The sequence below is a fragment of the Hirundo rustica genome, chromosome 3 (genome assembly GCF_015227805.2).
Source record: "Hirundo rustica isolate bHirRus1 chromosome 3, bHirRus1.pri.v3, whole genome shotgun sequence".
In the NCBI taxonomy this organism is placed as follows: Eukaryota; Metazoa; Chordata; class Aves; order Passeriformes; family Hirundinidae; genus Hirundo; species Hirundo rustica.
The window spans coordinates 83,425,437-83,569,615 of NC_053452.1; the positions used below are offsets into that span (position 1 = coordinate 83,425,437).

Consider the following 144,179-nt stretch of genomic DNA (forward strand, 5'->3'; position numbering starts at 1 on the left):
AAGGGAAGGTTTTGTACTCAAATATATAACGGTGAAACCAAAAGAATGTCATGGCTGGTGCAATTCATATTTATTTCGGTAACAGCATATTAAAGACGTTTTTAGGTTCATTGGATGAGCTCCAACAAGACTCATTTACAGCTCAAAATATAAATGACATATAGATCTACTTTCAAAAGCTCGATAGTAGATCTGCAGCTAATTATTTGTTTTTACACAAAAGTTAATGTTATCTTCATAAATGTCTTGATTTTGCTTTACTCTTCCAGCTGCACAGGAGGAGAATAGATAAAAAAATGTTTGGCAGAGGTTAATCTACTTGTGTGTTTTATAAAGATGTCAATTTGTCTGTGCTGATGGTGGTTTGGGTAATCAGGTGCCTGATTCTATGCTCCTCTTCACCATTGGTCAGAAGCAAGCAGGAGTAAGAGGAAATATTTTCAAAAATAGTGGAGCGGGGAGACATGCACGTTCTCTGGTAAAGGGCATACTGAAATGGGAAATAAAATAAAAAATAGAAGCATACTGTTCACTATTTAATATCAGATAAGGGCAGAACACAAAACAGCTAAGCACTCTATTAGAAACTTCATAGTAGAAAGTTCAGGTAGGCTACTGATTCAAGGTGCAGAAAAGATGCAGATGTATGCTTGGTATGAAGCATGAACAAGTGAGAATTCAAATGAATATTGATGTGAAGCTACTTAGTTAAGCTCCAAGTTATTGTTTGGAACTACAGAGGGAATTTGCTCATAGTCCTATTGTATTTTAGCAGGTGTGGTTCCTTCTGCACAAAGTCAACACAGATGATAATAAAAAAAGTTGCTGCCCCACAAGCACTCATCACACACTTTTTGCCCTTGTAAGGTTTATGGTTGGTTTCAAAAGTAAGAATCAACGAGCAACTAATGGTGATAATTTTCATCTGAGGTGGAAAAACCCACCAAAAAGCCCTGCTCAAGTAACCAACCACGCAAACCCGAGGAAAGCCTAGTCACTGCTTTATGTTGATCTCAGCCACCCCCTGCCAATATCATGCTTCAAATATTTAGCTACATTGTTCAGCTTGACTACTTACAAACCCTAAATACTTTTCTTTGTCTCCAGAGAAAAGGAGAAGAGCAAATTTCAAAAGAAACAGAAAGGCTTTTCATGTCAAGTACTGCTACTACTAGGGTCCAAATAATGTACTTTCTGGGCACAAGGTATAAAATCATACTGACACAAGAAGAACACTGACTAAAATATATCAGTAAGAAAACAAACAAAAACCTCCAAATCCAAAACCCCCAACCAACCAATCCCAAAAGTGCAGAAAGAAACCAGAAAATTCAAGAAGAAACCAAAGATACTATATTCTTATCTGTCAAAGGTAACCAGTATTTCAAGAGAATTTTAAAATATCTGTATTTGGACACTTATAGAGCTTATAGCACTATTTAGGGGGGAAGAAGAGGATGGAAGGAAAAAAAAAAGAAAAAAAAAAAAAAAAAGAAAAAAAAAAAAAAAAAAAAGAAAAAAAAAAAGCCAAGTCAGGGTAAAAAGAGGCATCCCAAACCAGCAACTCTTGGGATCAGTTCATTGCTTAGTATAGCTGATGTGTAAAATCCACAGCAACAGGAAAATATATGAAATTTAATTTTCTTTTTTGTAAAATTAATTTAGCAATTGTGTGTGAATATTAACATTTGAAAGTCACAAAATAAAATAATTCCATTATTATTTTCTTCTTCTTCTTTTTTTTTTTTTAACAAAGACCGTTCAGAGTAATTTCTCCCAAAAACATTAATTCTTGCTGACAAAGCAGGGCTGATGTATTTTATTTTAGAATAATATAAGGTGACAAGATCACATGAAAGAAAAGGGATTATTAGAAAGCAAAGCAATAAAGACAGTAAAAATTCAGAGATTATATTTTTTTCCACCTGTGTACATTACAAAAAAAACCCCCTCACTTTTAACTGAAAGAGTAAAAAAACCTTTTAAAATATCTCTGAAATATGAATTGAATATTTGTTACTGCTATAGGAATTTTTAGGACTCATCCTAACATGTATCACCAAACAATAATAATTAGGCATTTTCTCTTGTCTGTGACTTTCACGTTGTGCTATACATAAACAAAAAAATCCCATCAGATTTCATCTGTAAAAAGAAAGTGTAAGTATGTTTGTAAAAGCTGATTATGAAATATTACTTGTAGTACTGCAGTGCTCAAGCTCAAGTCTGAGACTATGATTTCATTTTGCTTGGTGATCTAAAAAAAATTAAATAAAAGACACGATCCTTATTTTATTGTCAAAACACCAAGAACCTTTTGATTCTGTGGGCTGTATTGTGAACTGCAACAGGAAAAGTTATGAGTTACCAAAAGAACAAGGAGTGTCAATATATCTAGGAGAGTTTTTCCCCTACTTTCAGACTCCTTAACTGTTAAAATTTCTCTATTGCTTGGTTTAGAGTTTCAGTGATGTCATAGGTAAGTATACTTTCTTTTATGTAAACATCAAGGGAAATTAAAATGTTAATCACATAATTCATGTAGCCCTTTGTTGTGAGAATCACCTATGAAAGATATTACAATACATCTTTTACATTGCTAAGAAAAGATTCGTCTCTTTATTTTAAAAATCTTTATTAGACATTAAATATTTCATTTCAGTTTCAATTATTTGAAGTGTGGACTTAAAATGAAGCCGAAACAGAGTGGTTATTGTTACAAATCTGGGGAAAGGGAGATACATGTACATTTTTAGATATATAGTGTTCATAGATACAGATACAGTGATCAAATCTAGTACATACAGTCTTGCCTTTTTTTTAAATTTTATTTTTAAGAATCTATCCTACAGAATTAATTTACCCTAATGATAACAAAATCTACATTAGGATTTTATTGATTTTTTTTTTAGGATGTGAGATAGTTGCATGTAAAAAATGCACTGCATCTAGACATCCACTATATAAATATAATTTTTATAATACAACAATGGAAATAAGTGATATTTTATCTTCTTTCTTTAACCTTTCAGGGTAACATTTCTTCAATTAATCAGAAGGGTGATTGCAGCAAAGCTTTTTCACCATGCCAAGCACAAAGCTCGAGCTCGTACACTGAGCTTGCAGGCCTTGGAAACACGGATAAAAATGCTCAACTCATGTTTCTTAGCTGCACAGAAATGCTGTTCAAATTTAATTTTGTTGAAAGTTAGATAGTTGAGAATTTCAGGTGGTTTTATGTACAGGAAAAAAAATAGCTCTTTGTCTAGTTTCCATATAATTTTAAATATACTTTCGTCTTTGCTTCAGAAGTTGCATCAGTTATTAACTGATGCAAAAGGAATATTAAAAAATGACACCCTCCCCTATTTACATTGATCCCTGTTAAATTAATTTTTATTGTCCACAGACACATTCATTCTTGCAAGGCCCCAACTCGACCTGAAAAAGCAGACACATTGCAAAACATAAAGACAACCAATTATGCTCCTTTAAAGCCCCCATCAGATATGGATTTTTTAAAAAAAGCTAATTATCAGCAGACATCTGCTTGGTTTTATTTATTTATTTTCTTCTGACCGTAAGCAGCAAAGAAACAGTTACAGCACAAACCAGAACGTTTTATTCCGTATCCTCAAGCTAGCAAACATTAAATAAAGAAACTACTTAATCGCTAAGCGAGCTCCATACAATGTTGCAGCCTTTCAGGAACCTTCGGCAGGTTATCGATCCGCTAGTGAATTACCTCCAGTTCAGCTATAGGTTGCAGGCATCACCATCCACCGCTCGTCCTCGCGTTGACAACGCTCCTCTTTGCCATCGCTCCTGGAGGGCAGAAGATTTGTCAGTCCCGCACGTCTGATCTGGCTGGCGGCAAGAACAATGAATAAAATCGTTATCACCTGTCGGGGTTTGTTTGCTTGCATCGGTGTTTTGTTGTTTTTCTTTATTTATTTATTTTTAAGGGAAGTTCCCAAAGCGAGCGCCCTGCGAGCCCTTCATCCCCCAGGGGGATCCGCCTGGGTAGCCCCGCGAACAACGGAGAAAGGCGTCTTTCTGGCTGCTTGGGGCTTGCTGGGATCTCCCCCCCGCTCCAGACCCACGGCAGGAACCCGGGCACGCTGTTGCAAGAATAAGAACCAGCAACGCGTGACACTGTGGCACTTACGCGCAGATGCCAAAGCCCCTGGCAGCGCCCTGAGGTTCCTGGCTGGCTCCGAGGGAAAGGGCTGGGCTACTGGGGAGCCGAGCCGAGCCGAGCAAGGCGAGTGGAAGCGCCGGGCCTTTCCAGCGGGGCCGCGCTCCCCGGGGGCATTTTGGCTTCGCTCGCTTCCTATTCTTGCGACGCTGGAACTCGGGAACTTCCAGCGCCGCCGCCGCCGCGAGTCGCCGCTGCCCCGCCGCCGCCGCGGCCGCAGCCCCTCCTCCTCCCCGTGCGTCGTATCCCTCCGCGCGCCGGCACCGCGCAGAGAAAGCGCCTTTCAGCCGCCCGCCCGCCGCCTTCCCGCCCACCCCGCCGACATCTTCTGCCACAGCCCGCCCGCCTTCCCGCTAATAAACGCGTAGCGCTCGCCCCTCTCTCCCCTCCAGCGCCGGGGGCCGCCGCGGCAGCGGGGCGGCAGGACAGCCCGGCTCCCCCCTTCTTTCCCGCTTGGCCGCCCCCGCCAGGCAGCGCCGGGGACTGAGGGGGGGCGCGGGGGGAAGGGGCGGCGCGCGGGGCCGTGGGGGCTGAGGAGGGGGCGCGGAGGAGGAGGGGACTCTTTCTCCGGGCGGAGGGATCGCGCTCGCTCGCGGTGGCTGGCGGCGGCGGCGGCGTTGGCGGCGGGCGGCTGCGAGTTGTTGTTTCCTCCTCCTCCTGCTGCTGCTGCTGCCCGTGGGTTGAATGGTGGAGCCGAGACTCTCCCCGGTGAACGAGCAGTGACAGCGACCGGGCGGGCGCATTTCGCTGGGACCCGACGCTGCCGCGGGAGCGCGGCCCGGGCAACCCCCCTTCTCCCCCTTTCCCCCCCCTCCCCTCCCCGGTTTTCGCCTCGCCATGTCCGGGGACGGCGGCAGCCGGCACACGGCGGAGCTGCGAGCGGGTGAGTGGTGGTCGGGGGAGCCGGAGAAGGGCGGCGGGCAGGGGGAAGAAAGGGAAGCCCGCGGGAAAGGGGCGAGCTCCAGCCCTGACGGCCTCTCCTCTCCCCGCAGAGCTCTACTTCCTCATCGCTCGCTTTTTGGAGGACGGACCATGCCAACAAGCGGCTCAGGTAGGGGATGGAGGGATGGATGGATGGAGGGATGGATGGATGGCGCCGCCGGGCCTGGCGGGGAGGGGGCGGCCGGGCAGGGAGGCTGATCGAGCGGCCCGCTGGCCGCCTCGTCCTCCCTTTTTCTCTCTTTTTGAAACCTTTTCTCACGCCCCGCTTTTGTTGTTGCTGCAGGTCCTGATCCGAGAAGTGGCGGAGAAAGAGGTAAGAGCGGCGCCGTGCACCCGGCACTCGCCCCGCCTGCGGCCTCCCTCCCCCTTCCCTCGCTCTCCCGCTTCCCCCGCCCCATCCCGGGCGCTGCCGGGGGGCTCCTCGGGGGAGGGGGGAGCCGCTCACGGGGCGCCCTCTCTTCCCTCCCTCAGCTGCTGCCCAAGCGCACGGACTGGACGGGCAAGGAGCATCCCCGGAGCTACGAGAACCTGGTAAGAGGAGCCGGGCTGGTAGCAGGAGGGAGCGCTGCGGCGGGCAAAGTTGTTTTTCCCCCTCCCTCACTCTCCCTGAGCAGCCCGGTAAAAAAATTGAATTTCCCGCAAAAAAAAAAAAAAAAAAAAAAAAAAAAAAAAAAAAAAGGCCAAGTTAGGAAAAAAAAGCAGCAAAACTTTGGAAATTTTTATTATTATTATTACATTTTTCTAACAGCCCCTGTCCCTCCCTGCGCCCCCTCTCAGTGTCCCGGGGCGGGCTCGGGCCGGGGTCCGGCCGGTGCCCGCCCGCCCGAGCGGGGTCAATAACAACGCGCGCGCCGGGCCCGGCCGCGCTCGCCGCGGACGTCACGGACGCGGTGCGGGCGGGCGCCACAGCCGCGCGCGCGGCGCGGCGCCGGGCGGGGCGGGGCCAGCGGCGCCGGGGCGCGCGTGGCCGCGCGGGGGCGCTGTGCGCCGGCAGCCCGCGCGCGCACACAATGGCCGCGGCCCGGCCGCCCCGCCGCGCTCCCGGGCGGGATCCGCAGAGGCACCGCGCCGGGCTGAGGGGCCCTCCGGCCGGCCCCGGGCCTGCCCAGCGGGCAGCTGCCTTCTGTGCCTTGGAGGTTTTTGTATACGGTGTCTCTGGTGCGTGGGAGTAACCGGGCTCGCCAGGGTCACATCGCAGAATTTGACTAAAGTGGATTTTTTGGTTTGTTCTTTGTTGAAGTTTCCTAGTGCGTGCTTTTATTTTCGGGTTAGATCAGTCATACAAAGGTGGTACTCGCCGCGATGTAGCTCTGGCTAGCAGAGAGGGGCCTGGATTTTTTTTTTTTTTTTTCTTTTTTTTTTTTTTTTTTTTTTTTTTTTTTTTTCCCTAGCATACTGTGAACTGCAGCAATTGGGAAAACAGGAGTTAAGCTGTCTGAATTGTGTCTGTTAGCAACTTGTTGCTACTACTGTTTTCACTGCAGGTACACTATTGTATAATTTAGTCTCTGAATTTCTGAAAACCATCTAGGAGAAAGAACGAACCCTGTTTGTGATACTTATCAAAGTGAGATTTCCCTTGCTCATTGCTTATTGTAGTTCTGAACTCCAGTACTTCTGAAACATAGATATGTTGAGAACTTTTGAACTTACACAAAAGGAGACAGTTTCCATCTGTAATGCCTGCGATAAAGACTGTTGCCATACACCTTTTTTTAATTCTATCACAAATGTTACAGAACGAAGCATAGGTATTTATTGTAGCTAGAACAGGTTTACTTACAGCATTGCTTTTTTTTTTTTTTTTTTCCTGTAGCAAGGGTTGCATTGGCACAGGCATTTTCATGCATATGGTGTGGAAGAACTGATAGCAATTAGCTTGTGGAAAACATAAGAATACATACCAGTACTTTTGAACTTTCTTGAAATCAAATATGAAGAAACTCAGCTGGGAATTTCAAAGTGCATGATATATTATGCTAGTCTTATTTACTTATTTATTTGTGAGACCGTTATACCCATTTCAAACAATGCTAGAAGTTGCTTGGTAAAACTTATCAATGACCTTTCTCTTTTATTATATAAATTATAAGGACTTGAAGGTACAAGTCTTAGTGTAGCATGGATTTGAGTTTCTTCTATATAGTCAGAATATAACAGATGTGTAGAAGGAGAAGACATTTTAAAGGTTGAAGTAGGAAGAGCTGGTGAGAAATAAGTTCATTCAGACTCTTTCCAAGAAACTTACTTTGTTTGTGAAATGCGGATAAATGCCAATTTAGTCAGCATAGGTATGTAATTATATAAGATACACTTCCTCAAAACTTGCACTTGACGCTGGAAGCTTATGTTTGGCGAGGTGATGCTGACTAGGTCCTTTTTCTTTTCCTAGTCTTCTGTTCATAACAAAGTTTCTTTAGACTTCCCAATAAACATTTCTAAGTGCTTTCCCACCTTGTCCCAACCTAGATATGGGGGGGTGGATGTGTGTGTAATTGGTTACGTTGTTCTTGATGCTTCTGTCCATCCTGTATTTGTTCTTGCTTCAGTTGTCAAAGCTGTGTGAACTTTGTATTACTTGACATTTTAGGCATGTGAAAGCTGGCACGGAAGTGTATTTGCAGCATGACAGTTACATTTTGTATAAGAGTTTTTTTCATTGTATCCTGTGTCACAAAACAAAAACTGATTTGTCTCAAACCAAAGGATCCTTTGCTTTTGAGATGGAGAATAATTGAGCTAATGTTGTTACTTTTGTTTTTATTTTATTTTATATTTTTCCAGCTTTAAGATGCCAACTCTTCCTACTCAAGATGGCATGTTTTGCTGTGTTTTGATACCGTTTCTCAGACATGACTGCCCTGAGCTTTCATTAAACTTTGTAGAAAGGTCTGAAGGGATAAAAGGCTAAAAAATAAAATTACCAGTAAATATAGTGTCAGATGTCTGACTTTTACTCTGAGATGGAATTTAATCCCAAGCTTCTCTTTTGTTGTGTGCAAAATCATGCCTTTTATTATACTTCTATTTTTAATAAATAATTCCTTTTATATATTTTTTTTTCAAGAGATAATGATGTTTCTGATTTTATCCTCATTCGAAAGCATTTATTTAAGAATTTTTATTAGCGTTAACTTTTTCTTATTAAGCTGGAATTCACAGCCCTAGATGTATTATTTCTGTTACTAAATTTGTGCAAATAATGTTAAATCTGGTGCAATTTTCATCTTGCCAGTTACTTTCATTTTTCTGTTTGGCCAGTGAAAGTAAATGTTTCATTTTCTTAAATAAGCTAATACCAGGGTGTGTATGCTTGTAATGCTACAGGTACATGATTTTAGAAGTGCTATTATATTTATATTACATTCTTAAGTGATTTTTCTTGAATTTCAGTATTCCTATCATTATCTTTTTCTAGAGTCGGCATGTATGGTATAAATCACTTGATGTGGCTTTGATAGCATAGGCTCTTATTTCAGAGTGCTAATCTCATTCTAATATTGCCAGTATTAAGATTTCTATTTGTGCTATGACCCAAGACCCGGTGAGAATTGAGTCCCTGGTAGGCTACTTTCAACGTAGGTCTGCTAAGGATATTGGGACTCTTCAGTAACAGATCAGGATGTTTTGTGTTCTATTGCTTTTATTGTGAAAACTTGTGAATTGTAAGATAGCTACTTTCCTCTCTTTTTGAATGATTGAGGATTTCTCACGATGGGGAACAGAAACTGGAGAATTTTAAGAGTTAGCAGCTCATTTAACAGCACAGCAAAGCAACCCTGTGAATTGTTAGTACATTGTGGATAAGATGTTTAAGTGTTGTGTTGCATTTTTAAGCTTTTCAACACCTTTGTTAGGGCCTTTGTTACACACACAAGCTTTGGTGCATCATTTGACTCCAGGGTAATTGTTTTTTTCATGTTGCTGTTTCCCTACGGGTGTAGCTGCTCTAATTGTATGCTGTGCATGAAAGCTGTGCATTTCTGCTGCATCCTTTGTGTGGGCACAGTGCTCATCCAAATGTGTGGTTAGTTGGATGAGGCAGCTGAACTGTCTGAATAATGAACAGTTATTTTAAGATGGCTCAGCTCTTTTTGTGGGCTACACCATGGGTCTTAGCACCGCTGTGAGGGAGATGATAGGAGTGAGTGTGGAGGGGCTGGAGAGTGTGTTGCAGTTGCTACTTTTTACTTTTGCAAAGTAGACTTCAGTTGAATGAAACCAACTGTTGAGATTCACTTCGACAATTTAGAGATACTGTAGGCAATGTTGTGGGGTGGTGTTTTGTTTGTTTGTTTGGTTTTTTTTACAAAGCATCACAGTATAGATGATCACAACTGTTGAGCAAATTTTCTTATCCAGAATATTAATGTAGTTGTCATTTTCTCTGTTGAATTAGAATTTTATACGTAGTGGTGGTTGAGGAGGGAGAAGGCTGGGACTTTACACCAAATAGGATGGCCCAATATGTTTCATAGGCAATATGTCTTGGTCTCAGGAAGTGTTGATTTTTTTTTTTTTTCCTTTCTCTTTTCCAGTCCCTGATTATTAAATGTGATTTCAAATGAAAATTACAAAACACTTTTTTCAGGCCGTTCAACTGTTCTTTTCTTTGTGGCGCAAACCTACATGAAGTTACAGAATATCTGTAGGACTGGGACACTAAGTGCATTGATACTGTGTTTCTTTGTTCATGTAGTAGTTAGATCTTCTAGGCAGAAATGTGGTTACTATTTAGAAATTCTGTTTCTTAATAAGTAACCAGATAAATGAGTGGTTTGTTTCTTTAGGATAGATTTTTCTGTGAAGATATTCAAATAAATAGGGAGCAAAATTAAAACTCAAGTTGAATCAGAGAGCTGCATTATCACCTAGTTTTTATTAACAGTATTTTTGGGGACAGTCTATACAATGTTTTGGGAGGTGTTCTGAAAGACTTGGCACTGTGGCTAAGAAAACCTAAGTATTCTGGTTGTCATCCTTAGCCAGATTTTTGGCCTCAGTGGTGCTCCTGTTGGACATATATCGACTAAAATTATCTCCTCTTAGTTCTAAAAGACAAGGGCTTCTGCTCTGCAGACTATTCTCATAGTTGAGAACTTCGGTGATGTTAAAACCTCTGTGTTCAAACTCTTATATTTTGATATGGGAATACACTTTTTTGTTGTGGGTAGCACCACACATTTCTTTGTTCCACAGATAATCAAGATAATTGGCCAAGCCAACCGTTTCATGGTAGTACTTTCAAACTGGGACTAAGAAACACTGTTGAGGGACAGGATGAGGAGAAATATCAAGTTTCTAAAGTGTAACTTCTGTTTAAAAACCCCGAGCCCAACAAAACCCATAAAACATTATGAGCAAGTTTAAGAAAGGCAAACAGCTACAGACAGTAACAGGCACAGCTGAACATCTTAGTTCGTAAGGCAAAAAGTGGTGCCTCTGCTCACACCTTCTCATGTGATAAGCTTGTGGCACACTGTTTATACTAAAGCTTGTGTTTATCTGCTCTGGCCTTGCACCTATTAAAAATATTAAATGGTTGAAAAAAATAATGTGTTCTTGGGATGGCTGTTTTCATATAGATGTATTTAATTAGAGAAAGAGTAATCTCACAGTAAAGTAATAGACATCCTGATTGGAAATAGTGGTTAAATATTCATATAGTTTTAGCTCAAGCATAATTAGAAAGTATGCAAGAAATAAATATGTTTTGGGAAAAATGCTTCTCCCTCCCCGTTGTTGGTTGTTCCTGGCCTGTCTCCCCAGACCACCTCTCACCTCCCCCCTAAAAAAAAAAAAAAAAAAAGGAATGAGAATTCTTCAGAGAAAACTATGCATATCATTGCAATTCCTAATTATGGAACGGTACCTAATTATGGTGGTACACAATACTCTATTAGATTGATGATGTAATATTAGTACAACAATTACTGTAATTCAATTTAGGGCTTGTTTTGGGTAATATGTTACATAGCAGGATAGTTAAAGTGGGGTAGCTGCTGGTGTTAGTAAGACTGAGCTCTCACACTCTTGGAATATAGGGAGCTGACTGGTGTAGGTTTTGTTGTAAATGTCCTTGTGTGGAAATGTGTTTTTCTGAAACATATTTACAGCTGACCTGGCAGTTAAACAAGTTGACTGTTAGCAGTGTGAGGGGGGGGAACTAACAATTTTTGAGAGAATGTTTCAGTGTGCAGAGTATTTGGAATGGTAGAATAAGGTAATATTTTACTTGATGTCTAAAACACTGGTGGTGAATAACTGCATTATGTATTGCAAATATAACTAAAGAGTCTAGGTCAAATCACGATTCTTTTGTTTCATTCATTGTCAGTCTAATGCTGAATTATGCTGCAGAGTCATGCAGAATGAAAATATAAGCACTTAGGTTTGTTTCAAAGGTAATAAAGATTTGTATGTTAGTCTGGATAGCCATGTAGCTGCATTTTGTGTATTCCCATGCTGCTTGTTTGGAATAGGTGAAGTTGGGGGTAGTTGGTAAAGGAGGAGGTGTGAGGGTAATACTGCTGCTGATTTTTTCTGGAAAATAGTATTTATGCTTAAGATCTGAAAATTTTGTACTTGCTAACAGGGATTTAATTTATGTTACAGTAATAGTTAAGAAGTGTTAACTTATGTGAAAAGACTGTGAGAACAAAAAGAGTGTTTATTATTTTACCTTAAAAGCATGACTTTATGCATTTCTTTTGGAAGAACAGCAGAATTAGACATGGAAGAAAGTCTAATAGGGCAAGGAAGAAAAACAGCTAGAATTTCAGCTAGGGGAAAAATCCTGTGCTTTTTTTGCTGTTTGACATCACAGTTTTGGCACATAATTTTAAAATTCCTGTCTGTAGAGTCCAGTTTTCATTTTCATTTAGAGCTGTATGAATTTTAAATACTTGTGCATCTGTTATTTTTTTCCTTTTGCTTTCCTTTCTCTTCTTGGAATCAGAGATTGATATCAAAACAAATTTCATTCTATTCTTTCATTCTGTTAATTTCAGATTTCATTCTGAGTTGTTTTGAGCTCTTCTCTTTCTGACAAAGCTTCTAAAGTTACCATTAAAAAAAGAATTATTTTGTTTTGTCTCAGAAATCTGACTTTAAAAGTACTCTGAATGTGGATTTTTTGGAGGGGGCTGTAGATATATTTTCATTGATTCTAGGTTCTTTTTGCAGTTTGTCAGTGCAAGAGTTGTTTCCTGGTAGGCCGCACCATGGAACAATCTAAATAATTTTAGTTTAATGTATTAAATAAACTTACCTTGTCCTGTCTTGATTTGTTGCTACCAAGTTGTCGTTATCTTTTCTGCAACTCTTGTTTTTCCTTTTTCAAAAGGGAAAAATTGGGTGAATTTCTGTAACAGGGTTTTATAATTTGTGACTTCCACTATAATAGTCACACATACAAATTATCACAGGAGCAGACTTCCTAGAGAGACAGTCAAAGCCCCAAGCTTCTTGCTGTCTGAGATGTTTGGACAATGTCACTAACACTGTATTTTAACTTTTGGTCAGCCCTGAAGTGCTCAGACAGTTGCAGTAGATAAAGAATTTTTTTTTTTAATGGTGACAAAATTATGTCACCTGGAGAAAACTTAATTGCCTGTTATTCAAGTTATTCAAGTCCCACATTTTATTTGTTTGTAGGAGAAAAAAAGAAAAAAAAAAAAAATCAGTCCAAATAAAAACTTTAATAAAATTTTCCCTTCTGATGTTACAGAGAAATGAAACCTACCTTTTTATTTAAGTTTCTTGTGCGTGCTGTGGCTTTATGGAGGAAAATGAGAACCAAATGTTGATCGTGCATGGTTCATGAAATAGCTCTATAAACTTCCTGGAAGTGACAAGTGTTTAAATGGGCAATGCCACTTTTGTTTTGGCAAAACATACAGCTCACTGAGTATTGTTGAAACAGTTTGTTAATGAGCTGCTGTGAATGTTGCTTAGTAGGGGAACTATGATTACTTAGACAAATTCTGTGAGGAAGAATCACACAACTGCTGCATAATGTGGCATAAATAGCTCTTTTCACACAAATGGACTTAAATGAGAAGAGACAGTAGTGTGGGTGTAAGGTATATATTGAGATCTTTAATACAGATGATCAAGAATAAAATAGACAGATACCTCTTATCAAAACATTTGCTTTAAAAACTGCAAGAGGAATTGAGCCTACCTAGTTTTTGCTAAAATAAAAAGTGAGCACATGGCTGATGACAAATCATGAGAAATATGACTCAAGATGCCAGCTTGCTGTAGTTTTGGAGTGTGTCAAAGATGATTTGCTTCATTTTGTTCATTCCTTAGGATGTGTAAAACAGAAGGGTCTTGAGCAAGATAAAATGACGATTGTATCGTGTATTTAGTTGTGCTATTCATGGATAAACCAAAAAACCTCCCAGTAGTTATTAATCTTTGAGAGATGAATTCAGATTCTGCAGATGCAAATTCTGGTTTCAGATGGAATTAAGTGAAGAACAGTGTTTCTTAAGTTTTCATGCTCTTTTTGATAGGAGCAGAGGAGAACAAAAGCTAAGAAAATGGATAAGGGCTGTTGATGGCAAAAAGCGTATACAGCTTCATAACTTCTTATGGCTATTTAGATATTTTAGAGCTCTCATGCATGTATTTTGACTGTGATTTCTCCTTTAAGCAGAAAAAAGTATGTTGATTTACTATTCTGATTATTTTTTCTTAAAAGAATTCTCGATTATTTTTGGCACTCTTCTGTGTGTCTGACATTAAATTTAGCAATTTTAAATTAACTGATCTTTATGATGAGCTGCAGTTTTATTTAAGTGAAAGATAATTTATTTTTTTTTTGAGAGAAAACTTTTTTTTTTTAAACTTGTGTGAATTTTGCAAGCTATTTGACTTTTAGGCAGCCAAATTCAGACAGCGTGCAAGGCTTTTTACAAATATAGTATAATCCACAGAAGGAAAGCTCCTCTTTGCAGGAAGCAGCTAAACATTTGCCTGCTGACGGAAAGTAGTAAATGAATTCTTATTTTGCCTTGCTTGCTATGCAGATTCTGCTTTACTTACTGAACTGTTTTTATCTCAGCCCACAAGTTTTTTCTCTTTTACCCATCTGATTTCCTCCACCATTCCACTGCAGTGAGAATGAGCAAGTGGCTGCAGAAGGCTGAGCTGCTGGCCAGTGTTAGACCAAGACAGGAGAGAGAAAACTTTCCCTCCTTTACTAGGAGATTGTGGTGGGGGTGGGAATTACTGCTGTAAGCAAGGTTTTCCCAGAACCTCAGTTTCAGACATCAGAACTCTTCATGTTAACTGCTGGAGTACATGAAATGATTATGGTCTGTCAGTAAGATAAGAGCACATTTGATGAAGAATGAGGTATATTCTGTTAATTGGATGTAATACAGAAGCATCGTTTTGCCTAAGTGTCAGTCAAGACCTCCTCTAGTTACAGAATAACAGAACAACACTAGCTTCTCTTCAGTATTTTGTTGGGTTTTTTCCTCTTTTGTGAAGTAAAACTGTGAAAAAGTATTTCAGGCTGTATGAAGGACAAAATGACTCCATGCCAAATTCTCTATGAGGATTGGAGAAAACTGAGTCTATTCTCCCGCTTAATTTATTATTTTTTTGTTGTTGTTGTTGTAGTGTGAGTTGACAGTAGCTTATGCATTTTAAAAATGCTATTTCTTAACCAAAAGCCTTATGTTAGTAGGAATTTTACTGTTGTCACATACATTTCAAAAGCTTCCGCCCCCCGTTTGTTATTTAAGACAGTTTTCTGATCTAGAATTATAGTACCTTAAAAGAATAAACTGGTTTTATCTGGCTGTCATTATAGGTGGTTTATTATCAAGTGGTGAGAAATTATGTTGCTGATAATAGGAGCTTGTTTTGGTACTGTGTAATTATGACCTTACAAAAACTTGTCATGTTTATAGAGGCAATAGGGAAGACATATACCAATTTAAAAGCTGAATTACTTAAGGCAAGATTTTTGTTCAAAAACTTTAGATGTAAAACAAATCAAGCCAGTTGTGAAGTTTTGAGATGTTTTAATTTAGGTAAATTGAGGCAGAATGTTTTTGCATTTTCTTTTACAAAGCTATGTTATTTATTTGGTATTTGTATTTCTTGAAAGAAGTAAATGTTGCTGTCCTTACAATCTTTGCCTCATCTTTATCTTACAGTTATTTAAATTGACCAGACAACTACTTAAATGTAATGTTGAATATATACTTTACATTTTTTTATTGTGATTATAAGGGAGCTTATTAGTGTGTGACCAACTGTGCCTTGAAGTCAGAAAGTAGTAAATACCAACAGTTCTCTGTACAAAGTGGCATGTGCTGAATAGAAGAATTAATTAGGACCAGCTGGAATGAATTATTGTACATAAAGGTCATTGTTTTTATTCTTTAATATCCTACAATTTTCTTATGAAATTGTGTAACCATCTGGGAAGAAAAGATTAAACCAGCAATGCATCGAAAATATTGTATTCTTTCTCAAATGTTTTGTTTGCTCTTTGATATAATAGGTGAAATACTACAGACACTTGGCACCTGATCACTTGCTTCAAATATGCCATCGACTTGGACCACTTCTAGAGCAAGAAATTCCACAAAGTGTCCCTGGAGTGCAGACGTTATTAGGGGCTGGCAGACAGTCTTTGCTTCGTACAAACAAAAGTATGAAAAACTCATGAGAATTTTGAGAATTCTTGATATTTCATGCCTTTCCTGTGTTTTTGCATGAAAATGCGCATTTGCCTTCATTTTTTGGTGTGATCTTTAACAAACAGGTTGCAAACATGTTGTATGGAAGGGTTCTGCTCTTGCTGCACTACATTGTGGAAGGCCTCCAGAGTCCCCTGTAAATTATGGCAGTCCACCTAGTATAGGTAAGTCAATTTTATTCTGGCTCTGCCATTGTAATACCTAGCTCTCAGGGTGATTGGTTTTTATGATGGTCTGAGATTAATAGTAGTTCTGTTTTTATTTATCCTTGTTAGTGTCACATACCTTACCTTTAGTGTTTTTATTAAGATGCTGTGTTTCTCTATTTATTGTAAAATTTTCTCTGAAATTAATTTTGTCTGGGTAGGATAAAATTGAATAAAATGTATTTAAACAATGAATACGTACAAACAAAACTATTTTTAAAAGATGTAATAAAGGTGCCTGTAGATAAATAATTAGTATTATAGGGCAACAAGGCCTACAAGAACATTGTTAGGAAGAATAAATCATGTAGCCTGGTAAGGGTTTCCTTTGGAGAAATTTGAGTCTTGTAGAAGTTATTCTTTTTTGCTCTCTGGTCCATTCACTAATTTTGTAGCTGTCCTTTAGCTTGCTCTACTGTATCATGAAGGTTGCATGTGCTCTCTGTACTGTTGAAAAACTGAAAGCTGGAGGTCAGAGGTATTCTAGTTTTTATTTTTAAGTTCTCACAGGGTCGTGGAAATGTTTGTTAGCTTTCATGTTTTAAGAACAAAGATATACATTTGTTTAGTTGCTGGAAGCATCAAGATGTGATATATTAGAAAATTCTTTAAGGAGCACCCTTTTTCTTTTTTTCATGTATAGAAAAATGAGCAGAAATACTGGCATCTTTTCATCTTTCTCTATTGATGTCCACTGAAGGGGGAATGGTTAAGACCAAATTTTCCATGTGTATTCCATACCAGAAAAGGAGTGAGTTTTTTTACCAAAATGTTAGTTGCAGATAGATGTGTAGTGTTGGATGAGAGTGGGCAGAGAATATCCAGTTGATTGGCTCTGGCTCAGGTGCAGCTGCTGCTGCAAAGACACAGGTTTGTGTCTTGGCAAAAAAAAAAAAAAAAAAAAGACTGCAGATATATTGGGAAACGAATATATAACAATGTATGTGGAAAAAATATAAATACTTACACTGTATAGTATTATGATATAAACATATCGGCAGATGTTATTAGGAAGAGAGACTTTTTTAATGTGGTAACTTGCCATGGCAATTCTTCAGTCTCTAAACTTCTTTTGGAGGCTTTTGGTAGCCTCTGAGTTTTATTAAATTTAAATAAATACACATAGCACATATAAAATATAAAATTGAGAGAGGTTAATTTGGGCTATTTGTATTTTTTCTTAAGTTGAAGGAACTTAAAATCAAATCTCAAAATGCACGCCATTACACTTAATCCAGAGAATTATAGTTCTCTCTCAACAGCTGAAGCAGAACCATGCTACAGCTAAACTCCCAGGTTCAGCATAGCTGATTTTGACTTGGTAGGTGGCAGAGTATATAGTGTCCTAGTAGCATTTCCATTTCAAAGCACATTACATGCTTTCCATGGTATTTCTGTAGGTGCTTGAACTGTAGGATGAGAGCATGCTTTTCCTTACTGTTTAGAGCTGAACTTTAGGATCTCCTATGCTGGTAACGTGTATTGTTCGGAAGTGGTTCATTTAAACCATAATGCAGCACCTGCATCATTCATTGTGGTTTTGTTTAGAGCCATTCATTTTGTATTCACTTTGAGGGTGCTTTCTGTGTTGTGCTCTAGGTGTGTAGGCGAAAATGCTTGTTGCTGGTTAGAAAATTCCCTTCTTGAGTGGTTGTGCAATGGCCTGATGGTAATAATCTTGCAAAATCTTGGGCTATTTTTGCAAGGTGACTGTAGGACTGAGCTTTTTTAATAGCTAAGATTTCTTTAGTGGTTGCTTTGCTTTTCTTGTGAGCAAATTTTAAAACATGTTGGAGGAATCAGAATGGTTGAGGACTGTTTTATGTCGTACTGTAGCTTACAGTGTATGGTAGCTAGTGCATGCTTTCTAAAGGGAAAAAGATCAGTGTATGAGATCCATGGTAGCTGAAGTTTAAAGAAAGCTGTAGAGCTGCTGTGGTAGTGAAACGAAATAAGTTAAGAAAAATATATCTTTCAGACTTTTTAGAGAAAAACAAGTCAGACTTTCTAAATAAATGTTATTTTTATTGAACCTTTTGCAGAGCACTGAATGTTTGCAAAATTATAGTTATTTCAAATAACACTTTTTTCATGACCAGTAATTTCCTTTTCCAAACATTCATAAAAGTGCTGGTAACTGAATGTTTTCAACTGTGAAGTGTATTTGGATTTTTGGGATATCTGCTTTTGATTTATCTTACTCTGTCTACTCTGATCTCTCAATGAAATAAGGAACTTGAATAACACTTCTTTTATAAATTGAATTAAATTTTTTTTCCTGTTTCCTTAAATAATTTCCAGTTTTCCTCAAAAAAAAACCAACAAAAAACCCAAACCAAAACAAACAAAAAAAACCCCAAAAACAAACAAACAAACACCCCAAAAAACCAAAACAACCCATCCACCCTATTATTCTTCAAGAAGTATGTATTTCAGGTAAATAACCTAGTAATGTTTGAGGAACAGAAGCAAAGACACTGAAATTCTTCTGTGTTGTGCAGGAAAACTTAACTTACATTTCAGTGAATGTACAAGTTGTTAATTTATTTCCTAGCCTGATGAATTAATGCAGGTATGATGCTGATGAGGTATTATTTAGATTTATTTTGGTGTATGTTGTGCCAACTGCCTTGTAGGTAGCTGGTTTATACCAATTAAAATAGATCTGTACAAACGTATTTCCTCTGAATCCTACAGAATATCTGTAGAACATGATGAAAAGAAGTAAAACTTGAATATGGAGTAGTCTTTGTCCAGTTGCTCTCCCTTGTGCAATATATCTTATAAAAAAAGTCGCTGAAGGGCTTAATTAAGAACAAAAGCAGCTAGGTCATATGCTAATTTGTTTTGTTAAAGGTCTCATTTTTGTGGATGCAGAAAGAGAAGAAGAGCTCTTTTTCAGTAATTTTTTGGGAAATGCTGAAAAAGGAATGAACCTAAGCATAAACCTTTGAGATATTTGAGATCAGAAGTCTTGGGAAAGCTGACTGCTTGGGTGTGGGGACCGAATGAGACTGGCTGTTTGCCCCAGACAAAGAAGATTTTTTTTCCTGACCAGCAAAAATACCTGCTTTTCAAAAACCAGCATTTCATGGTTTTACAGAGAAATCAACCTCAAGAAAAGTTCTGAGGCATTCTGCACTTTTTTTCAGTATGTTTATTAAGTGGCACTGGTGTTTTGGCAGTAAAGAGAATGCAGTATAATTACAATGAAAGTAGTATAAATGTCTATTTTTAGAAATAGAGTAAATACTTTAGGTCTAAAAACTAGCTTATGAGTACTTAGTGCAACTCTATTATTCTGTTAACTACAGGAAGAAAATAAAGGAAAGGACTGCATTTATATTAAAAGATCTGTGTAAAAGTAACATCTTGTTATATGTGTTTGGTGAAGTCTAGAGTGAATTATACTGAAGTAAATTACTTAGTAGTGTGCAAGAATAAATGAACTGTAGAAGTCATGGAACTTTGAGTAAAATACCAGTGGAACTATAGAGTGAAACAAGTGAGGTATTACTGAAGTCAAGGGAGTTTGGAAATGTTTGAAATGGTGTAGCTTTCATTTGTTTTTGCTTTCTGCCTCTTGAAATATCTCACCTCTTACCACTCTGAATTAGGAAGGGTTGGTAGTTGCTTTCATCAAGCAAATGAATATTGGGTGTGAAGTTTGAGGTGTATATAGAATGTTTGTGTTTTCAGAAATATTCCAGTTAGGAGCTAATATTCTTTTACCTTCATGATATAACCAGAGACAGGTTCTGGCTTGATAACGCAGCGAGCTTAATCATTTTGCTTGGTTGACATCATCTCTAAGTCAAGAGACTTGGAATACTGTATAGAGTTCAGAAGCTGAACAAGGAAATGGTAGGAAGCTAGAAGTCAGTTCAAGCCACTGTGGGTTGTGGGGTTTTTGTTTGGTTGGTTTGTTTGTTTGTTTGTTCTTTGTTGTTTTGTTTTGGGGTTTTGGTTTTTTTTTTGGTCCTGGAAATCTTTGAAGGAGGAGGGGGAAAAAAGCCCCAAATTGAATGACTGATACATTCAGTCTCTACTAGCTTGGAGAGTGAAAGGAGTTGTCTAGCAGTCTCTACTATTATTTTTAACAGCTCTAAATTCTACGGTATTCATTAGAGGCCTGTCTAGCCTCTTAAGTTAATGAAACTTGATTCAATAAGGGTAAGAGTTGTAAATGAATTATATCCTTTGGGTATCCTTCCAGGATTCTTCTGAATCTGGTTCTATTTTTGTGTGACTAGAAGGGGAATGAAATTGGATTCTGGTTTTCAGAACAGGACTTACATTAGTTAAATAGAACTCCAGAAAGGAAGAAAATTAAAGATTGTGTATCCATTTTAAAAATGTAACTTATACATGGTAAAAAATTAAATTTGATTTATCACTGGCTAGTGGATAAGGCAGATTACTATCCCCCATCTTTAAGGCATATTCCATATTCAAGGATAAGACCATGTAAATAAGGAGATAGAATTGATCGCTTTGGTAAAAGTAGAAAGAAAGTCGAATTAAAAAAAAAGGGCTAACACTGCCATATCTTTCAGACCCCCAAATTTATCTTCCTTTTAACAGATTTTTTTTCTTTGAACTACTTGTTCTATTTTGGGAATGAGTTCAAGAAGTTTTGAAAATTTGCTGCCTGATGCATGTCTTTTGAGTGGGAGAAAATCTATTCTCTTTTCTAAGTTCCACTGAAAACTCTTACCACTTCACTTCCATTGGCTTTGTTTGATTTTTTTTGACATTGTTCCACAGGAAACCAAACAAATAAGGTATTTTTGACTTTGAGATGTGTGGTTTTGAGATTAAGGTTGTTGGCAGCAGTGAATTGTGACAACAGAAGCAATATTTTAAAAAACAAAATTGTGTTTTAGATTCTTGAGTGGCCCTTATGAAAAAGAGAAATCTAAACTCTTACATTTAGAGCCTTTAGGTTAAGAATGGCATGTTTCTTCTCTACTCCACTTGCTCTTTCAAACTCTAGAGATTAAAGATCCTGAGCAATATTTGGCCCTTCTTTTAAAGGAGGGTTAGACCAGATGACTTTTAGAGATCTTTCCTGATTTCAGCTATTCTGTGATTCTGCAGTAACAGAAGTTGGAGTTCTTCTGGCAATAAATCTGATGCGGGATGTGAAGCAACCTATGAAGATTTTTTTCAGGTCTGTCAGCTGTAGGAGGAACACTAGTCCTGCTGCTGAATGGGGCAGGGGTCCTGAAGTAGAATGAGGAGACTTTATAGAACTTAAGGTGGGTCCTCCTCATCTCAGTCCCTGGGCAAGTTATGAAGCAAATATTTCTGGAGTGTAGCAGTGTGGCTGGATTGTGAAAATGCTGCTGCCCTCTGGAAGCGTCTCCTTCAGAAGCCGCTCAGAGCAGGCCACAGGAGCAGCCATTTCAAGTCCAAGCACACATACCTGCCTCAGTGGAGGAAAGACATCCTGTGTGATGTTTTCCAGCAAGGTTTATTTCAGCATGCTGAAAGGATCATGGACAGAAGGCAAAGACCATGTGCTGCTCAGGGGTTAAGTACGGGGTCAGTGGCCAATGATCTGAGGGCACAGGGGTGGTACAAAGGGCAAGGCAACCTATGGAGAGGTATGAGAGATGAACAATTGGGGAGAGCAGGGTTAAGTGACCAATGAAGGAAGCAATCCAAGGTAGATTGGCAGTAGTTTTGCACGACACCGTGAAGGAAGTCTTCTCTTTCAGCCTAGGTAGGGAACCTCTATGGTAAATCTTCCCAGAGCAAAGCCTGGAAGTTTCCCAGGGGGAGTTTTTAGGGTTACCACACTGGAGGTCAGTGTAGGAAAAGACAAGTGCATGGTCAAGAGTTGTTGGTATTGATCTGTGAAGGAGAAATCATGACTGACTAGCCCAATATCTTTTTAAAGGAGATGAGGGTCTTGGAGATTAGAGGGCAATAGTGAATGTTATTTATCCTGAGTTCAGCAAGGCTTTCTGAACAGACTCCCATAGCATTCTCAATTACAAACTGAAAAGATATGACAGAACTGCTGGGGTCAAAGGACTGTTATCAGCAGAGTGAATTCCAGTGACTGGCCCAAGAGCCAGTGTAGTCCAGAGGTTGGTGCAAGAGCCAGTATTGTTCAATATCTTCATTAATAAGTTGGATGATGAAACAAAAAGTTGGCAGACAACTGAAATCCAGGAGTATTGAATGATTGAGGTGGACCTTGACAGGGTGGAGAAATGCGTCAACAGGAATATAATGAAGTTTCACAAAGAGAAGAGCAAAGTGGAGGAATAACCTCCCGTACCAGTGGATACTGAGGGTTGTCCTGCTGGAATGCAGTTTTGGAGAAAACTACTTGGCTGTCCTGGTGCTGGATGTGTCAGACACAATGTACCCTTGCAAACAAACCCCAAGCAGCATCCTGGGTTGCTGGAAGCAGTGCATTGCCATTAGGTTAAGGGTGTTCTTTCCCCTTTACTCAGTGTAAATAAGATCACACCTGGAGTGCTGGGTCCAGCTCCTCAGGAAAAGACATGCATGGACAACCTGTAGCTGTAAATTGATCTCTCAAAGGACCAGAAAGGTGATGAAGAAATCTGTTATACAAGGAAGAGCCAAGAGACCTGGGCTTGTTAAGCCTTGAGAAGAGAAAGCGTGGCATGGGCAGGATGGTGGTAGTATCGATGGCTATAAGTACTTGAGTTGGAACATGTGATGAAGATGGAGCCAGATTCTTCTTATTGGTGCATCCTGGTGTGTCTTGGTTTTGAAAGACGGTTGTCTGCCAGGGAAAGCTAGAGCCTCCCTTGAAATGGAGAATGTAAACCCTCTTCCCTCCAAATTATTATAATTTTGCAATTAGGGGCTTTCAGGCAAAGATATGGGAATAGGACTAACAGTTCTTTACTAGGAATATATTAAAAGAAAAATTACAACTGTAGTAGTAAAAAAAAAAAAAAACGGCAAGCAAGCAAACAAAAATCCTGGAAAAAACCCTGACAGAGTCAGGGATACAACTTGACACCCTGGTGGTCAGGGTATTGCAAGCAGTCCAAATAAATCCTCCTGGAGTAACAGATGTGGTTCTGTGGAGTAGAGATGGTCCTGTAGAAAGTCTAGTGGTGGCAAGATGGGTCCAGTCTTCCTCTGGGAATCTAGTGGAAAAACTGGATACCTTGTGTCCTTCAGTCCGAGTTTTTATCTATCTAGGAACAGCTGGCTCCTCCCCCACTGGGTGGAGCATCTCCCAATGGGATGATGGAATGTGTCATGTCATTGGTGGGCACTAATGCCCATTATCAGAAGATGTCCCCCTGGAGGATGGAGGGGTGGTGAAAGAGATAAGATACACTGTCCCACCTGGTTTTAATGGCTGGGCCATTATCAGAAGGCATCCACCCCCCTCCCCCCTGGCGTCACAAGAGATAAGGAAAAAACATCTCCCAAAAACCATCTTTCAACAGATGAAATAGAATACTTTTTTTTTTTTTTTTGGCTACATAATCCAAGACACAGATCTCTACAAATTATACTTTTAGCTAAGCTTTTTTTACTTTTTGTGGGCTATTGTTTCATTTGAAGGCATTGAGATGTCCATCAACCATTTCCATCTTACATTAAAAGTAGACAAAAGGTAATTTCTGTGTAGGTTGAGATTATTGTGTATACTCACTCTGTTGGGACAAAGACCTTTAGTGTATCCTTGTTTGGTTTCTTTTTTTTTGTGTGTGTGACTTTTTGTTGAGGTTTTATTTTTAAATGTAGAATGATTTGTCAGATACCAAAACTAGATTTATCTTGTGCCTAAACTTATCTTGGTTTCCTGCTGTTCTGCATTAGACTGCTGGCAATGGAAAACGTTGTCATAAATAAATGCAAAGGCATCTTTTTCTAGTATGAGGGAAGGGTGAAGATACAGTAGAACCTTAAGACAGCAATTGCTCCTTGACTAAAAGTGTTTTCCTCTACAGCTAATAATTCTACTTCTTCACAGAGCTTCTTGAGCTAGGAAAACTTCCTTGAATTAGGGCCTGAGGCTAATGGACTTGGCACTTGGCTATGACACAAGAAGCTTGTGGTTCTTATAGAGTTGCTACAATCCTACTATAAAAATTGATGTAGTTTGATGTATCTGATGTAGTTTGACCTGTGCTGGCATATGAACCACTATTATGTTGGTCTGGGCCAAACTTGAGCGGTGCAAGGGGTTTGTAGCTCTTTTGCAGCTGATATTAGAGTGCCAGTTGTACGTGAGCCAGCAGTGCCCTTGTGGCCAAGAAGGCCAGTGGTATCCAAAGTTGCCTTAGGAAAACCATTTCCAGCAGGTCAAGGGAAATGACCCACTCAGTCCTGATGAGGTCAGTCTTGAGTGCTGTGTCCAGTTCTGGGCTTCTCAGCACAAGCGAGACATAGAGGTCTTGGGTGGGTCCAGTGGAGGGCTATGAGGATGATTAAGGGACTGGAGTGTCTCTCTCTGAGAAAAATAGGACAGGCTGAGGGAGCTGGGCCTGCTCATCCTTGAGAAGCAACAACTGAGAGGTGACCATATCAATGTCTGTTGTTATCATAAAGGAGGATGCCAAGAGAAAGAAGCCAGACTCCTCTCAGTAGTGCCGAGCAATAGGACAAGAGGGAACAGGCAGAAACTGGTACACAAAGTTCCACCCGAGTATGAGGAAAAACTTCTTCCCTGTATGGGTGACTATGCATTGGAACAGGTTGCCTCCCTCACTGGAGACATTCAAGAACTGTCTAGATACAGTCCTGTGCCACGTGCTTTAGGATGACACTGCTTTAGCAGGGGGGTTAGATTGGATGACTGACTGTGGTCCCTCCCAAATTTGCTTTAAATCTTCCAACATCATTCTGTGTGTGGATGCCTGCCTTGTCACAGTTCTGTAGATTATAAAATATATCACCATTGCCATTCTTTGGTCTGATGAGGATATGGAGTGTGACTAATGTTTATGAATCCATGCAGAGAAGTATTATACTTTGTTGCTTTACTATTATGTGAATAGATTTCCATTTTGTTAAAGTGAATTCTTGCTCTTGGAAGTTGTTAGCTTTTAAGCTTGAAAAATATCACCAAGTTCTTTGAAACAACATTACAGAAATTTCTGTAAGTTTTGGTAAATTCATTTGTAAATTTTTGTTTGGTGGTTTTGCGTGTGTGTGTTTGTTTAGCTGTAGTGGGTAGCAGGATTCTTAAAAAGTGAATGGCCTGACAAGTGGTAGGTAAATGTTTGAACAGACCTCAAGAAGCAGGTTGCTTTGGAGAAGATTTGAATGTGTGCTGACCTTCAGTTAATAGCTATGTGGAAGCTTTTACAGTTTTTATATTTGAGTTAGGTTATCCCTTCATGGAAACTGCCTCAGTACTCCTGAATTTGGACACTTAAAGTTGGGAGTTGTATTGCATCTTTGTACTATGCCTTGCAGTTCAGTACTTCTTCCATATGTATATCATAGGCTACTTTTGCATATATTTTTTTCTAAAGAGAGGAAGATGAGATAATTACTATAGTAAGCTGTTCATATGCACAAGTGATCCAGTGTTGAGAGAAATTTTCCATCCTTGTCAAGTACTTTAGTTTCTGAACGCAGTATAAATCTGTCTCTTCTTTTTTCTTTACCCGTTTGGTAGTGGATACCCTGTTTTCAAGAAAATTAAATGGAAAATACAGACTTGAACGCCTTGTTCCAACTGCAGTCTATCAACATATGAAGATGCACAAACGAATTTTAGGACACTTATCTTCTGTATACTGTGTAACTTTCGATCGGACTGGCAGGAGAATATTTACTGTGAGTACAAAATCTTTATTTTTGTAAATTTTTTTCATTTTTAAGTATACATAATATATTACCTAATAGTTTCCATAACCTGAATATAGGATAGATATACTGATTATGAATGAAAAGCAGAATAAGTCCTTTACTACTGTTTTTCTCATGTTTGCTTTTTAATAGCCATGCTGGTTTACACACTAAAATAGTTTTGGCATATGTATCTGAACACTAGATGTGATGGTGGTTGCTGATCTGTGTAGTTCATTGAGAAAACTATTAATTTTCAGTGGAAAGGATTTACCCTGTGTAGGTTCTTTCTTCTGGCTTTGTTTTCTCTAGCAAAAACATAAGCAAAACGAGGAACTGCCGGCACAGATTTTGATTCGGAAGTCAGAGAGAGAACAATAACATGGTGTGTTGTAACAATTGTTCCTTCACAACAAATTGTCTTTATGAGATCCTAGGAACTTTTTTTCAATATTAGTGTTTTTAATAATTTTAACTGTTTGCCTTTTTTTATTATTGTTAAGTCATAAATACTAGACAGATATCTAAAATCAGTTCTGAAATGGTGGGTTTCCCAAGGGATGGGATTTATAAAACCACATACATATCAGTGTAATATTTAGATTTCTTGGTAAGTAATCAGTTTCAGTAGAGACAAAGATTTCATAAACACAATTCATGCCAGTCCAGGATGCTTTGGCTGCATTTATTGATTTCCTACAAACACTGGATGTAATTGATACCTCTGTGGATTCAGAAGCTTGATTGTGTCCTTTTAACCTCATGTCAGATAGCTTGAACAATGCTAATAGAAGTACAGTTCAGGTTTCCTATTTTGCCTTGCAGTTCTAACTTATAAAATTCAGGCAGTTGTAAATATAATTTGCCCTTTTGCCCACATACATCTTGCTTTGTCGCATGGGGAGATGTGTGGTTGAAGGAGTGGGACACCTTGCAGTGTTCTGAACAGGCCTATTTATTTGTTCACTTGTTACTTCAGGCATAGAAGAGACTGATTTTCATATTTATTTTGTTTCATCAGCAAGCTGAATCACAGGCATTAAAATCTTATGTCATGTGGTTTATACATGATTTACTTATCAGGAAATGGGCTCTGTGATGTGGGTTTATTTTGTATGTGACAGGGCAGAATGCATTAAAGATTTTATGAGAGAATTCTCTTGACTGTAACAGCAGTGTTTTTCAAAGAGAGAAGTAGAACAACCTGAATTAAAATGGGTTAGCAGAGAGGGGCAGTATGTTTCTGCAATCCCAGAGTTTTGCTGGCATTCTTTTGCTGACTGGTGTCCTGGTCTAATTGCTTGAAAATTAGTTTCCAGTTTAGACCATGATTACTTCAGGTGTTAAATAAGTGGCCATAGATATTAATTGTGGTTGCTGAATTTTTATTTTGGAGGGCCTGGGACTGAACTTCTTATCTCTGCACTTTTAGGTAAATTCAATGTTCTTTGTATGTTGGGGGCTTACCCTGGCATTCAGGTGGTTTTAGAGCCCTTTGCCCTCTGCACAGCTCTGTGTTGATGTTTCAGTGGTTGTTGGCAAATGATTGTATTCACCATTTCAGTAAAATCCAGGTTGCTGTAGCTGGCCTCATATAGTCAGTGGATAAACAGTCACGAACTGTTGTGTTGTGATTGCATCTGTACAATGAAATGGTGCCAGTTCTTTTCAATCTAGATCACTAAAACTTCCAAAGTCTCTAGTGTGGTATGTAAATTTGCATACATCAGTAGGGAATTGTTCTTGTCTTACATTTTTACTCTGCAACCTTCAGTGTGATGTTAGTTAGATGAGTTGTTTTAGATTTATAATTGGTTCTAGAAGCTGCATCATAATTGTTTTCCTGTTCCATCTGACATCTGAAGGATTGAAAGCTTCTAGATTCAAGCTTTGTTTATGTTCTGTTTCAAATTAAAATGAAAATAAGGTGTTCTCAGCACATTTTTGAGTCATATTCGTCTGGGAGATGTTGTTCTTGCTAGAAAGATGTTTCTTCTATTTTGCCTAAAGACAGTGGAAGTAGGACAGTATACGTTTTTCCTACTAACTTAGTTGGTCTTTATTGAGTTCATGCAGCAAGGTTCTGGTACTGGAGGGGCTTCTGTGAAAAGTTGCCAGAAGCTTCCTCCATGTCCAACAGAGCCAATGCCAGCTAGCTCCAAGACAGACCCACTGCTGGCCAAGGCTCAGCACATCAGTGATGGTGGTAGTGCCACCAGGATAATGTATTTAAGAAGGAGGAGAAAAATCCCAGGGCAACTGCAGTTGGGAGAGGGGAGTGAAAATACATGAGAGAAACAGCCCTGCAGACCTTATCATGAGTGAAGAAGGAAGAGGAGGAGATGTTTCAGGTGCTGGAATAGAGATTCCCCTGCAACCTGTGGGGGGAAGACTGTGGTGAGGCAGCTGCCCCCCTGCATCCTGTAGGGACTGTATTCTGGTTCTGCTGGAAAACATAACTTGCAGAACCCATGCAGGTTAATAGAAACAAATACTGTCTTCTCTAGTCGCTGCACTACTTAAATTTCTGACTGCAAAAACCTCCTTTTCTCCCCACCTTTATTTTCCTGTCTCTGCTGAGATTATTCTTTCTAGGGAATAATAAACAGCATTGTGTAATAGTCTTTGTAAGATTTCCAACCCAAGATTAATTTGTGTGTTGCTTGGCAGTTTCACTTCATCCCACAAGTGTGTGTAATATTAGGAAAATGAACAAATTTTACTCCATACCTTGGTAATACAGTCATCAATTCTCTCTCGGTACTAAAGTTGTTTTAGGATTCACTTTTGGCAGATGGTTTTTAATAGGTACATAATTTGTGGCAGTTGTGGATATAACCTTGGAAACGTGAGTTGTGGTGTAAGCCAAATTCCTTTGCTAGTAGAATTGCAACACTATTTTAGGAATTGTGGATTGTCCCATTCAGATCAGATAGAAACACATGAATTTATTTGAACTCTAATACTGATGTCTTGCTAAGGTTCTACAGAGTTTACAATCTTACCTTAGTCTTTTTCTCTTTTGTTTTCCATTCCCTCTGCCTTCCCCCCACCCCTCCTCCATTTTAATTGTTGAGACTTGGGTGGCAGTATTTTTCTCTGCAGTGGAGATGTACAACATGCCCCTCTATAGTGACACTATAGCCAGCTGGCAGGGAGCAAGCCAGTTTTATGCTGATCTTCTTTCCTTGGTTTGCTATTACTAAAAAGACCTCTGGGGACCCTCCAGGTGGTTTTAGGTACCACAACTATTTATTTATTTATTTATTTTCCCTTACTGACCATTTTACAACTTTGTGACTGATTTCTGTCTTTTCTAGTGTTTGGCAGTTTGGGGTCTGCCATTCCCTCCTCCTACTTTCAGGTCTCTTCAGCAGTGAGGCTGTTATACGCAGTTTTACACACCAGCAAGCACACATAACCTTCTGTCTCAGCTTCTTGGGTTTTTTGGTGGTGACTGCATTTTGAGAAGAATATACAAGCTTCTTCATATTCATATCATGAAAACAGAACCACGTGAGCAGATACTATCTTTCAGATAATTATAGCATCCTTACTGACAAACTGATGATGTACAGGTTAGATGTGTGGACTGTGAGACTGTCAGTTTAGGGCATTTTCAGGTTTGAAGGGTTGTGATTAGCAGCACGAGGTCCAGCTGGTGGCCTGTCACTAGAGATGTACCATAGGGTTTGGTATTGAGACTGGTAGTCTCTCACTCTTCTTTTAAGGACCTGGGTGATGAAACAAGAGGGTGCCTTCAGTAGATGCCCAGAAGGTAACAAAACCTGAGTGGTGGATACAGCATCATGTTCTAGCTGACCCTACTTGAGCTGGGAGCTTGGACTAGACCAAAGCATCTTCTCACCTCAACAGTTCCATGATTCAGTCCTCTGCTCGTTGCTGTAATTCACTCTGGTTGTGCTCCCTGGTCTGGCACTGTGGCAGCCTAATAGTTACATGAGGCAAATGGGTTCCACAGAATCTCAACATGGAAGTTTTATGCATAGGTAGAAATAGTATAGGCTGTATCATTGCTCTTCTCACACAAGAGGCAAAAAAATATAATTATGAACAAGCTTCTGCAACTATTTCCTTTGCCTAGGAGACCTGGTCCTATTTTATAAAAAAGGTAAATGATAGTATTTCCATGCTTTCTGCTGTCTTTAAAATGTAAATGCTAGTTTACAGAGGCAGATGTTGTGAGGCACTGTAAGCAGATGGAATAGGAAAACCTGGTGAAATTTTATTAGGATGGTGTCACATTGTGACTTGTAGCACCTGTGTGTCCAGTAGCGGATCAATGCTTTGGATGTTAAAACCCAACTTTGTATTGCTTCTAAACCAAAGTAATTGAATTAAATTGCTTAGTTTACAGTAAACCTTGTCTGTCAGTGTGTGTGTGGTGTTCAAATGTCATGGTATTGAGCCATGATGTGGTGCAGATGCCTAGACTTTCAGGAAGGCACAGAAATGCAATAATAAATGAAAGAATGGATTCTAATTTATTTTGTTAGGTCTAGGAATTTGTATATGGGCAAGTAAGTAGCTGTTAGACTTGTATGGGAAGACCAGCAAAACCTGAGTTAAGTATGAATATGTAGATGAAACCTCTTGAGTTTGTTGAGAAAGAATGGTCATTTTGGTGTTTGTTAGTGTGCATATTTAAGCAGGTTTGTAGTAGTTTGACCTAATAGTGGAATAGTTGTTCGTACATGCTCTTTACCTAACTTGTTCTGGTAAGTATGATGATGATGAAGCTAGGAAGATAAGGAACATATGTGGGTATAAATGACAGACTGTACCAATTTATAATTCACTTTCACATTTAATGTAAATCTTTATTTAATATTTATTTTAATGTATTGCAACAGCTTCTTCAGTTTCTGCTGGATTTTTGGAAAAAAAAAAGTCTTACTGAAACATAAACCAACTTGCTCTGATCTGTATTGTAAATGCATCATGATTTGTATATACTGCTGAGAATCAATGTAAACTTGTGTTTTGAACGCAGTGTGGAAAACTGTTAAAAGCATGGGTGGGAGTATCTGCATGTCACTAGTTCTGTTTTTCACTTCACTGTACTAACTCTAGCATCAAAACAGCCAATGGCGTGGTTGAAATTATTTCTACCTTACTTCTAGGGATCAGATGATTGCCTTGTAAAAATCTGGGCAACCGATGATGGAAGGTTGTTGGCTACTCTGAGAGGGCATGCAGCTGAAATATCTGATATGGCAGTAAACTATGAAAACACCATGATAGCTGCTGGAAGCTGTGATAAAATGATCCGAGTTTGGTGCCTTCGAACTTGCGCACCCTTAGCAGTCCTGCAGGGCCACAGTGCATCTATAACATCATTGCAGGTAGGTTTTTGCTTTGCAAAAATGAGTCATGAGAACGTTCAATGTAATAAAAGTGCATGCCTGGCAACTAAGCTTGAAGTGAGAAGGAATTTTCATGGTATGCATTGTGAAAAAACACATTTATTGTCAAAATGCCTGACCTTTGAAGAATCCCAGACATAATCCTTGTTCAAAAAAATTGCATGATGCATATGGGCAGTTCTCTTTTAAAGTACTATTCCTTTGCAGGCTGTGATTCTGAGCACAGGTGCATTAGTAAAAACTGCAGTCGCTGGGAGTACTTTGGTTTGTTTTTGTTTAGAGTTACATGCTACTGTGCAACTTGGGTGCTAGGGAGGGAGGAGGAACTTGAAGGGCTTTGGCAAGTAACCTGAAATGGTTCTTCTGGAGGGAGTGAAGGAGCAATGTTTTGTTATTTTGGTGTTCATTCCAATCTGTTTGATACTTGGTGTTGGTGGGGGTTTTTTTGTGAGCTGAATTGTGGAACTTCTTAGAACATCTGGAACAGATTAACAGGAGAACTTTTCTTTTTTTCTTCCCCTTTTTCCCAGTTCTCTCCACTATGCAGTGGCTCAAAGAGATATTTATCTTCAACCGGGGCAGATGGAACTATATGTTTTTGGCTGTGGGATGCTGGCACCCTTAAAATAAAGTTAGTTGCTATTTTATATATTGCTACTTCTGTTTATATAATTGAGAATTATGTAGAAATGTGGAGAAAAAAATTGACTAAACCAAGCTTGTCATTGACTATTTCAGTATGTGATTGTTTGGTATGATGTATTTCTGATGTAGCTATAGCTTGCTTATCTCTTAATAACTGAGCTGATAATACGACATTTTGTGGAGTGATAATGTATATATGTTAACTTAGAAAATGAGTCTACAGTTGAGTTTTTTTGTTTAATATAATATCAAAGTTGGCACTCCTTTCTTCTGATGTCATTGCAATTTCAAATGAAATGAAAATTATATTGATAAAATTATTGCAATTTAGATTGCAAAATCCACTTTTAAAGCAGACAGTAATATCCTAGTATAAATCAGGATAGGATATTTTTGATGTTTGTTCTTTCCTTACCTGTATTACCTTTTCATAGTTGCTCTTGTCTGTAATGTGGCAGTAGGCACAATTCTTGGACAGCCATGTATTAATGGCTGAAGTTGTGCCTGAAGTTTCTGCCTTCAAAGATACTAACAATGTTGTCAGGACTTTCATATATAGTTTTTTAAAATCAACTTGCTCAGCAGCTTTCAAATGCTCCTTGTTCTTTATTTTCCTTTATCCCTAAAGCCCATAGATTAAAATTGGAAGTGGATGTTTTAGTAATCATTAGTGATTTAGCTTTGATAATTGGATGTGTTCTTATTGATTTATGTTCCTCGCAGGTAAGTTCCTTGTAGTTTTGGTAACTCCTACTAAAATCTTTTTCTTCCAGTGTGCTGAGGTTACGCAAAGCTTGCATAGTTTTCTAGTTGTTTAGGCCTTAGGTATTTTGATATTCTCAGGATGTTTTGTCTCTTGGTACTGTAAATGAAGCTGTGTCTCAGGTTGTTGCTCCTCTGCTGCCTAGTGCATGCTATAATCAAATTAAGGCTCTCCTTTTTTACTGAGGACAGGAGGAGATAGCTTACGTGCTTATTTTTGTGTGATGGAAGCGAGTTGCCACCACATTATTTTTCTTAAGGCTTCCTAAGTCTGTGCTCTTGTTGACAAGGTGAAATCTATCTGGTAAACCTTTGGAGCCCCACTTTTTTTTTTTTTTTTTTTTTTTTTTTTTTTTTTTTTTTTTTTTTTTTTGCTTCTCTTTTCCCCAAGTAAGTTTTAGTCCAGGGAATTATTGATTTTTGAAACTAATTCTGTCTTTAGAAAATAGTGAATCCTTGAGAGTTAGGTAGGTTATTAGGTATAAGATAATGGGAGATGAATGTTTAGAAATCATGAAAGTTAGAATGAATCATGGAGTTGGATGGGATTTGTCTTGAGATAAAACTTAGGGAGAAGATTGGTGCCAGTTATGGTGGGGAATTTTCAACTAATTCCTTTCCATGGTGATATATAATTGTAGAATAAAAAATTTTAGTGAGATGTGCCCAACAAATGTTAAAAGAATAGAAGATATTTGAGGAATACTTTCATGTAGAAGTAATTTCAAGAGATGTGATTAGACAGGGTCATAAAGGAAACAGATCAGTTCAGCTGTCTTGTGCAGCACAGCGAGGAAGTGGTTTGGTAATACCATGCAAGTGACTCATGTTGCTTAACGACAGTGCAGATAAAATTTTGAGACTAGAACTTTTCTGCTGCACTTACCTTCTGTTTTGGAAATAGTTTTTATGTTGGGTTTGAGAAGAGAGAGGAAGCTGTTAAGCTGTATTTTTTCAGTCTGGAAAAAAACTAATACATGTAAGATGAGTTGTCATGTACAGTCATGTGTGTGTTGAGGAGGGAATATCATGAGGAATTGCTTGTGGGCCCTTATGGTTTTAAGAAGGTGTCAGATGAAAGTATCGGTTTTCAAATTGGAAGAAGATGGGTCTTTACAAAACATGCAACGGAGTTACAAAGCTCTTTGCCATAGGGTCTTATGCATTGTATGAAGATATTAAAAGGCATCACTTGTACTTTTTAAACTTCTTTTAGCTTTGCTAGAGCTGTAATGTATTTGAAGCAATTGATGCTTTTTAATCCAAACTAAAACTTGATAAAAATATCTAAATAAGAAACAGGTATGTCTTTTGGGACTGGAATATAACTGTATGCTGCTTGTGATATCAAAACACTTGGACACACAGACAAGGCTTAATTTCCTAATTGAAGAGTATACAAATTCAGGGAACTTGTTAGTTAGGGGAAGTTTTACTCAATGCACTAAGCTGTAAACTTTTCTAACTGTGCTTACATGATTATTCCAGTAAATCAAAGTAAATTATACTGGGGAACTTGCAATCCAGTGTAATTTTCCACAGGAAGGCTGCATTGTATGGCTAATGCATCTCAGCCATGGGTATATATTGTCATAACAGTTTTCAATGAGGTGATTGCACTTCCTTACACACTTAGATATGGTTCTCCTTCCAGCGCTGTGGAACCTGGGGCAGGTTCCTTCTACATCCATTCAGTTATGTGCTGGGGGAAAACAAATTCTAGCAATATAAGAGCATCAAAGGAAAGAAAGATGCCTCTTAATTTTTGTCATTAGGCCTCTTTTGAAGTTATATTTAAAAAAAATTATGATGTGTAGGCCATCTGGAAGAAAGTATCACTGGTGAGGTGGGAAGTTTATCCTTCCATTTATCTATGTAGTAAAAAACACAGGCTTGCTTCTGTTCAATATTTCTAAAGAGGAGGAAAACTGGCAGGGACAATAAGATCTTTTACCTTGGTTGTTCAGCCTCTGAGCTTGCTGCCCTGTATTTTGGTTGTATCTAGTACAACTCCCACCCCAGGAAGGAGAAATTGGAACTTTGAAGCAAGACCAAGAGTTCCAAGTAGTTCAGGTGAAAGATGCCGTAACATGGTTAAGTTACAACTTGATTTCATGTTCCTCCTGAGCTTGACTGCAGCCTGCTCTACAAGAGTACAATTGCTATCAGTGATGAAAGTGTGTTACTAAATTATCCAATGCTTCAAATGGGGGTGGGTGGTGAAGTCTTGAAATTTTAGCTACTTACAGAAAAAGAAAAAAAACTATATATCCCACCCCTGCTTTTTGTATTCAACGCTACTTGAATTACCTGGTAGTGGGCAGCCTCATGATGATCATGTGGTTAATTGTCATTTTAAGATGATTGGCAGTGCCATTAGTACTTTGCTGAACCTTTTCACATAATACAGGAAAAGCAGAGTTGGTATTGTGTTCAGTGTGCTCTCAAAAATAATGAATTTTGTTCTTAACTACACTGAGTTTTTTTCTGATTTTTTTTTTCTTATCTCTGCAAATGTCTATTTTGTTTCATTCTCAGATTGCAAAAAACTTGTAGCTCAGCTTTGCCATCAACTCTGCTGCAGTTAATATTATTTAATTAATAGTGTGTCTGAAATTAGGGGCTTCCCATGTTGGTCTCCTATTGTTTTATAACCTTATTAATTGAGGCATGTTCTGATTTTGAGTCAGACACATGGCCCAGTCTAGAGATGTTGGTGAACCCTCTGTTTTGAAAAACTGCAAAAGGACACATTACAGTAGATTTAGTGTCAGGATGAAAGAGACATTGGCACAGCTGACCACAAAATTCTCATGTTGTTCAAAGGAAAGTGAGCAACCTTGTTGCTAGTGTTGCTATCCACTAGTGTGGCTACATGTTCTTTAGTGTTATAGGGGCACCTGTGTACTCCTCTTCTTTCCTTGAAGATATTTATGAGCAGGAAGCTACTATGTATGTCTAAAAGCAACAACATTCCAGGTAGATTAATTTAGTTTCCAAACAGAGGAAGACTGGTTGTTGCTGCAGGCAAGGAATTCACAGAATGTAGCCCAAACAAGATGGAAAAACAACTGAAAATTTAGGCAATCAAGTTTTACCCTGGATTTAGTCTTCTTTTACTATTTTGGGTGGTGATAGTAAACACAGGAGTTCGATTCTGCATCTCTTTACAGTAGGGAGGAGTGAGAAAGTCTGCCACATAGGAAATTGAAGAATCATGTGCTTCATTCAGGTTTAAGGGAAAATTATTACAACTGGTCAGTGCATCACAGTTAAATTTGCTGCACTGTGAAATACTTGCCTATATATCTTTTCTGAGGAGGACACACTGAGTTTTCCTTTTTCTTCTGCCACCTGTTTGCATCACAAGTTTCCAGTGTTAGCCTGTTACTGGCAGACCATATGAGCAAGGCAGCAGAAAGGTCTCACAGATTTGAATAGAGGAGCTTGATGTACTGCTTTTCTTCTTACCTATTTATTCTCCCATAATTCTAACAAGAATAATAATAATAATTAAAAAAAAAAAAAAAAAAAAAAAAAAAAAAAAAAAAACTCAGGAAAAACACATGCTGATTTTGACATTCCTGTTTTGGACAAGACACTGATTTCTCAGTTATCATCAGTGTGATGTGATAATTCCAATTTGCTTTCTTATGTAGAAGGCACTTGATGTTAAAGAGGTTGGTCATATAGCAGAATTTGGATATGCTGAACCTTGTGAACTTGTGAAAAAATACTTAAATTAGAGGGGTTATATCACACATCTGTTTTCTGTGAAGAAGTCCTGCTTTAATTACTACATGACCAGAGTTAGGCTAGTCTGCAGATTAGATTAATAAACTAATAAAACACTTAATAAATGCATTGAAAATATATGTAAAGTGAACCACTGTCCTGGAGAGAACTAGCTTTTGTCCCTTTCCCATGCTTCGCAAAAATACTGATTGTCCAACTTACTTTGCAAGTATGCTCAATTGTAGAAGAGTGCTGTAATCGCTTGTCTCCTAATACCTAAAATAGCACACATTGGGGTGACATATGTATGAGAATTTAAGTTAGTTATCTGAACTAGAATATAAATGCATACTTGCTCTAATTCGCAGCTGTCCTAACTCCAAAGGCAGAGTTCACAAACAACAGTGGAAGAAAACAACAGCCTATTTATCTATTTACATTTGTTCCAAATTATGTAAACTGCATATTGAATTGTCTGATAGTTCTTGCTAGTATCTCACTTAAGGAGCATTTCAACTGTTTTGTAAAAAATGATCTTTGTCTTGTTTAGTGTATCTTGTCACAAATCTGTAGGGAGTCACCTTAAAACTCCTGCAGGAAAGGTCACAGAAACAACCTATACTGAATGGATAATTTGGAGAAAGATTTCTTAGCTGGTATTGCTGATGTTTATTACTTTGTTTTATCATAAACATCACCAAAGTTTAATGCTTGTCACTTTCTTTGAGATAGAAATAACTGATTAGTAGAGAAAGATCTCTTATGTATCTGCCTTCAGGTGAAATGAATTATACAGGCCATTTTGCTTTTAAAAGAGAACATCTCGGCTAAGCTCTGAATACGCATTCTTTTATGTTAGAGCAAATCTTTGGTGATGACACTCGTGGGTGTAGTGCTGCTGTTCTCTCGTAAGTTAATTCTTTGAGGGAAGATTGCAGATGGCAAACTGTGCAAGACCACCTACTGGTTTGAGGTTGCTATAATGCATGAACAGAATTGAAATAATGATTGAAGAACTTGATCTGATTTGTTTTGGTTTTACCCATCCTTAAAGTGCCACTTCCACTGAAGCTTTAGTGTTGCTTGCACATCACGTTTTGAAATGCCGGGAGAAAAGTCAGGGCCATAAAATAAAATCCCTTACAAACTTCTAACCATTGTGCTGACATTTTGGGTACTGTTTGAAACTAGCCTACAAGGAATATATGTCGTTTGAAAAAAACTCTTATTTTAATACTGTGAAAAATTGCAAATTTATTTGAATTTCTTTGATATCCTTGTCTATAAAGAATACCCAGCTCTGTTTCTCCCTTGTAAAAGCAAGCATATGCTACAGGAAAAATCCATTACACCGAGCAGTTTTAAACTGAACATCATGGGAAGCTGGCTCTGTTCTGCCCAGCTGATAACTTCAGGAGAGTGTTTTGTATAGCAAAATCAGAAGGGAATGGGATTTAAGTTATGTTACAACTGTCCTTGATGCATGTATTACTTAGTCCATCTGGATGTCTTAGTTTCCTAAAGATCAGCTCATGAAGCATAGTGAAACAAAATTGTTTATAAATGGGCAGCCATCTGTTCCTTCATATTTAATTTTATCCTTCTGTCCTTTATTTCTAAGATACTGACTTATTTTTTGAAATCCTATTAGGAAATTATTTAACTGTGGTGTTTTTTTTAATTTGTAGTCCAAGACCAACAAAGTTTACAGAACGTCCTCGGCCTGGAGTCCAAATGATCTGTTCTTCTTTTAGTGCTGGTAAAAGACTTTTTTTTCCTCCTCTTCTTGTATCAATGTAAGAAGTCATTTGAAGTGTAAAATAAAGTACAGAGCAGTTAGTATAGCATATTTCTTTTTAGTAAGGTGTATTTGAGTTTAAGTGGCTCTTAAAAAACCCCAAATATTTAAAATAGAAATTTAGAATTTATGCGTTAATACTTTCTGCTACAGAAATTCTTAGAAACAGTTAAACTTATGAAGTGTTGTAACTAAGTCTCTTGTGACTGCAAGTCTTTTCAGAACAAGATGGATATATACCTTTTTCTCAGAATAATTAGCACAGTCAGCTTTATCTGAGGTGTAATATATGGGGATTTGTACGAGAAAGGGCTGATTACAGAGTTCTCACGGTCTGGGTTTCATTGATTCTAGAGCTGGTAACTGAAGAATGCTACATAAATAATTGGATAAAATATCAAAATGTACTGGAGTTCTAGTTCCATTTGATTTTTTTTTTTTTTTTTAAAGAGGGACGCTTCTAAGGGCTTAGTTGCAAGCAAATTACTCTGGTTAGCTAATCTTTCTGATACATCTCCTGACGCATATTTACTGACAGCAAATGTGAGGTAATTCAGCTCCAGTTAAACTTTGGAGTTTCTAAATATTGTTTTGACTTAAAGGTCAGTTACAGGCATAGTTGAAATGAGATATACAGCTATAAATTTCAGAGAATAAATTGAAATATTTGATGTTACATCCCTTTGAAAATACTGTAATAACAGTAGATTGCCCTTTTTTTTAAGACTTATCTGTTTGTTTTTCTCAGGTGGAATGTTTTTGGCCACTGGGAGTACAGATCACATCATTAGGGTTTATTTCTTTGGATCAGGTCAGCCAGAGAAGATATCAGAGTTGGAGTTTCATACTGTAAATACATTTTTTAAAATTACATATGTACTTGATTAAAGTAATAATTTGGATAAAAGGGGATAATTTGGAGAAATTTGATTTCTTTTTTCTTTTTCTGCTTTTTTTTTTTATATAGGACAAAGTTGACAGCATTCAGTTTTCTAATAGTAGTAGCAGGTAAGCACACTATTCATAGCTAGCATTTTGACCTTGTAGACATTCTTAAATACCAGTTTCCAGAGGCAGTTATTAAAAAATAGCTTTGTTTTGAATTGCATCCAGTAAAATAGTCTATAACTATTGGTGTCTCACTGTTTCTTTTTAATGGCACTCCTTAGTTTCACAGTTGTTTTAATTGTAATGATTGAAGTATTTTGAATTTGCTAAAATTATGGATATAAAAATACTTGAAACTTCTTCCCAAGAAATATGTGTGTATATATATATATTCACATATCAAATACATGTACTTTTAGGTATATTTTAATATGTAAACCTTTCTTCAGTTAAGTGACTGCTGCATACAGAGAAATTATCAAACTAGATCTAACAATGTTTTGTTTAGCTAGCCTAATGCTTTTTTTAATGTTTCATTTTAAGTTCTGGATGTTGGATATGAAGGATGCTAAAGAAAAGACTTTGGTTTATTTATGAAGCATCCGACACTTTCACTTATTTGATGTTCTAATGTACACTTTTATCATGATTCAAATAGTTGTCAACCAAGTTTCACCCACCTCTTTCTCCTCCTCCTACCCCTCCCTGAACCTCTAAAAAAGGGCAAGAAAAGTGTGGGAGAGAAACTCGGGCTGGGAAACACTTCTTCATATAAACATCATAATACGTAACTCAGTGTTTAATGCTAACTTATTGGGAACAGGTTTTAAGTCCTGTCTGTACTTCTACTGGTGGGGCTCTCCTCTTGACCTGGTGTGATAGGGTCAGTCCCTTGGAATGCTCGTTGGGTTGTGGTGTCCCTCTGCCACTGCAGAGGTGGACACTCAGCAAGGTGCACCAAAGGTCATAGAACAGGGGCTCAGGATAGGGAACAGATTTGACTTTTTGGAGGCCTTGCAAATTTTTTTTGCTGGTGTGGAAAAGGTTTTCAACCTCAAGCCACTTTCACGGCATTTTGACACTGTTTGGACTTCTCATACCTTCTGGTTTTGAATTCTAAATTCAAAAATTAATTTTCAGGTGTCTTTTCTGTATAGATCTTTGATCTCTGAGTAACCTTTTCCCCCTTTTGTTAGATTTGTGAGTGGAAGCCGTGATGGAACAGCACGAATCTGGCAATTTAAGCGAAGGGAATGGAAAAGCATTTTGTTAGATATGGCTACTCGCCCAGCAGGGTAAGTGATGTAAAATGTTCTGCTATCGCATAGATTCTTAAGGGCCTCTGATATAATTTGCTGACTTACTAAAAAAAATTAAATAAGACAGTGAGAGAAAAGAAAAAGAGAAAGCTTAAGTTATTATTGCGTAAATGCACTGAATGCTTATCTGGCTCTTGAAATCCAACGAAAATAAATATTTGACCACATATCCAGCTGTGGAAATTAGCTTGTTTTGATAATAGTACCACTAGTATTTTGATTAGATTAAAAGAATAAAAGTTAATTAAAACCCATTGAAGGTCAAATTTATATGTTTTTTTTACATAGACATTTATTTCTGGAGCAAGAAAACCAGGGCAGATCTCTTCTTCAGACTGCTTGCATTTGAGTAATATTTACAGCTATTGTGGAATGTGCATGCCCAGAAAAGCAGTATTGGGTCCTTTTCATACAGCATTCCAGAACAAAGAAATTGCTGGCTCTGTAATAGTTTCTCATTTGTTAAATCAATCTGAGAGTTTACAAGAGTTTGTAGGTGTGGGAAGCTTCTGTACACTAGAACAAGCAACAAAAGAGGCTTGAAGATGGAGAATGACTTAGTAGGAATTGTGGCTTGCACCTTTTTATTTTGGCATGAAGATGTTTTCCAGATGACATAAATTAAAAAGATTTGTAACAGGTTTAAGGGATAAACCTTTTTCCCCTTGCTCTTCATACTGAGTAATTTGCAGGACATTTAGTAGAAAAAATACTATAATGGTTTCAGGAATAATCTGTGGAAAGATATCTGTAAGACCAAGAAAGGGTTGGAAGAGAAGGCTAAATAAGCTGTAATTTAATTAGATGTTTAGATCAGACGTTATCATGTCAGTTATGGACAGATGCAACAAAACATAGGTATCTAACTGTTGGACAAGAGTGTATAAAACACGGGTACATTGATAACAGACTGAGTTATTCTCAGTAAAAATTCTCAATTTTAACTGATACTGGGCAAAAGAGGAATGAATGGATTCTTCTTCACTGTGGTCATAAATGCTGAATTTGTCTGAGAAACTGAAATGTTCATTTTAGTAAAGCACCTATAGCAGAATTCAGTTTTATCCTTGTGACGAGAGGAGTAAGTGCAGTTCCAAATTTGATCTTTTCTGCACAAGAACAGTTTTATCAAAGAAAATGAAATCGCTGCACTGAAAGGAAAGAGTAAATTCAGCTTATAAAGTCTCCTGGGTTCTGCATTGAATCTAGAAGGGAATTCGGCTTTAACTACATTTTCTGTTATTGAGTTTTACAATACATACTATTGTGCAATGTGTTTTAGTGCTTACTGTATGGAAGATTCTGTATTTTGCCTACTTAGTGGTAATATGCTATTGTTGCATTTAGTTGATGTTTTCATAGAAGTAAATGTGCTAGAGAATTCAAGGATGATTAGTCTTTAAATCACACTGCCGAAAATGTAATTTCTGGGTATTCTGATAGTTTATATTATAGATTACTATTGTTTGGGTTTTATGCAAGATTAAGTGTCATTATTACCAATAGTGAAATGATGGCAGGGTAGTGGTGTAGTACTCAATATTGCCTGACAATTTAGATTATTTAAATGTATAGAATACTTCTCTCCATATTGAGAACTACTTATTAAAATGTTCTTTTGGACAACTTATTGTTACTTGGTTGATTAATTTGGATTTTTGTTCTTTAGATGTCAAAAAAATACTGTAGCTATCAATTTAAGTAAGTTAGATGTATCAGAGCGCATTTTCTGGAAGTCACTGTTTAAGTATCTACAATTCTTTGTGATTGTATGTGCTACATTATAGAAAACATCTTCAATTTCTCTGGTTTCTTGAAGAAATATTCTTAAAAATACAATAAAATAGAGAAATATTTTCACTTCTTAGTAGCGTTAAACTATTTTGGCAAAGTAGGATTACATTGAAATTTTTTACTCTTTCATTTTAGACAAAGTTTTCAAGGAGTTGAAGATAAAATCACAAAGCTGAAAGTGACCATGGTGGCATGGGACCGCCATGATAACTCTGTTATAACTGCAGTTAATAATATGACTCTGAAAGTCTGGAATTCTTTCACTGGTCAGCTCATTCACGTTCTCATGGTAAGATGTACCATCTTGATTTATCATTCTTGAATGCAGAATTTATTTATACATCATCAACATTCCTCCTTACGTGGTTTTTCCTGTCTGAAAACTGCCATGACAAATGTTTCCAGATAATTGAAGTGTAATAGTGATGTCTATCAGCTGCTTATTAGAAAACAAAAACATAAAGTTGCAAATAACCACTGCTGTTCAAGATGTCTGAAACTAATTTTGGACTTTGTTTGGTGTTTGGGGTTTTTGTTTTTGGTTTTTTTTAATGGAGTTCTCTCTTGAAGGAGAGAAGGAAATGTTAGTTTTTTATTCTTTATTTAATGTGATGTTTTGAAATACTGTTAATGGGTAAATTTGCCCTCTTTAACCAGAGACACTTCTGCAACCTAATCATTCCATGAGTACAAAAAATTAGTCTTCTAGCTAAAACAAATCAGCAGTTTTACTAATCTCTGACACTTCTTTTCTAATTGAGAAAATGGCGAACTCTAGGTTCATCGTGATACTCTGCTTAGAGATGGAAATACTTAATGCAAATCTCTAAAATATAGCATTAATTTTGAAGATGTTCTTCTCTAACTTTTAAGTTATATAGTTCATTCTTTATGAGTTTAAGTTAAATTTCTAATGGATAGCCTGCTGAAGAAAAATGGAAATCTGTGGAATATTCAGACCCCAAGATGCCAAGTGTTGTGGATACTAATCTTTTTAAAATCCTGGTGAAAATATTGAAACATGCTTTTGAAGGTGGTGTACTTGACATACTACTTAGGAAGGTAAAATTGCAACTGAAAAGAAAAGAGTGTGATCCACTGCTACCAAAAAGAAACAAGTGTGGTTAAAGTAGTTTTTTGCTGGATATCTTCATAGGTTAATGTGGCAGCTGCTAGTGTTACCATGTTGAATCCTTGGGTAAGTATTCGATACAATACTCTTTTCATTCTGCTTTCTCTTTATTTTCAGGGACATGAAGATGAAGTGTTTGTGCTTGAACCTCATCCATTTGATCCAAGAGTTCTCTTCTCTGCTGGACATGATGGAAATGTCATAGTTTGGGATTTAGCAAGAGGGGTCAAAATCCGGTCTTACTTCAACATGGTAATTATTTTGCTTTATACAGATATGCCAAAGAAATTGTTCTAAACCTTCTGCTTTTAGTACATTCTTATGTAGGCTATCTTGAAGTATGATTTATGTATAGAGCAAGATCCTGTATCTGGTGAAGTCACAAGAAATTCCTTTTCAATTCAGTGGGGCAAAGAGTAAATCTGAAAAATGTTAGAAGTTGTTTCTTTGGCTGTATTTCATAGTACTTTATTTCTATATGCTTGATCCACACAAAATTGTAATGTTGGTTACATTGTCAGAGGTCATATGTAAGAGGGTGACAAAGACCCTCATTTAGTGCTCTTTTTCCTGCCTGGGGAGCCTAGGTGGAACTTGATTTATTTTTGTGTTACTAATTCTTAATCTGGCTAAAGCTGTTCAAGAGTCTCCTGATTTCATATAAAGTTGTTGTATATTGCCTTGGCTCATTGGATGGAATACTGTCATCCTTTCTGTGTAGAGCTCCTCCACATGCAGGTTTCAAATTTGGTCTGTTCTGCACTAAACCAATTCTCCTGCAAGATGAATGCAATAGGTATTTTCATCTGTTTCTTGATATTAAATGGGTCTTTGTACATATCTGTTTCCTCAAAAAAGGTAATGATGTATTGTGCAATTCAGACTTTGTCTCATGAACAAAATTACAAAAGCCTTTGCTGAATATTCACAATCATTTGGAATGCTTGAGAGTAGGCAAATGGGCTTCAGCTGTAGTGGAATGGCAGTCTTGGAGACCAGCATAAAGAAGATCACCTGAAAAAGAGACCAACCATAGATACATTTATAAAAAGATAATGGACATTTAGAAATTAGCTCAAGCCAGTAAAGTCACTGAACATAAAAAAAGGTTTTAAGATACAGTGCAGTACAGTAGAGTTCATAAACTCTTTGAGAAAATGAGCAAATTTTAATCAGAGAGAGTGCAACCTAGATTTCTTCAGCAATGACCTAGGTTGAGTAATGTTCGTTCTGCAGTGGTTTCTGTAACTGAGCTTATGAAGGATCCAAGACAATCTATCACACTGGAGCTATGAGCACACATCTTCATTACTTGGTGCTATTCACTGTTGCCAGTTGAGGTGTATGTTCTCGTTGCATAGTTAGCTTGCATTTCCAGTTCTACTTACAATGAATGTATGACAGTTTTCATGGAGTTTAGGTCAGAGTCTGAGCTCATCTGCTCCTTTTAAACCAAGTCCATATAAGAGTTATCAGAATCTAAATTACAGGTGCCTGTGATATTAGACAGCCCCCCGAAGACTGAAATATTTATTTCAAGAGTGCCATGCAACATAAACACCTAAAGAAGATAGTAGTCATACATATTTTAAGATCTTTGGAGTCAGAGAAATTTGTAGACAATCAGAAGATCTCAGCAGCTAGTAATCTGTGCTTTATGCTAGAAATTTCTTTTATGAGAAAGTCTGCCTGCTGTGTGAGGTGAGGGGAATTGTAAATCTAGCAATCAGTTCATCTCAAACCAAAGAATTACACTGTCTGAGCCAGGTATGCCAGAGAGACATTTCTCTATGGACTATTTCACCAGACTGTCTTCTGTGTTTGATTCTTCAAAAGACATGGCTGCAAATCAGAAGTTTACTTAGGTGATAGGTGGCAGGCAGAGGACTTTGTGCAGTCACCTCTGCAGAGCTGCAAAGGTAAAGTGTTCTGGTTTACTACAGCGGGGTAAATTAATTCATACAGAGCTGCCAGTCTTCTCTATTTCCTAAACAAAAAAACAAATGGCAAATGTCTGTTTTACAATTCAAGAATCTGTCATTATGATTGCCTGGTCTGTGGTACCAGAAGTAGCACTTGGTGGCTTTCCCATAACAAGAGTTCCTAAAAAAATGGTGCAGGCCCTGGGGGAATTGATTGAATTAGCAAAATCATAGAATGACTGTTGGCTTAATATTAGTCCAGTCAGGTATTTCTCTCCTAGATGGATTGCTTTGTACATCTAAAGCCTTGTGGCATATGCCTAAAGTAGAGTTGGGTGTTTTTAAATTACTTTCCACCCCGCCCAAAATACCTTCATTGTCAACATTAAAAAAAAAAAAAAAAAAAAATCCCAAACAAACAAAAAAACTCCAAACCTAAAAAAACCCCCAAAACCCAAAAAACAAAACAAACAAACAACCCCCCCCAAACAAACAAAAAACCACAAAAACCAACCAACCAAACAAAAAAACCCACCAAAACAGCCCCCTAAGGGATGCAAGCAGTGTCAGTTAGTTTGAAACATAATTCTTTTATCCAGTCAGTGAATATGAGATTGCAAAGAAAATCATAGTAACCAAAAATACTGTTTGCTTTGTATTTAACTTAAACTTTGATTCCTCCATTTATTTGTTCCTTGCTGGTTGCAATCTGATCCCACTAGCTGACTCTGGTGGTCCTGCAGAACATTCTTTCCCAAGTTTTTAAACTGAAGATTTGCTATGAAATCAATAGTCATAATTTTGGTTAATTTGAAGCATCTTTGATAATGTGTGAAGCATTTTTGGTCTGTTTTAAGCATCTTTGGTCTGTTTGCCAGATTTTGGTCTTTTTCATTAATAGTAATCTCAGTCCCATAAATTAATGCCACTTGGGTTTACTCTCAGTAAGTATATATACTTTATATATTTCATGTTTTCACCTGTAGTCTTCATTTCATTTGATCTAGTTGTGTAATTATTACATAACTTGGTGTCAGAGTCCATGGACATTCATAAGTGGTTTAATTCAGTGACTTGAGTCACCTTCACTCAGGGAGCATATTCAGTATGCCAGAGAATGAAATTTGCCATAGAAGTATCTAGAGTGTGAGATGGTTAAAGCATTTTAGGCAATATTGAGATTCAGCAAGTAAGTCTTGAGATGGTTTTAAATTGCATGTGCAGATGCAGGTATTTGAGTTTTGGCCTGTATCATATTCACACTAGTCCTAATAGAGCTGCTAATGAAGGATGTGTTCTTGGTGCAATATTAGGGCTGTTTCATCTGCTGTATTTCCCAGGTACAAAGAGGCATTCTGAAGAAACAGGCTATCTTAAGTGGTTTCTTTAGCCAAGTGTTTCAGAGCTTATGTATTTCACAAAAATAGTGTTGTTGCTACAGAAGAGCAGCACAGACTCTTATAAATGTTTAAATTGTAGTTAATTTTGCTGAACTGTGTATGACCTGTAGGTGTCTTGGAAGATGATCCAGGTGAAAAAATACACTGAATGGTGGGCTATCTGGTGAAAGCAGCTGCATGATAATGTACATAAAGTTATATTTGAAGTGCAGTTCCTTACTCAAAGCTGCAATGAGGCATCTGTATCCCTTGTGTGGTAAGGAACCTTTCCTGCAACTGAGGGAAGTCCTTGCTTTCCACAGGAGCAGGTGGCATTCATTCTTTTGGATTAATTTAGCTTGTTAGAGTTAGGAAATTATAGACCTAGATTCTGTTCTATCCTCAGTAGTAAAGCACTCAACGCCTGCCAGTTAGTTACTCAGGAGAGCATCTTGGCTATAAATGTCCTAGACAGGACTTCTTCCCAATTTTCCCGATTCCCATAGTTGTGCCACTATGGAGAAATTTGAATTTGAAGCTTGTTAGGCACTGGCTAGTTTTTTTGAGTATGCAAGTCATGTTCTAGGTAAATTAGAAAGTGGTAGAAGTTCATTGCCTTCAGGTAAGCTTTTGTGTTTGGAGGATTAATGTTCTGTCAGGTCATAAATAGAAGGTGTACACCACTCAGTTCTTGTCATAGCATTTGTTTTCTTTCAGATGTTCCCACTAAGTTACTTCCTAATAGGTGTGATGCTGTTGGTTTCTTAGGAATGCCAGGGTTGTCACTTGGATGGTATGTGCTGCAGCTCAGCCCTTAGGCTTTAGTTAGACAAAAGTTTCTCAATGTTGCGAACACATGAAGGCAGAAAAAGAAAACTACAGGGACTTAATATTTCAGATCTAAATGGAGATATGTCTAGTAATGTCAAGTGGATGCATGGGTATTTGCTTGGTTTGGTAATGGGGGTTTTGTCGGTGGTGTAATTTAGACTTTAAGTATTGGTGTTCCTTGGGTCTGACCCTAAGTAGGTTTGTGGTGTTACGATGCTGCCCTTGATTGTTAGTTTCTGGGCTTAGGCAGTTTCACTAAAGCACACTTTCCTCTAAGCAGTACTCTTGGGAATGGACTCTGCCGACTCAGACTGCTTGCAAAAAGCATTTTTTCTGGGGCTTCTGAGTATAGGTTTCTCCTGTGATAAAACTTACAGTTCTTGTCCCATGAACGGGCTGCCCTGTAAAAGAATATTAGAAGAAGATTTTAGGATATGTACAGGCCTGTAGTTCTGTTCATTCTTTCTTTTTTGTTTACTTGGGGTTTGTTTTTGGTTTTTGTTTGTTTATTTTTTTTAATTTTTAAAAAATAATTTGGTTTATAGCATAGCTTTATGAACAGTTGCATATGGTGACTTCTGTTACATTAAACTATGTTTTTGAAAGTAAGGAGCTATACAACAGTAGCAAGAATGAAAGATCAGGGGAGACCAGGCATTTTTACAGCTTTTTGTCACTATAGAACACTGGAATTCTTACTGTATCTTTGAATGTCATTGCTTTGCCTGAATCTGATATCTGACTAGGCAGATTCTGTAGGTAGTTATTGCAATTACTGAAAGAGAAAGCCTATGTTTTAATTGATAAAGATGAGCCTTATGATGTTTACGAAATCTTTGTGTAATGTAGACATTAATCAAGTAGGAATATTGAAGCCTTTAAAGAAAAAAATATTCTCCTGTACAACAGATTTCAAAGAAATACCCAAAGAGAGCCAACAACAAAAGATCTTTCATGACTAGGTGTTGTTCTTCTGTCTTTCTTGATTGACTCCCATTGTGATTTGCTTCTCTGAGAAGTCAGGCTTAGCTGTAGCTAGCAGTGAGCCGCCTTATGTCTGACATATGTGTGCCTTGGGTGCCTCCAGTGTGCCTGACAGCCTGTTAAGGTCAGGCTTTTCCTTATTTGTAATCTTAATGTATTCTCAGATGTGAAGTGTTCATTTGGACTGATTCTTGGGACATTACCTCAGCGCTAAGAGTCTTTCTGAGCACTGTTGTGTGTTAGGGTATCCTTAACATGCTCTGGGTGGTAGTTCTGGAACTCCCTTGGAACTTGGGGCTTAGATGGCCTTAGTTCTTTCATCGTGTTGCGAGGAATGCTTTGAAATACTGATACAAAAAAAAAAAAAGTTTTGACAATTTGGTATTAAATTCACAGATCTTCAAAAGAAGAACTTCAAAATCCTCCTACCTTTGTCACTAGCTGACTTGCTGGAAGGCTAAGCCACCTTAGCCTTCGACACTTGCACATCACAGTATGTATATCTCTTACCTGTTGAGAATTGTGTAAGTCTTTTTCTCAATGCCAAAGCACATTTCATGAGAGCATATAGAAATACCAAGGATATGTTTTAGAAATGCATTACAACTTGAACTCTAAAGTAGTCATTTAAAGCAACCTTCTGATTCTTTTGGAGGAGGAGAAAGAAAAAGAAAATATTCTAACTGAACCTGCTCTTCCCCTTTCCCACCTTCAGCTTCCTTTGAAATGGCAAGTAACTCAGTTATACTTGTGAAAGAAAAGCTTCAATCTCCCCCAGAACCACCACTGTTCTCCTCTGTGTAAATGCTTACTCTTCACTTAATAAATGCTGTTTGCCTTGGAAACCATATCGGTAGTTCAAAAATAGCAGTGTAACACTTAGTGCTTGAATTGGTATTTTGTCATTCTTATGCCCTCAGTCCCACTTTCATGGAAATGATCAGGACAAAGAAATAAAACAAAATAAACCTTTAAAATTGCAAGGCCTGAGGGGCAGGCTGACATGCCTGTTGCATCGCTACTGGAGAAGTTACAGGCCACAGTTCCATTTTTTGGCTGTTTTTGAAAAACTCTGATATTGGAGCTAAGATACACTCTTTTACTGAGACCTAGGAGGACAATAATGTCTTTGATAGCTGTAGTTGGTGTAAGGTAGGATGAGGCTTCTTACAGGTACTAAGAAAAAAAGATAGTTTTTTTTTAAAAAAAAAACTGGGGCATATTTTGCTTTAAATCTCTGTACCAGGATTCTAGCTGTTTTCTTTGTTTCTAGGCAGTCTTCTGTTAGATGTTAATGATGAATTATCCTATATTTTCATTTAAAATGCACTAGTAACATCTTATATAAATAGACATTGTATCCAGAACTAGAAAGCGTGTGACTTGTGATTTATATGTGTTCTTTACAATGTTGTTTAAATTTCAACAGATTATGAAACCTAGACCTTCATATGAGCATTTTAAAAACAAAGTAAGGATTTACAGACTTCTGTGTTTATTTTTGAAAAAGAGTTTAACAGCTTATTCAAAGATAGGTTAGTATGATGAGAATAGTTTCCTCCCATATGTGTCAAAATACACATTGAAGCAGGTACAATGTAAGCAGCTGAATTAAAAAGTAACAGTTTTCTAATAAGTTGAAGTTTTGCAGTTGCAATTTACATATAAACTTAGCATCACTTTTTTTTTGTCCAACTTCATTTAAAATTGTCAGCCCAGAAGCAAATTACTGAAAATTTTAGGATAAATTATGGATTTAACTGCATTAACAAAGATATGATTATTTTTTGGATTTTTTTTCTTCTAAATTAAAATCATGACAGCTAAAAGAGAAATGGGGAGGAAACTTATTTCTGAAAGGATGAAAGAATATCTTACTGGAATAGTAAATAGTTATGGATCCTTTCAGCAAGATAAAGTTATATGACTTGGCATTATGTTGCTAGAACAAAGCTTAAATATAGTCATTTTCTTTTACAACTGTATTAATAGGGAAGAGCAATTCTATAGTTCTTGGTACTGAAAAACTCTTTAAAGGACTTTACAAATATGTTGTTGATCATAAAGTGCAACAGGTATAAGCTACTTTATCAGAGCTAACAAACTTGGAGGGCTGTTTTTTTGCGTATCTTCTTGGTTGGAATCAGGAAAGTACTGCAGAAGTTAGTAATCCTTAGGAAAAAACTGCAAGCCAACAAAAACCCCAAACTAAATTAAAAAAAAGCTCAGTTTTGCAGCAAGCTGAAATTGTTAATGACTCTGCAAACTTTTTAGCTATAGAATTATAAAATATGAGCATCATCTACTTTCAACTATAGAATTGTAAAATCTGAATGTCTTATCCTATCTTACCAATTTGATTCATAGCTTGGGCTGGCTTCTCTAATGTAGTCTCAAATTCCATGATTCAGTGCTTATTTTCAGGAAGGTGAAAATACTGAGCTGTGGTTGAGAGAGCTGGTCAGGATTTCTTAGCAAGACATGAAGACCAGGTATTTAGCATGACTGACTTAATGTAATTGTTTTACCACAAGTTCAAGAGAAAACACGCCAAAGGGGAAAATTGACCTCAGCTTGTTTATGTAGTTTTCAAACAAACATGCATGATCCCTCTCTCAGTGCTATATAATTTTTAGAGAAAGGGTTGCATATTGGTACTTTAAAAATCAGTTAATTGTAAATTAAATTTTTAATCTCTATACATCAATGTCAAGTACATGAAGTGAGACAGTTGTGTAAATGAATTTTGCTAGACGTTTTTGAAAAGTTGTAGTGGTTTTGTCTGGTTATTCCTGAAATACTGTTTGTGAAGAACAAAAGTTTTACTGCACTGGGAGATCTCTGTGTGTTTACTTGAGAAGATAAAGCTCCAGCATCTGCTTTCTCTTAAAGGGTTACATCATGACTATATTTCTAACAGTTACCACTGCAAAAGCCAGGTAAAAGAAAAGGTCTGTTTGGAAGGATCTTGGAATGGTGCAGGACTGCTCATTAAAACCCTATTTACTTTTATCTCTCCTGTAGTGGCTTTCGTTTGACTGCATTCTAACTTATGCAGTGAAGAATGCTTTCATGTGATCAAAAGAATGTAACTAGTTTGTGAATACTCAAACTTATTTTTAGTTCTCTTGATTTCCTGGCCAGTCTTGAAGTTAAGACCCAAGCTCTTACAGTTGTGCTATAGTAAAGAAAAAACCTTAGCTTGTATTGGTCTTTAGTTTTCTTTTTCAGGTTGCTTCTTTGTTGAGAAGCCGTGGGCTGAAGAAACAAAAAGTGTTTTTTTTTAAAGGTGATCTCTGAAATTCCTTTATTTCATTTGATTGCCTTTGAAAACAGTTGGAGCAGTAGAATCAGCAAACGGATACTAACCTACCTTGTAAGGTCATGCTCATCTGGTTATGTGATGATTATAGCTGTATCTCTCTAAATGCTGTTTTTATTTCAAATGATGTAATAGTGAAACAGATTATACTTGGATATGCTGGCATAAAATCAGGAAATGGGGTGATACAATTTAACAAAGCAATAATTGTATTTAAAACATTTAACTTGTTTTTGAAACTGAAAATGCATATTGCCATGCATCCAGTGAGAAAGCTTTGAAGCGAGTACATTCATGCTAATTTTTTTACATTTACTACGTGAAGTTACCATGGTGAATATATGCCTTTTCAAAGACATATACAAGTAAATATGTGTAAATGAAGATAATTTTTTACATTATATACTAAACATTTATTATATATTAAAAAAACCCCAAACAACAACAACCCCCCCCAAAACAAAACCAAAAAAACCCCAAAAAACAAAAAAAACCCCACCCCCCACCCCCCCCCGAAAAGTGCACAAACCCAGAAAACCTCTCAACCCTAAAATCATCTCACACAATGATGCTAAGGTTGAAAGTTGTGATACGCAGAAATTAAGGAATAAGATGGCTGAAGGTAATGTCCAAGTGTTTTGTCCCCCAGTCTGTAGCTAACTGATTGTCTAATGTAAAGTTGTCTGGTGCTATTCCTGGTTCCATGCGTTTCTTTCAAAGTCCTTAATTACTTTTCTAGGATGTATGGTAGTTGCATTGTATGATTATTTTTTAAGCTTATACATTTTCTCCAACTTTTAAACAATGGATCTTTTGGAAAAAAATAGAAACACTTTCTTAGCTTTTGAGAGCTTTGGATATATTTTATATTGATTTGGAGCTATTAGCATACGCAGTGACAGAAGTCATCAGGTACAGAACTTGACCATAAAAAGGTCAAGCTGAAACCAGCTACAAGAATTTTCCTGATTTCTACAATGGAAATTGCAGAGGGTGTAATTTTGGTCCTATTAATGGAGAGTCTGCAGTACAGCTGAAGAATCAGACTGTCTGGATGCAGTGATGTGTTGGTTGTCTTCTTACCCAGTCTCTTTGCCCTCTTTACACGTTTTATGTTTTTATATTAATCAGTCAAAAATATTAGAAACCCCTTGGAGGCTGTAGTAGGAATGTATTTTATAATGGCAATGATGTCTAGTTTTTGTGAATTTGGGCACACACATTCCCTGTTAATGACTGTTTAAATGTTTTAGTGCAGTTTAATCCTTGTTTTGTTTAGAATTTACTGTCAGTGTTATGGCATTAACTAATGCAGGCCAAAAGGGTTTCTTCCTGCAAGTTGTCAATCAAGCAGAGACTACTGAGTTGCAATTGGATTTTTCTGTGTGCTCTTGCTCCTTCAGAGAGCTGGTTGTTGACTGTCCTTTATTTTTAACTTCAAGTGGACACTTCATTTTAGGCACTTCCTATGCTATGGTTACTTATGTTTGTGTATTCTAAATGTTTTTCCTGCCCCATCTTCTAAAGTCTGCTCTTCCACTGATCTGTGTGGTGTGGTTGCTTATTTTCTAATCCTACTTTTACTTTCAACGCAAGTGGCAAACTCTAAACCCATAATAGCATCATCATATCACTTACAATATTGTTTCCTTTCCTTTAAACAGTAAACCTATCAGGCTTACCAAGGTCTTTGTTAGCAACTACTTGATTAGTTTTAGGCTAAATGACAGACCAAAAGATTGGAAGTGCGTGTCAAAAGAACAGTGTGAAACATCAGATTCCATTTAGGCCACCTCAGCACAATGCTCTGTGCGTGGATTTTCTGCCACACAAGGTGATTTTTTTTTTTTTTTTTTTTTTTTTTTTTTTTTTTTTTTTTTTTTTTTTTTTACTAATGTCCAAAAGGCACATCTCTTGCTAATATGAACAATGTATTATAATTTCCAATGGCAACTAGAGATGTGAAAACAGTATTTCCTATGCTGTGGCCTTCACAAAGTCTTTCTTATTCAGTGAAATTATGTGGGATTGTATTTTTAGGTCAGGTTTTGTAGCTATGTGAAATACAGAATAACCTAAGTAAGGTTATGAATACATTATTTTGTATCAGTTTGTCTATAGTCCTTCTGAAATGGTTTGAAATTTTTGAGAGGTTCCACCTTTGAATAGTGCATAAGAGCACATCCTGAGAAATAGGTTCTGGAGAACAAAACGAGCATAATGCTCTAATAGTTCAAATAGAAGAAGCCACTACTGAGTTTGCAGGATGTATATTAAGAAAAAAATTTAACAACAACAACAAAGCTGTAAATAATTTATATATATAGCCTTTGTAAAGCTTCAGGCATCCACAGGGTGGGTGACCTATCAGACCTCTTAACTGATAGATTTATTTTTCAAGACACATGCAACATTCCTGAATGAATAACTGACTTGGCTGGTAGGAAGATAGAAACATTTTTAGTAAATATGTTATTCTGAATTTAATTACTTGTTTTCTTCCTATCATTTTATGTCTTATTACTGCTCTGGAAGCAGTGTTGAAGATCTGCTGGTTTTTTAAAAATTTTTATTAACTGGCTTAAAAAGTAAGTCTGCTTTCCACTCCTCCAAATGAGTAGCAACCTCTTTTACTTTGCAGTAGATATTTTTTGGCTTATGGAAGCATGCTGTGATTGAAGATTGTTCTTTAAAGCAAAGGGGAGTACAAACCTGCAAAGGAACTTCCAGATACTTGGAGGCTGATTTGACTTGAACAGTTATGATGTAGTTTCATCACTTATAAAACAATTAGTGCTGTTTTTTAGCTAGTTTTAGATATTTGTTCTAGCATACCATTGTTGTCATCATTAGAACCTGAATTTCATTTTTCAAGTTTGAATGTTGCTTGTTACTAATATTTATTTGTTCCTATGCATGTAAGTAGAGAAGTTCTCACCGTCTTTAAGTATAGCAGTTCTCTTCCTGCTAAAGGTCTTTTAGTATAGTCATACAAAATAGTCCACTTTCCTTAGTGTTCATATAAAGAAGCTGAGCTCTGTGGTTTTGTGTTATCACGATGAGTGGCTCTGTAGCTGTTCCTCTTAGAATTTATTTATCTTGAACATTAGAAGCAAAAACTACTTGTACTGCTTCGGAAGATTTTGTTCTTAGCATTGTCTGTTTGTCCATATGCACTTTCTTTTCTGGATGCATTTCTGGTATGGTTTAGAATTGCAGCTTTCTTTTTGTTGCTGCATTATATGTGATGTATTGCAAAGAGTACCCAGTGATCTTTTCTAGTAGAGGCTTTAGTTCACTGATTTTTTTAGATTTTTTAAAGAATTATATTTTAAAACTGTGCTGATGACTTGTCGTAGAAGTTATAGAAATGTGTGCTGTTATTTTATGTAGAATGAGGGGGTTTTTTTTGGTGTTTTGTTTTTTTTTTTTCCTGGCATTAAATGTGTAAGTTATTTCTAATAATCTTATTAGATTCATGCTCTGTTGCATTTTGTCCTGTTGGCTTTTAATTGCGTCAGTTGATATCATTTATGCTGTCCCAAATCTGTTCTCACTGGATGATTCCCTAATGTTACTTTCTTCAAAGAGCTCTTTTTTCTTTAGTCAATAACAGAAAGGGCTGACTTGAGAAACTTTAGTGATAACATCCTTTTAGCTTCGTGTATCTTTCCAAAATCAGTAACTGGTATCCTTTCTTTATAAAAGTTTACCTACTCTGCATTTCTCCAACTAGTCACAATCATTTGAATCAAGTTTAAATATCATATTAAGATTCTGAAGTCTAGCTAGATTGAATGAGTTATATTTTCTTGGCATTAAAAAATTATTTTTCTGAACAAAGTCTGCTAAATTCCTCTGGTACTCTCAACTCTTTATTAATTTTTACTTTATTTGAATTTTTTTACTTTTTCTCTTGTGTCTTATACTCTTCTTGAAAAGTAGGGTTTAGCTGTTTCATACTATCTGTTGATAACAGATCAAAAATACTTACTACTGAGCTCACTATGTAGGTGTTATTATTCCATTTCCATACAACAAATAATTTTTATGCATTTAAGATATTGCTTTGTGTACAAGCTTGACAACTCTTATTCTCCCTCGTTTGGGGCAAGTGATAAGCTTTCCTCAAAAGTGAGAGGAAAAGTCTTCCATTTTTCATTCTCTTATTTCATCAGCATTCTTCCCTTCAGGATATACCAATGTCCACGTGTTTCCTTGCTAGTGAAAACATGGGCAAATTGGACTCCTAATTCTTGGAGCTGAGACTAGAAATAATCTTTACTTGGTCCTCATTGTATAGTATCACTGGTTCTTCCCCATTTGTAGTTGAAAAATCCTTGCTACTTGCTTTGCTACCTGGAGTGTCTTAACACATTTACTTTTCACAACCTCTTGTTGTGACGCGGCCTTTGTTGAAGCACTGGAACAGGATGCCAAGAGAAATTAGGGACTCCCCATCCCTGAAAGTGTTCAAGGCCAGGCTGGATGGAGCTCTGAGCAACCTGCTCTAGAAGGTATCCCTGCCCATGGCAGGGGGCTGGAACTATGTGATCTTAAGGGTCTTTTCCAACCCAAACAATTCCGTGATTCTGTGACAGCTCTTAATTAACCAATGCTTTTTCTGTAGTCATGAGCAGTCTCTTCCTTTTATAACTGTTACCCTTATGTGCAGCAGGGGAAGGTTCCAGACAAAATAAGCACATTATATCTTCTTGGGATACTGTCTTTATGTAGTTCTTGCATCTTTGATTTAAAAGCGATGGGGAGGGGAAGGCAGCTTCCTTCTTGCTGAAATTCTTTATCTAGCCTGCTGAAGTAACAGCTTCACTGATTTACTGCAGCTTCCCTTTTTGCAACTTAATGTTTAGTTTCTGTTTCAAATGACTAGCTCCTCTATGTTAGCTTTATTATGGAAAAAATTCTATTGTAAGTTGTTGCCTATTAATCCTGAAATAGTTTTATTGAAAAGAAAATTCTACTAGGTAGCACACTCTGGTCGATTTTGTTCTTTAATTTAGAATAGTAATTATATCTTGTAAGGTTATTCTCAACAGGATTATTATTTTCTTTTTTTCATAAGAATCTTTATTTCCAGATATTTGTACTTCAGACTTGAAGGGTTATGCTGAAAGGTCTTAGAGTTGCCCTTTCCAGAAGCACTTTTTAAAACCAGATTCTGGGCACGTTTAGATTAAAACTATTTGCACTGTACTTGTCCCCAAATAGTAGAACACTTTTCCTTTACATAAGAAGGGAATGTTTTCCAATTAGCGCTCTAATTTCCAGGGGTTTCTTGAAAATGGTTCATCCAAACAATTTCTTGATAGAAAGGATTAAAAAACCCATCATCTTAGTAGTTGGATTTTTTTCCTTCTGTTTCTCATTTTTCCCCTCGCCATGGTTAGCAAATAGTTCTTCCCACATTGTGTAGTTTTTCCTGTGGAACAAAAAGTATTCAAAATGTAGGTTGAACCTTGGAATTCTATTTATGAAGGACTTCAACATTAGGAAGCTTGACACTGATGCTTCCTTTGTTGGAGGAAGGGTAAGGGAACAGAAACCTCTATGTAAAAAATACTTCTTTTGCGATTTTTAACTTTATTTCTGCAAAGCTTATTATTGTGGTGAAATTCTGTCTGCTTTCCACTTGCTTTCCCAAACTGTCTCCCTTTAATACAGTGAGCTTTCTGTATGCAAAAAGCAGCACAAAGTTGTTACTTTGCTGTGGTAGTTGGATCTTGCTTAGACTAAATTAATTCTGCATTCCTGACTGTTGTGATATTAGTGTCACTTGCTCGAAGTTCTGTTTTTATTTTCCATCTCTTTCTGTGAGATACTTCTGTTCATTTCTTCTCGAATATTGGGCAAAATAGAACGTAAAACTTGCATTGGTTTATGTTCCCCTTTCACTAGTCCAGAAACTCACTTGACTTTTAGGGAAATTACCTGTAGTAAGAAAGACCTGAAAGCAATAGATGTAGTAGCCTCTCTCACCGGGGGATGTCCAGGGGTGTGGATGTGTTGTAAGACTGTGGGGAAAAGATGTAGAATTCTTGTTTTTGTCTCAGCCTGTAAGGGAGTAAAAACAGTACCTAACTCACAGGATTTTTGAGGCTTGATTTGTTAACTTTTTAAAGTAATGCTGATGGCCTCTGGAAGGTGCTGCAGAAGTGCACAGGGTTACTGTTTAAAGGCTGAATATCATTGTTTTTCGTTTTGTTTTTTTTTTTTTTTTTCCCTCCCCCCTCTTTCCTGGCAATATATAGGCCTACCACAGTTAGGGAAAGAATTTTGTTTGACGTCTCTTTAAAGAAAATGCAAAAGTGCTTTGCTGGGGAGAATAGAAAGGGGCTTTCTGAAGAGGTGCTGAAGACATGAAAATTCAGAGTGGTGATTGGTCACCTCTGCTTGATTGACAGGTTGCAGGGAAAAACAAAAACCCATTTGTTCTGGCTTAATGGAACTGGAAAACAGAAAATGAGTATCAGGTAAAAATTCCTTTTTTAAAATCTTTGCAGTTCTCCTATAAAAGGTGGAGTTTTTACGCAAATTTACTCCTTCCCCACTCCAATAAATTAGGAGAAGGAAATCCAGAAACAGGTAGTTGCTAAGCTGTGTAATGTGGGTTGTGTATGTCAGTGCGTTTTGCAGGGGGCAGGTGTTGTGGAACACCGCAGCAGGCGCTGCTACTGGGGTAGCTTAGCGAGAAGGCAGAGGATGGAAAGGGTGTAGTGACTAAGCCCTGAGCTGGGCCCAGCTCTCTGGTTAGGCTCATTAGCAGGACGTTCAAGGGGAAGCTTTTAGTTTCACTTCCTATACTGTGCCTGCTTTGTGGATAAAGTCTGTCAGTTTCTACTGCTATCAATTTGGAATCTTTCATGAGCATTATTACAAAATTCACTGGAAAGTGAATAGCTAAAAAAGTAAGCTTTGTTTTAAAGTAACTTCCATCTAGCAGTATATTGTCATACAGATTTTATAATAAATTTTGATGTCAGCATCACAGTTTTGAGAATCATAATTGAAAATTATTAATTTCTGTTAATTATTTTGTATGTTGATGTATTTCAGATTGAAGGACAAGGACATGGTGCAGTTTTTGACTGCAAGTGCTCTCCTGATGGACAGCATTTTGCATGTACTGATTCTCACGGTCACCTTCTGATTTTTGGCTTTGGTTCCAGTAGCAAATATGACAAGGTACAGTGCAAGATGTTAATCAAAATGTTTGTCTGTGTTGAATGCATTTGTGCAAACTTTTCTTCAGAGCTTCATTTCAAGAGGGCGTGTCTTGACACAATTTTAAGCCATTAATATGGGATGTTTTGAGTGCCTCTTGTTTACAATGAGATTTCTTTCACTGTCTTTTTTTTTCAATTATGGAAACATTCTGTTAAGCTACTGTTTACATGGGAAGTTCAAAATTATAATAATAATTTAAAAACAGATTTCAAAATAAACCAGTCACTGTCTATTCTCTTAAGTGAGAAAGTTACAAATATCTACTAATGGATCCACATGGATAACAGGAATAAGCTGCAGTGGAACTGATAATGGTTACACATTTTACTTGAAATATTTTTTTCTGATTCCTAAATAATGCCCTCCCCCCACCCCCAAATGGGTGTGTAATAGAACTGATTCCTGCTATCTGTACTTAATTACTGCATAGCCTGTGAGATAATTATTTACAAAAAATGTGCTATGTTTTAGTGATGCAATTTTATGTCTGTCAATGACGTGCTGTCATGGATGCCTTCATGCTTACACAGCAATATTCCACCATTAGAGTGATTAAAATATTATGCCTTTATTCTAATGTCATAGTCTACATTGTGTATTCTGAGTGTGGGTGTCCTGCCACAGACCCTCATGACTGTTAAGATATGTGGTGTTATTTTTTTTTTCCTTTGTGGAGGAACATGCTCTGGGAACCTATACAATGCTCTATAGGTTTGGAGTGTCCACAAGATCTTAGTTCTTCTTTTACCGCCCAGGAGAGAAATTAGCTGTGTCTCTTCTCCCTTTCCTTAAGACCTATCTGCTCTGTTTTCATCTCTGCTTCTGGTAGCTGACACTTGAATGCTGTTGGTGAAGTGCTGTTTTATGGATCTTGCCTCCTTCTTTGGATCTTTGGACTCAGGCTGGTTTTGAAAGCATTTTGGCAAACAGCAGTGCAGAGGGATCTGAAAGAGGGAGAGCAAAAGGAATTTTAATCTTTGTCTTGTAAGCTACTGGATTTCTTTCTGTAGTCTTACAGAAGGATTTGCATTTGGAGATTTATTTTTTCTCCTATTTTCTCAACTATGATTTGAAGTTCTCAGTACTAAAGCTGCTGTTGGTATCCCTCAGTTATTACTATCTGTGCATTTCCCCTTCCATTACAAACAAAACAAAGAAGCAGAGACATCACAAGCAAGGAAAATCAGGATTATCAGATTATTTTCTTTGTGTTTCAAGATTCTTACTGTTCCAGACTTTAAGGCCTGTTGTAATAGGAACATTTTTCTTAGCATGTCCATGGTTGCTTTCAGGTTTCTTTTTGTCTTCAATTATTTTGGAAGTATGTAATTCTCTGCTACTTTAAAATACTGGAAATTAAATTGAAACTGTGAGTCTTGGTATTTTCTGTGATAGATCAGAATTTTCCCTTATACTGCCATTTGAGAATTTACCTGTGAGGGATTAAATCTGTTTGTAGAATGAATACAGTTGCTTTTCCCTGCTTGAATTCTACAGACCCTTGGCCGTCTTGGGGTTTTTGCTGCAGCCCCTGAGAAAAGATTATGTTTTAAATTTTTCACTCATTGAAAGATTTAAAATAATCCTCAACAGCTGTTGCTGTGCCAGTGTTACTCTTTGCATTCTTGACCATAGAAGAAATGGGTGCGAATAGGATTTATATTTGTTACCACTTTAATCTCAGTCTTCCACTCACAGAAAACTCATCTTGGAAGTGTCTGGTGTCTTCCATGTGTGGTTTCATCAGCTCCGTTTTTGTCTGACCTGATTTGTGGGAAAATGTAACTACAGGTAGGTAGGTGCTGGAGATGGTGGGGTTTTTTCTGTCTTTCTCCCCTCAGATACTGGGGAGAGTTTCAGACATCTTGTCAGACTATTTTCTAGGAGGATATGTGTTTTTTGGCCTTTAAAGTATTTCCCATCTCTCTGAGGAAATGAATTTTACAGAAGAAAGAAGTGTGGTAACCTGTCCTGTATTCCTGAATTTTTGAATTGACAGTGATTCTAGCTGTGATAGTGTTAACCCTACTGAGAGAACAAGCTCTTGTTTTTCTATATCTTTCTTTTTTCATGTTATGTTCAGGTAGTATCTGCATTTCCTCGTTGACTGGAACCAATACCTAGGCTTTCTTTCCCCTGCAGTGTGATCTTGGCCACAATAAAGATGAATGGGGTGGGGTGTTTGGTTTTTGTTTGGGGTTTATGGGGGTTTTATGGGGTGTTTTTGATGATACATATTTTTGTAAAGTAATTTTTCATGGGGGGAAATAAAAAGGATACATGTGCTTCTTATTTGGGGTTCCTTGAGCCAATCTTAGCACATCTGAGTGTGTCATCACCGCAGTTGAGCCGAGTTCACTGTCAACAGGGAATGTGCACTTCAGAAATTCTTGATTAGGGAGAAGCTTGTCCAGCAATGCCTAGCAGTTCTAAAGTGTAAGGTACTGTTCTGTTGATTTTAAATCGTAGAATATTCTGAGTTGAAAGGGACCCACTAGGATTGAGACCAACTCTTCGCCCTGCACAAATCACATCATATGCCTGAGGGCATTGCCCAAATGCTTTTTGAACCCTGGCAGGCTTGTTGCCATGACCACTTTCCTGGGGAGCCTGATCTGAGTTTTCTAAGGCTTTTGTTCCTGCAGACTGCCCAAACCACATTACTTGGGTGCAAGTTGACAGTTTATGTATGATGGACTGGTGCGGTAGTGGGGAAAACCTCTTTGTGTAACTGTGCCCATTTGGACAAACTGAGCATTTTGAGTGGGCAGTTGGAGGAGAATCTATCTATAGATCTCATACCTTGTGGAAAGCTTGTGGGCTCATTCCTGAGCTGGGTTTGTGAAGTTACATAATAGAAGACTCATATGCAAATGGTGATGTGATGTCATCTTATTGTCATCAGTCTGGTCTCTAATAATATATAAATTGTTAGTACTTCTGGCTGGTTTTCTGATGGAATGTCTAATTCTTCTGATTTTTCTCAGGATGTTTTCCTGGATTCCAGTAGAGATGTTCTCCCTGAGAAATGCCATATTATCTTATGGAGAAGAAAATTGTTATTTACTCTCTCTATTATGCTTGATTGCAATATAGGGTATGGGGAAGTGTGATTGCAACAAAGTCCCTTGGGATCTTGTACCAGGTCTTCCCTTTGCTTGCAAAACCTGGGATGAGGACTACATTGTACAGCCAAGACACAACATAATAAAACTCATAGATTGTACGGCCTTCCATTGGAAAGTCTTTTTTTCTCTCAGTGTGGGAAGTACTTAGTAGGAGGACTTATATTAGGTGTAAGTAATGTGTATTCTATTATGGTTTTCAGAGATATTGTAAGCCCTCCTAGGGGACTGGTCTCTATCATATTGAGCTATTATAGGATGAAGAAACAAAGGTGTTAATCAGGCCTTGATTCTGTCAGTCACACACATGAAAGCATTTTAATCTTTCTAGTTCAGCTTCTGTTAACAAAGAATCTGGCAACAAGATTTCATCCAGTTGGCTTTTTACTGTAGTGGGATATCACCTTGTTCATATGCATTTTGTAAGGGTAGTCTTTTGAATCTCTGAAGTGAATCCTTTTCCATTGCATCTTTCTTTGATTTTTCTGAGTTTTTGTGATGCCTAGATCCCATGATTCCTTTTTCTTTTTTTTAATCCACTTCATATGAATGCACTTTCTGAGGTAATTGACAAATGTCTTTTGTCATCTTCGTTTCCTGGTCGTCTTACTTCTGGAGTGGGAGACATTTTTCATCAAGACCAGACCTCTGAGTAGCTGCTATAATCTCTGTCTTTACTGATTTCTACGTAACAATTTGCTGTAAGCTGTGTTATGGATTGGTCATGATAGAGCATACTCTCCAGAAATCAGAGGATGTTCTATGACAACTTGGGCATTCCTCTCTCCATGCTCAAAAGACAAGATATTTTTGAGATCTCTGTGCATTGAGTTAATCATTTAATTGTTTTATACTGCACTGGAAATCTTAATTTGTGTGAATGATGGTTTTATGATTTGATTTTCACTTGTTCATAGTTAACTGAATACGTGAGCCGCCACAGAGTTTGCTTGCCAGTAAGTGGTCTTGGGATGTGTAGTATATGCATCAGCTTGTCTTCTATTCATTTTTCTTTTCTCTTTGTGCTTCAATATCTTTCTTCTTACACAATATTGAGATACAATACCAGTAAGGGATGGAGCATACATATTTTTATATTTATTTGGACAAAAATATTCTTCAGTCTTGAGGGTCTGTGGGAAGTCATCTATAATAAATTAGGAGCAGGTGGACAGAAATAAAAAAGAAAACTTAGTGAAAAATTAAATTTTTATCTTGGCTTTATTTTATTGACTGAAACTTTTTCCAATATCTAGCATTATAGTAAGGATATATATATTTTGGTGGTGTTAATATATTTGGCAATGCCCTGATATAATAAATATTTTCCCATGTCTTCTGCCTGCACCATATCTCAAGTCAGTGACACAATTTTTTATTATCAGAAAATTTATTCATATATTGAGACTATAGAAGAAAATTTATAAACTAATACATTAATGCTGTATTTGGTCAGATGTCTTCTAGTAGTTAAATATTACCCTATTCCCCTATTCTTTAAATGCTTCCCACCCTCAAACATGTGGATTATTCTCTTTGCAGTGTAATATAGAACAGAGTACTTTGAAACAAAATAATAATGGAGTCATTAAATGTTCCCCTTTAAACTGAAATAAACACATCAGCTTATAGCCCTGTTTTTTGCAAAAGTGCCCATGAGTACCGCTGTTAAAAATACTTTTGGCAGTTCTCTTCTGTATGCTTTTGTAATAGGCTCTTTAAAAAAATTACAAAATGACTTTGTTTACAGATAGCAGATCAGATGTTCTTTCATAGTGATTATCGGCCCCTTATCCGTGATGCCAACAACTTTGTCCTGGATGAACAGACACAGCAGGCTCCACACCTTATGCCTCCCCCATTTTTGGTTGATGTGGATGGCAACCCTCATCCTGCAAGGTATCAAAGACTAGTTCCTGGTCGTGAGAACTGCAGGGAGGAACAGCTTATTCCTCAGATGGGAGTGACATCTTCAGGTATGGAAAATTTCACTTCACTGAACAGTAGTTTATCTAGTTACCTTCAGTTGTTCTACACTTTCACTTTTTCCTTTTTCTTCATTTATGGGCATAGTAGTTCATACAGTGTGGAAGAATTACAATGCCTTTGGCACTGATTGCTTGTGAGAATTTCATTCATAGTATTGTCATCAATCAATTTGGCACTAGTTGATGCTACAACACCAGTTAGCTCAGAGTTAGTTTCATTACTGGAGCAATGTATAATGCTGTGTGAGCTCTCTGTTATCTCTTTGGCATAAGGTTTCCTGCTTTACAAAACTTAGGAAATAGACTGATCTTCCACAGATCAGGTAAAAAAGTAACTCCTACAAGAACAGAAAAATGAGATGACATCTGAAAGAAACAAAATTCTCTTCCTCTTTAGTTGAAGGCAATCATTAATTTTAAGCTTTGGTGATTTGGTTAAAGAACTGAAGACTTGATAAAGATAGAAAACCTAGGAAGTTCAATGAAAAATTTTATTCTCATGCACTTGACACGAGAAGAACACACATACATTGGGCCAACGGCTGGCTGTTGGAAACTGCCTAAAGGTGTTTCACATGGGTAGGGATGGAAAAACAATGCCTAGTTTGATATTAGTATGAATAAGCAAACAGTGGCTGGTGAAAGTAGCTTTAAATGTTTTCAAAATAAGCATTGTTAACTATTTGGATATTCTTGAATATATATGGAAACGGTTCCTGTAAATTGTAGTTTATATGTTCATGATACTTAAGCCTGTGGTGTGTCAGACATTCCAGGAAGGGTAACTTGAGAGTGTTTTTACCAAAATATCTCTATATCCTTATTTGTAGACCTCAGGATTATAGGACAGTGAATATTTAAATATTTTTAAGGGAGGATTTCCTTATTTCCTCCAAAGTTACAGGGAGAAATGGTACCTGAGAAGCAACTGTAAGAAGGAAAATAGACTTCCCCGTGAATGTGAATTTCTTAGCTAGTGGCTTTCAAACAGAATTATTTTTTAGGGAGGGATATGACTTTATTTCATTGTTACAGTTAAAGTATGAATCTATTGCATTGTGAAATTCTCCAACTTTGAATATGGGCACATTCTTCAATATGTTTTGAAACAAGTCAGACTCTGCACTCAGACCCAACAAAATTAAATTTAGTGGTCTGTCTGCATGACACGTGAATGTTTTTAGGAAGATGGTGTCCTTAGCATTTTGTTTAATAGCAGGGAGCCATCTGCCAGATTGACAGGTGATGGAGAAATGCAAGACATTTTTCTACCTTTTTACAATATAGCAACAATGCAGCTGTATGCAGACCTAAACAGTGTTTATATATTTTATATGTTCCCTTCCACTAAGTAAGTTCCTTCTCTTTCTGAAGCTTTGTTGTGGGATTTGATGCATCTCACTCTGACCATTTATTTCTTGTTTCTGTAGAAACTTCTAAGAGTAGGGGGAATTCAGATAGTCATACTTGATTTACTGTCTTGATAAAGATGAAACTCCTTTTAACCAAGATGTTTTGTAAAAATCAAGTATACACCAGTGTCTTTATTATTTCATTTAAAAAGAAACCGCTTGCTGTTTCTTGCTTGTACAGGTTAGGTACATAAAAACATTCATTTTGTTTTGATAGCAGTTTCCTTATTTAAGATCATTCTTGGGTTATTAGTAGTATTTCCCGTTGTCCTCGGTAGACAGTGTGTCTGCTCATGAGATTGACAAATTAATCTGTCTCACTTAACATGAGTCAGAAAACATCCATCTGTGGTTATATAAGAGCTCATTCCATTATTCCAAGGTTCTGCTGCTTTAGGGAAGTTGACTTCAATAACCTTTAAAGCCTGAGAACACTATCTTAAATATTTGGTTTTTTCTGCATATTGTTAAGAGATAACAGCTTCTGTGGAGCCACATAATCAAAGCTTTTCATTTCGTAGCACAATTACTGTAATATCTAGTCTTTGATCTCACAAAGTGCAATTTATACTGTGATATTTCTTTGGAATCATGCTGGAAAAATAATTTATATATCTTGTTTCTTTGAACATTGTTATTCCTCATTACAAAGTTTAGCAAGTTCTGCTTCTCTTGACTAGAGCTTCCCACCATTCCACTCCACCATCTCACTATTCTGTGTGGAGATGTCTGACTTCTTTTTGAATCAGCACTGTAACCCTTGTCTTTTTCTCTATACCTCTCTAAATGTTTTTTGTGATCTTTTTAAGTATGAAAACAGGTTTTGTGTTGTTCATGCTTATGTGCAGTGTATTTTGCTTGCTGCTCAGAAACAGTATTATCACCTTGTGATCACGTCTTTGGAACTATTTCCCATCTTCTATTCACAAGACCTACTCAAAAGGAGGTTTCTTGGCTGTTTTACATACCAAAGAAAATTACCATTACTTGATCTGTGTGGTCATTATGTTCATGTGGAGCTCAACTAAACATTTTTACTGCTTGGTGTTCTACAGTATAGATAATTATTTTCTAATTCAGTTAGACTTTCTTGATACAGTTCTTTCATTGAACCTTATAAAGTGTTTTTTAATGCATTTGAGACAGGCTAATCTTGCATTTGAAGAATTTGAATTGACTGAGCTGACAAACAACAGTTGTGTTAAGCTTCTGTGGCTTGCTGGCACTTGATCAAATTTAACCTTTTATTAGAAGTGAAACGGGGTCATCTTGACCTTGCTCCAGAAAATAATAGTGTTCTCAAATATATTAAGAAAAGAAGTTGTCCTGTTTTAATAAATGGCTGTTAGAAAAATAAGCATTAGCACATAGTTACGTGTATGATAATTTACTGTACTTGTTTCAAAGCTAAAACTTAGATGAGCTGTCTGTAGCATTAATTTCTTAAAATTTTACATTTGTGTGTTGTTCTCCTGTATATTTTACTTCACAGGATTGAATCAAGTTCTTAGTCAGCAAGTAAATCAAGAAATTAGTCCGTTGGATAGCATGATTCAAAGACTTCAGCAAGAGCAGGACCAGAGACGTTCTGTGGAGGCAGGAACCAGTAGCACCAGCCGGATAAGCAGAGGTAGATCACTGGGGGATGGGTGTTGAGGCTGGGAGTTGGAAAAAACATAAATCCCTTTATATTGTCCACGATCTGTGCATTTTGTTGAACTAGTAGAAAGGAGGTATGGAGGTGTAGAAAATAGTACAGCTTTCCCAACTTTTTTTTTTTCTTTTACCTTTTGCAAAATGTTGATGTTCATAACATTACAAATTTATCTTTGTTATTGTCTTCTCACTCAGGGAATTGCAGCAGCTGCATTCCCTTAGAGGTAACTACCCTACTCTGTAATCTGGAACTGGCTGTCTAGTTGTTTGAAATCTGATTTCTTTCAAATAAGGACATAGGAGGAAAAAAAGTGGAAGGAACTACTTATTTCTCTGCAAAGCTCTTCCACATTTCGGTGTCTTGCACTAGTGTACACAGTAGTTTTCAACACTTAAAAAATTATGGTTAGCAATCCACTAAAGTAAGCAGGATTAGCTTGTGTGTGTAAGGATAAGGAAAAATGTTGGTATTTCTACTTTGTAGATGTTTGAAAGCTCTAGCATGTGTGTGTGGTTTTGTTTTGGGTTGGTTTGGTTATTTTTAACCTCTTTACCATTTCAGTTTTTTGTCTTTAAATTTTACAGCTTGATTCCTGATTTCTAGTGTTGAGGCATTCTTTTTTTTGAAGGTAGAAGGAGTTTAAGGAGTGATTCAGTGAAATAGCTCACTGTTCTATAACACAGCTCTAGGGTGCAATAGCAATAATCAGCTTTGCATAAATGTTTTCAAAGGTATTTTTAAGGAAGCAAACATTTGCTTCACTTCAGATTGTTGGTACATCTGCTTCTTCTCAATGTGAATTTTTAAACAGAGTGCTGCATCCCAGTAGCTGTTTGTGCTGTGTTGTGGTGACTGTAGAAACTACTGAAATGCTTACACTCAGTTAATATGATTTCTTTTGAAATACTAGATCAAGTAAAGTTATTCTTTTCCTTTTCATTCCAAGTTTTTCTTATCAAATGCTTCCCTAACAGTTTCAGATCAAGAACTATTGCTTTTTGACTTTCCAGGATCTGTAAGCTCTACCTCAGAAGTACATTCCCCACCAAATATTGGGTTAAGGCGCAGTGGACAAATTGAAGGTGTGCGTCAGATGCACAGCAACGCACCAAGAAGTGAAATAGCCACTGAGCGGGACCTTGTGGCTTGGAGTCGCAGGGTGGTTGTGCCTGAACTGTCTTCTGGTGTAGCCAGGTAAACATGGATAGAGAATTTTACTGAGGTGAACTTAATTAAATGGAGCGGTTTTGGAATTCCTGTCGCCATTCGCATTGTCATTCATTTTCTATTTTGTCATCTCCAATTTCTTTTAAAATCAGTTTCAGTTTGAAATCACTTGTTTGTGTATCACTTGAAAAATCTTGGAATTCTAGAAGGATTGGGAATAAAAATTGTCCATTTAATGAATGACACAGTAATTGAACTTGTATAGGCAATATAATTGCCTCAGTATCTTCTGACTTGTAGTGTAAGATTACATGTTTTAATTCCTGTCATCATATGGCATTTTATGGCTGGAATACTGACCTAATCTCTTAAGTGCCTGAGATGAATTTTGGCTTCCAAACTGGAACTTTAATTTTTTCAGTAATTACCTCTTGTGATGAATATTTAAATCAGTAAGTCAAAAAACCTGACATGCCATAGTCAGGCATAAACAACTCTGGATTAATGAAATAAGGTGAAAATCTTGCTTTGTTTGAAAAAGGCTAATTTAAAGCCATATGCTCACTGTAAAGCGACCTGCTGTTCAAAGACTGTTATAGATGTTGAATTTCTCTATTCCATGGTTTGGAATAGATCCTCTCAGTTGTAGTTGTAGTAATGTCCTTTAAAGTTAACATCTCAGTTTTCTATTTTCAGTAGACAGGAAGAATGGAGAACAGCAAAGGGAGAAGAAGAAATAAGGGTGTATCGATCAGAAGAGAAAAGAAAACATGTAATGAGTCACATTCCAAGAGAAAACAAAATTCCTGCTTTCTCTAAGGTAAGCCGTCCACCTGTAACTTATCACAGAATGAAGCATAAAATTTAATTCAGTTAGTTGGGTCACATAGATTTACATTCCTCTTCTCACTTTTAAATTTACAAACCAAGGCGCAGGAGTTTGTTTACCACCCCAGAATGAGGAAGCCTGTCTGTACTGATGTTTCAGTATGTTCTTAACAATAAACAACATGGATTGCTTTCAGAAGTGGCGAGAAATCCCTGCATATCTGGTGTTAGGGACATGATTTGCTGTAGGGAGTCTGTCACTGTTAATCAATACACCCTGCTGCTGTTGTCTGTTTGGCATACCGTTCTGTGGAAAGGTTCTATTAAAACTCAAGTCACACTTCTTAACCTTAACACATTAAATACATCTCCAAATAGAGAACTATGTATTTTCACTCATGGTACCCTAAAAATCATATTGTGGGCCGTTATGGAATACATCTAAGTCATGCTTTTTCCTAGAGCTGGGAGTACATTTTCAGAAAAGATAAAAACAGGATAGATTAAGTAGATGGAAATAAGTTGTATTAAGAATTAAAATGTCATAAGTGACTTATTTTTTTTTAATATAACTTGCAAAAAATTATCATCTTGCATCTTTTTGCTGGTTAAAAAAATTGAAGGATGTATATTCTGTTTATAGAAAGCTTTTATATCTTTGTTTAAAATTAACTATGAATTGCACATGCTTATTTATGCTTTTCTAGCTAAATAACCAACTATGTTTTTGTAATAAGGGAATTAAATTTTAGCAACTGTAAAGGAGAACCCATGCTTTGGGTTCTGTAGTATCCTTAATGTAGAGGAGACTGTTTTCACCTTCAATCAAAATCTTGTGTAAAATACAGTCTCCAGGAACACCTGCAAATGGGAGCAGTTGCAACTGGAAAGTAAAAATCACTTCTGGGATCTAAGGTGGAAAAATTAATAAATGAAATAAAAAGAACAAGTATGCAAAAGACTGCAGCTCTTATATTAGAGTACCATGCTTAATGCCTGTGCTGTTTATTGCTTGCTTTCTTGTGACGGAAGGAACTGAGATTAAAAGCAATCTCAAAATAAGTAAATTCCAGATGCTTTGTAGTGATTCTGTAATTTTTAATAATGATGAGTTAATTTTATATGTAGTAGAGATTGACATTAGCATGTTTATATTTGATGTTAAAATTGAGTATTGTTTTGCTACTTTTTTCATGCTCAACCAAAGAGTTCAAAAGAAATTATGTGAAGGCTCCCCTACCCACAGTAATTTAACTTTAAATTTCTTTATTAATTTCTTACTTTTTCCTTCAATTTTTTTCACGTATTTAAATTTGAGTGCATCGCTATCTTAAAAAATAGTACTGACGCACTCTTTTCAGTTCTGCAGTCACCAACATCGAGTGTTTTCCCAAGATACAGTGAAGAAAATTTGTTCACCTTTGTCTCCAGTTTTTGTACATTGAGGGGGAAGCTTTATGCCACATGACAGGACTCTAGTGAAATACCAGGACATCGGAAGTCTTTGTCACTCTAACTTCTCTTTTGAGAGTAATAGCAAATGGCCTGACAAATTCAGATTTCAGCAGTTTTTTCCTATCTTGAAGGGATGTATTTTGGTGATGAATTATACACTTGCTTTTAGTTTATTTAAACAGTTGCACTGCTCAAGAGTTTCTATTTTTTTCCCCCCTTGTCTTTAGCTACAGCCTTGTCAGAAGATCCTTCCTGATAATGTGAATTGATACCAAATTACCATTAAATTTCTAATTGGGTTACAGTTTTCTTCTAAAATATCACTAGGACATGAAAGTTTAACAGAATAGGCTAGCATTTTGGGGTTTGCAATTACTTTTATACCTTTGAAATAAGAAACTTGAAGCAAATATTTTTTAAAATCCCATTTTAAAAAAGACTTTTTAGTCTCCAAACTGTAACAGTAGCACTGAATCATTTGAGCCCCACATTTTTATTGCAGATAGTTATGTCCTTGAAAGCCTTCAGAGCAACTGCTACTTAGAAATAACAGTTTCATGTATTTGGATTCTGTGATCTGGATTCTCAGAATGTGAGGGAGAGAACTTGGTCAATCCTTTAGTCACTTTCCACTTTTCTTCTGAGGAAATAATGAAAAACCCCAGGCAATCATAGTCTTTTCATTTGAGCATGTCAGTAAATTTTCTATATAAAAATTACTGATATACTTAGTAATACTTTCAGAACACCTGAAGCCTTCATAAACCCTACTGAATACTTCGTTTATGGCATCTTGGAATAAAGAGGTCGTATTCTTCAACAGCTGATTCTTCATTAAATATGTCTCTTTTGGGGGGACTCAGACTGCTGAGAAATACACTAATTCAAGTCCCTTGAATAAAATCTCAGATTCAGAAATAAACAGATATCCCATAGGCTTTAAATAAGCACATTTCAAGAAGAAAAAGGTGTTTGATCTTGAGTGATTGAGTATCACAATTAAATTAACTGCTCATATTTTCATGATTTTTGTTGTTGCTTACACTTAACAAGAGTAACCCTTCTGCTCAGGAGTGTCTGAAAAACAGGAATAGTGAATTGAAATTGTCATCTTCTGTAGTATTCACAATATATTCAAATAAACACTTGGGAAGAGAAACAAGATTCACTGCAGTCCAACAACTGTTGTGCAATATTTTTAGGCTTGTTTTAAATAGAAATTAATAACTTCTTTACAGTTGCTCTTTTGCTGCTGTTCTTTACCGTGATGGTATGACTTTAAATAAAGCTGCATTAGGTTGAAGATAGAACTGGAAATCACAGTGTAAATCTTCCTTTCCCCTGAAAACGTCCAGTACGTTTTGATACTGATTCCTTGTAACTTACGTAACAGTCCTGTTGCAAGACTTATTGCATAGTGAATTCTTACAGGTTTAATGAGAGAATTTATGCTCTAAAGGAGATGGGGAACACCTGCAACAAAATACAGGGCAAGACACTCTCTTCCAGTAATCTCTAGACCTAAGAACTACATAATCAAGAATTATAGGAAATGTCTCACTCTGTAGTTACTGTCAGCTTCTCAGGAGCAGAATAAAACAAGGCTTGCATTTAAAACATTGTCTTCATAGGAAAATTCAGTTGTATTCATACCAATAGGAAATACTGATTTTTATATCGACTTTTGAAATTTATCAGGTCTGTTCATATAATAATGATAAAGTAGTATTTTCTTTTGTTCCCTTCTTCCCTTCTAACTGAAAGAAGAAAAAAATACAGAAGTAAAATGAAAAGATGGGCAGGAGTAATTATTATTAGCATTTTGGATTTCAAGCTAAAGTGTAGGTCAATAAGGAAAAACACAGAGCAGCTGTAGCTACATTTTGAGGAGATTCCAAAGTCCTATTGCTAATTTTTAATCCAGGGTCATTGTAGGGTGTGATAAAAGTAGTACAGGATTATGGCTCAGTCTTTCTTCTTTAACAATGTCTGCAATTTAAATGGAAGTCATGTAAGTATTCTGCTATTAAAAGCTCACATTTCTTTGACACAGGTCATATAGAAAAGTGTTTATATATGATTGCATAAGGGACTAATGTAGTTGTGGGGGAGAAACTAAAACCTTGGGTATTTTGACCTGAATAGTATTTAGTAAATAGTATTTAGTATCGATGACCTGCAGGCTGAATGATGAATTTGGTTTGACTTTCAAAGTAATTTGTGAGGAATAGGGTTTTTTCTATTATTAAACAACAACAACAACAACACCTTAAAAAAGCAAACAGCAGAAGCTTGAACCCCAATACATTAATGAAAGAGGACAAAATGGAAATTTTGCATCTTCAAAATAGAACTGTATTCCATAGTACTTGTTTTCAGCAGCAGATGAAATTTGAGATAAATAACATGCTTAGGTAAATATTCCCAGTCTAAGTAGTTTAGTAGAGGATTAGTTTATTGAACAACTGGGATTAGAGCATTTTGATAAATATTTAAGAGTGTGAAATTTCTGTACACTAGAGGGTTGATGTGATGCACGTCCTAGTAAAATGTGACAAAAATGAAACTATTCCTCATTATCATTGAGTAGAAATGTAAAACCAAAATTTCAAGGAATTAATATGGGTGATTGTTATGGATGGACAAAAGTAGGCATAGGCCTCTGTTTTGGTGGGTGCAAATGACCGTATTGTAAACTAACAGAATCCAGGGAGGAGAAACATGTGCTTTGTTCTGCTGAAAGTGGCTTATTTGTGTTCCACAGAAATAAGTTTTTCTACTTTTATGTTATTTAAACAATACTTCTAATTAATCAGCAAGATGTTAAGAGGAAAATAATCTAAAACTCCAGAGCCTAGCACTTAGTGCTTAGTGTCTGTTATCTTCACTGCTTTTAGAACGGTTCTTACTAATTCTTTACATAGATGTGATGTGGGAAGAGTGAAAACTGAGTAATCAGTTACTGATGCAGACTTGAGGAGATGGTGGAAGGGTGCTCTTTGGCCAAAGTGAAAATGCCAGGCAAGAGACCTATTTAATGTTGGGGTTCTGATACTGGACATATGCTTGTGCCCTGCCCCTATTAAACTTGAGTAGAAGTTAATGCCTGTTGACTTAAGGAAAGAGGAATCATTTCCACAAAAAAGTAGATGCTGCTGGTTAAGAAATTCCATGAAATTGTTACGGCCAAACCTTCCCAAAATTGCTTCAGCCCTGTATGAGACTGCAGCAAAGCTGTGCTTCCCAGCGCTGTGAGAGTCATAAGGATCATAGCATGCACTGTGGTGTGATTAGTCAGGACACGGCTGGTTTTCCACTGTATATCTCACAAATGATGTTGCCAAGACCCCCTAGCAGTGTCCAGTATCCCTCTCAAATACAGGAAATGCCATAATTTTTATTTGACAGAAAAGCTGTTCTGACAGGAGCTGTAATTTCTGGTGTATCAATAGATGTGCTCTGATACTGACTGGAAGCCTTGGACAAGGTACTTGTCAGCATACATGACTGTTCATCAAAATGTTGAGAGAGAAAGTGATGATTGAATCTCAAATCATAGGTTATCTTGGCTTAATTTCCCGGCCCAGTTAGAGTTGAGAGTACAATTTCAAGCTCTTTCTTTAGGTTATATATTGAGAGAGAGGACGCATCAGCTGTGTTTCCTCTGTTATAGGTGAACATGCTGGTGGTAATTACATTTTGTCACAAAAAAACTTGTAGTGCTTTATAGTCAAACCTTCACATTCAGTTCTACCCCTCCCCGAAACAAAGAAAGTTCTGCCTTACAGCTTCTCTTCAGATTTTGAAAAGCTAAGTTGAATAGGAATGATGTTAAAATATAATTTTTTGGCAAGATTAGGCAATTGTATACCTTATGGCCCCTTTTCTCATCCCTGCTCGAGCAGTGTGTATAGGTATGGTGTCATCTAGAGATCCTTTCCAACTTCATTCTGTCATTCTCTTACTCACAGATAAGTACTTGTGGTTTTGTTTTCCTTGGGTTTTTTCTGTTCTTGTTTTGGCATTGTATCTTTCCCAAAACAGTTTGTTACCCTTCAGCATCACTATGACCCAATATTTGTACAGTGGTATTACATTTTTCCATGAAGAAATGATTGGGGCAGAGGGGCTGGAGTGTGTTTTCCCTCAAGCTTTGAACTGCCAAAAGAGAAGAGCTCTTTTCAAAACCAAAGAGTAATGCGAAGTGCTTCAGTTTTCCAAGCATCTGTAGTTCTATTTGAGTCGGGAAAATCTGTATTTACGATAACTGTTTGAGAAACTTCACGTCTGAAGAGATACGGTGAGGTAAGGTTTTAGGACTTTTGTTTCTAGAGAGAAGACATGAACATTGCAGTAAAGCTGTAATGTAGCTTCTGCAAAATATGTCCCCCTTATTGTAACAGATACTTGATTAATTTGTTTCATTGGTGTTATGTGATTCCATTCTCTTGTCCCTGTTTTCTCTGCTATGTTTCATGGTGAGAAAGTTGCCATTCTGTAGCAGAAACGAGTTACTATAACGCTGGCCTTTGTGACCTCTTTGCTTCAGTAATGAATCTTGAGAGCTTGATGAGAAGTGAGCAGTCCCAGAAGGCTGAAGGACAGAAGGCTGTGTGATGGGCTCGGCCACTGGGCTTAGGGTTGTCTTGGAGCTGTTCTGGGTCAGGTCAGAACAGCTTGAGGAGATCTGGTGTGTGCTGCCAGTTTGAATCCAGAAGGAGGAATGAGTGCCCCAGGTCTCAAAAGTCTCGGGCAATGTTAGAATGCTGATTGCTGAGCAGTCCCATTAGAAATGTCTCTGGTAGCTGTGCTGTCAGTGATAATGACCCCAACTAGACACAAGGACAGAACAACAGAAGCTTAGTACTCGCTGAAAAGAGCATAGAGCAGTTTGTGTTGGTCCTCTGTGCTTTGATGATAAGTGCAACACAGCTGTACAGCATGGTGTGCTGGCTTACTTTGCTGAGCTGGTGCAGTCATGCTTGCAGAAGGTGTGTATCTTCGGACAGGGAGAAAAAAAAAATAGCACAAAACTCTTGAAATTTAGATCATAACTCTTGGGGTTTTTCCCAGTGATGGAGACTAACACAAGACTGCACACTTGTTCTTGAGTGCAAGGGTTTGTATTATATATATTCTACAGGAGGAACAAAATCTCTTAATGCTGGAGCATGAAGTGTTTCTAAATTGCAGCTTCATTTCATTCTTTTAAGCTTAAAAAGAACTCATATTCTTTCAAACTGACTCATTCATTTGAACTCTTCAATGCATCATTGTACTATTTCAAGGTCTGTATTTGCTAACAGTCATCTCTCTACGCTAAGGGATGTATTACTGTATGGGTTTCTTTTCTAACACATCTCACCCCTTGGCTGCAAAAAAACCCAGTCTGGACTTCCGGTTAAGAACCTCTTTTCCTTAGCCATTTCTAGTGTAATTCTAAGCTTTTACCAGCCCTTAGCAGCCTATCAGTAGTTATGTTTTAGCCTTTGTTTTAGTCCTTATTAACTGACGTGTACTTTGCAGAGAATGAATATTTTTAATAATTACAGATTTATTTTTTTTTTTTATGTCTGGGAAGAAATTTAATTATTTCCGTAATACACAGAACTCTTTGGTGCTTATATTCATTCAACTACACATGTGGAGTGTTGTCTTCAGCTGCTCTTTAGTTTTGGACTTGTAACTTCTTGCCAATGCAAAACTTGTTTCCTGGAATACTCTTATCAAAGAAAAATGCTATGTATTAATAAAACGTATACTCAAAAATTATGTATTTTGGCTTTTGCATCTTCACAGAACCATTCTCATGATAATTTACTAGACGCTAGTGACTCAAAGAAACAAGCAGCTAATCAGCACAACTACCGTACGAGATACGCAGTAGAAGAAACTGCAAGGCCTGCTGAAGAGTTGGAAAATGGACATAGTTCTTCAGATGTAAGATCCTTATTCATGAGGCAGTCTTATGTATTCCATTTCTGCTCATTAAGCTCCTGCTTCATCTAATGAAACATTCTTTCTAGTGGAAGCTCAAGTTACATTTTTCATTGTGCGTTTCTTTTCACCTCTTGAAAATATTTTGTTGTATTAGGTTTTCACATGCTGTTATATATGTTTAGCTCTGACTTAAAAAGTAATTGACGAAAGAGGGGTATTTTGCAAAGTATATGTGCAATTTGTAAGCCTAGTCTGCTGCCTACATAGCCTAGCAGTGTGGCCACCAACTTTAGGTAACCATGCTTGAACAGATATTATGACCTCCAGAAGTCCCTTCCAGCTTCAATTATTCTGTGCTTCTGTACATATGGTGGAGAATGACGGAGGATTACATAAAATTCATATTGAATTTTTGTTTGATATTGAAAAAAATGTGGAAATATGACATTGAAAACAGTTGAAATATTTTTGAGAAGGTAATCTAGCCTTGTCAAATGGTGATAAAGAATGTTGCTCTACAGTGCATCTGGCCAGGCACAGATATCGTCATACTTCTTTGTTTAAATCCACTAAAGTAAAGAAACTATCTGCAAATTATAATGCCTTTTTAACATAAAGCTTCTAGAATGCCAGATGTTTATAACATATATAAAGCCTAGAAAAGTTTTCATTGTATTGTCATACATTATAACGAGCTCTAAAGAAAATGTTGCTTTTTCTCTGCCTCACCTTCTGCCCCTTCCCAATATCCTCTGCTCTCCTTATTAGGAAGGGGAAGTAGTTGTTGCTAGTGGTGGAACATCAGAAGAGGATGAAAGAGCATGGCACAGTGATGGCAGTTCTAGGTAAGTGAACGTGTATATAACCTACAGAGAAAATTCTTGCCAAGAAATCTTTTATAGTTTTTGTTGTAAACAGTCAATGAGTAATAAGTAACATTTGTGTAGATTTAGAAGACAAAGTGAACAAGAACATGAAACTTTCAGGATTTAATTTTCATTCATATAGCTAACTAAAATTTAGGGAAGGTTTTTCCTTGTTTGCTAGAAGCAAAATTGTTTTGCAGGAAGGTAGTTCTTTTCAGGCACACAAGTACTTCAGGCAGGTAGTAACAGTTTCCTATGGCTCTGAGTCTGAGCTGTGATCCTTGGTTTGAAATTAGAGAACAAATAAAGCATCCTGTATTTTTTCATTCAAAGCTATTCAAAACCAGAAGTCTTGAAAACAATATCCAGACTTCAGTGTTTATCATCTTGAATTGATGAAGCAGACACAGTGTTTACTTTGAGGGATGCTGTAAGTTAAGCTTCTTGCAAGACCAAATGATGTCAGGGTGTTTGGTTTACTACCATTTAAATTGTAGATAGAATATAGGGTTTAAGCATTAAGATTTTAACTGTTAAAACACTGTAGTTAGCTAGGCTGTTAACTGTAATCTTTTATTGGGTTATATTATGTAATCAGATACACTTTTTAACTTTGGGGTTTTAATTTCTCTTTTCTTTGTTATATCATATATAGTGACTATTCTAGCGATTATTCTGACTGGACAGCAGATGCAGGAATCAATTTGCAACCACCAAAGAAAATTCCTAAAATTAAAACAAAGAAAGCGGAAAGTAGTTCAGAGGATGAAGAAGGACCTGAAAAACAAAGGAAGCAAATTAAAAAGGAAAGGAAAAAGGGTATTGAGGAGAAAGATGGACCATCAACATCACCAAAGAAGAGGAAACCCAAAGAGAGAAAACAAAAGGTTAGATGGTTTTTGTGTATTACAGGTTGCTCATTGCTGCTGACTTAGAAATTATTGGATGAATGATTCAGTTACAAATACAACTTAATATTGTCTAATTTTAAAATGCATCATGACTTTTACTCTTAACAAATGATAATTAAGGACTCTTGCAAGTCAAGTGATAGATGGCTGTAACGAAATGCTTTCTGAATACAATACGTTTGATGTAAGGAGCACTTCTAATGTCCTTCTCACTATCCTTGCTCACACCAGAAACTTCGTTTCTGTAGAAGTAGATTATTCAACTTCCAATACAGTTGAGTACTGGTATGACATGCCAGTATTTTTTACAGCTGTGCTGACTCGTCTTCCTATATAATTGCAATTTCTTTTAGATCTGGAAAACCATGTCATTTGTTTTCTGTCAATTCTATGATATATGATATTTGCATTATGCTTGCCACTATTGACTCCATCAAGGGAAGTATTACTTGATAAGGATTTTGTTGTTGACTGTATTTTTTTTTTACTTTCTAATATAATATAATTACAGTTTAAATCCATACATAGAAATTTTCAGTGACTTAAGTTATCTTCAGCATGTTTTTTGAGAGGTTGCTTCATTTTCAATTTTCAATTGATCTGAAAACTTCACTCTTCTTTCTTTACAGAGACCAGAAGTGATCTATCTGGTAGATGCTAATTGTTTTTGTAAACTTATAGCTTCTATTTTTGCAGTGCCCAAGGAAGCTACCTGTATCATCTAAACTAAGTACCTGTATTTTGTTTATTTATTAGATTAGGAGTCCTCAGCATTCTTTAAGATCATTATTTCAGTGGTTTAGCCCTCATTAGAAGGTAGACTGACAAAACAGCTGTTTGAACACGGAGGTTGGCACAGTGTCAGATCAGCTGTTAATCTCTGGTATGGCATACAGGATGTCAGGTGGTAGTCTTTATTCTTTCTTTAGGCTACTTTTTGTGTATTGTGCACAGTCATTAGTTGCACTGTCAATACTAGGAATATATTGCTATTTACACACTCTGAAACCAAAATAAGGTATCAGAAGGAATAAGAAAGCAGATGAGAAAAATAGATGGTGGGGGTAATTGAAAATTATTGAAACCTCTAGATATCTTCTTATTTTGTAATAAAAACCTGGTGGACAGCCTAGTATTTCCACTTAGATTAAAACTAAACTGAGTGTTTGGGGAATCTTGCATCCATTTTAGTCCCAGTTTTTGAGATATGGGACATCTTTGATTCAAAAGGTATCAGGCCTAGATATTTCACACTTTTAAAGCTGACCTGCTTGAGTCACAAGAAAATATGAGGCTGGAAGTAATTGCAGAAAATCACCTCTCTTTCCTCTATCCCTAGGTAGCATTTATTATACCTGTCATTCCTGACAGATGTTAGTCTTTGAAGTTTCTTGTGGTGGACATTTGACCTCCTTACTGAGCAGAGAGTTCACAGGCCTTTCTGGTAGAAAGTTGTAATTCAAAATTAGGTCTTTTCATTGAGGGAAGAAGTTTTGACTGTCTTTGTAGCCACACATAGAATCTTTAAAATTAAAAGATGAGTAGAAAAAAATTGACATTCATCTCTATTAATGCATGGGTTTCATGATCTTGAATGGTGCTTCCATTTCTAATCCCCCTCTACCAAAAATCAATCTAAAATATGATACAGCATTGAAGGAGGACAAGGAAGGTTCACCCACGAAGATCAAAAGTACAGAACTTTTTTTTTTTTTTTTTTTCTTTAGGCCAGTCACAGAGACTGTCTCTTAGAAGGGAGAGAGTTTGGAAAGAGATATGATGAAAAAGCTTGTATAAAGCTATCATGGTTTAGAAAGGAATAAATGCAGAATGATTTCCTTCCTTATTTTGTTACAGCGAGATGTAGCACCCAGTGTCACAGACATAAATCTCAAAAATGAGCCGTCTTCTCATTCAACATCCCCCTCACACCCCAAACCCACCCGAGCGTGTAGTCAGGTAGTGGAACTAATTATGAAAGGATTTAGTAATGTTTCAGAAATTATTTAATAAAGTCACTGGGAATAGTCCCTTCCTGATGAGTAACTAAGATCAGTCTTGGCTTCCAGAAAGTTTTTAAACTGATGAATGTGTAAAGTTATGACGAGGGAAGGTTCTCTGGTCAAGGGCTGTTTCTTACCTTCGTATAATTCACCAGTTAGCTAGACACCTTGCTGTGATGCAGAGTATCAGTATTTTGCAAGATAGACCTGCTTGAACCTCAGAATTCACAGTGCTTCTGTGTTACTGACTTACTACAATAAAGACGTTCTATTTTGATTTTTTTTTTAGTGGATTTTTGTTTTTAACTATATGTATGCTTTTTCCTGTGATACTCACTGGTGCAATCATCACAGTACTTCTCATCATGTGAAACCACATTTGAACTGGTGTACTGGAATTACATGTGGCATATTCTGTTTGCAGTCTGGAGATGCAGAGGCTTCCAGCAGTGGCTGTGTGAAGTGGATCTCTGTACAGCCATCCAGGGTTGTACACACACAAAAGATCCTGTTAGGAATTTCAAAGCAGCCTTGCCTGAATGGTTGTACAAACCTTTATCTAACATATTAGATACAGACAAGCAGTGTGCACCTAGGACCAGCAACTGCCCTGATCTCATTGCTTACAAGTATGTGATGTGGAAATACATTCTGAAAACGCAGTTCCACAGCACTTTATAGTAAATATGTCAGTAGGTAATGTGGATGTACCCAATACAGGTAATTTTCACATGATTTACTTAATAAAGCTCTTCCTCCTTGTTTTATGCCAGCTTCCTTAATTGGAGGCAGCTGTATAATTTTAGTGCCTTTTTGACTAAGGCAACCATATGAATTTGGTTCAAGGGAATGACATGTTTCCATTTTATCCTTTTGGGCATGAGATATAGTTACTGGACTGTTATTAAATTCAGTTTGTGTTAGAGTTCATCCCCACCTCCCCACCCCCACCCCCCCAAAAAAAAAAAAAAACAAAACCAAAAAAACCCCCCACACCTCAAAAGGCATTTAAGATTAATCTTCACACTAGCAATAATTTTGTAGTAATCTTCTGTGTATTTTTTCTTCAGAGGCTGGCTGTAGGAGTTCTGACAGAAAATGGTTTGACACTGGAAGAATGGCTGCCTTCAGCATGGATTACAGACACTGTTCCTCGGCGGTGCCCATTTGTCCCACAGATGGGGGATGAGGTATTGTAGCTTTTCCCTCTGTGTCCTTGCTTCTTTTTGCCTTTTGTATTTTCGTCTGCACATTTTTTCCCCAGAGACTTATAATAAAAATATTTTGGATTTTCTTAGAAACATTCTTTGATCTGGCTAAAATTTGCTTTTGCATCTTTGTTCTTAGGAAATAGTCTGCATACTGTTGCTTTGACTTTTTATTGTTATTCCATGCTGTTGCACTAGTGTTCCTTCTTGTATGGTATTCAGTGTGTTGATTTCCTTATGACACCTGTAGACAAGCTGTGTGAGGTGCTTTAGGTCGTGAAAGTATTCCCTAGTTGTAGAGCCTTTGGTATCCTGAAGAACAGGTAAGGAATCAGATATGAAACTAAGTCTGGAAAACATTCTTCAATTTGGGGCTTGAAATAAAAACCAGGAATTAAGCCTCCTGGGGAAGGCTGTGGATTTTGCTTAGTGTGATGTTTTTGACGTAATTTTTTTTTAAAAAATGCTTATTCTGAAGAAAAACTGATATTGTCCTTATCACTTGTGTTCCTGATATCAAAGAAACTGCTAGTCTTTTACAGCAGCAAACCACGAGAAAAGTTTTGTATATATGTATTTCATACAAACCAGACTGTAAATACTTTGTAAACATGATCCAGATGTCTCAAAATACGGCAGCAAAAGGATACCCACCAGTTTCTACTTTGGAATATGTAGCAGGTGAACATTACAGTGAATTCTGTGAATAAGTAGTATTAGGTAGAATGCAATCTTGAAAGCCAGAGTCTCTGCATGTTTCTTAAAACCCCCTGAGGTTAAAATAAGAGGAAATAGCTGGCTTATGCTGTAATGGGGAGTGTGTTGTCTCTTTGGGGAGCAGCATGTTTTCTGAGTTACTAAACAGAGTTGTTTTATAGCTCACATCTTCTGAATGCCGTTGGAGAAATACTTGACATGGTGGCAAATTTGATTAACTTTGTTCCCAAACTAAAGCTTTTTGTGGGCACCACCTTAGAAACGGAATCAGGAGCAGAGGTTGCATGTGCAAGCAGATTTGTTTTTACTGGATTACTTTACTGATCCAGTTCACAGCCCAGCTATGCAAAAATTACATCAGCAAAGCTAGTGAGGGAGGGAAGGAACATTTCAAGTTGAGAGTTGCAGCTAGAGAAAATGCACATGGATTGATGCCCTCCAGTAAGCATGTTTTGGAGAGACTGCTGTTCAAAAGATCAAGTCCAAATAAATATATTTGGTGCCTGATACCATCTGGATACAGTGAAGCAGCCAAGGATTTATCAGTACCATACTGCTCAGGAGACTTGAACATCATATTGGTCTAGTAAGATAAACAGTTGTGTTTGGTTTGGCACCTGCTGAATAGCATGTACAGTGTGTACCAGGAATATCTAAGTAGGGTACATCCTTTTGCTGAAAATGCTTTATATGGGAGAACAGGAAGTTTTGTGTCCTGTGCCTAGAAAGTAGGAATAATTGCACTACTAGAGAGTATGTTTGTAACTGAGCCACTCTGTCTGAAATTCCATCTGATACTTGCCATCCCCAGATTTATTAATATGTGAAAAGAAATTACTCATCTAGAAAGTTACTTTTGAGATTCAGAGAAATAAAATAAAGGGTGGGTTTAGTTAGAGAAATGTTGTGAGAAGAGATATCATGTGGCCTTCCAACATTTTGTTGGATGGTAAGTATGTTTTATAAGGTTTTGGGAGAGACATATTTCAAATTTGTTTCAAGATGTACAAACAAGAAAGAAAAAACAGTAGTGCTGTATTTAGTTACACTTAGTGTATAAGAATAGCACATACCATCCCATTTCCCTTTCTGAATAATGCTGTTTACAGATATCTGCCCTATGTCTTGAGGAACTGGAAGCACACCAGAGAGATGAGATTGCAACTTTGCTGTCTGAATATCCAAATATAAGGCATGTTTGTTGTTTGTTCTGCCCTTAACGTAACAAAAACCAGTTTTGTCTGGGTACTACAACAAACATGCAGAAGCAGGAATTAATCAAGAATAAAAATATTTCCTGGGAAAAGACATGAATTTTTTTTTTTTCACAGATATCTTCCCAGTTTGTTCTTCTGACAGAAGATGCAATGCTTAGAGCCATTTGCAAAATAAAGAATATTTCACTTCTGTAAACAGTGGGTTGAATTTATGTAGTGATTTAGCAGAAACACTCAGTGTAGCGGAGATTGTTTGTAGCCTGTGGACTTTTTTGTTTGTTTTGATTCACTGGAATGTATGGGTCACAATCATCACAATGTTGAGAGTGTAATGTAAATTTGCCTTCAGCTGTGTCCCAGTAGCCTTTATTCCTTTTCCTGACAGATTCTGACAGTGCCTAGGATATTCTCACTGCTTTCATGCCTTTTGTAGCTGCTGTGTGTTTTGTCCCTATGAGGATATTATGCATATTGAATACCTTAAGAACAGGGATTTAAAAAAAAAAAGTGGTGCTGAGTCTTTCTCCATTTAAAAAGTTAGAAATTGCCACAACATTAAGAGTTCAGTATGTGTTAAGGTAGAAACCTGGCAAAGACTTCTTTATAATGTTTTATGATAGAAGACTGTTGGAAAGCAGGTAGAAATACAAATATTAGTGTGTTTATTTGTATATTTTAAAATCTAGAGGGATTTCTGCTCTGCTTTTTTTTTTGTTGTATTGGACCTTTACATTAAAGCCATCTTTCCTTTGTGCTATTAAATGGAAATCCCATGTTGGGACACTTAAAAAGGATCTTTGATTTGGCATACATTGTACCAAGAATACAGCCATTTATCAGATCTTTGTTTTAACTAGTTTGTGGAACCTCTGTTTCACATTTCAAATAACGTTCCTTGAATACGTGTTTATGGGTTTCAGCTTACTACCTCATTACAGTGATGGCTTTTAATAAAAGCATTCATCCATGTGGTATGATATACGACAAGATAAAAGTAGAACTGTTAGACTTTGGATGTCTGAACCATAGGAATTTATACTGGAAGGAATGAAAAAAAATTAAGCACTGGAAATGTCTATTTTAGTTTGTTCAGGCCTTTGTTAGGCTATTTTTTCAGTGATATGGAAGCAACCCAAAATCTTACCGGAACAATAACAGACTATTCCTTCTAAAATGTGTTTGTTGTTCAAAAAAGATGAGCGGGAAAGTGAATTCAGTGATACTTTATTGTTAACTTATGGCTGTTCTGCAGTGATGTATAACCAGGTGGATTAGTAGAATTCTTGTTCCTGTCATTGAATTGTTCTATGGTGCAATGATTAATTGATGTTTTTGTTACTGATTTTGTTGGTCTCACTCATGTTTAATTTAGGGTATTTAGTTCATACATAAAAAAATGTTCTAACTATTTTCTGCTTTTTTCTGTAGATGTTTCTATAAAGCTTTTTAACTTTTCCTCTGCTTAATGTTTTGAGAAGCTATGACTTTGGCAGGAAAACAGAATGAAAAGTTGATGAAATGGAAAGTACACACATTGTATGGCTGTGACTTGTTAGCATTTCAGTTCCTCAGAGTCTTTGTAGGATAACTGTCACATTTCACTTTTAGGTTTACTATTTCCGACAAGGTCATGAAGCATACGTTGTAATGGCCAAGAAGAACAAAATATATAATATTAATCCCAAGAAACAACCATGGCATAAAATGGAATTGCGGGTATGACTTATTTTTCTTTTTTTGCCTTAATATAAAAAAAAAAAAAAAAAAAAAAAAAAAAAAGAAACTAAGTGGAAGTAAGGTCCCTGATAAAAATAAATCTAGTGCTGTTAATGTTGTAAGATAAGGTGAAAAATTTAACTTAATATTCAAATGAAATCAGACCTTAACCTGTACTACTTTTTGTATCAGCTTGACCAGATGAGATGTTATACTTCATAGCAAAATATTTTTCAAACATACTGCATTGTGAATTAATAGCTCATTGTGGAAGACTAAATTTCAGATTCTTGATTTTTATGTGATCTGGCAGGATTATAGTACATTCAATATACCCATGTTTTCGTATTTCAGAAAGCTATTTCAATTAACTTCAGTGGTGGTACAAAGTATTTTGTTTATTCTAGGAGCAAGAGCTGATGAAAATAGTTGGCATTAAGTATGAAGTGGGATTGCCTACTCTCTGCTGTCTAAAACTAGCCTTTCTTGACCCTGATACGGGTAAACTGACGGGAGGAGCCTTCACCATGAAGTAAGGAAAGCAGTATTTTGTGCAAACTGGGGGTTTTCTTGGATGGTAATGGCCGGGGGGGTGTTGAGGTTGAAAGTTAAATGATTATATTAATACTGACCTAGTGCTTTTCAGGTGTTGAATTCAAAGTCTTAATTTTTTATGTAAGTGCTTTATGGTATGCTTTTGCTGCTTTATTGCTTAACAGTTATGTGTTCTGTTGTAATTAGGTACCATGATATGCCAGATGTCATAGATTTCCTAGTTTTGAGGCAACAATTTGATGATGCAAAGCATAGGCGATGGAATATAGGTGAGTTCTGGGGAAAATTGTGTGCTGTGGTTTTGCTTGTTTGTTTGCTTAATGTCTGCCTATTTTTGTGATAACTTTCTAAAAAGTAGAAAAGAAATCCTAATACTGTGCTGAAGTCAGAGAGTAAGCTCTGCCCAGTTAGCTGGGGAGTTCTGCTTAGTCCTTGACCAAAGTGGCAACAAAACTGATCTTTAAAAGAAAGTGCAAAGAAAATTTCAATTGTATATTTGCAGAGAGAATAGTTAGGGATAGGTTTTAGGACTATGGTGTTTATTGCTAGCTGCTAACTTCTTGTAGCCTGTATATTATTTATTTATATACATATATATATTTATTTTATTTTATTTTTAATTGAGGGCCCTCCTACAACTGCATTGCTACTAGGATTATTTTTTCCCAATTTCTGCTGAAAACATGGGAATGCTTCTTCAAAAATTGCAAACTGATGTTTAGATCGTACAACAAAAATGCTCTTTCCATCTCCTTATACTTTTTGAATTCTGTTCTAAACTCTGTGGTTTAGCTTCACTGAAGTGTATATAGTTATAATTTGCTGCCAAGTGATGCGAGGAATGACTTGGATTCTTTTTACTTTGCCTGTGCCCAGTTACTTCAGAGTAGTGGATACTGAAACAATGCCCTTGACTATTGGGTCCTCCCGTCAAATCTATTTCCTAATCATCTTTTCCATACGATGACAAAGATCACCCTTCAGCAATGGAATGAATTAATCTCCTGTCTTGATATCCTTAGGTTGTGTGCCATAGCAGTAGATGTATAAATTACATGATGCCATAGGAATAAGTTCCATATCATCTCATACTTCCCACTATGTTGTCTGAAAAGACAGCTTATCTTCAGTTCTATAGGGAATTTGGTGAAAACCCTAGACTTCTGCTCCAATAAGAAATGTAAACGTTGATTTCTTCTTCAAAGATGTTTTCAGTTTAAAGATCTCATAAGTAATAAGGTTGATGAAGATTTACTAATAGGTCACTAAGCTTTGCTCTTTCCTCATGGTTGTAAGTCTGTGGTCTTGCCCTCCTCTGCCATGCCAGAGTGTTGGGGTTTTTTTGCACAAAATCATGGCAGCAGCAGCAGAATGATTGCCACAGTTTGTTTGTGAACAGCCTAGCCAGGCTTCCTGAGCTGGTGCTGTATTTCATGAAATTTGCAGTCTGGAATAAATTGAAGCTACACAAAAAGTATTGGAAGTACCAGGACCTTGTATCAAGCTTCCAATGTGTATTTTTGTTGTTTGGGCTTTGTTTGTTTTAGGGAAGATTTGGTTATCTATTATATTTTTAATATTAAATTTATATTAATGTATGAATCATTTTAGAAGGAACAAACATACAATTTGAAATTACAGATTCTTGTTTCCATTCAGATTCTATTTGTTAGATATCTTTATCTTAGTATAGTTTAACTTCAAGTTTAATACTTGGGCTAAAAGCTGTTCAGTAGTATTCCTGCAACTTCAGCTGCATGTCTTAGACAGGTGTGCTTATTTGTCTCTTACATAGCAGCCACTTTGAGTTCCACACATATTTCTTGTTATCTTCAAGCAAGCATTATGCAGGGATACTCAGTTCTTGAAAACTGCCCTAGAGCCGCCTTCTTCTGAGAGATTTTGGATTACTCTCTGCATGGATGAGGTAGCACAGAGGTCAAAAGGAACGTAGTGATTCGTGAGATGGTTCTTTCACTCATGTTGTTTAATGCTTTAGCATTCTGTCTTTAGGAATGCTGTGACTCTTGAGAGCTTAGAAGCAGCAGCCAGTATATGCCCCTTTAAGTGGTATTGATCTGCCTAATGTTCAGCTCAGTGAAGTCACTCCTGGTTGTACCTACACACGTTCCTTTGTAAAACTGATCACCATGGAAGTTTTCACATTGGAAAACTGGAATTTTGTAGCTCTTCAGAAAATAAATTATTCTTTTAAAATAAAGCATTAGCCCTTTTTTACATTTTTGATCTTGTATTTCAGATATTTTCTGTTTACTTTGTTCCATTCAGCACAATTAGGACTATTAATAGAAGCTTTATAATTGTCCTGAATTACTTGTGATCCAATAAATTTAAGATTAAAATAAAAATGCAGAAAAGAAAGCAGACCATTTTTGAGAATATATTTACTTCCTATTATTTCAGACAATTTCAAGCATTTGGGCAGAGGTTGGATGTATTGAAATGGGACAAATACTGCAGCAGTTGAGAGTGTGTATATATTCAAATCCCATGAACATAAAAATGTGTAGTTCTTGGAATCTCAGGCTTAAATTACATTTTTTCTTATATTGAACAGGATATTATGCTAAAATTGTTTCTTAATTTTGTGGCATGTGTTGTAGAAAATGTTAGCATTTATGATGGTGTGTAATACATGCGTTCTCATGTGTAATTTTTTTTTAATAACGCTTTTGACCTTTTTTCTCAGCTACGTGAATGCTTTCTGGTAGTGAAGCCATTGCAAGTCATAGTAAATTACTTTACTAACCTTTTGAGCAAGCTTTAATAAATTTTATTCTATTATCAGTCAGATTGCCTGCATAGTAAAGAGAATGAACCTCTTGAGTTACATTTGCATTGCTGAAAAAGCACTTCAGAAACTAAGGAGGATGAGCTTAGCAGCTTGTAAAATATTCCCCATACAGAAGTGTCATAGTGCTCAGTTATTTTAAGGTAGCATGTAGTATTTAATGCAAGCAGATTTGAGTCTTAAAGCATTGATATGTCTTAATTTTTATGAAATTAAGAAATAAATTCATAAGTAAAGAATATGTAGGTAGATTTGCAAATTGTTATTTTTCTAAAATGCCGTATTAACTATCATTTTGTTTAAAAAACAATCTTCAGAAAGAATGTAATAGTTTTGTTGGTTTTTAACTGAGCATTGACTCATGCTTGCCTGCTGAGGCTGTGAATGTTCAAAAGTATTTTCATATTCAAGATCAAGCCGGATATATCTAAACCTGCTTTTCCGGGAGGGTAGCACGCCTTATATTCATGAAATTGTTTTGTGTTCTTACCTAGGTGATCGTTTCAGGTCAGTGATAGATGATGCTTGGTGGTTTGGAACAATTGAAAGCCAGGAACCTCTTCAGCCTGATTATCCTGATAGCTTATTTCAGTGCTACAATGTCTGGTTAGCAAATTTATCTTCAATCTTTTTTATGTTAATTAGTTACTTCATTTAAAGTATTGACTAAGAAACTCACTTCCATTAAATCCAGTCATGCATCTCGCTGTACCAGTTTATTATAATATTCTGTGGTGTAGAAATTAAAGTTTTGTTACATTAAATAATTACACTCTTGAAGCAATATTAGTAGATAATTTAAGTGTGGTTATTTTTAAGCTGGGACAATGGTGATACTGAGAAGATGAGCCCTTGGGACATGGAGCTGATACCAAGTAATGGTATGTTACCTTTATAATGTAATTTGCTTTACAAGAGCATTTTAAGAAGAAAAGGAATATTATATGGTTTTACATAAGCAATCCTGTTTTTTTGGGGTGGAGTGGGAGGAAGGCCCACAAACCAGTTGCATTTAAAGAATATCTTAAAATCAATTACTAAACCAAAAGTGAATGACGATAGAACTGTGCAAAAATAGCCATGCTAGATAAATCGAGTGATGTTGAAAATAGAAATAAGACAAAAATTGCTACAGATAATGTACAATTAAACTCAACTCCTTGTACAGTTAGGAAGATAAACCCATGCCTTAGGTGAGCTTGAGGAAACTGGCTGCTCTAAGATATGTCAGCATTCCTGCCGGCATTCAGTGCATTACAGATGCAACCTGTGCCTGTGAGAGTTTGGTAACAGCAGGATTTTCTTCCCCTCTGGCCCAGTACGTGTAGCAGATCCACATGCTGCAGAGTGGACAGTATGGCATGAGCACTGTTCACATGTTCACAGACAAGAATGTATTTCTTCTTCCATAGTTTTTTAGTTGGTTGGGTTTTTCTAAGACTTGATAGAACTCTTGTTAAAAAGCAGAGTAGAATCAGCATTTTTTCCTTGTGCTTCCAATGAAACATTTGATAATATTGTCTCTCAAAAGTAACCATAAATAATTCTTAATTATTTTAAGTAGCAATTGTGTTTATTTCAACTTTTTATTTTGGTTCAATCCTTCTTTTAATAGGTACCTCTTTGTCATAAGTAAAATACAGGTATTAGAGTGAAAACATGACTAAATAAATAATTAAAATAGACCACCCTGTTTTCTTTTTAGTAGAGGTCAATTCCCATTGTCTTAAGAAAGGAGAAACCATTTTCAGATAAAGAACAGGTATTAATTAAGATAACCAGACCTGAACCTGATTTTTTTGCTATGTTCACAAATACCAACATTTGTTATACCTTCTCAAAAATTGTTAAGAGGACTGCTTAACATCATAGTTTAAAAATCTACTGTTACCGTATAAATTGTCAAAATTGGTAGGTCCTCAAGGATGCTAAGGTGATAACACTATTAATTTGCATATTCAGGAGCTGTGGTTTTAGCATTTGAACTTGAAACTGTGACAATGCAGAACCACGACCTGGAGAATGTTTTAGCAGCAATGTCGAAGTTATCTTGAACTCTATCTGGAAATCATCTGCCATGATGAGACTATTGGCTTTTAAACACAGAATAATTCCAAAACCAAAACACAAGTTTTAACTGTGATAAACAAGTGTCTTAGTTGGTTGTAGAATAAATTTTACAATTAGCTATTTGGAAGAGGATAAACCTTCAGGAAGGACCTCTCTACCAAGCTGCATTGTAAGGATTTAAATGTAACACAGAATAATATACAGAAAGGATACTGGATACATCCAAAATGTCTTTGAGCAAATCAAGAGCTATGCATTTGTAAAAATGATTTCATGATATCTTTGATTTACAGGTATATGTATTACACAAGATACAAACATTTATGTTTTATTTAATTTTCATATTACATTCCAGCTGTATTTCCAGAAGAACTGGGAACTAGCGTTCCTTTAACCGACGATGAACGTAGAACACTGCTCTACAAACCTTTGGATGGAGAGTGGGGTTCCAGGACCCGAGATGAGGAGTGTGACAGAATTATTGCAGGGATAAACCAACTTATGACTCTAGGTAAATTCTGAATAATATGGGAAATGTTTTTGGTTTGTATTTTTTAGACTGTGCTCATGTGCATTTCTGAAATTACCAAAATGAATGTGATAAAATATACATTTAACCTATTGGTTAACTGGAACAAAACTTTCTCATTAAACATTTTTAGAGCTTATTTTTATAGTGAGTACTTATGAAACCTAATTTTTTTCCTTTTTCCCAAGGTAACTTGCTTTTTTGGTAGATAATTTAGCATATGCTAGGGGTAGGGGTTTGGGCTTTATATGGTAAAAGCAAGTACTTGATTTTTTAACTTTAGCTACCAGATACTCATGTTGGGGTTAAAATTAAAACCTTTATGATTAAGTGTATATTAACTAATTGATGGACAGATGCGGGGAAGAAATTAAAGAATAGACTTACTTAGGTAATGAATATCTATGTGTGGATTTTCCCTGTATTAGCCTTTCCTAATTCCTAATTTCTTCCCCACATTTCCTTAATTATGCAAAATGTTGAGGGAAAAGTAATTGCTTTATCTTAGGAAAGCTACTTGCTATTTGGAGCAATAATTCTTTACAGGCAGCTTCTGAAAAAGTAATTGTTAAAATGCTTAATGCATCGCTGCAAAATTTACCTGCTCAGAGATGGATGTCTGGATGGAGATCTGTCAGTAAACACAGGCTGAATTATAAGCCTTCTGTATGTCTTGATGGGGATCAAAAGGAGTTCAGTCAGCAGTCTTGGGTTTTGGGCAAACAGCTGGTCATGCCTTAAATATAAAAGTTACAGATACTTTGTTTAACTGATTTTTGAAGTACTTAATGCAAGGCAAGATTTACGTTTCAAAAAAAGCCAAAAACCTCTTCACTCTTGAAATCATTCTGATTACCTGTATATTCCATATGGTTTCTTTGATGACATACTACATAAGAAGGCTCCCTTTGATCCCTAAACAAAGGAATTATTTGTACAGTGTAGTAGAAAAAATTAGACATTTATTTAAAAAAAAAAAAAAAAGTGAGGAAATGAAATTTGAGCTGGTTTTGCTGTGTCATCTAAGAATAATGTTTTTACATTTTGCATTAATGGTGTATGGCAGACCACTTCATTTGGGATTTGTCTGTAACAGGTATGGTGCATATTGGTACAAAGTAGCAGTTGCTAGAACATTCAAAAGAATATGTAAAAAGCTTTTAGAAGAGCAGTCTTTTTAGCAGCACCATATTTTATGTTTTTAAAGACTTTGGAGACTTTTAAAGGTGATTTGTTTTGTTTTGTATTGCAATATTTTTCCTTGAGATATAATATGTTAGAATGATGTGTCTAAGCCCTCATGATAATTCTAAGTGCAGGAAGGAAAAAGCAACGTTTTTTAGGTGCACAGATTTACGTTGCTCAGCAGTCCTCTGGCACTGTATTGGATTTGTTTTGGAAGGCTTCTTTGCTTTTAGGTAGGGACAGGAGAGAGTGTTTCTGTTTTGCTTTGAGTGTCGAATTTACCCACATCTTACCGAGGCTGAAATAGCACTGTAACTTTTATAGCAGGAATTTAATGTATTGCTTTGTTTGAAGATATGAGAGTGGCAATATAAAGTGAAATGAAATGAGCCTGTGATGTAAATAACGATACTGAATTGCATGCCTTCATCTGTGTATAATTTTTATACTTTTCAAATGTGTTTATTTCAAATGTGCACTTGCTGTGCCTTTGGGGACTGTGGTGCTTCAGGCATAACAGAATGGGCACCCAGTCACTGCAGCAATGGGATGTACAGCACACACCTCAGCAAGCACTCTAAATAGAATATCAGAAACCATTTGGAATATCTAGAGTAGTTACTGTTATTTTTGGGAAACTGCTGTGCATTTCAAACATGAAGAAGTAGCTGATGTTGCAGGGGGATGAATCTTGAAACTGCTATGGAACTTTGTGGTACATAACACCGGGGCTTTTGTGGTTTGTTTTGTTTTTCTCTAGATATTGCTTCTGCATTTGTGGCACCAGTGGATCTTCAAGCTTACCCAATGTATTGCACTGTTGTGGCATATCCCACAGACCTCAGTACCATTAAGCAAAGACTGGAAAGCCGATTTTACAGGTTAGACCCAAGTCTCAGTTCTGCTGTGACTGATCTACCAGCAGCTGTATTTTTGATAGCTTTTGTCTTGTCATACCAAACTAGGAAGTGGGCACAAGTGTGTGCTTTCACTTTCTTTCATTTTCTAAAACTCAAAAAAGGATTTAACATCTCCAAAATGTATTTTAGAACTACATGGCATTCAAATTCCTGATTATGCAAATGACTTGTTCCATGTGAGATTCAAATTGCAGGGTTAGTAAAGTGACTTTTGGTCCAAAGGATTAAGTTTCCACTTTGTAATTTTTTTAAAGTACTTTAAAAATAATTTTAATAAGAGAAACCTTAAAAAGAACTCAAGTGTTTTTTTGTCCTAGTATGTTTTAAAAAATATTCTTGCATCACTTAAGCAGCTTCACAGAACTTCTGAGTTGTTGTACAGCAACAAAAATAAGTTTATACTTTTTGATACTGTTTTGATGTTTTTCTAAACTGATTGCAATTGCTGTGGTTTGTTTGTTTGTTAAGTAAATATCTGTATAGGAGTATAGTTCTTCAAATTTCTTCAGTTTCCTTGAGTTCTTGTTCTATTTCTCATTTTAAAATCAGTGTCGCTTTAGTTTCTTTTGAATAAATATGGATAAGATTTTGTTTTGGGCCAAATTTCAATGTTCATTTTTAATGCTTTATAGATGCTAAATGAAGATTGAATTCTAAACTACATTTGCTTTTTCATTTTTAGAAAGGTACCCCTGCTTTTTGTGATTCTATTGCAATATTGAATTCCATGTTTATTGTATAGTATGAGATAATCCAGCTTTCTCTTCTGTAATGCGCTGCTTTGCTGTCAGATGGAGAGAACTTTTTGCTGGATTTTGTTTCTCTTGTCAAAACAGTAAGAAATTATTTTTGGTAATCAACACAACTTCAATAATTTGGGCTTTTTTAGTTTGTAATATTGCTGAAGCCTAGTTAGGTAATAAGCAACCACACTCCATTGTGCTTTTTAGTGATTTTTACATTTAGTGGATTGTTTAGATCACTTCTGATTTTTGGTAGTTTTTCATGAGGCTTACCTTAAAACTGTAACTTCTATGCTGTCAGAGTCTTTACTATCTTTTTATTTTATATTTTTTTTAGATTTGGATCTATTTTTTTCTGTTATTCTGTTTTGTGCATAATTTTTTATAATGTGGCTATTCTATACCTAGGTTATTAAATCAGGGGAAAACCTGATTTCTGTCTGTCAGAAAAAGGTATACTCTAAAACAGTTTTATTACTGTTTTGTTAATTCTCAACCGAGTTCAAAGGCAATGTAGGATGGGTCATATATATATCATAAAGGAATAATAAAAGTTAAGTGTCACAGCTGAGTTTTCCTCAGGGGTGTCAGCTGTATGTTCTTAAAACTATTTGTATAGATTACCACAGAATGTAACAGGAGAATGGGAAGCCAGAGGGAGCTGCCTGCTGCTGGTCACTTAGGGCAGCATATCCAGTGTTCACATGTTCTGATGTAATGGAAACCAACAGTGAATGAGAAGAAGGATGGTAATGTTTTCTTCCTCTGTTCATATACATAGCTAGAAATTGTCCTTATTTCTTTTTCCTTTTCTTTTCCTCCAACTGTTTTGATACAGGCGCCTTTCTTCGTTAATGTGGGAAGTCCGGTACATCGAGCACAATACTCGCACATTTAATGAACCTGGAAGTCCTATTGTCAAAGCTGCCAAATTTGTCACAGATCTTTTGCTACACTTCATAAAGTGAGTTGCTTAGTAGGTCTGTTGTTATTCCTATCTCTTACCAAGCTAAGAGCTTTTTTAGATCTGAATTTTAAAGTAAGATAGTTCTGCACTTTAAATAAACCTCTTGTCTGCTGTTGGGGCAGAAAAGAATAGAGCTTATGTTGACAAAAAATTCATAAGTTTGCAAAACAAGTTCTGTAAGACATTGAGTAGCATAGATTGGCATTATTTTGAGAGACTTCTTCCTAAATGATAAAAATGGGTTTGAGTATCTTCATGGAGTTACAGAGATATTCATTGGTAAGTTAGGAGTTCTAATTTTGAGTTTGAATCCTTGCTATGTTAACATAATTCTAAAATCTAGATAATAATTTATAATAGGTTTGAAAGTGATGTTTTATATGTATGCAAAGAAAAAATTAAAGACTTCGTAATTGACTGGATTTGTAGCTATCTTTCAAACATTCTGTTATTATCTATAGACAAACTCAATGACAAACATTTAAGATTTTTCAGTCAAGTGACCTGAAGTTTATAAGAACTTACTGTGTCCACTGCCTTGGTTTACCTGTACACAATGAGCGCTGCTGTTTCCACCTTGTACACACAACAAGATACTTCATTAGTTCAACAAAAATTGTGACATTTGTATTGATTTTGTTTGTCAATATTAAATTGACCCTAGTTATTTTTTATTTTGAGTGTTCTTAAAAAAATGTTAGAACTCTGCTTAGTATTTGGAAATCTAGGACTCTGACCCCATAAATAAATCTTCAATTTCTTCAGTGCCTGTGATTTCTGATATTTTCTGGAGAGTGTAACACTTAACTGCTTTGGATGTTAAAAGTTTTAGTGAAATATACACCATTAGGAACAGATATTTCTCTAAAGGGCTTTTCTGTTACTAATTTTGTTCTTTAACATCTTTGTCCTACATGTTTTCTTTTCTGATTAATTAAGCAGCTCAGGGTTTTTCAAAGTGTATGTAGCTCAGTTTTTCAAAGTGTATGTTTTTAATTGGCTTAGCTGAATTAATGGATATTCCTGGATATTCTTATTTAATAATGGCCTATAGCTTGAGTCTATTAATATACTAATTTAAGTGAACTAGAAATTCATGTAAAGCCCAGACTTTATTTTTATGGTTGTAGCTGTAAGGTAGAAGGCCTAGACAATGGAAAGTAAAGCCCATGGTTCTAATGAGAATGAAATGTCTAGATGCCTCTGAGAATCTTAGTTTCTTAAGTTACCTGAGTATCTCAAAGAGCTGAAAATGGGGGGTGGGTGTTTCAGTTAGTTTATCTTTTTTCACCTTCTCTCACAGCTGTTCTAGTGGTAATGGCAGTAGCCTGTATTACAGCCTCTGATTCCAGTGTGGAGTTGCTGAGTGTTTACAGTTACAAGTAGTAAAAGTGTTACAAACCACTTTTCTTCCCAGTGGTTTGTATTGCTACATAGTAGAACACCTTTGAGCTTTCCTTTGTAGAGGAGCTTTATATATTAATCAAGAATTGAAGATCAGTGTGTTTTGCTGATTTAATTATGCAGGTTTACACAATAACAGTGTTAGTCCTTACACACTTGCATTTCAAATGCACCACATTGTGGGTGCTAAATGAAATTATTAAATTGCAGTTTTGTACAATAAATTTACTGTAATGCTCCTTACAAAGCTAGATGGGCATAAAATCTTTAATGTAGTATAGGATTAGATTTTTCTGATGCTGACAAATGCCTGGTAAAGGATTATGATTTTTAGTTTTAAAACATTCACACTGTTAAGTAATCTATATTTTACAGCTTTTTGAGCAGATGGTTAGCTTGACTTATTACTTCAGTTCTCTTAGTATTCATATAGCACTAAACACATTCTCATTTCATTTGGGAATGGCTTCATAAATATTTTCCTTTTCCTAAGCAAATTACATTTCATTCCACAGGTGGTGATAGAAAATAAATGTTAGCTTGTGTTCATTTTTACAGGGACCAGAGCTGCTATGACATAATTCCATTATACAATGCAATGAAGAAGAAAGTGTTGTCTGACTCTGATGAGGTAAGTGGTTGTGTCTTGGGCATTGGCACTGATACACTGGAGAAACAATACTGCTGTCTGACCTGTGGAAGACCAAAGTCCTGGTTTCAGTCACTGCTGGGAAGTGGAATGTACTTCTCTGTCAGTACAATGTTTCTTCTAGTCAGCTGGGAAACTGAGTGAAAATGCAGCCTCCTCTCTTCCTTTAGTGCAGAGAGCTTTAATAGTTTGCTGGAGGGTGCTGCTTAGACTTCTGAGAGGTTCTCAAAATTTCACAGTCACGTGAAATGCTTCTCAGAGGGGCGGGACTAGGACTGTAAAGACTACAATTTTAAGTATGAAGTATAAAAGAACTTGCCTACTCATATATGCTTATATTTTTTAACCTTTTTATGTGACTCATTATCTTGCTCAAAGGAAGAAGAGAAAGACACAAATGTGCCAGGGACTTCCACTAGAAAAAGAAAGGTAAATGTTTTTAAATTTAATTTGTATTTTTAATGCTACAGTTGCTTAAATCTATTTGTAAATAATGGAATGTAAAACTGAAACATTTCTAGTATTGTGAAATGTCAGCTTTTTAGAAGTTTTGAACTTAGTGATGTGTTCTACTGTGCTGCTCAACGTAAAAGTATTTTTCTGTGCTGCTGCATGTTGTGAATCCATTTATATCCTGGGGGGTAACTTTTCCATTAGATTTTGTAAAAGCAGCTAGTTTATTTAATATACAATATTAAAGGCAATATTGTCATTTCAGGATCATCAGCCGAAGCGGCGGCTACGTAATAGGGCTCAGTCATATGACATTCAGTCGTGGAAGAAGCAATGCCAGGAGCTGCTGAATCTCATTTTTCAGTGTGAAGACTCTGAACCATTTCGACAGCCAGTGGATCTTCTTGAGTACCCAGTGAGTATTTTAGAACAAGATGACTGGTTACAATCCAATTGTTAAGTGGTGGGTTGGTTTGGGTTTTTTTAACTTTGACCATTTTTTCAGTTCTTTCAATTGAAACTTCAGGCAGCTGTAGTGACAGAATTCTTTTCAGCACTTCATCATCACTTGTTTAATAATGTTAACTGTTTTTTCAACTAATTTCAAAACAAATAATAACTTCTTTGCTCTCTCAGATACTTTTGTTGGAAAATATTTCATATTCAGGGATGCTTATGTTATTAAGTAAATTACAGCTTTTAAAGTAAATTACAGCTTTTGCAATTAAGATGTTTTTCCTTTTCTGATTGAAAAATGGTCATATATATGAAATGCATATGTTTGGTTATTGAATGTGATGCATTGTCAAGGATCGTGGGTTTTGTTTCATAGTATAAAAACTAAAAGTAAGATTATATGAAAACTTTAAGTAATAAAGCAAAGATTTTGCTTGCTTTCCTTCTAGCATATCTTAAGTTCTTTAAAATATCACTCCAGGGTGATTAACTTGGGCGAAATTAACTGTCTCTATTAGAGAAAAGAAATGCTTCTCTTTCAGAAGTCATTAGTAGATCTGTCTTGACACTTCTGGAGCCACTGGGTACCATTATTTTTGAAGTAACCTAAACTTTATGCTGTGGCCCACTACAAGTGCCCTATGTGTTTGAGATCCTCAAATGAGCTGATAGAGAGCACTCTACTAGGCTTAGGTGTGAAACACACTACTCTCTGGTGTCACAAGCCTGTTTAACATGCAGAGGCGCTCCTGCAGGTTCTGTTTGCTCTGATAGATTAACTTAAACTTTTTGGTTAAATTTGGTATTTAAGCTCTTTCTTGTTCTTGTATGGACATGTCTCTGTTTCTTCCATAGCCTGGAAAAATTTTTTTCTGTCACTGGCTTGAATTCCGTCCTGCCTAAACCTGTGGAGTTTTTAATACTTCATTACATTCGTAAATTATCAGGTCTCTGGGAAACTGCTCAGGTTTCAGAAAGGATGTTATATGCCTCTGATCAGGTTCAAGTGTTCAAACTTCATATTTTAAAGCTAATATGTAAGAACAGTATTAGTCTTAGTCCAAAATTTGAGCTGATGAGCCATCCAGAAGGCTTGTAGTCACACTTTTCATATCACTGTTATCTTCATGTGAGTGTGTCAGTAATGCAACCCTTAGGACACAAAATTCTGAGCTCGGCATTTCAGTAAATCAGTTTATAAAATGAATTAAATCATCTATCAGTTAACTTCTAACCTTGACTCTGCTGAGTATGTCTGCAAGGGAGGTACGTTGTATGGTAGTGGAAAGGGGCAAGTCAGTCTTCAGCAGTCTTCCATACCTATTTTAAGAGGACATTTTGATTAAACAGGTTTATCAGACTCATCCTAATGAAAATGATACATTGAGGCTTGGGGGAAAATTGTAATAAATTGCTTTGCTATTTCTAAACAGGATTATAGAGATATTATTGACACTCCTATGGACTTTGCTACTGTTAGAGAAACACTGGAAGCTGGCAACTACGAGTCACCAATGGAGTTATGTAAAGATGTGAGACTTATTTTCAGCAATTCCAAGGCCTACACACCAAGTAAAAGATCGAGGGTAAGATTTTATTGTTTTACATTGCTGTTGTTTGAAAGAACACTTACATCTGAAAATTATAGGACTGAAAAAGCAGAGAGAAAGTGTAATTTGATTGCTTTTAGAAAACAAGTCTAATTATTTCTGATGTTAAAATGTAAATATTTCTGAGAAACTATTACAGCTTTGTATTTGAAGGGAAAGGAATGTGTGCTCTTTAAATCCCAAAAGTTCTGATGTTCCGCATGTGTGTTTTGAATGTGAATATTAGAAAGTGGCTCTAAAGGGAAAACCACATGGAAGAAAAGTTCTGTAGAAGCAGGATTATGAGTACAATAGTGAAATTTAACTGATATTTTGGGGAAGAAACCAGATTTTCAAAGCAAAAACACAGGGAGTCCCTCCACTGGGAAGGCTGCCCCAAACTGAAATATCCAGACAGCAGAGGATGTTGAAATTCTGCGCTGTTCCACCACTATGCAGTAGGATTGTAATGAAGCTCTTAGCATTTCTGGGAAAGAGAACAGTTTACATAAAGTGTCAGCTTACAAAACTATTCATAGTGAAATGTCCTGCTAGTAGTAGGTACATATCTGATAGCAGTTAAATTATAGATGCATGTTTACATGGGTTCAAGGCTTCTGTGTAGCTTTTCTTCTACTAATATCTGTTGGGTTTTAAGACCAGAATTATTAACAGCTTTTATGTTTGGCTGTTCAAAATAGCAAGTTAATCATTAGGACTTCATTTTTTTAAGACTTGGACACAAATTTCTTAGTAGGTGACTAGCAGGATCAGTGATTAGTCTCCAATCAGTAGCAGACAGGCCCATTCACTGCTGAGGCTGCCCATAAAGGAATTACTGAATTACTCTTTTAGTAGCAGCAAATGACAGGGCTTTTGGGGCAGGTCTGGATTATTTTGTGGTTTTTCTTTCTCTCCTTGATCTCATCATACCTGACATTATCTTCAGCTTTGTGTGGTTTTATAGATTCTTTTGATACTTTCATTTCTTTTGTATTTCTTCCAAACAGAATAGTTTAGTAATAAATTTGTCTTTTTGTTTTACTCAGAAGTAGAAGGTTCTTATGCCAAGAGTTTTAATATTCTAGAATCTGTGTGCTTTCAGTGCATGCAACATGTGATGTTTTTATTGTCAGGCACTTATATTAGCATCTTACTTTATGTCACTGATGCTCATTTGAAGAGTAAATTGATGTCACTGATGTTTTCCTTGAACAGTAAACCTGAAGTCATCAGCTTTTTTTTTTAGCTTGGCACATCAGACACACATTCCCTTGCATGCCATCTCCAGTAACACGTGCAGAATCTGCCAAACCTATCGAGTATGGCGCTCAGATGGTTTGGTGTGTCATTAAGTAGGAACTGGTTCAGTATTGCCTTAGTGTTTCATAGAAGGTGCTGTGTCTCCTCAGACTACCTAGATAGGTCACTTGGGTGGTTTTTTTCTGTTTCTAGAATTAATAGCAACTGTGCTCAAATAATTACTCGTGATCTAAACTGAATTTGGAAGTCTGCGTAAATCATCCAAGTCTAGAGATGGGGATAAAAGTGCACCTATATAATTCTAATACATTTATTGTACCTGTTGCAGTCCTTGTAGTATCAATTCATCTATGAAAGGAATAGACTGATGTTCAAATATAGGATATAAGGATGCAACTTAATAGAGCAGAAAATAAGATTTCTTGACCTTAGGTATGTTACACTAAAATTGCATTAAGGATCTCTCTTTGTGATTTCTGTTGGAACTAGAAAGGGATACATTCTAGAAAGGCAATTGAAAAACTGGCTTTTCCATTTTTTCCTTTTCCATGTCATCTTCAGTTGTGATAACGCTTTTCAAAACCATGAAAATAGTTAAAGCAAACACATGGGTTAACATATATTTGTTGAGGCAGATTGTAAATTTCCCTAAAACATTTCTATATTAATCACTTTTTACTTTTCTAGCTATTGTTTGGTGATAAATAAGTAAAAGGATGCTTTGGAGAAGTATAAAACTTGTTTACTGGCTTTTCTTTTTTAGATCTACAGCATGAGCTTGCGCCTTTCTGCTTTCTTTGAAGAACACATAAGTTCTATTTTATCAGATTATAAATCTGCCCTACGCTTTCATAAAAGGAATACAATAAAGAAACGAAGGAAAAAAAGAAGTAGAAGCAGCTCAGTTTCCAGTAGTGTTGCATCCAGGTACATTAATTCCTTTACAATATTCACAAAATGCTGTGAAATTTTGACATACCTAAACAATAAACTTAGTGTATTTTTTTCTTAATACTTCCTTTACTATTCCCTATATTACAGAATGGTAGCTTTGACATGCAAGTCCCTATGATGTGGAAGAGTTTTAAACTTTACTTAGAGCTATCCTAGTGTAAGTGCTTAAAATTCAAATAACTGCTAAATGTGTACAGTAAAACAGCATCGTTAGGATAGTGATGGCATCATGCTTTGTCATATAACTACAGTATTTATTGTAAAGATTCACTTTCCAGAAGCTCACAACTTACATGAATTTCCACAGTAAATGCCATATTTTTAACATACTTCATGCAGAGGTGATTGTTTTACTCCCACGATCTCAGACACTAGCATTTAATTTTATTTATTCCTGTAAAATGACAAGGTGGTCATCTAGGATACAAATTGTTACTCCTTTTGCAGCCCTGAAAGGAAGAGGAGATTAATAAAACCTCCGCTGAAGGCAGAAACTTCTGCCACTTCATCATCTTCTGCACCTGCACGATCGACAGCACTGAGACACGCTCTGCCTCAGATGAATGGGAAAGCCGCTGAGGCCTCCTCCCTTGTGCGGACGCGAAGCAATAGGGGGATAACGGATGTGGCTGTTACAGAGCAACCATCTACTTCTTCAGGAGCAAAGCCTTTAACTATAAAGCCTTTAATTGCAAAGCCTAATACTACTGCAGGGTCAGGAAAATCAGGCAAGTTGGGGTAGTTTTGGTTTTGTTTTGGTTTTGTTTTGGTTTTGTTTTGGTTTTTTTTTAAATTAGGCCATGAATGTTTTTAAAGATAAAACTGGCTCTTTGGAAATCTAATGTATTTCTCTTATTTAAGACCGGTTCTGTTTTCAAGCTGATGGGCCTTTGAAGCTCTTCAGAGGAAAATTGAACAAGTTAGGCTATGTTGTTTTTATCTAGGAAGCTTTCTCCCTTTTGGATCACTGACTCAAATTGTTTGCAGCAGAACACAAGTTCTGTTTTAGCTCAACAAGACTGAATGTAGTACAAACTACTTGACTTGATAATTTTTTTTCTATTTATCCTTCTAGTGCTGGAGAATTCAACCAAACATTCCAAGAACCAGAATATTGTATCAACCCCTACTCCATCTGATTGCAGTCATAACACTAGGAATAACTCCACGAGAGAAAATCCCGAGAAAGAGAAGCCAATCAAGCGCAAAGTAAAATCTTCCACTGTTAATCCACAAGGTACCAAATTTCTCTGGAACTTCCTCTGTACCCTCAGAGTTATTGATATAATAACTGTAGTGTTGTGCTTGAGTTGTGGTAATTTGGGGGTAGGGAAAGTTGAATACATTACAATTTAGCAGAATAAGGAAATCTAATGGAGCAGCTCAGTCACCATTAGTTTCCTTCTTGATGAATTAGCATGGTTTTGACTACTATTAACACCATTTCCATGGTGTGATAACTGTTGTCTAGATAATTTTGAGGTGTTAACATATGTGTACCTTAATTTAAATTATTAAAAACGTGATGTTAAAAGTTCCTGAATTCTAAAGCAGTCTTCTGCATGGTCACACTTTAAATCCTGTGTGTTTAATCACATAAAACTTCTGTAGGTTATATTTGGGTCAGTAACACTGACTGTGATAACATTCTCTGCAGCAACAAACATAAGGATCAGAGGACCCCAGCTGCAAATTAGTTCTTTCATTTTTTGGTACAGCAAAAAACCCCCCAAAACTATGCAGTGTTCACTGCTTCTGTTTAGTATATTTGAATGGCCTGCCCAGACCTAGTTCATGAAATCTGAGTGAGCTTGCTTGGTCTTTTGATGTCAGAATACTTTAAAATTCAAAGCTTCTGTCGAGGCTGAAATAAGGTCTCCCAGTCAGAAAGCTTTCCTGTTTATGAAGGAGCTTTGAACTATTAGGAAGATGCTTGAAGCAGGTAGATCCACTAAACATTTTTTCTCTGAAAATGGTGACACAGTAGTCTGCAAATTGGGTCCCATCTAATTAATCTGCCTACTTGTAGTCCTCTCACCAAGGAGTTCTTTCTTACTCATCCATGTTTCTGAAAAAGTAGCTTGTGGTCTGATAAGTTGAATCATCTGTCCACTGCTTGTAAGCTTTCCCACAAAGGCCCTGACTGTTCCCACTTTGCACGGCTGAATGTGCAGCTGTTACAGTTGGGATGTTTGGTCGGGTCATGGGTTTCTCAGTGTTGTTGACACGGTCCTGTCTCTGCATCCACTCGTAGCACAGGGGGGGAGGCCTGTGCTTTCCATGCGTGATGGCGCGCCTTCAAACACTCCAGAAGCTGTGCGTGGGTGTGTCATCAAAGGGCTGCAGGAACTACCGTGCTGGATATGAGCCTGTTCTGGGCCATATTTTAGGCAAGGGCTGTGGTGTCAGAACATCTTCTTAAGAGGTCACATGCCCCTCCTCACGTAATGAAAACTCATACCCTGTAAAAGTCTCCAAGCAAGTAACTCTGCTGTCTGTTAGTGTGAGAAATCTGTACAAATTTGATACAAAAGACACTACCTTGGGTTGGAAGAAAATTTTTATTTCTCCAGAGATGACTAACTGTGAAGCATTCCCAATCCTTGCAGTAATGCTTCTTGAGGAACCTCTTGCTGTTGCAGATACAAAATAGGAGTTTTGTCCACTGATGTTGTATCATCTGAGAAAACCTCTTCAGCTGTTCCCTTTTTTCCCTTCTTTTTTTGCCCCTGCATTTTTCCTGGCTTTTTTTTGTTCCTTGGGTTGTTGTTTTTTTCCCTTGCAGCTACCATGTGCTAAATCCAACTAGAAGTTAGTCCTCATTCCATACTAGAATGAAACTCTCTAAGCTCAACTTTGGGTTTCTTAGATTTTGACAGATTGGCAATCACTGTGAATCCATTTAGATATTTTAGTAAGAGATTTTATTAAGGCAGCGTGAAAATGAATGTAAATGCAAATCTGTTATGTGACGTGTACATTTCTGTACCATTTCTTTACAGCAGATTGCAAGAATAATGCTTTGGCATCAGGAAGCATTCAGGTAAATGGACATGGAGGACAGCCTTTGAAACCTCCAGTTAAAAGAGGTCCTGGACGGAAACCCAAGGTGGAGACTAATAACAGCAGCTGTGAAGTGGTGGTGCACAAGAAAAGAGGCAGGAAACCAAAAAAGCTACAAATTGTTGAACAGCAAAAGGTTGCGGAGCAGAATACAATCCAGACCGCAAGGGATGTACCGGAGGAAGCCTCTGTTTCTACTGCATGCAATTCTCTTTCTGAAAATAATGTGAAGGAAGACTTGCTACAAAAAAAAGGCCGAGGGGGTAGAAAGCCAAAAAGGAAGATAAAGAGCTGCCAGCCAGGCTCAGACCTCTTAGTTCCTGCAAATGTTAAAATGCAAACAAGAAGCAGGAGGAAAAAGACACACGAGCCTATGGAGGAGAGTTCTGAAGAGCTTAAAGATTCTGAACCTCACATGAGAACTAGAAACCAGGGTAGGAGGACAGCCTTTTACAATGAAGATGACTCTGAGGAGGAGCAAAGGCAGCTATTGTTTGAAGACACCTCCTTAACTTTTGGAACTTCAAGCAGAGGCAGAGTCCGAAAGTTGACTGAGAAAGCAAAAGCTAATTTAATTGGTTGGTAATTTTTACCAAGGGTTTTACTTCAGAATGCTATGAAGCAGGTACAGTTAAGGAACAGCAGAACAGACTTCTGCTTCCCTGCTGCTATTATGGGTTAGAAGAGTATGTTCTGATTTGGGGAGAAAAATTTAGCAAAATGATAAACTGAAAGAACATTCTTTGAAAGAAATATATATTTTAAACTTTTGCTATTTATTGCCCTCCAAATAGGTTATACATTTCAACAGTCATTTTGTTCACAGTTGAGAATAATAGAAGCAATTTCTGACTGACGTACAGAGTTCAGAGCTACTCTGCTCAAGTAGTATGTAATATCTCTACACAACTGAAAAAAGGTAATAGAACTTTTAATTGCCACAAATTGAAAACAGATATCTATTTTTGACCAAGCAAGGTACGCTTTGATCGTAAAGTCAAGTCGCCTAGGAAGGCAGACTTTGGCAAAAAGTGGCAGTAAATTCACTTGCATTTCTATTAAATAATACAATACCAAACTTTGCTAATCTGAAAATGTTTAATTTCAGTTGTGATGGAACGTTCAGCTGCAAAAGAAGCCTAGCACACACAGGCCATTATCCAAGTTCTGCCAAACATAGCAAAAACGTAATCACAAATATATATATCCACATTGGAAAAAGTTTGACTAATGTCTAATTTTTCAGACCTTGATTCTTGTATCAATCACTAAATCTCTGTTTATTGTGCCAAAGACTGAGAATCAGTGCAGTGGAAAACCTGTTTTTCTTTTTGAGTGTCAGTACAGCATACCATTTGCAGTGATAAAAGCTGTGTCTTGTTTTAAATAGCAAGTTGTTAACATTGTTCTGAAATGTATCCTTTTTGGTACTTCTGGTAGAAAATAATGCACTGGTGGGGTCCTTTGACAGAGATGTTTTAGTCTAAATGTATAATTGGTTAAAGGATTCAAGGAAATTACAGGACATGTATGGAATTATGATGTTTACTTTCTGATCCAGATTGATTGTTGTTTCTACAACTTTAGACATGCTTAAGAGGCTGAAATGACCTACAAAGAATAGTGTATGTGTATATATTAATATATACATAAACACATATGTCTAAAATATTACCCAGGTATAAATTTTTTTCAGGATTTTTTAGATAGCACTAGAATTAAAAATTTTAAAATGTCATACTTTATAGTTTAATTTTAAGGGGAAGATTGGTTATTTTCAATTATTAGGGTTAAAAGGCCAAATCACTTTTTATGCAATCATGTTTTATACAGTGGTCTCATTGCACATTGTGTTTTTCTGCACTTTTTATGGTATATCACGCTGACATTTGTCAATATACACCGTAAAGAAAAAATCCATTTAATGATTGTGCCTTGTATTCTATTATTTCCTGCATCCTTACTAAAATTAAGTTGTCTATTGTAAATGATAACTATATGACTTAGGGGAATGTATTGTTATATGTACTGCTCTGGAAAAGAAAAGCAGTTATTTATTTGTTTATGGTACATTTAGTTATTTTATACCTTTACAAACAAACCTTAATACCATTTTCTATCACTCAAAAAAAGAGTATTGTCCAGTTTCAAGGGAAAAAATACATAAGTAGTGGTATTTACTGAGATCTGGTATGGTACAAAAATGTAACCAAAATTTTCTGGTTATACTTTTTCTGTTGTTGTTTTTACACATTATCTGCAGTGTCTGGAAGGGAGGACATGCAGAATTAAGACCCTAAATTTGCACAGATTCTGTATATGTATTTGAGGCCTAATTCTTCACTCTTTATTTTCTTACAAAAAAAAAGCCTAAAAGTTTGAACAAAGAATATTGGTATTTGCCACCAAGGGTAATAGAAATATGCTACTGTGGATAGCAGATTAGTATCCACCATACCTAGTTTTAGGTAGTTCATTTTGCTACAAAAAAAGGCTGAGATATTTTCCAGATCCTCTTTGAATTGTTATGGATTTGAATTTGAGGGCCAGGGATTAGTTTGTATTTGATTTGTTGGCATATTTATTTTTTCTAACAAGAATTTCTTTATCATCTGATTAAAATGGAGTCACTAAACATGTGGTAAGATAACAAGCTACATTTGTACAGCTGCAATACAGCTTCACAATTCAAAACTGAATGATTCTACTTGTTAATTTTGTCAAATTTCACTGATGAAGGCAATCATTTGAAAATGTGTAATTTCCTGATGTTATCTGCATTGTAATATATAAAATAGATTATATCTAAAATTCATCTTCTGTATTTACTCTGTTTGTAATAATGTTTTATATGGCATGTTTATGTATATATTTATATATCAAAAATACCTTGTGTGTAAGTTTTGGAGACTGAAATAATCTGCATTCCCTTAACAGTAGGTAGATGATTGTACATCTTAATTTTATGAGGATAAATGGCCTTACCTGCAGAACATGGGTACTGCTTCCCAGCCAGTAATATCGGTGACTTTAGCCAGTAAGTTTTTGATTTTTATTAGACACATTAATGTTTTTCCTTTAAAAATAAACTGTGGATAATTTGGGTCAATTTTTTATAGAAGCAATGCTAGAAATTTATTAGAAATTAATACCAGATTTATTTAAAAGTTATATTTTTTATAATTTAATTTCACTAGGTTGCAAACTTTATTTATGAGACTAGTCACCATCAGACTGTATTTTGGTTGGGGAAAAATTTATTATTCGAGGTGGTTGTGAGATACTGTATCAATACAGAAAAAGAGCTTTTGATTACAGAGTCTTAGGTTTTTGAAATGTGAGCAATAAACTATTGGTCAGTGTTCTGAAATAATTTAAGAACTATAGTTATGTGCATGTTTTATAATGCCATCTGAAGTACCTAACAACTGGTTCAGAAAATGGAGTATCAAAACCTCATGTGCTTGTTTTACATTTGCATTGTAAATAACATAGCTTCATAGTCACATACATGCAAATGATCTGGCAGCAATTAACTCCGTTTTATTCATTAAATTAGTTTATATTTGATATGGATATGAGGATACTGTTCTGGTATTTCTATGCTATACTGGGAAACGTTAAAATTGGTATTTGCTGCTGAGTGGTATCTCGATAACAGCGTGCTCTTTAACTACCAATGAGGAAATACTTCTGCTTCTGTCATAAGTGTGCTCTGAATGTTTAACAGGAATCATTGTACCTGTGCCTACATACTTAACAACTCTTTAGCCACTTTGTTTCTGTTGTTAGTGTGTTCTCTGGGAACTGAACTGAAATTTTGCCACTGTAGTGTTCATTATTATTGTCAATATTGAACTCGAGCTCTTTGTCACTCGGCAGTGACCAGTGATACAACTTCACAGAGAAATGTCTTCCTCCGGTGATTCGACTGCTGTGATTAAGACTGACAGATGTTTATTTGTACAGTGTCCGGTTTGTAACTGTGATCAGTTTGTTGATAGACTTGTAAGGTTGAGTTGGTTAAATATTACTATGACTTAATATTTGTAAAACTATTAATTGATAAATTACCCTGATGCAGCACATATAGATATTAATATCTACTAAAAATAAATTTTAGTGTAGAGACAGCTTATTCACTGTATTGCTGTACAAATATTTTTAAGTACCAATTCTGTGCCAGAGACTTTTGTCTTACCAAAAAAAAGACTACATGCAGCACAAAAAATAGTCTGTCCATTCAGTAACTTCAAGCTTGTTACAATTTTTACACCACATTTTAAAATATCTTGCTTACTTTTGTTGGATTGAGGACTACAAGTAAATGCTTTAAGGTGTAATTTGAATTTAGACACATGTTAAGTAGTTGACTGGTTCTATAAAAGCAATAGGCTTAACTGGATGGGACCCTTTCACCCTGTATTTGTATATTAGATTGGAGGTTAGAGGTTTTTAAGCTCACTTTCATGAACATCCACATTTTATTTGTAGCATGTAAATCTTGCTGAGGTAATTTTAACAATGCTGGTCACTCAAAACATAGCCATACCACAATACTGACATTGTGCCCTGAGTCCTTACCTTACTCTAAAATAGTAGCTTTCAAAGGTTGTCAAAGGTTTTTCCTTTTGCTTTTTGTAAACAGTGTTTTCAAATATTTAATTATAACTCTGCTACAGTGCTGATAGAGAAAGTAGAGGGTTTTGAATCCTCACCTAGAAACAGCAAAAGCTCATTTTCTGTTTACAGCCTAAATGAAGACAAATGAACTGTGTGAAATGAGTATATATTTTCTTTTATCCCTTAAGTTCTTGTAACAGATTGGTTTCCTATGGGACCTAGGTATTCAACTGATAAAAGGGCTGTTAGTTTTCTCCTGTAAATTACTGTATATACGTGTTTGTTCGTATGCAGAAGAAAGCGTATTACATTTCATAAAACTGGCCAAGGTTTGACAATGTGTTTCAAATAACAAATCTGGCATTGACAGCTTACGTAGCTTCTTGTTTTTGAATCGTGAATACAGCTTGCTCACTTTCTATGATGTGTGGGGGAAACCAGCAGGTAGCTTTTAAAGCAGAGCTAACCTCCAGGTGCTCTTGTGTTTCTGCTGATTTTAATGCGGGAATTCGCCATGTCATTTTTACGGTGTGTTAGAGGAGGAAACATGCCAGAAAGCCCGATTAAAAGACATCTTAAATTGCAGAAAAAGGTGATTAGCTCCTTCCCCCTCACCTACCCCCCACCCCTTTTCCCTAGGTTCTAACAGCCTCAAGGCACTCTAGAGAGAAACCTTATATGCTGCAATAAAATAAGGGTGAATAAATTTAGCTTTTAGGAGGTACATAGTGAGACAAGTAGTCATTTGGATCCTTTTTAATGCAGATAAATACATCAGGAAATTCACTTCAAATAATGCAAACAATACATTTTAGGGAGGGAAAGTAGTATACTATGGATTCCCACACTGAAAGAACAAAGAATGAGGTCACACAAATTAGAAATAGAAAGAAATAGAAGTACCTATCATGTACTGTATGATGTACATGTACTATTTTATGCTTATAACTGCTTGGGTTGGTTTGCTAATGCATTGAGACCATACAGAAGTTACATTTTTGGACCATACTAAAACTGCAGAAGTGTGGTGGACAACTGGATAATGATCATGTGTGAATTAAATTCTGTCATAATGTTTCAATATGTATAGAATGGAGCTCAACTTCAAGTAAATTACCTAGAAAGGTTAATTTTAAAACTGACAGATTTTCAGATTAAAAATTTCACTTATTTTGTACAGAATTATGTAAAACACAAATCTGTTGTATGTAATGAGTAACAGTTTTGAAAACTTTAATTCTTTAGCTTTATCAAGGCTTTTTTCCTTCCAGAAATCTAGATTATCATGTTATAACCTGAAGTATCTCACCAGGATAACAGTGCCCTTTCTTTTTGTACATATGGATTGGAAATTTCTTTACTGTTATGTGGACACTTTCTATGTTAGTTTTGATGCATAATACTTTGAATCCTTTTATACAAACTAGAATGTACGTGTAAGAATTACTGTCACTGCAATGTAGTAACTACAAACTTATTTTTAAATAAATAGAAAACATGTTTTTCTAAGCTGTCCAACAGTGTTTGTTTCTATCTGGTAATTTACTGTACTATGGGATGATTGGCTGTGTGTTTTTCAGAACTCCCTAAATTGAGCTCCTTTTGCTTCCTTGTGGAATATGGAATAGTGGTTTCTAGTTGTATGGTATCGTGGGTAAGTGGGAACAGACAAAATTTGAACTGGAGCACTGTGATAGAGAACACAGTTTGCTGTTTGGTAGCGGTTTTTACTAAGCCCTGCAGTTCAGGAGGCAGCAGTGTCTGGCACTGAAGACACCATGTTGAGTCCTTTTAGCTCACTTTCACATGTGCACCAGGGCACCTGTCTCTAATCCTCCAGGAAGCCTTTCTTGTTCAGGTGACAACTGTTTGTACCAGAGCTATGTCCAATCTATGGAAATCTCTGCTTCCCAACAGCTCTAGAAGAAGCTAAAAACACTTAAGCAGAGAGAATCCCCTGGCTCCCTGCCTGTTGAGTACTGGTCTGCAGCCTATCTGCCCTGACTGGGTGATGCAAGGAAAAGTCGACATAGGATATGTTTTCACAAAACTGCAGGGCTGGTTTGTTTATATCTACATTTTTCTGTTCAACAGATGCAAGAAAAAAAGAAATGTGGATTCTGTTTAATTTCACATGCTATTTGCTTTATCAGATCTCTTCCTCCTTACATTCCTTGGCTGGAAATACAAGGAAATGGTGGAAGAGACCCTCACTCACTTCACAGATGCAGGTATGCGTGCTTCTGGGCGATGGGAATGTGGAGTGGTCACACTGGAATGAATTGAGTTCCCTGTGGATTTCCAGACTCCATGTGAAGTCTGGCAAAAACAAGACTTGTTTTAGCAGTTGAGGAAAAATCTGTCCAAGGCATGTGAGTTTTGCTCACTGGCGTGTTCTGCTTGGAGAAAATAATTTAAGAATACTGAAAATACGACATGTTTCCTTCAATGCTGCTGTTATGTCCTGGAGGTGGTAGTTCTGGAAAATGTGCATTTCCAGTATTACAGTACAATTGTAATAGTAGTGTGCTCATCCAAGCATAAGCCACTGCAGGTCCAGGGTTTTAGTTTTGTTACTGAGAATAGTCTTCATCATTTAATAACTTTTTCTTGGTTTTGAAAAGATCTAAAAAATCTTTTTCTGTGTAACTGTAGAGAATCCTTAAAATACAATTCTATCCCAGTTCCTATTTCTTTGACAGGTATCTTTTTGAAACCTGCTGTGGTTCTTTTATTTTGCGTAGAAATAAAGACTTAGGATTAATAGATGCTGGGAAATGTTGGTACCTGACTGTGCTGTTGGAGCATGCGCTGGTTTTAACGCCAGCAGGAAATTAAACTCCAAACATGCCACACCCCAGCCCCTGCCCCTTCCAGTAAAGGAGGGACAAAAAGGAGAGACTATGGGTAGAGATAACAACTTACTGAAAACACGAAATCATGGAATAAGACAAGCACAGTACAATACAAAAAGAGAAGGTGTTTAACCACAGAAAGGGATTCACCACCAGGAACAAGAACTAAGGTGGCGTACACTCCCTGTGGGCTGTGTCCGTGTGGTTTCCAGACAAAGGCAATAGGATGATCGTTCCCGCGCACTGCTCACATGGTAGTCAGGAAACAAAGGCAGAATGGTGGGGGAGCTCCCATGGCTCTCATTTCCCAGCTCAAAATAACAGATAACAGTGGTAGATAGACCCCCCCTGGAAGCTGGGTCATCTGAGTAGGGGTTGTGCCGCTGCTCTGGCGGGCTCAGTTCTGTGCAGGTGCCTTTGCTTCTGCTTCCAACGCTCCTGTAGACCAGGGCAGGGAGAAAGGCCCCACTGGGATGCTGGCTTTGTGCTGCCCCAATCACTGTCCCTGCAGTGCCACACATGGGAGGTGTGCCACAGCCTCACCTCAGCACTGTGTCCCACAAAAGTATCCCAGGATGGAGTCTGCAGGTCCTTTGCTGTCACCCTCCTGCTGGAGCAGGAGAGGCAAAAGTGGCCAACTTCCAGTAAGGGTGCCTGGCTTTTCCTGCTGAATCCACCCCCCGGTGATGCTGTGTGTGGTATAGAATAACAACCTGGTCACATCCATGACGCTAAACTCCGCCCTCTCTCTAACCAGGACAGATCATAATGCTCATTAAATGAAGGGAATTGTGTGATCATTGAAGTTGACCAATTTGCTTTCAAAGCGAAAATTTCTTGTGCTAAAGCCTGTGTTCTTTCCTGCTCTAGCAGTTTATATGAGCTTTGCAAAAAATGTTTATCCCTTTCCCCAAAGATAAATGAGCAAAGTGTAATGGCTTTAAGAATTAATCAATGTTGCTAGTTGAAGCAAATGTGAAAATAAAGCAAGTGCCAGCAAGCAACGCACAATGTGACTGGAATTTAAATAGCATAAAATTGAGTTACTGTACAACAAATTATAATGCAAAATATAATTTTTGTGGCTTTTACTACTGTTAACAGGAAACTCAAAGCCCAAAACATCTGGTTGTTTTTCTAGCTAGGAGAAATACCGTGCTAAGAAGTCTTTGCAAGAGGCTTAATTTATTGTTTACAGGACTGCAGTGTGAATTTATGATTCTTCTCGTATACTTTGAAATCTGTTTGAGCGCTGAAGGGAGGACAGGGTAGAGAATTTGGGAATTATGTTCCTAGTTTGGTAACAGCCATACAAATTTCCTTCATGCTCCTTTTTCTTGTCTCCGAAATAGGAAGGTTTTACCTAAACTTGGTCTGTTGGCCTTTCATTTTACTTTAGCTAAGTACAGAAATGCCAAACAAAAACCAAAATAAACCACCAAAAAACCCCAACAACAAAAAACCCCCAACAAACCCAAGGAGGAAGGAAGAGCAGAGGCAGGTAACCAACTCATTCATCATCAAATTTCTGCAGAGGCCTATTCCTGAAGGTACTGATTTCAAACAATTAGCATTCAAGAGCCAGGCAACCTCAGCTGTTAATTTGTGTTTTGTCTCAGATCCCTGAATCGACTTCAAACAAGGATATTCAAAATAATAAAAACAGTAACTTAAAATGTAAACCTGGATAGGATATGATTTAAATATTAGAATGAACTACTGTATTTGTACTCCATAGTAGAGAAATCTAGTGTTTGGTTTTTTTTGGTTTTTTTTTTAATTTGAGCACCTTATTCAAAACCTGAATTCTCTTAATTATTAAGGAAGATGGAGTAAGCTTCCATGAACTGCTAAGAAATGGAATACAGCTGTCAAAGACTTAAAAAAAAAAAAAGAGCTTAGAAGTCCTTAATTATTGATCACCTCTCAATACACTGCCTATTTTTACCCAGCTAGAATCTCAACAGGAGTAGCTGGGTATATGTGCAGTCTGTACTGTTGTTGTCCTTCACTGACACCAATTAGTCTGCACGCGGGGAAAGTACACAGGGAAAGATTAAATATCCAGAACTTGGAACTTTTACGCTGTTTGATGCTTGTAAAGCGTTTGAGGCTGTAAAATGTATGTTAGTGTTAAACTCTTCTGATCAATAATGTTTATAAGGGAAATCAGTGGTTATTTAGGAAAAATTACTGGAAAATTCACATAAGTATTGCCTTAAGAAAGGGCAGATCATCTGAAATTGTGTTATGGTCAGGATTGTTTGTTTTTTCTTGCATGCTAATTTACGAAGTTGTAATTTTCCTTTGGCTTTGGCCTCTTTTTCTCCCACCTCTGAGTCCTGAGGGTACATAGGGCTGGTTTCTTTCTGGCTCTTGTACTGAAAATCTCTGCTCAACCACAAGGGAGTAACCTGTTCTGTAAAATAAGCATTTTCATCTTGCAACTTGATTTACTTTGTATTAAGATGATGTCTTAATGTTTGGGTAGTAATAAGTTGCTTGAGTCACGCTTTCAAACCTTTAGCCTTCCTTAGGTAGGATCAGGTGTTTCCATGGCTCCTGAGGTTTTGCTCAAGGGAGCTGGTAGGTCTCAGGATTTACTGCAGCCTGGGCTGGTGTGACACAAACACCGCCATGATGGCCACAATGAGTGTCTCTTCTTTGGGGTGGGCTGTGTGAGGCAAATAGGCTGCTCTGAGCAACCTGATCCAGCTGAAGATGTCTCTGCTTATTGCAGGGGGGAGGGGCTGGATTAGATGTCCTTGAAAAGGTGCCTTCCAACTCACACCATCTATGATTTTATGATTAAAAAACTATTTTTCTTAAGTTGAATTTGTATTTCTAGTCTAGGGTAGTATTCATGTGAGTTTTCAATTGGGTATTCCTGCCATGTTGCACAGGTTTAAAACCCTAACAAAAAACCATCCTAGGCCTGGCCCCTTAGTTCCCACATATTCACTAGGTAAGGCTTGATACCATTTTGGGTTTGTTTCACAGTCCTGCCCTTTGGAGAGCTGTGCTCAGTGAGAAGTGATGGCTGGAACATTTCCTTTCTCTTGCTAAGGCTTGATGTTTTCTAGTGATGAATTTTTCTTCTTGTCTGTAACGTTCCCATTGCTCCAATCTCTCAGGATCATTTGCAGTTTGAGTCTGCCCTTCTCTGTTTGCTCCCACTCTGATTTGGGTGCCGGCAGCAAATGTGGTGCTGTTAAATTTACACCAAAGAAATCCGCGGCACAGATGAGGCTCATGGCCGGGTTTGACCCCCCTGCAGCAGCCCAGCAGGGGCAGCCCCGGGGTTTGTTGGGCGCTGACACAAAATCGCTCAGGATGCTCCTCCTTCAGCTCTGCCGGCATCCAGCTGTGACAGAGCCGGGCCAGGGGCCGCACCGGGTGCTCTCTGAAGTACCAACAATGAGGCTGGGTTACAGGGTTGTGGTAGGACACATTCTGCATAAACTTCACACGGGAGAACTACCGCCGGACTTCTATTCACAGCCGGTTCAAGCCGCTTGTCCACACTGACAGAAAAAAAACAACCTAGGTAAGGAAGTTGAAAATGTTATTTCCTTTCGGTTAGCCAGCAGAAATAAATCAGAACTTTTTATTTATTTTAATCTCTTTAATCCTGTCGGAGTATAAAGTCCACGCGGGTGTTTGTTGCATTTTGATATTAAGACATCGTGATCCCGTCTGCCCTGAGAGCTTTTTGTGCGAGGGAAAGACGAGAGCAGGGGACAACCTGCCCACTCTCCTGAGAGCCTGGCCCGGGCTCGGCGCTCGCCTTTCCGGGGTCCTTTAGGGCGTTGTCGTGCAGGGGAGGGCACAAGGCTGCCCTCGGCCCGACCTGGGAGCACGGCCGGGCCGGGTGAGCGGCGTTCGGCCGGGGCAGGAGCAGAGCAGGAGCAGGGGGGCTGCAGCTCAGCCTTCGCTCGAGGGGTGCAGGCACAGCGGGCTCCTTGCAGGTGTTCGGGCGCTTCCAAATACGCACAAAAATGGTTTGATTCGGGCTCACTCGCTATATGCTACCGCACATCCTTTCTGTCTCGGGCATCCGGCTGCTCAAAAAGCCGACTTCAGAAATAGGAGGAGGATGTGCAGCGGCAGAAGTCGTACTGCTGGGCTCTGTAAGTGCTGTGGGCAATGCGGTAGCGATCTCCGGGTCCTGTCCAGCCCTCCGGCCTCGCAGGGTGCTGCTCGTGGCTATTTGGCTGAACTGTGACTCTTCTCCCCCCACAACACACAACGCTAAACAAGTACTCTACAATTACTGCTAATGTCTAAAAGGAGATTAGGAGACCTTTTTTCTTCGCTGGTGGCTCTAAATCAGATGATGCAGAAGTGAAAAATACAGTTTGTGGTAAAGCTTCATCACACATTAAGATGTTTCCATATTCCTTGCAATATTCTTTGAGCCTCCTTTGGCATTGTTTTGTGATCTTGACTACTTTTGCTGGGCAGTTTTCACAAATCTGTTTTCCCATGTGCACACGTGCTGTGTATATTACAGTAACCCAAATTATTTTACATATTACATAAATTAGGACAGCAGGATCAAGAAGTAACTGTACAGAAACTGTAGCTTCTACTTGAGGGCTGAGTATTCCAGCTGCAACAGCTGCTCCAGGAGAACAGAGTGGGTGTGAATGCTGCAGTTAACCTGGGTACTGTGAGAACACCTGTGTAAAAGACACAAGTCTCAAATTTCAGCATGTCTCAGTTCTGATTTGAAAAAGCCTCACACATGTAAAGACAGTAAAGTGCTCCTCAGGCGAAGGTGAATATTTTGATTGTTTGGGGAAAGAGGAAAGTCATGAGTGTGCACTGGTATGGCGTTTCAGGTGCCTATGGGAATGAGAGGTGATGTAAAATCTTCTAATCTAGTGGGACTAGACTGACACATTATCAGACTGGTACAATGCTACAAGTGCCTTCAACCTGAAAGAAAAACCCCTCAGTTCTGTCACGTGCACTTATCGCTGAATCCAAACAGGTTATTTTTGAAGCCATCAATCTGGTATGCTAGACGTGTTTAATGCACTGAATCAGATGACAAAGCACAACGAATTTGGTTCATGGGCAGCAGCTTTTTACTGCAAATTGGACAACCAGTTTCTTTTTCTTTTTTTTTCCTCTCTCTTTAGACACAAAAAAGATGCCTGTATAAATCTTAAAAGCAGGTTTTTGCTTTGTCTTGTGAGGCAGTCTAGTCTTCTATTAGCTTTTATAATTACTACCAAATTTAATGCAGTTAAAGTGGCCTAAATTAAGTGTGCTCCAGCTGTAACCAAAATGCCTGAGTACAGATTTTACATTGTTGGGAACCAGCAAAGCAAACCAAAGGAAACTTATTTAAATACTACACATCTAGCAAAGCTCACAGCTACATATTTCGTCTCTTTTTAAAAAATTTCTCTTCCTCTTTTCAGAGTGAGAGCAGTGAAGTGTCTTTGATGAAACTTCCTGTTGGAATGCCTCACATCAATGCAGCTGCAGTTCTGCAGAATACTCTGCTGCTCTTTGCTCTTCCTGCACAGTATTTCATCTCAGTGGTACAGAACGGACTCTGCCAAGCACATCCAAATAACAGAAAGGTTGTAAGACTCACCTTCCCCACTGCATTTATTTGTAAGAAAGTTCTCTTTCTCATCCCCAATGACACTTTGTCCTGGAAAGCTGGAGTGTGGGTGGATTGGCTATTCCTATACAAAACCATTTAAATCACACCTCAGGCATTTTTGTCGCTTAATATGACTGTATTTAGTTTCAAAATTCAAATAGCAATTATTTTCTTCATATAAAAATATTATTAATCTGCATATTTGCCTTAATCTCATTCTTTTTTGGGACATTCCAATTTACATTGGTAAGGGTTATGTCCCTTTCAAAAGATGAAAATTAAGCATTTGATTAAATAACATTAGCTCTAATTTTCCATCAACTATTGACACTTACTGTTATAAAATATTTTCTTGCATAGTCTGACTCAGTACAAACTTTTAACCAACAGAATTCAGTCTCAGTAAATTACTTAAGGCAGTGACAATAAGAGTTAAGTAAGGAGTGCCATTTTGTCTCTGAATTAAGAAGCTGTGTATTGACAGAATCCCACACATGTATCTCCAAATAAAAAGTGGAGACTGTAACATCAGATCCAAAGCTTTGATAATGGTGTCCATTAGCATCTTGAAAATGAACCATGCAGTTGTAAATGTGGCCTGTGCAGTGTGCTGGCTGCGTGGTTCATCTCTGGAACTCCAATACATGAAGCAGGAAGAGCAAAAGATTGTCCTGATGAAAAGAGAACTAAACTTGGCTTATGTATAAAGACCCAGAGTGAAATAATTTTCAGGCCTCATGGCATGAGTCAACCACTTATTATTTAGATATATGCAAAAACCTGCAGGTTTTTTTAAATAGTCTTTTGATTATGTACACCATATTTAAAATATCTCATGCTTGCTATCCTCAGCTAACAGTTGAAGTTGCAGAACATGAATGTAATTTAACAATTCTTACGGTCTGAGTACAGAAAGAAATAAATCTTGTAATGAAAAAATGGTATTTCCCAAAATTTACATACAGTATACTGGTACAAGTGACGATTGAAAGAATATTCATTTGCACTGTTGATACTAATCTTGAGGAGAAATCGTTCGTGATCGCTGACCCTTTCTTCTTTGCTACAGAAGTGAAACTTAAAAGTTTAAATATTAAAGATCTGTATAAGAATACCAGACAAGGTTTTAAAAACAATATGATTATAATTTTTACTTCTAAATGATAATTGCCTCTTGGAGCATCTCAACAAGTTCTTACTTGGGTCCAGATGCGTGGGCAGATCGCTTAAAGCTGCGGGTCTCAAAGACAAGGCAGGGTGCAACCGTCTGCACTCAAGAGATTTCAGACATGGTCTGTTCCGAGCAGGAAGGTGTGTTGTGGAGTAAAAAAGTGACAAAGAGGAAGTATCTCTTATTTGCTTCTTGATCTGGAACTTTCTACCAGTTTTAAGAAAACTTTGTGCTTCTATGCTACACAAACATCAAAACTGAACTCCACACGAAACTAAACATAACTCATGACAATAATCCTGTATGTTATCCTTGAAATTTATCTGACTCTGAAGGCAGAACAAATAGCCAAATTAATGACTGTAAGCAACCACATTTGCAGGATCAGATGCGAAAGCTCTATATATTGTAGTTCAAGAAAATCTGAATTAGGAATCACAGACAGAAAATCTGTGGGCTAAGAAGTGAAATTTTGATTATTGGCCATGTAACAATGGTTGGGCTAGAAAAAGTAAAATTATATCCATTTATACACACCATTTTAATTTAATACTATTCATGAGTTTCCTTTGGTTTGTTGAAGGGCTTATTTGTGAGATTTAATTCTTTTACATATACTTTTTTTTAACTTTACTATACATATATTTACAAATGCTCCAAAGGTCTTATTTTGCATGGACCTTCAAAGGTCCTTTGTTCTCGATCCATGTACAATAATCAAGGGTGTCAGGTTCTCTGAACTGTGCAGGATCCTGACTTTGTTTTACTCCCAGCAAAACTTAGGGCAATGGTGTATGAATGGAATCAGAAACTGTGCTCTTCTTAGGTTCACCATAAATTGCTTTTCAACTTTGTGGAAAGCTCCACGCATATTAAAGATAAAACCTGCAAAGACTGAATGATTCACTGATTATCTGTATATAGTTGGAGGCTGTTTGTGTCTTCTGAATATTCTACAAAGAATTGGTTATCCTAAAAATAATGTCATTCAAGACCTTCCATATTAGCTGCTGTTTTTAACAAAGCAGTTGGACGTGTTAAGATTTTGCCCATTTCTCTTTCTGATAAGAGGTGTTTGTCAGCCTTAAATCTTTCTACCCATTTGAGCTTAACCAAAACTTTTGTAAAAAGCACCGTTCGCACAAGAACCTGCTCTCACTGTTTTCCAGGCAGGGTGAACGGAGTGACTGAAAGACACCATCCAAGAGGAAAGAGATAAGCACAACCTGTAGTTCTTTGGCACCAATGGTTTGCTGGCTAGGATGGATGGAGAATGTTACGCAAACACCTCTGTTCACAGCCTGCTGCCGTTACATTGCCAGCAGAAGGAAATGCTCCGTTTTCTCACTGCTTCCTTACATATCTTCTTTTTCACTATAGCAATGAAAAACATTAGCCATTTCCCCTTTCCAAACACATCTGTCCCCTATTCCCCACCCTTTAAATTCAGATGAAATTCAGTCTAGTGCAGAAGGAAAAGCTACACCTACTGCAGCCTTAGGCGGGGACTCATCACCAGACACCTTGTATAAATTGGTATAAACCAATTTTTAAAGACTTTACAAAAGATACTGAAGAATCATGCTGCTAGACTGCAGAATACTGTTTGCTCACCTCTACAAAATTAGTGGGTTTCCTCTGATATAAAAATTCTAATGCAACTGTAGAGTAATATATTCAAAAAAATTAGATTCATAGTCTTTTTTTCCTGTTGGAACAAATTCCTTTTTTTTGTGTGTTCCTTAGAAGTGTTTTTAATGAAAAACTCATGCAGGCTTCAAATTGTAGAGAAGTTTGTATCAAAGGCTTTGCAGTATCCTGCTTAGGATAATTAACCTTCTGATTATAACTAAAACTCAGCTCCTAAAGAACTTGTTTATATGTTGAGTTATTATTTTTACATTTTAGTAACTGGTACTATGGAGAGAACAAAACTAAAAGTGGTGACAATGAAGCAAAACCCCATTCTTATTCTGCAGGTATTGAAGTTTTTGTAACCCTTTCATATTTTACTCATGATGTTGTCTATAAAGCTTCTATAGTAGATTTCTATATGTAATTTGTAAATGGGTGTTTCCCTTCTTTCATCTCTCTAAACATGATTGATAATATTCAGTAAACAAAACAGAAGATATAAAATCCAAGGCCTCTTCCCTGTGTAATAGTATCAATATGTTGTCACTACGTGTATGTATTTTACTGTTGTTACTGAGTGTATGTATTTTGTATTGACACACAAAACAGTGGTACAGCTTTCACTTGACTCTAATGAACTGATTTACATCAGTTTCATAAAAGGAAAAACAAATAGTTGACCACTTTGTTCCTGGAAAAAAAGCCCTAATAAGACTGAACAGAAGAATTCTGTGACCTAAACTGGCAAAAAATAATGTCACAATAAGTTACATGTAAGCACTTTAAAATACTGTATGTAAGGCTTAAGTAATTGTAAATGCATACACGTTAATGCTTTCTGAAACTCTTACCATCCTTATGTAATATCAAATGCATAATAATAGAAAAGTGTCTTTCTTTCTTAGCGGATGTTCCTTCATAAAATATAGTAATTAATATTCTGCGGGAAAAAAAAACAAAGCACCTGTTCTTCTTTACTTTCCCTATTAATCTAATTGTCAGTTCTCTTCAGTTAGAAGTCAGAATAATTTATGTTAAAATGTTTAATATACCTGATCAAACTTTTATCCTTGCTAAGTCTCTTTCTTTGTTAAATTACAATCAACTCATGTTCACAGTCCAAAGCCTGAATATATTAAGTTCCGTGCGGGCCAGGTAATAATTCACAGAAGATTTGGCTACTAAGGAGTCATTATAGGATGGGATGTAAAAGCTAACACTCCAGAAGAACGACTACAACCCAGATATTCTCCAGTGAAACAGGTTTGAACGTACTAAACTCCTGCTTTATTAATATATACACAGAATAACTCAGGTTAAAATACCCTCAGCAACACTGTTACGGACCAACTTCCTGCTATTCTAGTGGGAAATACTCCAGAGTTCTGTATCACCTGTGCAGCTCAGCAGTACCTTCGCTGCTTCTGCACTCTGGTCCCAGTACAGCTTGGCCTTTACACACTGAGAGGCTAAGCTTTGCTGGTCAGGGCTGTAGCGGACATATCTCAAATTGAAACTGCTCACTTTTTATACACAGTGTTGTATTGATAGTACCACTGTCAACTTATGATATCTAAATGCATTTCTCCTGCTGTGTTACTAAAGATGAGATGCTGTTAACTCCTTTATCTGGTTATCCAGAATTGATGGCATCTTCACTGCACCTAAGAAATGCAAGTAATCCTCCGTGTTCAATCAGTTTCAGTGAGAAAGTAATGTTTTTGAGGATCTGGTTACTTGGAGTGTAGATCTATTTAAAATACATTTTTGTTAGAATTCTTACAGCTTTTGAATTTCTCTTGCTTAAGTCCTTGTATCTGAAAATCAGATGCTAAATCTTTGTTGACAGTGCTAATCTGCTAATGCAGCGCTGCATACTCTGCATGCCACTGACATGCTGCTCAAGTGGCAAGAAGACACTGATCATTAAGCTAGAGGACTGAAAATGAGGAAAGCATGAAAATCTTCACCTATAGCAGAAAATTCATGTTCAGCTGGGAACTGACATTCAGACCCATTTTGTGCACTTGTTTCTTTCCCTGATGTAATTTTATCCATTTGTCGCTCATCTTTGGCTTCTAAAACACCTGCATCTTTGCTTTCTTTTCTCCTCTCAGTAGTGTTTATCACCAGCTGAACCCCCAAGAATTTCCCAGCAGACACTGATTTTTTTAATGTACCTTCCATTGTTCTGCTGTCCCAGCGGCCTGGTGTTTCATCTTTATTGTTTTAATTTCAAGAGCGATGACAAGAGGTTTAAATGTCTTTTGTTGCTTTTGAGATTTTAATTGCCTTTGCCTACCATGTCATAAGCACCTTGCAAAATGCCTTCTGACCTTTAGGCAGCAGATTACTAAAGCTTGGTCCTTGTAAATTCCTCAAAACATCAGCCAGCTTTTCAGCCCAACTTTTCCTTGCCTTCCTATGACTTCCAGATCTTTACGAAATCACTGAGCAGAGGACACTGCCTGTTCATTCATCAATACTGACTGCTTCATAAACTCCATCTGTATTCATCCATCACTTTTTTGTGTTTAGATTGTGGGTTACATTGGGAAGGAATTTTTATGGATAGCAGCAAATATCATGGCCCATTCCCTGGCCCAGGATTTGTTTTCAAAGGCACTTCCTTGTTGGAAGATTCATAAATATACAGATAGAAGTTGCCTTAGCTCTCTCCAGGATCGGGACCATGGCTGTTGGAGGCATGGCACTACGTTCTGAACTTGTCTCTTCCTCTCTGGAGTTCAGCTGTCACTTTTGAAGGAAGAAGGTTGGTAGCAGATGGCCATGGGGACTATGTACAAAAAGCAAGGCTATTTTAAGTCTTGTTTCTTGCAAGGTCTGTGGGAAAAAAAGGTTAATTAAACTCTTAACTCTTAAAAAATGTTTCAGATATGCCAACAACTTTGTGTGTTGCAGTTCTGATTGCTTTACATTTAATTCTGACACTGGTAAAAGCATAAAAATGAACTGGCTGTATATATACACATACATATATAATGCACATATATATATATACACACACACATGTATCTCGAGTGAATTTAGGTTCTACAAGCCCACTGAAAGTTAACTGATTATAATATGTAATCTGTAGTCATCTTCCCTCTTTGAGGCTGTTTATTTTCTTTCTATTTTTACAGGATCTAAAAGATACTCCTCACTATCAAATTCTAATTAACAAAGCAAATGGATTTGGCAAATCTACAAATTATGTTCCTGAGGAAAAGATAACAGTTATTATGGAATTAAAGGCAGTATTTATTTTTATTCAGTTGCAACTTGATTGTTATCCTGTATGTTTAAAAGTTGGCTGACCTTTCTCTTAATAGATACTAGCTAGGATGCAAAGTTAGTAAAAACTAACAGAAAAAGCAGATAAACAAATTACTGCTGTACTTTCAAGCATGGGTTTTTGGAAACTGAAAAATTACCTAACTCAGGTACTACCCACTTTAAAGTATCCAACTGCTGAGGTTTGAGCAACTTGATTTCCATTATGTTGCAGATGCGGACTTTTATTTTGCGATTTCTGGGGATCTAGCAAAGTATGTTGGTTTTTCAATTCCACTCTAAAAAACCTGCATTTCAAACAGCTCCTGCTCAGCTGCTGCCCAGACTGAAGAATGTCTCCTTTCTTAACTGCAAAACTCTTTAGGAGCCAAAAATTCTGTTTTGTGTTATTAGGGTTGAAGTTGCTTTTGATTCCCAGCTTATGCAAGGCATGTCTGATTTTTAAACTAGTCTGAGACTCTGATCCAGAAAACAGCCTTCAGACATGCATGCCACATACAGGTGGCTTTTTGCAAGGGACCCCTATGCTGTTGTGGATGCCTTCTTTGCGGATAGTGGCAGGGTATAGACTTAAAATAATAGCAAGTAGGTGAAACCATTCATCTAACAGGAGATGCTTGGTCTAGTCAAACAGAGCAGATTCAAGTTGGTGTCCTGTGACTTTTGGGAAAACTTCCCAAAGGAACTGCGTGAGTCAGACTGGCCTGAAGACTCTCCATGCTCTCTCAAAACTCGGCCGCTGCACATAAAGGACCCCTCTCAATCAGAGTGTGACACAATCACTTCTTTTATTTGGGAGAAGCCTTAGTTCAGTCCATTCTGTTTTAGCCACCAATTATAATACAGAATATGCCAACATGCCTGAATTTAGGAGCAGAAACTATGCTGTTCCAGATGAGTATCATAAATATTTAAAACTGGATTCTGCCCACATTGTCTAAAAAAATGCACCTTTCACTATGCCAGTTAGCTGGCTACCTTCAGTTTCCTTTATATTCTATGGGGAGAAACAGATACTTCATCTTAAATATTTACTTTGTGGAATTAGCTTTTAAGGCATCAAATTGCTTTATTCACCTGCATAGCAGGTTAATTCTCCACACAGGTTATTTGAGGAACTGTTGGTAACAAGCTCACAAAACCAGGTATTTCAAAGTTATCTAGCTGAGGTTAATAACTCAGATGGTAAGGTCCGTGGCTTGCCCTCACTCAGCCTTTTGTACAGCCTATACAGGCACAGTAATTTCTTGAAGATTGAGAGGCCAGAAAATGCTTAGACTTGTCATGATCCTTTCACAGCTGACAGTTCTGAGCCACTCACTGTGGGCTTCCTGCATCAAGACAGGACTTGGAATGTCCTTGGAGGGTTTGCATCTTCCTGTTGGACCTCAGGCCGTCACCTGGCTCTGTCTTCACCATTTCCCCCACCACTTCTGAACTGTTCCTGCTGCCTCATTGGATGAGATAACTGATCTAGCTAAAAGAAATACCAAAGACCTCTAACAGCAACACGAGTGAGAACTACTTCAGTAAGAAACAGTGCTGATTTTAAACACTGATACTGGTGTAAACCTAGCTTGTAACATCTCATGAGATCTGTTCAACATTTGTAAAGTACTTGGAGAGAGCTGCTATTCTGATGACAGAAATTTGATTATGGTACACAGAAAACTCCATTGGAAGTACCTCTATGTACATTAAACAACTCATCAGGAGTTTTCAAAACAGTGTAGTAACTTCAACAATTCAAGTATCAGTTTATATTTATTGCCAGTTCTCATGCTTCTTCAACTTGAAATATTTTTTCTCAGGTGTATCACCTTGATATGGAAACCTACTTCAGTGGATATGATGAATCAAAATACATTATGCAGCCAGGGTTGAAAAGACTCTACCCTCATGACTGAGGACTTCAGTGTCTGTACATGTAATGTATGTCCAGACAACAGATGTCCTTTTTAAATTTGAGCAAACAGACATAATGAAATAAAACATTCCTAGGCAGGTTTTATGTTGAACACTCATTTTTGTCAGAGGCGAACACACTGCATGTTCAGTTTGCCATGACTCAGCAATGGGAATTAATTTTCTTCTAGTTTTGGGTAGAAAGGTGTAAATATAGCACAGTTTCAGCCAGGAGTGCCAAATGTTTGGCACATAAGTATCTTACTGTTTTACAGGGGCTATGGAAAAAAAATAAGCAGCTGTGAAATGTACTTTCAGAATTAACTGTAGGCTTAATTTTTAGGGGATAGACTTACCATAAGAATGAAGTAAAAAAACATCAAAAAGCACAAGAAAACATACAAATTTTATTAAGAAATGTGTAAGATTTGGGTTCTAGGATTGTAGGTTTCTAGAGCAACTTGCTTCTCCTGTTTTCCTTTCCCTTGATCTCAAACACAGCAAACACTCTACAAGAAGCATAAGCAGTAGCATCCTGGATTCTTTCCTGCAGAGTCTGTGAATCAGCAGAGTGTGACAGGTGACTGTCTATGTGGCCTCCCCATTCTTTTGTTTCTTCTTCTTTTACCAATAAAGGCTTTCCCAATGCCTGGCCAAACAGTCGACAGACTTCCTGGGCCTTCCGGCGCGTGTTTCCAACGGCAGTGACACACACTTGACGGCTGAGAGGCAGAAGCAGCAGCACAATAACAAGCAGGTCCAACTGATGTACCAGTGTTCCTGACAAGCTGTTTTTTAATACTGTGGGGTTTGTAACTGCAGCGATGCTAAGGCACATCGCTTTCCCCCAGCTTCTGGGCCACAGCTTGGATATTGAGGGGACCGTGTATGGAGGAAATGTCAGCTCCCTTACTACTTCTGATGAGATCCAGTATTTCTCACACCTGAATGCTGCAGGCATCCACGCTGAGTAAGAACAAGAGTTCAACCCTTGCTCCAGGCATTTCAGTGGCTCAGCTGCAAAGCATACTAGCACCTGCATAACCTCAGTGGCTATATTTCCTGATCTCCTGTAGGTACCTCTAACATTCACTTTTGGCTTCTCTGGAACAGAAGAAGCTTTAACAGCAGCTAATTTAAGCTCACTTCTTGGACCAGGCAGTCCTTTCCTTAAAAGAGGCAAAACCCCAACCAAAACTAAACTTCATTCTGTCCCTCCCACTTAGGGAGAAGCCACTTGGACTGTGAATAGTCAATGCTTAAAACAGATCAAGACTGTGAGCTTCAGGGCAGCATGTTTTGATGCTGAGGAAGTGTCACACATGGCTCTTTCCAGATCATGTCAGCAGCTAACAGTAATGGGAATTGGCAAGGGTACTTAAAATTATCAACACCTGATAACACAGGTGCACCCTCATGAATAAATACAAATGAAATCAAAACCAAATTCTGCTGGCCTAAGATTCAGAGCAGGTTCTACTCCAGTGGAAATCAGTGGGAAAATATTTTTTATTACATTCTGCTTTTGCACAGGGACAAGAACAAATTCTATCTTCTAGGCTGAACAGCATTAATTTATAAGTTATACTTAAATACTGAAATCTCTAACATAAATATTAATAGGTGTGAAGGAAACTACTTTCTCTCATTGCAAACAGCATAAATTATGCATTCATATTAACTGAGGCTGTAAGATTTTTGGCGTGTGAGAGAACTTACCGAAGGGTGTCTATGGCTTCTGGAGTATGGTAGAAATGAGGTGGACTGATGGTAACAGAAGTTCCTAATTTTTCAATGAGTAGATTGCAAACATTCTGCATTTTTCCGAAATCACTGAATATGATACAGACCTGGGAGTGAGCGAACAGACATCACATGAGTAATATTTTCATTTTCCACTATGACTCAACACATTTATTAAAATCAGTGTAAAGTCAGACATCTACAAGGTAACTAAAGATACTGGTCCTGTATACAACTCCAACATTTGTGAACTCATAAGACTTCTATATAGCCCTAGAGACTCACATTAGGTTTGCAACAGAAAGAAGTTCATCAAATGGTTTAAAACTGAGGATTAAGAAATCCCTTTCTGAGGAAATATGGCATTCTTGGTATGCAGACAATCCGAAGAACGAATGTGCTCCTTGGTGCACATGACTAGATGCATCCTGGTTCATCCCTTCTTAAATTGCTAGATGTTAATTATGCAGAAGCTCATGCAAAATGATGTGGAAAACATTGTGTATGAAGGAAAACAACATTTTAATTCCAAGCATTAGGTTAAAGAAACCTCAGCTAAGAGATTAAGCTAAGCCAAGCCTAATTCAGATTGCAGTGGGCTCCAAATCCTTTGTTGTCTGAACAGACTCACTGCAGTGCTGAGAGGGAACTGGGCACTTCAGACGTGGATTAAAAACAATTTAAACACCTAGCTGTCTCTGGCTTTAAGAAGCATTAAATGAAGATGTATTAGGAATTCAGGTCCTTCCCAAATGATATGAAGCAGGAATCACTATCAGCACTGGATCCAGAGCCCAACAGTTTTCCTGGTGGAAAGTCCAGCCAGGCAGCCACTTTCCAGGCAAGAGCCAACTTTTCTCTGTGGCAAAGCACAGCTGCCAGGACTGAAACAATGACACTGAGCTGATACAGCATTCGGGAATCAGAAACCCTGGATCCCTAACTCTTCTTTTAGAAAAACTAAAACCTCATCTTCACTTCCAGTACAGTGCTCTCATCATGAGTCAGCTTCACCTCCTCTCTTATCCCCGACTCCATTCTTTTTGCATGCTAATACAGCTTCCGCAGGAGTGGAAGAAAAAACCTGCAGTAAAGAAAATTCTATTGCCAACACTTGTGACATACAGTTGCCCCCATGGCTGCTGCACTCTATACATCACGCTACCCCAGTGAAGGGATATGACACAGAAATCCAAGTTACAGCATGTCAGCTTCCTGTGTGCATACCAGAGATTTACCTTATGGGGAATGAGATAATTCAAGGAAGATGAGTCTCAGTGAACCAGGAGGAAAGTACTTCATATACAGAGTAAGATAAAAAGTTGTTATGGACAACTATCACAAAGTAATTAATGCTTCCATCTTGTTAACCTTGCTAGCCTTTTGGTGTAGTACCTGAACCTCATCCTGGCTTGGACCCTTGCACTGGTTCAGTGGCTTTGAAAGGTGCAGTGTTAATTGAACAGGGACTGAAGATGAGGCTACACCTACAGTTTTTTTCTTCAGTGGGAGTTCTTGCCATACATACAAAAAGCTTACATGCCCCTGTGACATTTTGCCAGGAAAATGTCATAGCTGTATTTTGTGGAAAGTCTCACCATGAGGACTGTCACAGTGTTTTCCAGATTGCCATCAGCATTTTTAAGATTTGTTGCCTCTAGGGGATGAAACAAAAGAATGATGAAATAAAAGAACTATGGGTCTTAAGCAGGAGATAAAATTGCTCAGACTGGGGCACTTCTGGGCATTCAGGAACTTCACTGTTAAAAAAGAAGGACTTGATCAGGTACCCTCAAGTACCTGAGGGTACTTGCTGTTCCCCCTCCTAAAAAAAAAAAATCACAATTTGCATTTAGAGCTACATCTAATAAATTCCACTTACAATTACAGAAAATACTTGAACATTAAAATGCAAAGAAATGTTATAACTTCATCAGTTAGTAAGGTTAAAAGCGTGAAAAAGTAACATGAGGCTGTGTAAAATTATTAGAGACCTTCCAAGGTTTGGATAAGGTTGTAAATGACAAGAAGTTATGGTTTATAAGGGGGTGAGTGTATTAAGAAATGCACAAAACCAACATAATCTTCCTCCCTTGAGAACGTCATGCAATAAATGAACTATTATGATAAAGATATTATAGAGCTTCATGATCTTATACACAACTTTATTCTTCTGCATAGTTTCCTTTGTTACAGCATGAATTAAAATTATCTCCTTACAGTTGAAAGAATATCTTGAATTCTTCATTATACTTTTAAATAGCTATTTGCCTGGGAATTTTTCAGTCTTCTAAAAATTCTTTACAGGAGACAAATGGTAAAGAGTTTATAGAATGAAATAACACAGGACTTCCAGGACTTTACATATAAGACATATAATGGCAAACTCTTTAACAGACAAGTGAGTGGAAGTGAGTTTTAAGTTCATTTATATTGCTAAAATAGGTAAACATGCTGGTCAATAGAACTTCACTGGTTTATGAAGCTGCACTAATGAAACAAGGATATACATAAAGGGAGAAGCAAGGAGGGACTGATCTCTGCATTAAGAGTGGTCACACTGCTACCTCAGCATGCAGGGCAGCCAAAACAGCAGCACTGTGCTTACATTCCTCCAGTTCCAACCCCTGGGTCCGAGGCAACCACACAACCCTGTAACAGCAATTACAGCTGGTCCAAGCTGCTTGCAAATCAACACTAAATCCAAGCAAATAGCTTTCCACATATAATACTTATTGTATAAAAACTAATTGCAGAAGATGGATAATTGGTTAAATTACCACTTTAGACTGAAGTTGTAAGCCTAAGCTTGTCTGTAGCCTAAACAATAATTCATATAATTAATAATAGAGTTTTATTAATTTTTAAGTACAGGTCACCCAAAAAGCATGCTGATTTAAGCTCTCAAGGTAGTGGGTGTCTCCATGAGGAAGCTGAAGTCATTCAGAACATGACACTGATGCACACCAATTAAGTACCTTAAGACTCATTTTAAAATCCAAATTTTTTTCTCCAAATTCTCAATCATTTCTGTATTTATTGGTGTTATTTAGATGAGAATATGCCTTAAAGCAAGCAAACTAAGGAGGCTGAACCTGCTTAAGAGAGCTGTAAACCACAGCTCTATAAAACAGCTATCATTTTATTGCAGGCTTCCAGGTTTACTTTGTAAGAATCTCCAGACTTGCTGGGTAGTGATTAAAGTTTTATGGTCTAAAAAAATACATTAGCTGAACACACATAATTTCCCTCAGTGAATGTTTCGACCCCAGCATTTATTTCCTACTATGGCATGAATGTACAAATATATACTTCCCTTAGCAGATACTGAAGTAAATGGGATTATTCCCATAATATCTGCATTTCATAGAGCATTTTTTACCCAGGAAACAATTAGCTTTATTTTACTTAGAGCAAGCTGATGGCAGAGTTGTATAGAACAGACCAAAATCCAGGTGCTGTGCAACTGTGGTCTAAGGAGATCTTGCATTTGTTCCCAGTTCAAGGAGCTAAAATAATGAAAAAAGAAAAAAAAAATCTGAGCTGGGGGAAAAAAAAAATGTTATTAATGGGAGCAGCTTTCTGAACTCACCAACTCCTTGCAAGAAGCAGAGGGCAGGAAGGGCTATGGGTGAAGCAGGGTTCAGAATTGTTGGTTTGCTCACACTGCCCCAGAACCAAATATGCCGGTCTGTAGCATCAGGTAACATTTAAAAAGAACACATTCATCTCAGGAGAAAGCAAGTTCTGCACACAACAGAACACTGCAGCTGAACTCTGCTATAAACTGCAGTTTTTAAATAGTTTTTTTGGACTATGCTGCTGCTATGCTCCTTGGTCTAAGGAAAGATAGTCTGCAAATTTTTATACGTACTTAATTCTTTTATTTTATTTTTATTTTTAGTTAGGTTGAATACATACCTCTGCTTCCATTTGATAAGTACTTTCTACTCTGCTAAAATCTTCTGTTACAGTCACATTTTCTTCCTAAAACAAAGTAGAGGAATATAACCTTAAAAGACAGAAATTAAGCATCTGCTGTATGTACATGGTGTCCTATAAAAGCTGAACTGTTTTGGCATATTACTTATGACTTTGCAACAGAAATTTTGAATTTACCATGCAAATACCTTTCAGTTAAAAACTAGCTGGATGTTAAAGACTTCTTGCATTATTCTAAGTCAATTATACAGTAGCTCTATAATATGATTTTGCTGCTCTTCCCTTGAAGAGAACAATTAGGTCATAAAGTGGCTGCTAGGTAGAAACTGTGTGCATTAGTGTGTAACTGTAAATTCACCTGGTACAAGAAATCTAGAAGCTTCAATTGTTTTTAGAAAGTTAGCATGTGATAAGTGCTTTTTAGGCCCCTATTTTAAGATATTTTAGCAGCAGCAGCAGCTTGTAGCAAAGTCATGTGAACAAAGACTGAACAGCTATTATTCTGGCATAATGGTAACCCTTGAAAAAGGCTGTTCCACCAGTGATACCTCGATATCAACAGCAGCTACACTGGTCAACATAATGGCTGCACTGAGCACTGGCAAATCCTGTAGGACATATAAATAAGATACTGAACTGGGGAAGATACAGAATAATTACAGTTACATGTGAATATTTGACCAGCTTGCTACTGGTCTAACAGCCGAGTATCTTTCACCCTCTTCCTTCTGCAGTAAACAGTTTGAACAAACAATTTATTGTGAAATTACTCTAACACAGCAAAAATAGCACAGCCTACAGTTCAATTGCAGCTTTGCATGTAACATCCATGAATGGTCGTAAAGCAGATACCCAGCCTTCCAGTTACTAAAGTTTTATTTATTATATTTATTTGCATAGGAAATACTTGTCTTCAATGTTGACACATATCAAAAGATGCTTTGTGTCAGAGTATTTCCTACAGATGCTCAAGTCTTCAAGTTTATCACTCAGCATGCATAAGTTTATGCAAATGACATTAACTATGAGAAGCATTCTCATTTTAAAATATTATATGGTTTTATTACCATTGCATAGCAATCTATAAAAAACTGAAATTTCAAAATTTGTATCATGATTGATTAGTAGTGCTCAAATTCAAGCACAACAGCCCTATTTTTTAGGTATTTTCAGAAAATCTCTTCTCGTAAGAGCAAGGATTAGTAAGAGCCAGTAGTCCATAAAAGCTGTATTTTTTCTTTTATGTGGCTGGCTGGAGTTTGCTAAAGAGTGATCAAGACAGTCTTGCACCCACAGCTCATTTAACTTAAAAAATGGGGAAAATCTTACTATTTATGATAGAATCCAATTACAATTGCCAAGAAAGACTTTTTTTCCCAGAGGTCTCACATATCTTATAGACATTACCACGAAGAAAACACAAACTTCTACAACTAGTTTCCTACAGAAATAGCTGTGCTGTAACACAATTGTAAACACAGAAAAAATGCACTTGTTTTCCCCTTTCCCCTCTCCTTAATCCTTTTTAAAAACAGGTTCTCTTTCCTGCTGAGCAGATCCAAGCCTTGGAATTTGGCTGTGCCCTCCCAAGGTTCCTGTGTATTTAAGGACACTGCCATCCTGTGGCACCAAGCGCTACGGCAAGATCGATATTATGGAGTGAAAGATCATTTTGCACCATGTACTACAAAATTTCCTTCACAGCTAATTTTAATCCCACCAAATTTGACAGTAGCTGTATGTGCTACTGAAGATAAATGGACGAAATAATTGCTGAAGTCATAACAAGGTGGCCCTCTGTGATACATTTCTCTGATACATACTCTGCTTCCGTTCGTGACTATGTTCACACCAAGATACGGAAAAGACAGGTAGGAGACAACAGAATTTTAAATTGGAATCAAGACTGAGACTACTTCAAAAGCAAAAAATTTTCTTCCCTACTGTTTATTTTGAATTTTGAATTTGAAGTCTACTATTCATATTTTGGCTGAGGAAATACCCATTTGATTGCAATAGCCACAGAAGAAATACTTTTCACTGTGACTTAGGGAAAGCTGCACTTCAGGTGTTCTGGACATCTGGAATAACTTTCTCCATTTTCTAAATCTGTGGGCCAAGAATCATAGAAAAGTAATTAAACAAATATAACAATATTGTTATCTCAAGCACCCCAGAAACCACTGAAAAACTCTTAACAGAATCACACTTGAATTCTGCTTATAAAGCCTGTTTTTTATGTGGCATCACATCACTGCTGAAGGCACTCTAAAATAAACAAAGATGAAAAAGATAGTCAATATCCCATTGAGCATATCAAGTCTAGAAATATGCTTTGCTTTATATTTTCACTCTTTCCAACTGAACACAACCTTCTATAGCCTTTCCTCCTATCTGCTACTTCTGAATGATGTCTTTGTCACAGGACCGCTGTGCCCACCCTCATGACACTGGCTGTTTATAGGAATGACTGCTAATTTCCCCAGAAGAGAACAGGGTAAAAAACAAATGGGTAGGTTTGCAAAAACACACTTCAAGGAGACAAGTATGTAACAACACACTAAGAGAACAGCCCATCTGCATATAAAATTATTTGTTCTGCTCCTGGCTAATGACTTAACAACACTAGGAGACCTTTTTACGACACACAAGCCAAGCCTGAGCAAGGGAAAGCGTTTATAGTTTGGAATGTAATGCCCATTGGGTAATGTATGCTGATATGTGTAACTGTAAAAAAAAAAAATATCTGGAGACACTTGAAAATGTCTCTTAAAATCTACTTGTACATTTGGACTGATATATCCAGTATAATTTTACATTATGAAAAATAAAGATATCTGAACAATCACAAGATTTAGCTTCTTCCATCTGATCGTGGCATTTTTCTTCTTGGCACTATGGAAATGGTTAATGAGAGCCTTGATGTATGCTCCTGTCTCCTGACAGTCATCCACAGTGTCTCCAGATAGTCAAGGATGGTGAGCACCTTCTGGGATTCAGTAGCTGTGCTCCAGCCTCTCATCCCCTCACTCTGTCTCCTCTGTTTGGCATGAGATGACAATGATAACCTAAAAACCTATGGTGAAAAAGTTTCTGCTGCTTAATGAAGAAATAACAAGTATATGTAACAGTTAATACAAGAAAGACAAAAAAGCAGATTTGTACTCAGCAAATGCAGGGTACTCTGGAGGTATTTCTTTATATTATGTGGTAATATAAAAAAGGTGATGCCTTACACAGGTTTTAACCTTCATTCAGGGATATACTGACACTGGAAGACTTTGCAACTGAGTGAGTAAACTTTAAAATCTTTTTTAACTGATTGTATGGATGTGCATAGATAACTGTGACTCCTGAGTAAGTTTTGAAATATCGAGACTATTGCACATAAATCCAAGGGAGGTATCCCAGTTCAGACAATCTCTAACCCAGAGCCTACCAGGTATAGTTTGCTAGATGGTTTGTTTTGTTCGATATCACTCTGACAGGTACAACAAATATTATCACTGTTATTTTAAACAGTGCCAATGCCAACTGTTAGATATAGCCACTAAAGAAAACAAGTGTAATCTCCACACCACTCCTTAAATAAATCATAGGTGGCAAATATAAAATCTGTTTGCTTCTAGAGAAAGAAGAAAATGTTACCTTTGAGCAGCTGGGCTGATTAAGGGAGATTGCTTTGAAGGCTGCAGGGAAAGTAAAATCAATGGGGAAACACCATTCTGTGCTCCGAAGTGCTGCATATACTTACAGCACTCTATAAATAAATGCCACTGTGTGCATCTATTTTTGATTAAAATCCTGTGTAAATGTATATGGAAATCAGGTGCTGTCCCCAGGCATCCTGACAAGCTGCTAATGCAAGCTCCTGCTGCTGCTGCAAAGGTTATGCACTTCTGATCTCACCAACTTCCTACTACAGCAACAATAAGGGTTAAGGAAATTGTCCTGTGGATTAATTAAAAATAAATACATAGCATAGTTAGATGATTTCTAAGGAGGCCTTAGATAAGCTTGCAACAACTAGAACCATATGGAGATTGTGAAGAGTGATTAATTTTACAGTTGTCTAGAATGGTATTAGCTGCAAGTGAAGTTAGCAAACGCAGTTAAGAACAAATTGCCAGCAGTGAGAGTTGTTAGCGGAAAAGCTGCAAGGCAAATAAAAGCTCCAGCAGTAGAGTGATTTAAAACTGGATGGAACAAAGCACTAAAAATTATACCGTGGGGAACTACTCTGAAAAAAGAACCTCACGTTGTTTTTCTCAGAGTTCCCAAGAGCTAACACTTTGCTAACACTGAGAAACCCACAACTCAAGCAGCATTTCACAGTCTCTCAACTAAGTGGAAAGAACATTTCCATTCTCCAACACACAGCATCTCTGAAACAGAAAAAGATTACTGTGAAATTATTGTAACTATAATAAGACACCGAATGCTCTCACATTGTAAAAACAGCCCACTCTCCACCCTGCTCATATTACATTTCTGAACCTGTTATAAACCCAAATAAAACCATTTGTTTGTCCAAGTTGTACTTCAGTTTGCAACCCCTTTTTCTAGCCTGGAGTGGTGTACACATCCCCTCTAAAGCACACTTACCTATTTAACACCCTGCCTACTCCTGTTGTGTGCGAGCCACCATGTGTTGGATGCTCCATGCTACCCCAGTTCAGTCTCAAGTCAAAACTGGAAGCCAGTTGTTCACATTCACTACAGGGTAAATATTTGCAACTATCTTTTCTAATCTAGCCATGCTCTGAAGAGCTATTTAATTACAGTCAGGATGAAAATGCCCCATAATCTCACAGCTCACCACGCTGGTGGGTACAAAGCTTAACATTTTCTCTACTAATAAGAACAAATGCATGCTGAATTGCTTTGTCTTTTCCCATTCCTCTTAAAATCTATCACTTTTAACTCCTGCTAACTCACTTAATAGAAACTGAATGCATTTAACATGTAATCCCTTATAAAAATGCACCAGTTTAGGCTGTACAAGTCATCCTGATGGCAATGGAACCCATGACAAATGCTGCCTGTGACAGACATGCCCCCAGCCATGACCAACACCTAGCCCAGAGCAGCCTCCATGTCCCCTTGCCATCTAGTTCCAGAGCTGCAATATGAGCTTTGTCAGGGGCTAAGTGGTCGTCTTTTTTGACTTTTTTTGTTCCTGAACAATTTGTATAGCTGCTACAGCAACTGCATAACAGTTCAAAAAATACCCAGGTAATCCTATTTTGTTTGGGAAATGAAAAGCTGGAGCTAGTACTTATCTTCAAAACCATGCAGCATCTGAAATGTGAGTATGCAATTTCACTGTTGGCACATCACTGTTTAGGCTGAGTAACTTGCTCTCTTACTTGGCATTTACTGACTCTTACTTGCACTGTAACATCATGCAGGATCAGGGAACCCTCCACTGAATAATCTGCTGTTCATAGCAAACTCTATCAACTCCCTTTCCCCCCAGCTTATCTGTGAATACACTCAAAAGGCACAAACTTCCTAGGGAATTTCAGTAAGAAAAAACTTTCGAAAACAACTGCTTATTCCATAAAAGATCAGCTTTTTTTTTCTGTTTTTAAGAGTCAGAACACTGTTCAAAACTCTTTTGTGAAAGTCAAAAACATCATCAGCACAACTGATAGGACACATATCACCCTTATGGAGCATTTACTGTTTGGACAAAGCTTTAAAAGCAAAACTATGCCTTTTGGCTGTCACAAAATTACTTCCAGAGGCTAAAAAACTCACTGTGGTAAAGGAACTTTTAGGGTCCATAAGGGGCTTCTGTCGCATCAGCTATCTTAAACATATCCCATGTTTTTCAAAACATCTCTGCTTAAGTAGAACAAAAAAAAGAGAGAGAGGGAAAAGAGAGAGAAAAGAGTGAGACAAGAGAGAAACAAGAGAGAGAAAAGTGAGAAAAGAGAGAAAAGAGAGAGACAAGAAAGAGAAAAGAGAGAGAAAAGAGTGAGACAAGAGAGAGAAAAGAGAGAGAAAAGAGAGAGAGAAAAGAGCTCTGTATGTATTTGCTGGTAAGCTCTAGTAATCACATAGTTACTCGGACATTCACCGGTTCAGGTTATGCCGCTGTGCACTTGATCAGTTTCATTCGCACGCACGGGAGAATGCTGTATTACACGAGCAAATCACAGAATTAGGTTGGAAAAGACCTCCGATATCACAGAGCGCAACCTTTGACCGAACGCCACCATGTCAACTAGACCATGGCACTGAGAGCCACGTCCAGCCTTTTCCATACACGCCTCCAAGGTCGGCGATTCCACCACCGTGGGACACGAAGCAGCACGGCTTTCACATGCTCAACAAGCAGCCTGTTGGAAAGCCCGGGTAGCGACATTCCACCTTTTCCGCTGGGGCCGGCACGGCTGCAGCCTTCCAAAGACAGGCAGGCTTTCCCAGCAGTGCCCCCGGGTTCCCGAGACAGAGGCCCGAGAGTTCCAAACTCGTAACTCCCCTGCTTCCCGCCGGCACCAAAGCCCTCCGCGGGCGCCTTTCCTCAGGGCCGCTCCGGCGGGGCGGCACCGCATCCCGCCGGCTGCCGAACGGGACCGGGAATCGCCCCGGGAACCGGGAACTGCCCCGCCCGCTGCCCCCCTCGCCTTCCCCCTCAGCGGGCCCCGGGCGGCGGAGCTCACCGGGACGCCCTGCAGGCGGGCGGTGTGGGCGATGTACTGCAGCCGGCGGGACACGCTGCTCCGCGCCGCCGCGGCCGCCTCCTTGCGGCTGCCGAGCCGCAGCGACACTCGCGCCCGGTCCGGGCGGGCGCTCAGCTCCGCGCTGCCGCTCACGTGCACCTCCCGCTCGGGCGGCGCCGAGGGCCCCGCGCGTCCCTCCGGGACCGGGGACGGGGCCGGGTCGAGCTCGGCGAAGACGCGTGAGAGCGGCGGCGCGGGCGCCATGGCCCTGGCTATGGCGGCCCCTCACGGCACCATGGCAACCCCGGGGCGCCACGTCACTGCTCCCGCCCGCTCCCGCCGCGCTCGGCGTCGTCACGGCGTCGTGAAGGCTGGAAAAGACCTCCGCGGGCGTCGAGTGCAGCCTAGGAGCGGGCACCACCGTGGCACAGAGTGCCCCGTCAAGTCTTTCCTAAAACACCTCCCGGGATGGTGATTCCCCCATCGCCCTGGCCGCTCCCTTTCCGTGAAGAAATTCTGCCGGATGTCCAACCTAAACGTCCCCGGTGTAGTTTAAGACTGTGTGCTCCTATCCTGTCGCTGGTTGTCTGGGAAGTCCCTCTGCCGCTCGCTGAGGGGAGGCTGCCATGGCAGTGTCCGAGGGTGGCAGCCAGCCGTGAAAAGTGAGTAAGAACAGGACAAGAGGACAAGGTTCACACCCTGGCGTGCCAGAGCGCATTGCCTAGGTCCATGTCCAGTTGAATTGTTATTATTTCAAAGGATGAGACTCCAGAACCTCTGAGCAACCCAAGTCAGCATTTGGCCATACGCAGAGTAAAAATACAGGGTCCTTATGTTCACCTGGAGTGTCATGTGTTTTAAATCTTTGTCCTCTGTGTCCTGTCACAGGTCAACACTGAAGGCAGTCTGACTTCCTTGTCTTCCATCTATCAGGCATCTATATAGAGACTGATAAGATCTCCCTGATCTTTCTCTAGGCTGTAGTTCCAGCTTTTTGTTACACTTTCTTCGGTGTGTCCATATCTTTCTTCCTCATGTTGGGGAATCCATAAAACACTCCAGGTGTGCCTCACCAGTACTGAGCAAAGGGGAAAGATCACCTCCCTTGACCTGCTCGAAATGCTTCCCCTAATCCAGCCCAGGATGCCACTGGCTTGTTATGCTATGGGGGTCCATGATCCACCTGTTGTTCTTTTCTGCTTTCCAGCCAGTGAAACCCCGGTGTGGACTGATGCATAGCATTGTTCCTCCCCAGATGCAGGTTTTGGCGTTCTCCTTGCTGAACTTCATGAGATGTTTCTCAACCCAGTTCTTCAGCTGGTCAGAGTGACTATGAAATGAGTAGCTCAGTGATGAGCTCTGTATGTCTGGTCTCATTTGTATGAGGATTTTTGGGAAGGAGTCTGGATATGTTATTGCTGTTTACATTTGTGGTACATTCTGTTTGATTACCTGAAATCTGTAATCTAGCACAGAGGCTGGAATGGTACTGTATGTTTATACAAGGTCCTACAGCCTTCAGAATTCATATTGCAAATGTTGGAAGTCTGTTACATGATACAGATAATTATTGCTGTGCTCTCCTCCCAGATAAAAACATGACATGCAAAGACATCAAGATCTGATTTTAACACTCAGATGAAGATTCCTTGGAGGTATCAGGAAGCAGACATATTGAGGGAGTTGAAGCCCTGTCTTTTTTCCCCTTCGTTACTCTGCTTGGTGTGGTGTATGCTCCATGTCCTGACATTAGACTGCTTCTGTACAAATTTCCTTTCTCTTCATTAATATCACATCTGCCTTAAGAGGTATCTGTGACTTCTGTCTGCTTCATGACTTTTGGAGTCTTCTGCCTTTGAATCTGGTTTTCTCTCCATATTTGCTGAGCACTTAAAATGTTCAAATGAAACAGAGTGAACCTCTTGGGTATTCATTACCTCCAGGTTTCCCAGTAGGAACAACCAGAAGCAGAGACTCCTAAAACTTTGAGTGCAACTGACTTTGATCAAAGTTACATGACAAGTCAAGGAAGAAACTTGTAACATAATCCAAAAATATCAGTGTCTAGTCACTTAAATCAATTTGAGAGCTTGCATGAATAAATTCTGGGCACTGCTGGCTTTAGGAAACAAAATATGAAAAGGAAAATGAGTGCAGAGGAAATGATAAATATATATTCCTCAGAAATAAATTCTTTCATTAAACAGAGTTGAATGCTTTTGTAAGTAGTCTGTCACTTTTTTTTTTTTTTTTTTACCCAAGATGTTTGTAGAGGAATTACTTAAATATGTAATAGTATCAATCTACACACTCTAAGTATTAAATGGTGCTTATCAAGAAATCATTAATGAAGCTTTTAAAGAACTCTTGGATAATGTAATGAAGCCAAATTGTGTACTCTCAATTTTTTTTTCATGTTCAAGATACTTCTGATTTAACCATTGATTAAAAATGATTTGCCTTTTTATGAGACAGCCTATATGAAACAAAATCTGTTGCAGTATTTATACTCAATATGTAGATATGCAAAGAAATCTCATAGGTATAACATACTTCTAAATTCAGTGCTTTAAATTTTGGAGAACACAGTGTGTCTTGTAGAAATATTACAGAATGGTATCATAGTTAAGAGCTTAATTGGCTGAATCCCAGAAGATCTTTCTAAGGCCAGATATAAAATTACCTGAAATGCAAACTAGCCTATGGAAAAAGACCTTTCTGTGAAACAAGGTCAAATGTGATGGAGTGGTTAGTATGCACTATGAGAACATCATACACCAGGGATCATTTAATTGCTATGGCCACATTTTGCTTTCTACTCTTTAAAGATCCATTGCAAAGCTCAAATTTAAGTGTATTGAGAGTCTGTCACTCAGAATTTGAATATAGAGCCAAATCTACAGATAATAAGCTTTCCCTGACTTACATTTTGAGTAGGAGGCATCTTTGATGGATTAACCTGTTGTTCTAGAGTTGGAAAAGCTAATTTAATTGTGAATATCATTCTGCTAACTTATTGTTGAATTAAGAAATTGAAAACTTAACTACAGACTGTGAAGAAATAGAGACAGTGCTAAACTGTGTGTGGGAATTGGTTTTTTTCCCTATGGAAACAGATGGTTTTATGTTTGGATCTATTTCTGTATGGTAGCAGTGAAGTGCTACATTGCTTATGACTTTTAGCAATGGATCTGGATTTGTTTAGTGAGGTAAGATTTTTAAGGTTCGGAATGTTTGTGACGAGGAAATCTCTGTTACATCTGCTGCCAAATGCTGTTTCTGTGAAAGGACAATTTGCAAGTAGCAATGTTGACTGATGTCGTTCAGTCCTCATGCGACTCAGCTGCCGACTTAGTGTGCTGCAAAGCATTTAACGAGCGAAGGCCCTGTGCCATACTCATGTATACTTGATTATTCCTCGCAGTGTTTTTATGCAAAATCAGTCTGTCACTCACTTCTTACATAGCACTGACAATTGCTCTGTAGGGCAAATAAGTATCCCCTGTAAGCCTGGTTTGTTATCTTTTCAGAACCATATTGTAATAAATACGACAGACCAAATTTTAGAAATCAAAATTTAGAATTTTATTGAGAGACAGAATGACAGTCTCGGACAGCCACAATTAAAAGGACAGCGTCGAGCCCGGGATTGGCGCTGGGTGAACCATGGTAACACACTCTGCCAGTATGTTACCCCCCAAGTTCACATTTCTGGCTTGAAGCTGCCCCTTTTTATACACAGGATCACTGAGAAAAGTCAGGGCTCCGATGTTTTCCCCGTCTGCGGCAGCTTCATTAACTATTCATGTTCGGGTCTGGGTGTCCTGAATAGTTCTTCCTGGGTAGACAATGACCTTAATCGTTGAGCCCAGGTGTGTTGTAGATATGATAATGTCTGGAGGAGTCGGATGAGATATGGATCTGATGTGATCATTCGCTTCCTGAGCTGTTTATCTGCTTCTTCCGTGGTTTTTGTGTTCCTTTCAAAGTTCCCCGGCAGAGGCATTTCTATGTCATTCTTAGCATAGTTCTCGTGTCCTTTTTCTGGTACCGTGCTGCCAGCAGAGACATCCTGCACCCCCCCCCTTTGTGTGGCTTCTGTCTCATTTTCTTATAAAACAATTGGGCAAATATAAAACTTATACTTTATATGGGTGTATTATAATACAGACATATTCAAACACGAATTAACTTTAGGGCATATATCACAATATGAAACTCAAAATTGAGCAGGTTAGATCCAAACAAATGGAAAATAATCCTTCAAAATTTAAAATTATTTTGACAGAATTCTAAATTACTGAATTCTTAATAACAAGCACCAGGGAGCTCTAAACTTTTGCTTAAGTGTACCTTTTATCTTTTAAGAAGAAACCTGGAAGAAAAAGAGACCAACACGAGTAGCTCTGTCCCTGTTGGTGTTTTATTTTGCAAGATCGACATTTACTGGATAAGATGTAGCTAATATAGAATTTAGATGATTTTTGTAAAATCTCTTATATTAAGGAAATGTGTGTCCTTAGACGGCTTTTTTTCCCCCTCATGGGCTAATGAGAAAAACAGACTTGCCAAGGCTTGAGAGGGACATACTAGGGCTCACAGAAGTTCAGGCTGGTGAGAAAATTTTCCCTTTACAACATACAGAGGCCTACAGAGAAAGGGAAATGCCTCCAGTCCTCTCACTTGGGCTGTGCCCAGAATTTCCAAGGCCTGTGTTGGGAGCTAGATTTGTTTCTTTTTACTGATAGAATTTTTCCCTTAAGTTGCTAGGAAATTAACCACTGGCTACTTATTGGTACTCAAGCAGAACAAAGGGTCCAAAGGAGAGGAGTTGTAGCACCTGGCTACACTTCTTTGGGTCTCTGGGAGTTTCTCTCTGAGGGGGAGATGATGCGAATTTTAGGGCAGGTAAAGGACAGGGTTGGGGGCAGCTTCTCTCTCTTGCTCTCAGCATCAGAGAGAGGACGGTCAGGCTGCTGCTTGCTGCGGGAGGAGTTCACCATCACCACCAAGTCCGGTCCTGGGAAATCTCCCATCATCTGCCCGTGTGCCCCAGAATTCTGAGCTCGTCTCCCCCTGCCCTGCTGGGCCAGCCCCGTCCTGCCGCTGCGGTATCTTCAGCACTGCTTTGAGGCTTTTTGCTATGCTGTACCCCTGCGCTGCCCCTGCTCTGGTGGGACATCCCTGCCGTTCCAGCTACCACCGGGGAGCTTCTGATAGATCTCATCCACCAGCCTGGGACTTTCCACCGTTCCAGCTTGGTGCTCTCAGAGTCCCGCAGGGGCACCGAGATCAGTCTGCCCCAGGTTTTGTGAAGCAGAGCCCTCGAGGTTCATGGTTCTGTTTATTATTATTGCTGTTATTGTTTGTGATATATGACCTAAAGTTAATTCGTGTTAGGTAATGTGATATGTAATTAATTCACGGTGAAATGTAATAGTATGCAATATAAAATTGATCTGCGTTCAGTCTGATTTAAGATCTGTAAACCTAAAGTGTGTTTAGGGTTAACTAAGCCTAAAAGCTGCACGGAGGGACACGAGGGTTGGGGGAAAGAAAGAATTTCTGCCGGGAACTGCTTCGGGATAACCAAACAAAAAAACTAAAAGAATGGAAAATGGGAGATGAGCGCGCTAATGATTGAACAATTTGGATAAGGTCTGTGATATATGTCCTAAAGTTAATTCATGTTAATAGGATATAAAATGTAATACAAACCGTTTAAGTATAGGTTTTGTATAAACTAGCATGTTATAAGTTAAGTTTTGTTTAAACTAGCATGTTGTGAGTTAACTCAGGGGAAAGTGGCTCAACAAAATACAGGAATTTCTCTAGCCCGAAAAAGCATGGGAAGAACACAAAAAAACAT

General features: G+C 37.5%; 2 protein-coding genes across 4 annotated transcripts; one reads left to right on the plus strand and one right to left on the minus strand.

Moving 5' to 3' along the window:
• The first annotated feature begins 4,798 nt into the window (after positions 1-4,798).
• PHIP (pleckstrin homology domain interacting protein) lies at positions 4,799-110,977 on the plus strand. 3 transcript variants are annotated; one of them, XM_040060607.2, is made up of 40 exons: positions 4,799-5,081; positions 5,191-5,249; positions 5,424-5,453; positions 5,612-5,671; positions 15,669-15,819; positions 15,933-16,031; positions 25,708-25,868; positions 31,025-31,246; positions 31,798-31,898; positions 38,098-38,168; positions 38,956-39,056; positions 39,175-39,215; positions 40,292-40,390; positions 42,344-42,497; positions 43,458-43,592; positions 58,853-58,981; positions 63,899-64,124; positions 67,041-67,178; positions 68,216-68,399; positions 69,069-69,192; positions 76,455-76,595; positions 77,364-77,440; positions 78,117-78,348; positions 81,446-81,565; positions 85,126-85,233; positions 85,641-85,765; positions 85,975-86,057; positions 89,095-89,206; positions 89,420-89,481; positions 91,026-91,181; positions 93,145-93,265; positions 94,886-95,011; positions 96,977-97,049; positions 97,446-97,496; positions 97,786-97,935; positions 99,410-99,562; positions 101,592-101,755; positions 102,230-102,510; positions 102,858-103,019; positions 104,785-110,977. In XM_040060607.2, exons 1-40 carry the CDS (start codon positions 5,036-5,038, stop codon positions 105,429-105,431), a joined length of 5,475 nt encoding a protein of 1,824 aa, XP_039916541.1. In that variant the 5' UTR covers positions 4,799-5,035; the 3' UTR covers positions 105,432-110,977. The 3 variants fall into 3 exon arrangements, with proteins under 3 accessions (XP_039916541.1, XP_039916542.1, XP_039916543.1); XM_040060608.2 differs by having other exon boundaries at positions 4,821-5,081; positions 104,788-110,977; XM_040060609.2 differs by having other exon boundaries at positions 4,821-5,081; positions 69,072-69,192.
• A 15,367-nt stretch (positions 110,978-126,344) lies between these two features.
• On the minus strand, positions 126,345-138,574 carry IRAK1BP1 (interleukin 1 receptor associated kinase 1 binding protein 1). Its single transcript, XM_040060610.1, has 4 exons — positions 138,311-138,574; positions 131,619-131,684; positions 127,674-127,804; positions 126,345-126,676 (listed from the first exon to the last, which is right to left on the minus strand). The coding sequence occupies exons 1-4, from the start codon at positions 138,572-138,574 to the stop codon at positions 126,406-126,408; spliced, it is 732 nt and encodes a 243-aa protein (XP_039916544.1). The 3' UTR covers positions 126,345-126,405.
• Between the last annotated feature and the right edge of the window lie 5,605 nt (positions 138,575-144,179).

Bases quoted from the DNA above. Each gene is read 5' to 3' on its own strand.
- IRAK1BP1 (XM_040060610.1), bottom strand. From the start codon at position 138,574: ATGGCGCCCGCGCCGCCGCTCTCACGCGTCTTCGCCGAGCTCGACCCG. The intron at 127,805-131,618 runs GTATGTATTCAA...GCTCACTCCCAG, and splicing joins CTTATCAAATGGAAGCAGAG to GTCTGTATCATATTCAGTGA. The intron at 126,677-127,673 runs GTAAGTTCTCTC...TCTGCCTCTCAG, and splicing joins GAAGCCATAGACACCCTTCG to CCGTCAAGTGTGTGTCACTG.
- PHIP (XM_040060607.2), top strand. From the start codon at position 5,036: ATGTCCGGGGACGGCGGCAGCCGGCACACGGCGGAGCTGCGAGCGG. The intron at 43,593-58,852 runs GTAATTATTTTG...GATGTATTTCAG, and splicing joins TCCGGTCTTACTTCAACATG to ATTGAAGGACAAGGACATGG. The intron at 78,349-81,445 runs GTTAGATGGTTT...TTTTTTCTTCAG, and splicing joins CCAAAGAGAGAAAACAAAAG to AGGCTGGCTGTAGGAGTTCT.